The sequence below is a fragment of the Nomascus leucogenys genome, chromosome 11, assembly GCF_006542625.1.
Source record: "Nomascus leucogenys isolate Asia chromosome 11, Asia_NLE_v1, whole genome shotgun sequence".
NCBI lineage: Eukaryota > Metazoa > Chordata > Mammalia > Primates > Hylobatidae > Nomascus > Nomascus leucogenys.
In genome coordinates this window covers 62,917,790-63,026,538 of record NC_044391.1, presented here as the reverse complement: position 1 = coordinate 63,026,538, position 108,749 = coordinate 62,917,790, and the positions used below count along the sequence as shown (strand labels likewise).

Here is a 108,749-nt window from a genome sequence, read left to right as displayed (position 1 = left end):
CCAGCCTTAAAAAGGAAGGACATTCTGACACATGCTACAATATATATGAACCTTGAAGACATTATGCTAAGTGAAATAAGCCAGTCACAGACGGACAAATACGGTATGACTCCACTGATATGAGGTACTTGGAGTAGTCTAATTCATAGAGATAGAAAGCGGAATGATGGTTACCAGGGACTGAGGGAAATTGGGAGTTATTGTTTAAATGGTACAGAGTTTCAGTCTGGGGAGATGAAAAAAGTTCTGGAGATAGATGGTGGTGATGGTTGCACAACAATGTGAATATACTTAATGCCACTGAATTTTACACTTAACAGTTAAAATGGTAAGTTGTAATGTGTATTTTACCACAACAAATAAATAGAAAACAACTTAAGCTCATGTAAAGATCTAAATAGTTCCAAAATAAAAAAGAACATCATCATTTTAATAATACTAACATAACTAAATCAATAAATTAAAAATGACTATAGCTTTGTATCACTGAAACTTAGTAGCTAAAAATAATTCACTACAACACAAATCACCTGCAAACAACTCAACTGATACAGAAAGAAATTGATTTCAAATACCTGTATTATGTTCATTAAGATAAAACAACATCATATTTTACCTAGTAGAAGTGAAGGATTTATTGCAGAAATTTTCAATCAGATAGTTGCATCCAAAAATAATCACAAATGCTAAAATGTCAGTTCTCACCAAGTTGATCTATGGATTCACCCCAATCTCAATCCCAGCCTCAGCAGGATTTCCTGTAGATATCAACAAGGTAATTCTAGAATTTATTTGTAAAGGCAAAGGAAATAGAATAGTCAAAACAATTTTGAAAAAGAAGGAAGTCGAAGGACTCACATTATCTGATGTCAAGATTTACTGTAAATCTACAGTAATCAAGACAGTGCGGTTTTGGCAAAAGGATAGACACATAGATCAACAGAATATAATAGACTAGCAATAAATCCTCAAAAATACAGCCAATTGATTTTTCGCTAGGAAATTCAATGGAGAAAAGTTAATGTGTCCACCAAATTGTTCTGGAACAATTTGATCCACATATAAAACATAAGCCCAATCCACACCTTAAATTTTATATAAAAATTGGCTCAAAATGGATCAGAGACCTAAATGTAGAACTTTAAGACTTTAGAAGAAAACACAGAAAATCTTTTTGATACTGGATTAGGCAAGGAGTTCTTAAATATGACATCAAAGTCATAGTCCTTAAAAGGAAAAAATTGATACATTAGACTTTATCAAAATTAATTTTTTTGCCTCTTTGAAAAACTCCAAAGAAAACAATAAGACAAGCAACACTTTGGGAGAAAATATTTACAAACTAAATATCTGGTTCAGGCATGGTGGCTCATGCATGTAATCCCAGCACTTTGGGAGGCTGACTTGGGAAGATAATTTGAGGCCAGGAGTTTCAAGATCAACCTGGGCAACATAGTGAGACCTTGTTTCTACAAAAAATCAAAATTTTGCCAGGCGTTGTGGTGCACACCTACAATCTTAGCTTTGGGAGGTGAAGGTGGGAGAACTGCTTGAGCCAAGGAGGTCAAGGCTGTAGTGAGCTATTATGGCACCACTGCAGTCCAGCCTAGGTGATAGAGTGAGACCCTATCTCAAAAAAATATATACATATATATGTGTATAGATATATGTGTATATATATGTGTATATATATGTGTGTGTATATATATATGTGTGTGTGCATATATATATATATATATATATATATATATATATATATCTGAAAAAGGACTTGAAAACAGTGCATAAAAGGAGCACTTAAGACTTGGTAATTAGATTCAGTAAATGTTAATAAGCCATAAAGTGGAATGCAATTTTGATATATGCCACAACATGGGTGGACTTTGAAAACACGCTTAGTGAAATGAGCCAGACACAGAAGGACAAATATTGTATGATTCCACTTATATGAGGTACTTAGAATTGGAAAATTAATAGACACAGAAAGTAGAATAGACGTTAACAGAGACTTGGAGGTGGGGTTGGGGGATACCAGGGCAAAGAGGGAGGTCATTATTTAATGAGTACAGGTTTTTGTTGGGGATGATTGATTATAATGTTGGTGATGGTTACACAACATTGTGAGTATATTTAATGCCACTGAATTGTATGCTTATGAATGGTTAAAAAGTTAAATATTATGTTATATATATATTACCTCAATTTTTTAAAATGTCAATGGTAAGAAAACAAGCAACCTGCTGTTTTAAAATCAGCAAAAGTTTTGAATAGATGCTACACTAAAGAAGATATATGAATGGCTAATAAGCTGATGGAAAAATGTTCAACATTATTTGTCAAAAAGGAAATACAAATTGAAATCACAATGAGATGCTAGTACATACTAGAATGGCTATAGTAAAATAAAGATTGACAGTATCAAATGTTGATGAGTATTTGGGACAACTGGAACTCTCACACATAGCTAGGGGGAGTGAAAAATGGTACAGCTAGCTTGAGAAAAAGTTTGGAAGTTTCTTATAGATTTATATATAAAATACCATGTGATCCAGCAATCCCACTCCAAAATATTTACCCAAGAGAAATGAAAACTTATAGTCACACAGAATACTGCATGCAAATGTTTACTGCAGCTTTATTCATAATCACCAAAAACTGGAAACAACCCAGATGTCCTTATACTGGGGAATGAGTCAACAAACTGTGGTACATACATATAAAGGAATACTATTCTGCAATAAAAAGGAACAAGCTATTGATACAAGCAACCCCATTAAGGAATCTCAAATGCATTATTTTAGGTGAAAGAAGCCAGACAGGAAAGGCTACATGCTGTATGATTTCATTTGTATGACATTCTGGAAAAGGCAACTCTAGGAGTGGAAACCAGATCAGTAGTTGCCACTGGTTAGAGTTGGGTAAAAGGGTTGACTACAAAGGAGTAGCATGAGCGAATATTTTTGGATGATGGAATCATTTTAAATCTTGACAAGGCTGGTGGTTACATGACTGAATGCATTAGTTGAAATTCACAGATGAGTGAATTTTACTATATGAATTAAAATATAAATTTTAGAAAATGATTGCATATATATAATGAAAACCTTGATTAATAATAATCTGGAGACCTCCTGTAGTGATTAGTGAAAGAGTAAATATATGATCAAGAAACATATCAAAGCAGATGCTGCAGAATATGTGAAGAGGTGTGCTAATGTTGTAAATATTGTTTCAGGCATGATAATATGGTTTTGTACAAAAAATTGTCTTACAAATAAATATACATTGGTAAACAGATCACTGTATTACTACAAAGATGAACCCAAGCCATATTTTAAAGAATACTGTAGAATTAACCACTACATGATAAACTAGGACTCATAATAATAGATCAACAAATTTTGCCAACCGATTAATCATTCTGCAATCTGATAAAAGTAAAAAGCCAGTGGAAAAAATGCCTTGCTATTAAAAACATCATAGAAATTTGTTGGGGTGGAGGAGAAGTATGTGCCTCTGGCAAAGAAGCTAAAAGCAAATGTGGAAACTTAAAACCCTCAAAGTAAAGCTGCTTCTCTTTCTGGCAACTGGCGTGACTTCATATATATGAAATCTTACTGAGACATCTTATCAACTAGAAATGCTTTGATGTCAGTTTAGAAGCAAGAATTTCTCTATGCTTGCTAAATAACTAGAGATTTCCATCTCCACAAATTATTATTATAAAGCTCTTCTATTAAAATAAGACCAGATTTATTTTATACATGATCACATCTTACATTTGTAAAATGTATCAACTCTATAAAGCACTTTTACTTGTGTGTGTGTGTGTGTGTGTGTGTGTGTGTGTAATATATGCCTCATTTAAACTTAAAATTTAAGTTTTGCTTGGATTTGAGAAGATTTTAGAAACTTTCAGACCTGTAACATTGTGTTATTTTCAAGTAGTTCAGGAGTTTTATAGCAATTTAGCCATAGAAATACTTATCACTATAAAGGTTACAATTTATTTTGGTCCTTTCGCTTCATAATAAAAAGAGAGTATAAGGTTTGTTGAGATTTACAGTTTAGGCAGCTGTCACCAACAGTGGCATTTGAGTTTTGGCCTTGATTCAAATAGAAACTAAGATTTCATCTCTCCTAGGCCACACCGTGCCCAAACACTATGTATTATGTGGATAGAATGATAGAATTTTAGAATTTCATACCAACAACAATCGTGAGAGATTTTTGAGTACAATCGTTTCATTTTGAAAACAAGAAAATTGAGGTCCAGAGGACCTAAGTGATAAATACTTTGAGAAATATTTAGACACAAAAAATACTTAGATAAAAAATAGTTTCAGAATAGAACTGGAGCCAACTCAAATATGTTACAACCTTCAGTTGATTCTATACCTCTCTCCTTGTTTTAATTTGTATAAATAGGCTGGGTGCAGTGGCTCATGCCTGTAACCCCAGCATTTTGGGAGGTCGAGGCGGGTGGATCGCTTGAGCACCAGAGTTCAAGACCAGCCTGGGCAACATGGCGAAACCCCATCTCTACAAAAAATACAAAAATTAGCCGGGTGTGGTGGCATGAACCTGTAGTCCCAGCTACTCAAGAGGCTGAGGCAGGAGGATTGCCTAAGCCTGGAGGTCAGAGTGCAGTGAGCCATGTTTGTGCCACTGGACTTCAGCCTGAGTGACAAAGTGAGACTCTGTCTCTAAAATAAAATATAAATAATCATAATTGTTCTTTTGCCTGAATTTTTTTTTTTTTTTAATTTTTGAGATAGAGTCTCGCCCTGTTACTTGGGCTGGAGTGCAGTGGCATGATCTCGGCTCACTGCAACCTCCAACTCCAGGGTTCATGTGATTCTTGTGCCTTAGCTTCTCAAGTAGGTGGGATTACAGGTGCCCACCACCATGCCAGGCTAATTTTTGTACTTTTAGTAGAGATGGGGTTTTGCCATGTTGGCCAGGCTTATTTTAAACTCCTGAACTCGGGTGATCCGCCTGCCTCGGCCTCCAAAGTGCTGGGATTACAGGCATGAGACACCGTGCCCGGCCTGAATTGTTCTTTTGCCTAGGGACAGGGCACCCTAGGCAGAACGAATCCTGGCAGGTGGCCTAGCTGTCCCATGAGAGTATTCAGTGAGTCCAGGGAGGATGGGCTACCTGACAATTCCACTAAGCTGTTTGGGCTTCCATGACTCAGAGGAAAGAAAAAGAGCAATGCTCCTTTTCAAGCCCCAGTGGCACTCAGGTAAGCCACGTAGAAGCAAACACTTGCATAGAACTTACCGTACCTAGCAGCCTCGTTAGCGCAGTAGGCAGTACGTCAGTCTCATAATCTGAAGGTCGTGAGAACTTACCGTACCAGCCACAGTACTTTGTGTTATCAACCCACAATAATTTCTTTTTTTTTTTTTTTTTTGAGACGGAGTCTCGCTCTGTCACCCAGACTGGAGGACAATGGCGCAATCTTGGCTCACTGCAACCTCCGCCTCCCGGCAAGTACTATTATCACCCCCATTTGATAGGTGAGGAAACTGAGGCACAGGAGAGTTAAGTAACTTCTCCAATATTCAGATAGAAAGTGGTAGCACTGGGATTGGAAACTGTCAGTTTGGCTCTAAAGTCTAGCCATTGTGTTGAGCTGCCTCAGAAAAACAGCTGGCACTTAGATACTACATATAAGTGCTAGGTGCTCGCCCTTCCTTCCCTCCCTCCCTCCCTCCTTCCTTCCTTCCTTCCTTCCTTCCTTCCTTCCTTCCTTCCTCTCTCTCCTTCCTTCCTTCCTTCTTCTTTCTTTCTTTTTCCAGACAAAGTCTGTCACCTAGGCTGACTGCAGTGGTGCAATCTCAGCTAACTGCAACCTCCACTTCCCAAGTTCAAGAGATTTTTCCTGTCTCGGCCTCCCTAGTAGCTTGTACTACAGGTGCACGTCACCACACCCAACTAATAAGGCACTTTTCCTAAGGGCTGCACATATATTAAGTGGTTTAACCCTCATAATAATCCTGTAAGTACGTATTATTAGTCCCATTTTACAGTTATGAAAGCTGAGCCATGGGGTAAGTAATTTGCCCACAGTTACAAAGCTAATATGTTTCAGAAGCAGAATCTGAATCCTGGCAATCTGGTGACAAAAGATCCCTTGCTTGGCCAAACTTTAGTCAGGCTTCATTTTTTTTTTTTTTTGAGAGGAGTCTTGCTCTCTCCCCACGGCTGGAGTGCAGTGGCGCGATCTCGGCCCACTGCAAGCTCCGCCTCCTGGGTTCACGCCATTCTCCTGCCTCAGCCTCCCGAGTAGCTGGGACTACAGGCGCCCGCCACCATGCCCAGCTAATTTTTTATATTTTTAGTGGAGACGGGGTTTCACCGTGTTAGCCAGGATGGTCTCCATCTCCTGACCTCGTAATCCGCCCACCTCGGCTTCTTAAAGTGCGGGTATCATTTCAGGCCGAGACCAGCATGACCAACATGATGAAACTCTGTCTCTACTAAAAAAAAAAAAAAAAAATAGCCAGGCGGGTGGTGCACACCTGTCATCTCAGCTACTCTGGGAGGCTTAGGCAGGAGAATCACTTGAACCTGGCATGCAGATGTTGTAGGGAAACGAAATCGAGCCACTGCACTCCAGCCTGGGTGACAAAGAGAGACTCCGTCTCAAAAAAAAATTCTTTGTGTATATATATATATATATATATATATATTTTTTTTTTTAATCCAATTAATGTTAAGTAAGGCCAGGTGTGGTCACTCATGCCTGTAACCTCAACACTTTGGGAGGCTGAAGCAGGAGGTTCACTTGAGCCCAGGAATTCAAGACTCCATCTCTACAAAAAATAAAAAAACCCAATTTTTTAAAAGAAATGTTAAGTAACATATAACATGTAAAATATCTTAATTATATTACTTATATGATGTGTTTGCTTCAGAATATAATATACTAATAAAATATATTATTTGAATGGCAATGTGTTTATTACAAGAAATCTTTCAGGAATCACTGGAGTTTTATTTACATCACTGCAAAAGCCAGTGTTAGTTCAATCATTTTCTTGTGAAGATGTATATGACAACAGATTGAAATTTCCCCTTAAATATCACTCTCCAAGATTATGTCTCAGGAAAATATTATTTTCACTACTGAGAAATTTGATATTACAACTGTGATTGTGCTATTGGTAGAGAAATTTTAGGTGCTTAAACATTTTTCAGATACGTTACAGTAGACTTTTCAGGGTCAAACATCTTCATATAAGAATGTTTAAAATACATGTGGCTTTACTAGAGGTTGTTCTAAGCGTAACTACGATATTTATATTTTGAACTGGAAGCTTATAAAACCGCTTAATATATGATCAGAGATGAAATCTTTACAACTGTGGAGTTTATTAAAAAGCTGTTTTTTATAATAAATACAACACATTAACATACTTGGCTGTGGGGTATGCACATAGAGTTGCTTTCCCTTTTTAATATCTAAAGATGCAGATTTGCAAGGGCAATCAGAGTTAGTGATGCAGTATGATCGTAGAGAAATAAGAATTTTGCCTTTGGGGACCCTCTCTGATTTTTAGAGATATCGAACTTTGACCTTCTCAACAACTAATTCACACTATATTAAATGTTCACATGTATTGAATAAGTTTTTCCATTGGCATCTTTTCCATTGGAATCCTATAAGCTCTACAAGGATAAATAAAAAATCTTATCTCAGAGGCATGTGTTAGATTCTTTAAGTGGCACTAATAAGAACTAGTAGAAATAAAATGTAATTGGTTAAAAAATGCAGAGACAAAAGTGGAGGCAAGAAAGAATAGGAAGGCTAAGGAAAAGAAATGAAGTGTGTCAAATAGAAAATTAACAGAAATGAGGAAAACTTGGAAAAGGTCGATGGAAAAGGCAATATCCATAGAAACAAAAGGAGGAAAATATAAGAAAAAACACAATAGGAGAAGGAAAGTGAAGGAAAAGTTGACATAAAATAATAAGGTCAATAGAAACCAGAGTAGAATTTTGAGGAAGATCAGAAGATAAAAATAACATTTTCATTTTATTTTATTTTATTTTTTTGAGATGGAGTCTCACTCTGTCGCCCAGGCTGGAGTGCAGTGGTACATCTCAGCTCACCGCAGCCTCCGCCTCCCAGGTTCAAGCGATTCTCCTGCCTCAGCCTCCTGAGTAGCTGGGACTACAGGCACAGGCCACCACACCCAGCTAACATTTGTATTTTTTAGTGGAGATGGGGTCTCACTATGTTGGCCAGGCTGGTCTTGAACTCCTAATCTCAGGTGATCCACTTGCTTTGGCCTCCCAAAGTGCTGGGATTACAGGTGTGAGCCACCGTGCCCGACTAAAACAAATTTTTTTTTTTTTTGAGACGGAGTTTCGCTCACGTAGCCCAGGCTGGAGTGCAGTGGTGTGATCTCAGCTCACTGCAACCTCCGCCTCCCAGGTTCAAATAATTCTCCTGCCTCAGCCTCCCAAGTAGCTGGGATTACAGGCACCTGCCACCACATCCAGCTAGTTTTTGCATTTTTAGTAGAAATGGGGTTTCGCCATGTTGGCCAGGCTGGTCTTGAACTCCTGACCTCGTGATCCACCAATCTCGGCCTCCCAAAGTGCTGGGATTACAGGTGTGAGCCACCACTCCTGGCCCAAAACAACATATTTTAAACAAAAACTTTCTAACAAGAAAATAAAAATTACCCCCTGAGAATGGCAATATTGAATACTGAAATAGCTCTACATATAAAATACTTATTCTATTATGTAGTAAGCAGATACACTTTGTACCAAAGAGAAATCATCATATAGACCTCTAGGGCTTTGGAGCAAATAATTCTGCAAATAATTATTTGAGCTTTTCAGAAACAGCTGTCGTCTGGCTATTTAGCCCTGGGTAGAGACTGAATGCCTAACTATGGGACATCAAGTGGCAATGTTAACTGAGCTTCCCTTTATGAAATGGGTGCTATCTGAACCACCAAGCCATAAGGTTGGGTACACATGGAAGCAATCTGTCATCAAGTGGAAATGGCATATATCAGACTTATGCAGAAATGGGAAATAGGTAATTCCATGAAGAGTCCTTCAACAGCGACTGTTCCTCTCTCAACTCATATCTGTTACTTTATAAGGAGCTTCTTACAACTGATTGATTGAGGGGGGAAAATCTCAGGCCTGGTAGGCAAATGGTTCTACACGATATGCTGTTACCAACCAGAGGTGGATGGTTACATCATTACAGTCCCAATGAGAGGTGGCCTTGAAGGGCAGTAGTAGAGGGCAATTCTCCTACTGAGCATAAATTAGAGCAACATGTTTGGTTGTCCACCTTATCTGGACCGAAACATGGTCAGAAGTATGGATCAGCACTGATTCATGGGCAGTTGCTAACATTTGGGCTGGATGATCAAGGACTCAGAGAGGACAAGATTGGAAGATTGATACAAGAGGATCTAAGGAAGAGGTATGTGGATGGACCTTTCAGGATGGTTGAAACACTCCATGTGAATATATTTGTGTCCCATGTAGATACTCACCAAAGGGCACCATCTGATGAGGAAACTTTTAATGATCAGGTGAACAAAATGACTCATTCTCTTGATGTCAGTCAGCCACTTTAACCAGCCACCCTAGTGATTTCTCAATGGACCTATGGGCAAACTGGTCATGTTGTCCAGAATAGAGGCTCTGCATGGGCTCAGCAATATGATGTTCTCACAAAGGCTGGCCTTGTAGCCCAGCTACATTGCTACTGTTAACAATACTAACTGGCCAACAGCACAAACCAACACTGGGTTTCTAATTTGGCACCCTTCCTTGGAGAGACAAGTCAGCCAGCCACCTGGTGGTCGGTTGATTATATTGGACTGTTTCCCTCATGGAAGCAGACAGAGATCTTTTCACTGGAATGGACACATATTCTGGATATGGACTTGCCTTCCCTGCCCATAATGCTTGCACCACTATTCATGGACTCATAAAATGCCTTATTCATTTTAATTGTATTCTGCACAACAGTGTTTGTGATTATTTCACAGCAACAGAAATACAACGATGGGATTATGCCCATAAAATTTACAGGTCATACCATGTATTCCTTCACCAAGAAATATCTGGCCTAGTAGAAAAGTGTAATGGCTTACTGAAGACTCAGTTGGTTTAAAGACAATGTCCTGAAAGAAAGCCATGCTATCTTACAAGATGCAGTGTGTGTTTTGAATCAGAGACCAATATGTGGTGCTGTCTTTCCCACAGCCAGAATAAATACAGGAATCAAGAGATGGAAATGGGGCCGGGCATGGTGGCTCATGCCTGTAATCCCAGCACTTTGGGAGGCCGAGGTGGGTGAATCACTTGAGGTCAGGAGTTTGAGACTAGCCTGGGCAACATGGTGAAACCCCGTCTCTACTAAAAATACAAAAGCTAGCCACGTGTGGTGGTCCATGCTTGTAATCCCAGCTACTCAGGAGGCTGAGGCAGGAGAATCGCTTGAACCCAGGAGCCAGAGGTTTCAGTGAGCTGTGATTGTGCCACTGTGCTCCAGTCTGGGTGACAGAGAAAGACGCCATCTCAAAAAAAAAAAAAAAGAAGATAAGTTCCAAGATGGCCGAATGGGAACAGCTCTGGTCTGCAGCTCCCAGCAAGATCCACGCAGAGATGGGTGATTTCTGCATTTCCAACTGAGTGTAAACAAAGAGGCCTGGAAGCTCAAAGTGGGTGGAGCCCACCACAGCTCAGCAAGGCCTACTGCCTTGCTGTAGATTCCACCTCTGTGGGCAGGGCATATCAGAACAAAAGGCAGCAGACCTAAACGTCCCTGTCTGACAGCTCTGAAGAGAGCAGTGGTTCTCCCAGCATGGCGTTCGAGCTCTGAGAATGGACAGACTGCCTCCTCAAGTGGGTCCCTGACCCCCATGTAGCCTGACTGGGAGACACCTCCCAGTAGGGGCCAACAGACACCTCATACAGATGAGTGCCCCTCTGGGACAAATCTTCCAGAGGAAGGGTCAGGCAGCAATATTTGCTATTCTGCAGCCTCCACTGGTGATACCCAGGCAAACAGGGTCTGGAGTGGACCTCCGGCAAACTCCAACAGACCTGCAGCTGAGGGGCCCGACTGTTAGAAGGAAAACTAACAGAAAGGCATAGCATCAACATCAAAAAAAAGCACATCCACACCAAAACCCCATCTGTAGGTCACCAACATCAAAGACCAAAGGTAGATAAAACCACAAAGATGGGGATAAACCAGAGCAGAAAAGCTGAAAATTCCCAAAACCAGCGCACCTCTTCTCCTCCATAGGATCGCAGCTCCTCACCAGTAAGGAACAAAACTGGATGGAGAATGAGTTTGATGAATTGACAGAAGTAGGCATCAGAAGGTCGGTAATAACAAATGTCTCTGAGCTAAAGGAGTATGTTCTAACCCATTACAAGGAAGCTAAAAACCTTGAAAAAAGGTTAGACGAATGGCTAACTAGAATAAACTGTGTAGAGAAGATCTTAAATGACCTGATGGAGCTGAAAACCACAGCATAAGAACTTTGTGACACATTGCACAAGTTTTAATAGCCGATTTGATGAAGTGGAAGAAACAGTATCAGTGATTGAAGATCAAATTAATGAAAAAAGCAAGATGACAAGATTAGAGAAAAAAGAGTGAAAAGAAATGAACAAAGCCTCCAAGAAATATGGGACTATGTGAAAAGACGAAATCTACGTTTGATTGGCGTTCCTGAAGGTGACGCGGAAAATGGAACCAAGTTGGAAAACACACTTCAGGATATTATCCAGAACTTCCCCAACCTAGCAAGGCAGGCCAACACTGAAATTCAGGAAACAGAGAGAACACCACAAAGATACTCATCGAGAAGAGGAACCCCAAGACACATAATTGTCAGATTCACCAAGGTTGAAATGAAGGAAAAAATTTTAAGGGCAGCCAGAGAGAAAGGTCAGGCTACCCACAAAGGGAAGCCCATCAGACTAACAGCGGATCTCTCAGCAGAAACCCTACAAGCCAGAAGAGAGTGGGGGCCAACATTCAACATTCTTAAAGAAAAGAATTTTCAACCCAGAATTTCATATCCAGCCAAACTAAGCTGAAGGAGAAATAAAATCCTTTACAGACAAGCAAATGCTGAGAGATTTTGTCACCACCTGGCCTGCCTTACAAGAACTCCTGAAGGAAGCACAAAACATGGAAAGGAACAACCAGTACCAGCCACTGCAAAAACATGTCAAATTGTAAAGACCATCGATGCTATGAAGAAACTGCATCAATCAATGGGCAAAATAACCAGCTAACATCATAATGACAGGATCAAATTCACACATAACAATATAACCTTAAATGTAAATGAGCTAAATGCCCAAATTAAAAGACACAGACTGGCAAATTGGATAAAGAGTCAAGACCCATTGGTGTGCTGTATTCAGGAGACCCATCTCACGTGCAAAGACACATGTAGGCTCAAAATAAAGGGATGGAGGAAGATCTACCAAGCAAATGGTAAGCAAAAAAAAGCAGGGGGTGCAATCCTAGTTTCTGATAAACTAACAAAGATCAAAAGAGACAAAGAAGGCCATTACATAATGGTAAAGGGATCAATTCAACAAGAAGAGCTAACTATCCTAAATATATATGCACACAATACAGGAGCACCCAGATTCATAAAGCAAGTCTTTAGAGACCTACAAAGAGACTTAGACCCCCACACAATAATAATGGGAGACTTTAACATCCCACTGTCAATATTAGACAGATCAATGAGACAGAAGGTTAACAAGGATGTCCAGGACTTGAACTCAGTTCTGGACCAAGCAGAACTAATAGACATCTACAGAACTCTCCACCCCAAATCAAAAGAATATACATTCTTCTCAGCACCACGTTGCACTTATTTTAAAATTGACCACATAACTGGAAGTAAAACACTCCTCAGCAAATGCAATAGAACAGAAATCACAACAAACTGTCTCTCAGACCACAGTGCAATCAAATTAGAACTCAGGATTAAGAAACTCACTCAAAACCACACAACTACATGGAAACTGAACAATCTGCTCCTGAATGACTACTGGGTGAATAACTAAATGAAGGAAGAAATAAAGAAGTTCTTTGAAACCAATGAGAACAAAGACACAATGTACTAGAATCTCTGGGACACATTTAAAGCAATGTGTAGAGGGAAATTTATAGCACTAAATGCCCACAAGAGGAAGCAGGAAAGATATAAAATCAACACCCTAACATCACAATTAAAAGAACTAGAGAAGCAAGAGCAAACACATTCAAAAGCTAGCAGAAGGCAAGAAATAACTAACATCAGAGCAGAACTGAAAGAGATAGAGACACAAAAAAACCTTCAAAAAATCAATGAATCCAGGAGCTGTTTTTTTTTAAATCAACAAAATAGACCACTAGTAAGACTAATAAAGAAGAAACGAGAGAAGAATCAAATAGATGCAATAAAAATGATAACGGGGATATCACCACCGATCCCCCAGAAATACACTACCATCAGAGAATACTATTAAAAACTCTGCAAATAAACTAGAAAATCTAGAAGGAATGGATAAATTCCTGGACACATACACCCTCCCAAGACTAAACCAGGAAGAAGTTGGATCTCTGAGTAGACCAATAACAGGTTCTGAAATTGAGGCAATATTTAATAGCCTACCAACCAGAAAAAGTCCAGGACAAGACAGATTCACAGCTGAATTCTACCAGAGGTACAAAGAGGAGCTGATACTATTCCTTCTGAAACTATTACAATCAACAGAAAAAGAGGGAATCCTCCCTAACTCATTTTATGAGGCCAGCATCATCCTGATACCAAAGCCTGGCAGAGACACAACAAAAAAAGAGAATTTTAGGCCAATATCCCTGATGAACATCGATGTGAAAATCCTCAATAAAATATTGGCAAACCAAATCCAGCAGCACATCAAAAAGCTTATCCACCACGATCAAGTCGGCTTCATCCCTGGGATGCAAGGCTGGTTCAACATACGCAAGTCAATAAACAAAATCCATCACTTAAACAGAACCAACGACAAAAACCAAATGATTATCTCAATAGATGCAGAAAAGTCCTTTGACAAAATTCAACAGTCCTTCATGCTAAAAACTCTCAATAAACCAGGTATTGATGGAACGTATCTCAAAATAATAAGAACTATTTATGACAGACCCACAGCCAATATCATACTGAATGGGCAAAAACTGAAAGCATTCCCTTTGAAAACCAGCACAAGACAAGTATGCCCTCTCTTACCACTCCTTTTCAACATACTGTTGGAAGATGTGGCCAGGGAAATAAATAAAGGGTATTCAATTAGGAAAAGAGGAAGTCAAATTGTCTCTGTTTGCAGATGACATGATTGTATATTTAGAAAACCCCATCATCTCAGCCCAAAATCTCCTTAAGCTGATAAGCAACTTCAGCAAAGTCTCAGGATACAAACTCAATGTGCAAAAATCACAAGCATTCTTATACACCAATAACAGACAAACAGAGAGCCAAATCATGAGTGAACTCCCATTCACAATTACTGCAAAGAGAATAAAATACCTAGGAATTACAAGGCATGTGAAGGGCCTCTTTAAGGAGAACTACAAACCACTGCTCAATGAAATAAAAGAGGACACAAACAAATGGAAGAACATTCCATGCTCATGGTTAGGAAGAATCAATATCATGAAAATGGCCATACTGCCCAAGGTAATTTATAGATTCAATGCCATCCCCATCAAGCTACCAATGACTTTCTTCACAGAATTGGAAAAAACTACTTTAAAGTTCATATGGAACCAAAAAAAGAGCCCACATAGCCAAGACAATCGTAAGCAAAAAGAAAAAAGCTAGAGGCATCATGCTACCTGACTTCAAACTATACTACAAGGCTACAGTAACCAAAACAGCATGGTACTGGTACCAAAACAGATATATAGACCCATAGAACAGAACAGAGTCCTCAGAAATAACACCACACATCTATAATCAGCTGATCTTTGACAAACCTGACAAAAACAAACACTGGGGAATCGATTCCCTATTTAATAAACGGTGCTGGGAAAACTGGCTAGCCATATGTAGAAAGCTGAAACTGGATCCCTTCCTTACACCTTATACAAAAATTAACTCAAGATGGATTAAAGACTTAAATGTAAGACCTAAAACCACAAAAACCCTAGAAGAAAACCTAGGCAATACCATTCAGGGCATAGGCATGGGCAAGGACTTCATGACTAAAACACCAAAAGCAATGGCAAAAAAAAAGCCAAAATAGACAAATGGGATCTAATTAAACTAAAGAGCTTCTGCACAGCAAAAGAAACTATCATCAGAGTGAACACGCAACCTACAGGATGGGAGAAAGTTTTTGCAATCTACTCATCTGACAAAGGGCTAATATCCAGAATCTACAAAGAACTTAAACAAATTTACAAGAAAAAAACAAGCAACCCCATCAAAAAGTGGGCAAAGGATATGAAAAGACACTTCTCAAAAGAAAACATTTATGCAGCCAACAGACATATGAAAAAATGCTCATCATCACTGATCATCAGAGATATCATGGAAGATAGTGTGGTGATTCCTCAAGGATCTAGAACTAGAAATACCATTTGACCTAGCCATCCCATTACTGGGTATATACCCAAAGGATTATAAATGCTACTATAAAGACACATGCACACATATGTTTATTGCGGCACTATTCAGAATAGGAAAGACTTGGAACCAACCCAAATGTCCATCAATGATAGACTGGATTAAGAAAATGTGGCACATATACACCATGGAATACTATGCAGCCATAAAAAAGGATGAGTTCATGTTCTTTGCAGGGACATGGATGAAACTGGAAACCATCATTCTCAGCAAACTATCACAAAGACAGAAAAACCAAACACCGCATGTTCTCACTCATAAGTGGAAGTTGAACAATGAGAACACATGGACACAGGGAGGGGAACATCACACACCAGGGCCTGTAGGGGGGTGGGGGGCTGGGGGAGGGATAGCATTAGGAGAAATACCTAATGTAAATGACGAGTTGATGGGTGCAGCAAACCAATATGGCCCATGTATACCTATGTAACAAACCTGCATGTTATGCACATGTATCCCAGAACTTAAAAGTACATATATAAAAAAGAGAGAGATGGAAATGGGAGTGGCTTTTCTCACTATTATGCCTACTTGCAGAAATTTTGCTTTCCATCCCCATAGCGTTGCACTTTACTAACCTTAAGGTCTTGATTCCCAGAGTAGAAATGCTTTCACGAAAGGCCACAACAATTGAAATGGACGATGAAACTGCCACTTGGATATTTAGTACTCCTCATGCCATCAAACTAAAGATACATAAGGACATTGCTTTATTGGATGGGGAGACTGAACCAGATTCAAGGCAAAATTGGGTTACTGATATGCTGCAAGGATAAAAATGACTGTCAGAGAAATGCAAATCAAACCACAATGAGATATCATCTCATGCCATTCAGAATGGCAATTATTAAAAAGTCCAGAAATAACAGATGCTGGTGAGGTTGTGGAGAAGAAGGAATGCTTTTACACTGTTGTTGGGAGTGTAAATTAGTTTAACCATTGCAGAAGACAGTGTGGCAATTCCTCAAAGATCTAGAGGCAGAAATATCATTTGACCCAGCCATCCCATTACTGGGTATATACCCAAAGGCATATAAATCATTATATTATAAAGATACATGCACGCTTATGTTCATGGCAGCACTATTCACAATAGCAAAGACACGGAATTAAACCAAATGTCCATCAATGATAGACTAGAGAAAGAATATGTGGTACATATACACCATGGAATACTATGTGCCATAAAAAGGAACGAGATCATATCCTTTGCAGGGACATGGTTGGCTCTAGAAGTCGTTATCGTCAGCAAACTAATGCTGGAACAGAAAACCAAACACATATGTTCTCACTTATAAGTGGGAGCTGAACGATAATAACACATGGACACAGGGAGGGGAACAACACACACTGGGGCCTGTTGGAGTGGGGATTACTGGGCAGGAGGGCATCAGGAACAATAACAAATAGATGCTGGACTTAATACCAAGGTGATCTGAGCAGGAACCCACCATGGCACACATCTACTTATGTAGCAAACCTGCACATCCTGCACATGTACCCTGGAACTGAAAATAAAAGCTGAAGGGAAAAAAATCATTATGTCTTCAGCCTAGGGTATTCTTCAGAGTACCTCTTAGTACTTCAATGTCCAATAGTAAAAGTTAATGGAGACTTCAGTAACCAAACCAAGTCAGGACTACTGAGCATTTAGACACTTCAGGAATGAAGGATTGGGTCACCTCATCAGGTAAAGAACTCAGCGTTGCTAAGGGCTTGACTGAAGTAAGGAGTAATAGGGAATGGTTAGTGGGTCACAGTTATAACTAACAACTGTGGTCCCATGACTAGTTACAGAAAGGAGGACGTAGCAGCTACATACATTTTCTTCATTGCTTATATGTGTGCATGTATGTGTGTGCATTTGTGTGAACTATTTTATTCTTCCTCTTTTTCCTTTTATTACTTAATACAAGTTTTGTTGGAGGCTAAACTATAACATTTAGTATTTCAGTAAGAGAAAACCAGCTAAGACTGTGAGTGAATTTAAGGAGTTATTAAAATAGTGTGGAGACGGATGGTGTGATTGCCTGCCACAGTGGATATAATGATATAATGACTGCTGGGGCAGTGTCTCCTCATTTTAGGGGAGGATGAGAATGTCTTTGTATATGGGATAGTTGCATCTAGGGGAATGGTAGAAATGTCTCATTGTATAGAAGTTTAAATACATATAGAAAAGTTTGTGTAATGCTGAGTGGTCAAAGAGGTCATCATCTCTCAGCCCCACCCTACCCTCCATGCTACACTCAGCTTTGTGATGGGAGCTAGTACTCCGCTATACTCTGGGGCCCCATTTCCACTTTGTTCTCTTGCTCAGCCAAGAGGTACCAGCAGGAGGCTGAACAGCTGGAGAAAGAAGGGACTTGCTTTTTTTTTTTTTTGAGACGGAGTCTCGCTCAGCTTTCCAGGCTGGAGTGCAGTGCAGTGGTGTGATCTCGGCTCACTGCAACTACTGTCTCCCGGGTTCAAGAGATTCTCCTATCTCAGCCTCCCGAGTAGCTGGGATTACAGGCACCTGCCATCATGCCTGGCTAATTTTTGTATTTTAGTAGAGACAGGGTTTCACCATGTTGGCCAGACTGGTCTTGAACTCCTGACCTCAGGTGATCCACCCTCCTTGGCCTTCCAAAGTGCTGGGATTACAAGTGTGAGCCACTGCACCTGGCCGGGACTTGCTTTTCTTCTGTTTGCTTCTTGTTGGCGTCCAGTCCTCTCCCTGCTCCTCCAAGCATCACTCCAGCAGCAGCAGTTCCTTTCTTTGGCAGAAGCAGAATCCACTTTACAGTTTTCCCTGTATTTGCAGAACCAGCTGAGTAAGACCCTGTCAGAGACACCAGCACCAGTGGGCCACAGTGCTCCCTTTTCAGAGGTGTGGGGTAAAGTCTTGAAACAATGTCTCCCAGTTCCCTGTTCAAGGTTGTCCTTCATTAATCAATCTTACGTTCCCATCACGCTACTTTCTGGATTTGGGAAAGGGGGATGAGAGTCAATGTGTAGACAGGAGAGGCTACTTTGAATCTAGTGCTGGGCTGGTTTGGAGTAAAGAGGAAATGCAGGAGGAATGGAGCACTGGTTGGTGGCACCATGTGTTAAGGTGAGACCATGGGATAACATAGAGAGCTATTAGAAAGGGGCAGTAAAAATGGGGGGAAGGGTACAATATAGGGGGAGAGAGGTGAAAAGCAAGGAAGGAACAAAAGGCTAGAGTTAAACGGTAAAAAACAGACAATACTGTGCTGAAATGAAATGGAGAGACTGGGCCAGGCATAGTGGCTCATGCATCTAAATCCTAGCACTTTGGGAGGCTGAGGTGAGTGGATCACTTGGGCTTAGGAGTTTGAGACCAGCCTGGGAAACATGGTGAAACCCTGTCTTTACCAAAAATACAAAAATTAGCCGGGAGTGGTGGCGTGCACCTGTGGTCCCGGCTACGTGGGAGGCTGAGGTGGGAGGATTGGTGGAGCCTGGGAAGTTAAGGCTGCAGTGAAGCATGATTGTGCCACTGCACTCCAGCCTGGGTGACAGAGCAAGACCCTGTCTCAATTAAAAAAAAAAAAAAAAAAGCTAGGCGCAGTGGCTCATGCCTGTAATCCCAGCACTTTGGGACGCCAAGGTGGGTGGATCACCTGAGGTCAGGAGTTCAAGACCAGCCTGACCAACATGGTGAAACCCTGTCTCTACTAAAAATACAAAAAATTAACCGGGCCTGGTGGCAGGCGCCTGTAATCCCAGCTCCTTGGGAGGCTGAGGCAGGAGAATTGCTCGAACCCAGAGGCAGAGGTTGCAGTGAACTGAGATCACACCATTGCACTCCAGCCCGGGCGACAAGAGCAAAACTCTGTCTTATAAAAAAAAAAAGAAAAAGAAAAAGAAAAAAGAAATTGAAAGACTGACAAGCCACCATTAATATTTAGGTATGTCTCCTAATAATCTGTTTTCTATACTTTTTATATACTTATTCAATTTTAGATTCTGCCTTTTTCACTTGACGTTACAACATAAGCATTGCCTCTTGTTACAAATTATTCATCAACATTGTTTTTAATGACTTCTTAAAATCCAGTTCTTTGGTTAGATCATACTTTATTTCTCTTCAGATGACCATGCAGGTTGTTTTCAATGTATATTAAAATAATTTCATGGCTATTTCTGTGGAAAAACTTTTCATGCATTTCAGGTTGTATCCTTAGGATATATTCCTCAAAGTAGAATTACTGGGTCAAATAATGTGGATAGTTTCAATCTTAACCTTTGTAATCTTAATTCTTACTCAAACTCTTACAGATCCATAATCCTTTGTCCACAAGCCCATAATCCAAGAAGCACTGAAAATTGGAAGCTTTTTTTTTTTTGAGATGGAGTCTCACTCTGTCGCCCAGGCTGGAGTGCAGTGGTGCAATCTCGGCTCACTGCAAGCCCCACCTCCTGGGTTGATGCCATTCTCCTGCCTCAGCCTGCCGAGTAGCTGGGACTACAGGCGCCCACCACCACACCCGGCTAATTTTTTTTTGTATTTTTAGTAGAAAGGGGGTTTCACTGTGTTAGCCAGGATGGTCTCCATCTCCTGACCTCGTGATCCGCCCGCCTCGGCCTCCCAAAGTGCTGGGAATTACAGGCGTGAGCCACCGCATCTGGCCTGAAAGCTTTATATTTTACCTGACGTTTTATCATTTAGCAGCAAAACCTGAGTAGAGCTGATGTGAGATGATTTATAGACATTAATTTTCCCACTTAGTATGAATATTTATGTTTTTCAGAAATATTAGTGTGTTTGATTAAGAGGCACTATCTCGGAACCCACTCAGAGTGTTAGGTCATTATGTAGTATTTGTGTCAACTGCCTTTTAAAAATTCCCAAATGCCTTACTTACAAAACATATCCAGCTTTAAGGGTTTCGGATAAGGATTGTGAACCTGTACCAGGAGTGTTATAACAAGGCACTGGATATGGTAATTTACATATATATATATTTGCTGAACTTGACACCAGTATTATGGGCTGAACTGTGTCTTTCCCTCCCCTCAAATTCGTATGTTACTGTCCTAACCCCCAGTATCTTAGAATGTGACTGTATTTGGAGTCTTTAAAGAGTCTTTAAAAATGTGATTAAATTAAAATGTGGTCATTAGGATAGCCCTAATCCAATAACTAGTATCCTTATAAGAAGGGAAGGTTAGGACACAGACACACACAGAGAGAAGACCACTCGAGACAGAGCAGGTCATCTGCAAGCCAAGGAGTGAGGCCTCAGAAGAAATCACCCTGCTGACATGTTTTTTTTTTTTTTTTTTTTGATGGAGTCTTGCTCTGTCACCCAGGCTGGAGTGCAGTGGTGTGATCTCAGCTCACTGCAAGTTCTGCCTCCTATGTTCACGCCATTCTCCTGCCTCAGCCTCCCGAATAGCTGGGACTACAGGCGCCCGCCACCACACCCACCTACTTTTTTTGTATTTTTAGTAGAGACAAGGTTTCATCGTGTTAGCCAGGATGGTCTCGATCTCCTGACCTCATGATCCGCCTGCCTTAGCCTCCCAAAGTGCTGGGATTACAGGTGTGAACCACTGCGCCTGGCCCCTGCTGACATCCTAACCGCAGACTTCTAACTTTCAGAACTGTGAGCAAATAAATTTCTGTTGTTTATACCACCCAGTCTGCAGTACTTTGTTATGGCACCCTAAAAAACGAATGATGTATAAGTGGTGACATATAACTTTTATAACTAACAAAATTAGATACCAGTCAACCAAACAAAAACCACAAAATCCATCTTTCAAAATGTGATGGTTTTACCACTGTAGCTTACTATTATACTTTGAGTTCCTGCTCTCAGGGAAGGTTTATAGCTCATTTCTCCCTTAGGTACCCCATTTTCTCTCAAATTCCAGTTAATAAACAAGATGGTACTTCTCATTTCAGGTATTAGCTCCTGTTGCCTAATAACTATATACAACATCAATACATAGTTTTTATTGTTGTTATTATATTTGGCTAATAAACTCAAGACTAACCAGATGATCTAGGGTCTCTGAGATCCTGCTGTCAGTCTCCTTTTTTTAATTTTTTGAGACAGGGTCTCACTCTGTTGCCCAGGCTGCAGTGCGGTGGCACTATCATAGCTCACTGCAGCCTCGACCTTCCGGGCTCAAATGATCCTCCCACCTTAGCCTCCCAAGTAGCTGGGACTACAGACGTGCACCACCACACCAGGCTATTTTTGTTATTTTTAGTAGAAATGAAGTTTGCTATGTTGCCCAGGCTGGTCTTGAACTCCTGAGCTCAAGAGACCCGCCTGCCTTGGCCTCTGAATGTGCTGGGATTATAGGTGTGAACCACTGCACCTGGCCCACACTGTCAGTCTCTTGATCTATGACAGACTCTCAATCTTTTTATTCATCTCCAGAAAGAACAGGTTACCGTTCACCTGTAAACAGGATCACATGTACAATTTCAGTACCTACTCCAGTCTCTCCTAAGAAGCATATTGGAATGGAAACGGATATTATTATATCAATGGCCTGGGGATTACTTTATTTGTTTTATAGAGACATAGTCCCCACCATGTCGCCTAGGCTGAGTGCAGTGTCTATTCACAGGCATGATCCCACAGCTGATCAGCATGGGAGTTTTTTGTTTTTGTTTTTGTTTTTGAGATGGAGTCACACTCTGTCATTCAGGCTAGAGTGCAGTGGCGCAATCTCAGCTCACTGCAACCTCTGCCTCCCAGGTTCAAGCAATTCTCCCTGCCTCAGCCTCCTGAGTAGCTGGGATTACAGGCGCGTGCCACCACGCCTGGCTAATTTTTGTATTTTTTAGTAGAGATAGGGTTTCGCCATGTTGGCCAGGCTAGTCTTGAACTCCTGACCTCAGGTGATCAGCCTGCCTCAGCCTCCCAAAGTGCTGGAAGATCAGGTGTAAGCCACTGTGCCCAGCACTGCACGGGAGTTTTGACCTGCTCAGTTTCTGATTTGGGCCACTTCACCCCTCCTTAGGCAACCTGGTGGCCCCTCACTCTTCGGAAGTTACCATATTGATGGCGAACTTAGTGCAGACACCCAAATAGTACAGCACACTACAGCCCACAGCTCCTGGGTTCAACTGATCCTTCCTGCCTCAGCTCTCAGCTTCCTCAGTAACTGGGGAAAGTAAAGATTGCTTTACTTTTTTTTTTTTTTTTTTTTTTTTTTTTTTTTTTTTTTTTTTTGAGACAGAGCCTCATTCTGTCACCCAGGATAGAGTGCAGTGGTGTGATCTTGGCTCACTGCAACCTCTGCTTCCTGGATTCAAGTGATCCTCCCACCTCAGCCTCCCAAGTAGCTGGGACTACAGGTGCATGCCACCACACCCGACTAATTTTTGTATTTTTTTTTGTAGAGACAGGGTTTCCCCATATGGCCCAGGCTGGTGTTGAACTCCTGAGCTCAAGATATCTGCCCACCTCGGCCTCCCAAAGTATTGGGATTACAGGCATGAGCCACTGGTCTGCCCTCATTTACCTTTTAAACATTAAGGTAAGGCCAGGCACAGTGGCTCACGCCTGGAATCCCAGCACTTTGGGAGGCTGAGGCAGGAGAATCGCTGGAGCCCAGGAGTTCAAGGCTGTAGTGACCTATGATCACACCACTGTACTACAGCCCGGGCAATAAAGTGAGACTGTCTCTCTCACACACACAAAAACAAAAAAACAAGCAAACAAAAATAAAAACAAACAACAAAAAAAGTAAATCATCAGAAAACTTCAACACTTGTTAAATTGTTAAAACGATCGTTAGTGTTCGTCACTTTACAAGTGACCCTAATGAATTAACATTTCTAAAGTACTGAACTCTGTTAATGTATTGAAAAGACACCTGATTGGGTAAGAACCTGGGCCACTTTAGTAATAAAAAGATCTGTTTTCTCCACAACAGCCACTCTTACAGCTAGTAAACACTTTAGGAAAGGTGTGACTTTTTGTGGTGAAATGGGAGGAGTACCTCCTGTACTACTGTCTCCACGTAAGCCTAGTAGGGGCAGAGATTTTGTTTAAGAGAAACACCCACAAATGGGAGGCAGTTGGTACAGTGCAAGGGCATATGATTCTGTGCTCCACAAAAACTAGGTTCCTGGTTCATCGACAAGGATGTGCGGAGTTGTAAAGTTCATTTTGAAGGATAAATGTTAATTCTGGCATTTATTGACCATCCACTGCATGCAATATGCCTAACAGTTTGTAAATCCCAATATGAAAGAAAAAAATCTCATTCAACAATTGTAACACAAGTGAATGTATTGATTATTTACTTTAGAAACAGGGTCTTGCTATGTTGCTCAGGCTGGTCTCAAACTCCAGGGCCCAAGTTATCTTGCTGCCTCAGCCTCCCAAGTAGCTGGGAATACAGGCGCGCGCTAACCTGACTATAAGTGGATGTATTTATTCTCAGAATATTTATTGAGTGCCCACTATGTGTCACACTGTTCTAGGGGCTGGAGATGCAGCAATAAAGACAACAGTTCTTGTGCTTTTTGTTCATGATTTAGAGGTGCGGCTTGCTTTTTAGTGAGGGAGGTTACAATCTAGTGAAATGGCGATTTGCAGCATGGGGGATTTTTAGAGTGCTTGATTTAGTTTTCTTTTCATTTAAAAATACATTGTTGCCATCACTTTTGCAAGTACAGCAGTTCTTGTCAGTCTCTTTGAGGATCCATCCAGTTGAGGCATTTAAAAACACCACAATGCCTTAGACTTGTAAGGGACCTTAGTTGTGATAATAGTTTTAACTCCTTTATTTTACATATGAAAAAAAGAAAGTGACTTAGCTGAGTTTACCCACTGCATTACTGAGAGGTTAAAGACTAGGCCTTAAATCTGGTTCTCTTGTATACGTGCCTCAATCATACTCCTCATGGTTCCTGGTTTCCGAATTTGGGTCTGAATCAGGAGAAGCTACATTTGCAAAAAGTACAGATGGTACAACGAGTTGAGAGACTGCTATGTAAATGGAGTGATTTGATTAATCAGAAAAAAGACGCGGTGAAAAACCAATAGGATACCTGAGCTGTAACCCTGGCCTATTCATTAAAGAAAAACCATTTAACCTGGGCCCTAATTGCCTTGTCTTTAAAATGAAGGGCTAGACTATGGATTTACAATGGCTTGACTTACGATTTTTCTACTTTACGATGGGTTTATCGGTGTACGAAATGCATTTTCAATTTACGATATTTTCTATTTAAGATGGATTTATCGGGAAGTATCCCCTTTCTAAATCGAAGAGCATGTGCAGTCGATGAGGCCATGTGCATAGTACTTTGAGTCCTTTAAAATATGTATCTATGCACAGGGATTTACAAAGTGCCTGGCACACAGTGCTCAAAAAAAGTTATTTATTTATTTACTTAGAGGCGGAGTCTCGCTCTGTCGCCCAGGCTCGAGTGCAGTGGCACGATCTCGGCTCACAGCAACCTCTGACTCTCGGGTTCAAGCGATTCTCTTACCTCAGCCTCCCGAGTAGCTAAGATTACAGGCGCCCGCCACCACGCCTGGCTAATTTTTGTATTTTTTAGTAGAAGCGGGGTTTCGCCACGTTGGCCAGGCTGGTCTTGTGAACTCCTGACCTCAGGTGATCCGCCGCCTTGGCCTCCCAAAGTGCTGGGATTACACGCGTGAGCCACCGCGCCCGGCCAAAAAATATTATTGTATTATTAATCGCACAACAATCTCATATAGATGCCATTCAGAATATGAAAACGTTGAGAATTACAGAAATTAAGCAATACTTCCAAGGTCTATCAGCTAAGAAACAGGAGAAGCAGGCTGAGAATCCTGGGCTTCTGACTGTATTATTTCCTATGTAGTTTAGCTATAAAATTATCATTTTACATGAATTCGGACTTGATGTAAACCTAGAAAGATGGAGAGAAACAGCACAGTTAAAGAGGGATATACTTTATGCAGAAGTAACCCATGTGCATGAAGGAAGGGGTTCTGGTAAGGGAATGAATTTCATCTACATTCTTTGTCAGGAGGCAGCTTTCCTTATGGGAAAGGGAGGCAGAGGTAGGGAAAATGTGTGAAGCCTTTGAATGCCAGGCTAAAGAGTGTGGGCAAGTCGTTAGTGGTTCTTGATCAGAGTGGTGGCATAGTATTAATAGCATCTTATTATTAATCTGGTTGTGGATTACTGAATAGATTGGGGAGGTGGAAGTGGAGCTTCGGAGGCCAGTTAGATGGCTGTTGCTAGACTCTGGAGTAAGAGGACCTTTAGTATGTTGAGGTAGAGACCTGGGAAGGTGTTCTTTTGTTAGCAGACAGCGTTGAGGGGACATGCAAACTCCTTGTATTTAAAAAGGACTTATGAGTATATAGGGGTTTCTTTCAAAAGCAGCTACTGCAGAGGCCTGAGAGGCCAAAAGGGCGCGTTTGGAATTAAAACAGAGTTACACTCTTGGCTTTGTCACTTTCTAATTATGTAGCCTAGAGGAAGTCGCCTAACCTCTCTTGAGTCTTGATTTCAATTCCTCTAAGTTAGGGGTGACAATCCCTACTTGTTAGAGCATCTGTGTGCATAAACCAGACAGTGCTTTAAGGCATGTAGCAATGGCGCTGCGTGTTGGTTCCCGCCTTCCCCCCGGTATCCTGCAGGCGGGGGCTGAGTGGCTAAGGACGGCGGAGGCCAGGAAAGTCGTTCTACCCGGAGACCCCGGGCTGGCACTTCTGTCCAGACCCGGACAGGCCTCCGAACGCCGGCCGGCCCTACCTTGAACCAGGCTTCGCACGGGATGACGGAGCATCCCCTGCCAGTCGGTGGGACAGACGTTTTCCTCCTCAAAGGGGCTCTGGAGCGCGAGGCAGTCCCCGGCAGCCGGGGGTACCGAGGGGGGGCAACGGGGGAACAGCGCGGAGAGGCGGTGCCGGCGCCCGCGCCCGAGGCAGCCACGGCCACCGCGGCCACCCCCGCACCGCCCGCCAGCGAACTCGCCGCGGGTGCTGGGCCGCGCTGGCCGCGTTTGAAGTCTCCGGCGCGGCTGCTGGTTGGCTGGCGCGGGTCACGTGCGCCCAGGCAGGAGTTTCCCCGACAGCTGGAGGCTGCGTGGGATCCGGCGGCGGCTCCCGAGCGCGGCGGTGCGGCCTTCCCCGCCCCCTCCCTCCCTCCTCCCCCGCCCGCTTCCGCCCGGCTTATTATCCTCCTTATTGACAAACAGAGCGGTCGCGGCGGCGACTCTCGGCGTGCGTTGATAGCCAAGCCATGGGAGACAAGAAAAGCCCCACCAGGTAACAGCGCCCGGGCCCCGGGGCCCGGACTGTGCGGGCGGCAGGGCCCTCGTGCACGGCTTCGGGTGGCCGCCTCGCTAGCCGCCCGGGCACCGGGGCGAGCACGGGGGCAGCGCCGCTGGTGTGCGACTGCTGCCGCTTGAGGGGGCCGGCGCTGGCCGCCCCACAATGGAGCCGCGATGGCGATGGCGGCGGCGACCGGAGCGGCCGCCGGGGTGTCAGAGCGGCTGTGGCGGCGGCGATTGCGGCCGCGCTCCTGCCCTGCCTCTTCCTGACTCCCTTCCCCCTCAGAGCCGGAGCGCGGCGCGCCGGGGGCCCGTGGGGCGGGGGTCGCGGAATTGGGGCGGGGGGCGGGGCAGGGGCGGCCGCGGGGCCCGGGCGCCGGGCGCGGCCTGCTGGTGACCCCGCGCCGCGTCGTGTCCGGGTTGTGTCCTGCAGGCCGAAGCGGCAGCCGAAGCCGTCCTCGGATGAGGGTTACTGGGACTGTAGCGTCTGCACCTTCCGGAACAGCGCCGAGGCCTTCAAGTGCATGATGTGCGATGTGCGGAAGGGCACCTCCACCCGGTGAGTCCCGGGCCTGCCCCTCGCGCAGCCGGCCGGCGGGGTGGCGACCAGAGGACGCCCCTGCGGCTGCCGCCCCCTCCCATGACACTCGCGGACCCGGCGGGAGGAGGCGAGACGGAGGTGGCTGTGGCGATAGGAACTGGGTCACATTGATCGCAACCCAGGCGATGGTTTGCGGTGAGGGGTAATTGAAGAGGCTGTAACGTTTTTTGTTGCCAAGAGAGAATAAATTATTTAAGGGAGGCATTAGCTACTGCGATTTAATTCGTATCGCTGGGTGTAATGGCCCTCTCCCCACTCTGGGTATAAAAATGTTGGCTGCATTGTTGTGTTAGTGTGTAGGGGTCAAGGAAAACCCATAAAATTCTCTTTAGGAGCAAAGGATGTAATTTAATTTCGTTCCTAAAGAAAGAAAAGTATCTGATTGCAGAATACACAATATATTAAACTTCTTTTTCTGTATGTACTTCTGGAAGGGTCAGATCAAGGTTTTATTTAGTGTTTTTATTCCAGCACTCTAATATTTTATAAATAAGTAGTTGGAGATGAGCCCAGGCACAGGAACAGATTTTTACTGAAAGTACCTGTATATCTTTAGTTTGATTAAATGGCAGTCTCTTAGACAAATGAGATGAAAAGATCTCTGCCTATTTTCAGACTTTATTTATTGTAAGCTTGCGGTATAATAACTCTGTCTTTTAAAAAATGACTTTGAATTAAGTGGATAAAGAAAATCATCCAGGAAATTCTGTCAGTAGCATTCTTAATCTGTCAGCACTTAGTTATTGAGCTCCTTGATTTGTATACGAAGGTACCCTTTGAATTAAATATAATCTTGTGATTTATTACTTAATATTTAGAGAAGATATATATATTTTGATATTACAAAGTCCATTAGAAACTAAACTATAACAATAAGCATACTAATCTGTCTTACTGTTGCTTTAAAAAAGAAGGCATATATAATATTGACATATACAAATATTCAGTAGACGTTAGATTTCTAAAAAATGAGATCTTGATTTTTTAAAAAACACTGTTTACAAAATTTTATTAAGTTTAAAATTTAGAGACAGGAATGGTTGACAATAACTTATTTGAAAAATTTCTCAGTGAAGCTCGCTGGTTTTGACATGCTTGTTTTTTGTAAATCATCATATGCTTTTTGTATATTCCCACAATGGATAAAATATTTTGTACGTTTTTCATATTCAAAAAGCAAACTTTCAAACGTATGCTAAATTTAAGGGATTATAACAGAACATTCCAAAAAGAAAAAAAGTATTTGCTAAACTGATTGTGGTTACTATTTTTGGACCCGTGATTTGTGATTTAAGTATTTTGAAAAGCAGAGTATCTTCTTGGCTGTGTAATGTTGGAGTTGGTTTAGAGTATATTTGTATATCTGTGTTAGTACTTTGTGCTTTTTAAAATGCTCAATAAGCAATTTTTAGAAAATTTGTTTTTCGGAGGCAGGAACATTAAAGTGGAGACAATCATAATCTTGATCTCTGGTACTATATATTATTGCTTTTTGTTGTTCCCTCTCTATTTTCTTGTAGCCATTAGAAAAATACTGAAACTAGAAGAGCCTATATGTTTATTTGCAGGGACAGCAAGGAAGGGGGGAAGCTGGTGTCCTACTCCACAGCCAGTCTTGGGGTTAGAGGAACCCTGAGAAATAGAGTAGGTGGTGGCAGCTCAGAAGAGAAGAAACAGGCTGAATACCTGGCACCTGGAAGAAGAAGGAATATAGTACACAGGGGAGTTGGCCCAGGACAGAGAAGTGGGCCTAGTTTAAAAGAGGCTTGAGGCCCACATGGGGGCCCCTGACATTTTTTTTTTTTTTACCGGTACATCTGAGCTCTTGTAGATCCAATTTTTAGTGGTGGAAACATTACTTGAGGAGGACTCAGAGAAGCATTGTCATTTGGATTGAAACTGAAGAGGCTCTGGGCAACTCACCAGAAATCTAAGGGACACTGTGTTCCTGAAAGTAAGTGTTCTACACCACGACCCTCTCAGCTTCTTCCTTCCTCTCTCTGAATTGTCTCTTCTCTTTTGATTTTGGCTCTAAGTTAAACCTAAGAGCTCTGATTTCTCTGTTACCTGTTATTTTCCTAGTGGTTTCTGAAATTCAGGGTAGAATCTATGTTTGTATAGAACAGTGTGGAACAGGGTATTGTTAATAGAGAAGATATTGATTGCATCACAGAATGTTAATATTTTTCCTCTCTGGTAATGTTAGAAAAACAAGATTAAAGGACTGCAGAACGCTGTTGAGAAGCAAAAGTTTCAGTAGTTGGAAGGAATAATTCTCCATAATTGACTTATTAATTAACAGGATAATTTCCAGAGTAAGGTTGGCAAGTCCTAAAGCCGAGACTGGATAGCTGCAGAGCAGAAGGATGCAGTTTGCTACTGATTTGTTTGTGTGACCAACAGATGGGATTTGAATCCTTTGGGTCAGACTGACCTTTGAACTGATTCTGCCTCATTGCCGAATGTTAGGCCAAGTCTAAGCCATTCTAGACATTTGAAAAACTTTTTTCTTTTTAAACCTGCAGAGAAGATTGAGTCCTTGTTCTACCTTTAAAGTCTTTTTTTTTTCTTTTTTCTTTTTTGAGATAAGATCTCATTCTGTTGCCCAGGCTGGGTTGCAGTGGCATCATCCAGGCTCACTGCAGCCTCGAGCTCCCAGGTTCAAAGGATCCTCCCACCTCAGCCTCCCAAGTAGCTGGAACTACAGATGCACACCACCATGTGTGGCTAATTTTCTTATTTTTTGTAGAGATGGGGGATCTCTGTGTTGCCTAGGCTAGTCTCAAACTCCTGAGCTCAAGTGATCCTCCCACCTTGGCCTCCCAAAGAACTGGAATTAAAGGAATGAGCCACCATTCTGGCCCCTTTACAGTCTTTATTGACAATATAATTTTTTTCTTTAAATAATATTAAGTTTAAATTCTTTATGCAACAGAAGCCCATTTCCTTTGGCTATATCCATGGTAGGTCATGTCTTTCTAGAGAATGAAGTTACATTCATGGCATGTATTTCAAAATAAAATGATTTGTTGTAGCTTCAGTTCCTCAAGTTTTAATTTTATTTTAGATTTTGGGGTACATGTGCATGTTTGTTACTTGAGTATGTTGCAGAGTGGTGGGATTGGGCTTCCAGTGTACCCATTACCCAAATAGTGAACGTTATACCCAACAGGTAATTTTTCAGCCCCTCACTCCAAAATTTTTTACATTGTGCTTCTGTGAGAGAAACAGTAGTAAATGTCAAACTGACGGGAAATTTTTGAAAAGGAAACAAAATGTCACGGTGACAAATTATTTTCAAGGTGCTGCACAGTCTTTATATCTGAAGTTTCTTTTCTTTCTTTTCTTTTTTTCTTTTTTTTTTTTTTTTCGAGGCAGAATTTGAGACAGGGTCTTGCGCTGTCGCCCAGGCTGGAGTACAGTGGCGTGACGTCGGCTCACTGCAACCTCCGCTTCCCAGGTTCAGGCAATTCTCATGCCTCAGCTTCTGTGATAGCTGGGATTACAGGTGCCCACCAGCACGCCAGGCTAATTTTTGTATTTTTAGTAGAGATGGGGTTTCACTATGCTGGCCAGGCTGGTGTCAAACTCCTGACCTCAGGTGATCTGTCTGCCTCGGCTTCCCAAAGTGCTGGGATTACAGGAGTGAGACACCGTGTCCAGCCTATCTGAAGTTTCTTATAAGGCAAGAAATGTCCCAAATATAAATGCAAGAAACTTTAGGAAATTAAGGATCATTCTTGGCTGGCCCAGTGGCCCACACCTGTAAGCCCAGCACTTTGGGAGGCTGAGACAGGAGGATTTCTTGAGGCCAGGAGTTTGAGACCAACCTGGGCAACACAGTGAGATCTCATCTCTACTAAAAATAAAAAAAATTAGCCTGGTGTGGTGGTGCATGCCTGTGGTCCCAGCTATTCAGGAGGCTGAAGTGGGAGGATCCCTTGAGCCCCGGAGTTCGAGGTTGCAGTGAGCTGTGATCATACCACTGCACTCCAGCCTGGGCAACAGAGTGAGACCTTGTCTCAAAAAAAAAATTCTGAATCATCAGAGAAAATGAAATATTAAATATTAAGGATAGTCTGTATGAGGGTGATAAGCAATGTATGATGATTAAATTAAGACTGGTGTCTTATTGGTACTTCATCTAGGAGTGGACAGTTACTTAATATTGCCTAATTCAGATAGCAAATATTTAGAAATGAAAATGATAGAATTATTGGTTTGGGTTTCAAACTGTGGTCTAAATGGTTCATACCAGGCTTTCAAATGTAACAGGTAATGTTACATTTTCTTAGAGGATATTATAACAGTCCTTTAGGTTTCTCATAGGTGTTATTTTAGAGAGCTATGAAAAAGATTTCACATAGTAGAAAGAGTGCTAGATGTTATACTAGTATGATTTTGGTAACCTGGGTTCATATCTCATTTCATATCAACCATTTCAATATTCAGCATTCAGCAAATGTTTATTGAGCATCTTATTTAAGGGCTGAGTTGGATACTAGACATACAGTGGTGAGCAAAATGGATTTTTGTGTTTCTTTAAAATTTTACGGTTTTGCAAATCAGAACCACTTTAACTGTACCAAGCTCTATATGTGAGGTTTAGTGTTAGTAGATCTTTCCTTTATGTGTAGGCTGAAGAGGTGGAACTTCTTCATTAAAAATATATGTTGTTTATAACTGAACACAGTATTATGGTTAGGTAAAAAGAATGAGTTATTTCAGCTTCTGTTAAAAGTAAGCTATAAAATCCACATTCTGAAAGAAGCTTAAACCAACTATCATCTGGTAGAAATCTTTTCAGCATCATTGTTTTCTTGTCATACTTGCTTTATGTCTTCAAATTTGAGGTTTGGCACTGATTCTCCTAGACTTTTGTTGTAGGAATGGGAGAAAAACATTGAGGACCATCTATATAAGTCCTTTTTAAAGAAATGCATGGTTCCTGAGCCGCCTCCTGTCTATCTGAGGAGCCTTTCTAGCAACCATTTAGTTGTTCAGAGACTCCTTATTCTAGGAGATTTCTTACTTGTTTTTTGTCCTGTAAGAGGACTCACACTGGTTAATTGTATATAGGTAAATTTTACAAGTGATTATTAGTGTTTGTATAGTCTGGATATCAGTGGTTTTCAAAGTGTAGTCTGAGGGACACTGAGAGTCCCTGAGGTCTTTTTAGTTGAAGCTTTCTATGAGGTTCACACTGTTTTTATAATAATTTGAAGATGTTATTTGCCTTTTTCACTGTGATGGTGCAGAGGCAGTGACGGGTAAAACTGCCAGCACCTTAGCATGAATCAAAGAAGTGGCACCAAATTGCTATCTTCATTGTAATATTCACCACCATGTACATGCATGCAGTAACAATAATGTCAGTTTGAATTAAGAATATACTTGAAGCAGCAAAATTTACTAATTTTATTACATCTCATATTTTTTAAAATATTCTGTCTGACAAAATGGGAGCTACACATAAAGCACTTCTACTGTATACCAAAGTATAGTGGTTAAGGGAAAGCACGTGTGTAGTTTGTCTTGCAAGCAGAGCTAGTCTTTTTGTCATAGAGCATCATTTTTACTTGAAAGACTACCTGAAATACCATAGTTATTCAGACTTGGATATTTAGCATATATTTTCTTGAAAATGAATATATTCAAAAAATATATCACTTCAAGGAAAACACTTGATACTATATGTTGCCAGTGATAATCATTCAAGTGAAAATTAGAATTTTTGAAAATCTGTAGCAACAATGAGCTTTAGAGTTTCTGTGTATAAAGACTTTTCTGAGAAGATTAGTGGTGGTATCAATGAATATAATTTCTGATATTTCACCATGAAATGTGTCAGCATTTGGAAGATATGCATAACTCAGCAAACAAATGGTTCCTAGTTACCGATGTATGATTTTACAAAACTGTAATGGGTGATCCATTCGAAGTACAAAATATCAACAGATTTTAAGGGAACACTGAAAACTTCATTGATGTGGTTTCAGATTTCACATTGCAACTAACCTTTGAGAAACAACTGTGTTTTTATGTAGTATCAAAGAATAATACCTATAGTTATCTGAAAATGCTATTAAACTACTTACCTCTTTTCAACTGTATATCTGTGAGAGTCCAGATTTTCTTAATATTTTTGGACCAAAACAATGTATTGCAACAAATTGAATGCTGAGATAGATGTGACAATCCAGGTGTCTTCTACTAACCAGATGTTAGAGGTTTGCAAAATATACAATGCCACTCTTCATACAAAATATCTTTGTTTTGGAAAATAATAAGTTTTTAAAATAAAAATATGTCATTTAATATGTGATGTATTTATTTTTTAAATGAACTAATATATTTAGATTTTTATCAGTTTTTATTTCTAATATAGTAAACATCGATATATGACCCACATTAAGAAAAACAAAAAACAAAAACTCTTAAATTTTAAGAGTGTAAATGATCCTAAGACCAAAAAGTTTGTGAACTGCTGGTCTAGAGTTTATTGGCTTGGGTTTCTACATGCAATGACTTGACTTCAGCAGGTATTCTTTTTATTTCCTTTACAGTGTGAGGTCTGATAACTAGTATACTAGTTGTTTAACTCAGTGGCCCGATCTCACTCATCTTTTGATGTCACCTCCGAAGTATTTGATGTTGTTGGCCCTTTTTAAATTGAAACTCTCCTTCCTTGACGTCTCTAAGACTCCTTTTTCGTAGATTTCTAGGTATATCTCTGAAACCCATTTCTGCCTCCCCAAACCTGGCATCTGTATATTCTTTACTTTGTATGTGGCATAGACTCCTTTCTGGAACCTCAGCTAGAAACCATCATTGTCTCAGCTTTGATTCTAATTTGTAGTCATCCTTCATGTCCTTTCTCTGGATTGTCTCTTAAATCTATCCTTTTTCCTTTTATGTAGTTACAGTTCAGAAGCCCATATCACTTCTGTCATGAACTATTGGACAAATTGGTCTCTCATTTGGAATGCTACTAACATTATCTTCATTATCTTTTTTGAAACCTATCTGATTATGTTGGTCCCTGTATATTTAAAAAAAATTGAGTCCTATTAGTGGCTACTGAATAAAGGCTGAGATCCTTAGGATAGTGTTCAAGGCCATAATAATAATCTATCCCTAAACTACCTTCCTAGCTCCATTTCCTGCTGCTTATCCCAATCCTGTGTTGTGTCAGCACTGAATTATTTTTATCATATGGTACTTTTCTTTCTTTCTTTCTCTCTCTTTCTTTCTCTTACGGAGTCTTGCTCTGTCACCAGGCTGGAGTGCAGTAGCGCGATCTTGGCTCGCTGCAATCTCCACCTCCCAGATTCAAGCGATTCTCCTGCCTCAGCCTCCTGAGTAGCTGGGATTACAGGCGTGCACCACCATACCTAGTTAATTTTTGTATTTTTAGTAGAGACAGGGTTTCACCATGTTGGCCAGGATGGTCTCCATCTGACCTCATGATCCGCCTGCCTCAGCCTCCCAAAATGCTGTGATTACAGGCGTGAGCCACTATATGGTACTTTTCAAAGAAGCCCTCTAGGATTACCATCCCTCCACCCCTTGGTATCATATTGATTCTATGTATGTAGAGTCAGTCATGCACTCTATAATGACATTTTGGTCAGTGGGGGACCACATATACAGTCCCATAAAATGATACTATATTTTTACTCTACTTTTTTATGTTTAGTTATGTTTAGATACAAATACTTACCGTGGTGTTACAATTACCTGCAACATTCAGTATAGTAACATCCTGTCCACCCGTAGCTTCATAGCAATAGGCTGTACCATATAGCCTAGGTATGTAGTAGGCTGTACCATCTAGGTTTGTATAAATACATTCTGTGATGTTCCCACAATGAAATCACCTAACGATGCATTTTTCAGAACATATCCCTGTCATTAAATGCTGCATGGCTGTATGTATATGTAATTATTCCTGGAGAATAACTATATTGTAGTATAATTGTCTAGACACTTATCTGCCCTACAGGGCAGAGACTGTCTTATCACTTCGGTATTCCCAGAAGCTAATAAAATACCTGAAGTATTATAGATATTTAAATGTTTTCAATTAATGTTTCTTCAAATTTGACTTGCTATTTGACACCTGACATTGCTTTTCCAATAATTTTGAACACTATGTTTGTAAAAATATTATCAGACTATTTTGTCTCTAAGTTGTAGGTATAAATCGTTTTAGCATTATTTATTTATTTATTTTCTGAGACAGGGTTTCACTGTGTTGCCCAGGGTGGAGTGCAGTGGTGTGGATATAGCTTACTGCAGCCTCAACCTCCCAGGTTGAAGTGGTCCCCCCACCTTAGCCTCCCAAGTAGCTGGGACTACAGGGGTGTGCCACTATGTCTGGCTAATTTTTAAATTTTTGATAGAGAGGGTGTGTCTCCCTATGTTGCCCAGTCTGGTCTCGAACTCCTGGGCCAAAGCAATCCTCTCACCTTGGCCTCCAAAATGTTGGGATTACAGGCATGAGCCACTGCACCCAACTGTTTTAGCATTATTTCAAGGATGATATTGTACATGAACACCTTAGCATTTTTAAGGAACAGCTTTGGCAAGTTGTATAATACTGTTATGATCTCATTTGTGGCCACTTATTAGGTCTCATTTTTCAGATTGTTGAAATTTATATGCTATAATATAGCTAAAACGAAGTATTTCTTGACTAAAGTAAACCAATGAAGTCGTGAACGTGTACAGCGTATTAAGAAAGATATAGTATATTCCATTGCTACAAGGAGAATAAAATACCTAGGAATACAACTTACAAGGGATGTGAAGGACCTCTTCAAGGAGAACTACAAACCACTGCTCAAGGAAATAAGAGAGGACACAAACAAATGGAAAAACATTCCATGCTCATGGATAGGGAGAATCAATACTGTGAAAATGGCCATACTTCCCAGAGTAGTTTATAGATTCAATGCTATCCCCGTCAAGCTGCCATTGACTTTCTTCACAGAATTAGAAAAACTAATTTAAATTTCATATGGAACCAAAAAAGAGCCCGTATACCCAAAACAATCCTAAGGAAAAAGAACAAAGCTGGAGGCATCACGCTATCTGACTTCAAACTATACTATAAGGCTACAGTAACGAAAACAGCATGGTACTGGTACCAAAACAGATATATAGACCAATAGAACAGAACAGAGTCCTCAGAAATAACACCACTCATCTGTAACCATCTAATCTTCGACAAACCTGACAAAAACAAACACTGGGGAAAGGATTCCCTATTTAATAAATGGTGTTGGGAAAACTGGCTAGCCATATGCAGAAAACCGAAACTGGATCCCTTCCTTACACTTTACACAAAATTAACTCAAGATGGATTAAAGACGTTAACATAAGACCTAAAACCATAAAAACCCTGGAAGAAAACCTAGGCAATACTATTCAGGACATAGGCATAGGCAAAGACTTTATGACTAAAACACCATAAGCAGTGGCAACAAAAGCCAAAATTGACAAATGAGATCTAATTGAACTAAAGAGCTTCTGCACAGCAAAAGAAACTATCATCAGAGTGAACAGGCAACCTACAGAATTGGAGAACATTTTTGCCATCTGTCCATCTGACAAAGGGCTAATATCCAGAATCTACAAAGAACTTAAACAAATTTACAAGAAAAAAAAAACAACCCCATCAAAAAGTGGGCTAAGGATATGAACAGACGCTTCTCAAAAGAAGACATTTATGCAGCCAACAAACATGAAAAACTCATCACTGGTCATTAGAGAAATGCACATCAAACCACAATGAGATACTATCTCATGCCAGTTAGAGTGGCGATCATTAAAAAGTCTGGAAACAACAGATGCTGGAGAGGATGTGGAGAAATAGGAATGCTTTTACACTGTTGGTGGGAGTGTAAATTAGTTCAACCATTGTGGAAGACAGTGTGGTGATTCCTCAGGGATCTAGAACCAGAAATACCATTTGACCCAGCAGTCTCGTTACTGGGTATATACCCAAAGGATTATAAATCGTTCTACTATAAAGACACATACGCACGTATGTTTATTGCAGCACTATTCACAAAAGCAAAGACTTGGAACCAACCCAAATACCCATCAATGATAGACTGGATAAAGAAAATGTGGCACATATACACCATGGAATACTATGCAGCCATAAAAAGGATGAGTTCATGTCCTTTGCAGGGACATGGATGAAGCTGGAAACCATCATTCTCAGCAAACTAACACAGGATCAGAAAACCAACCACCACATATTCTAACTCATAACTGGAAGTTGAACAATGAGAACACATGGACACAGGGAGGGGAACATCACACACGGGGGCCTGTCGTGGGGTTGGGGGGCTAGAGGAGGGATAGCATTAGGAGAATTGCCTAATGTAGATGATGGGTTGGTGGATGCAGCAAACCACTACGGCACGTGTATACCTATGTAACAAACCTGGAGGTTCTGCACGTGTGCCCCAGAATTTAAAGTATAATAAAAAGAGAAATATATTGTATTCTTCACCTAAATTGTTAGTTTTCTGTTGAATGATTTTTAAAGTTAAGGTAGTTGACATCAAGGGCCTATCAGAAACTAAAATATATTATAAATACATACTTACTGGGAAACATATGCAATGAATTATGCTAGGACTACATAATTGTGGATGAAACCCAATTCTAGCCTTTAAGGGTTTGAATTCTAGCACAGAAGATAGGTAATATTTGCTAGTGAGTAAATACAAGGAGTGAGAATGGATTTTCCAACATAGTTCTAGTTTTTGAAGAAGTCTATGCTTATATGAAATCATTGTTGTGGCCATTATTTATTTATTTATTTATTTTACTTTAACTTCTGGGATACATGTGCAGAACGTGAAGATTTGTTACATAGATATACATGTGCCATGGTGGTTTGCTGCACCCATCAACCCATCATTTAGGTTTTAAGCCCTGCATGAATTAGGTATTTGTCCTAATGCTCTCCCTCCCCTTGCCCCCTACCCCGTGACAGGCCCCAGTGTGTGATGTTCCCCTCCTTGTGTCCATGTGTTCTCATTCTTCAACTCCCACTTATGAGTGAGAACATGCAGTATTTGGTTTTCTGTTCCTGTGTTAGTTTGCTGAGAGTGATGGTTTCCAGCTTCATCCATGTCCCTGCTAAGGACATGAACTCATCCTTTTTTATGGCCGCATGTGGCCATTATTAATAAAGCACTTTTGGTGGGCAAGGTGGCTCACACCTGTAATCCCAGCACTTTCACAGGCTGAGGCAGGAGTATTGCTTGAGCCTAGGAGTTCAAGACTAGCCTGGGCAACATGTGAGACCCTGTCTGTACAAATAAATAAATAAATATAAATAAAGCACTTTTGGTAAAATGTGCTTTAACATCATGGCTAATTTCCAGTTTGATTACTGTCTCCCCTAAGAAATTTCACCCAAATTATGTTCTTTGAAACAGCTGGCACTTCATTGCTGGGTAAAGCCTTTTCTTTATCTGTGTGTGTGTGTGTGTGTGTGTGTGTGTGTGTGTGTGTGTGTGTGTGTGTGTGTTTTAAAGAAACTGCTGTTTTTAAGGTGATAGTTATATAATTGACGTAAAATTTCAGTAGACTGGAACTTCCTACATAGTATGCTGGCCCTATATATAACTTTGAAGGAAAGAGGAATAAGCAAAGAAACCTTTCACCCAACTATGATAGTTTTATAAACCTCTTTCAAACAACTCGGGTGTCAATCTGGGCTCTAATATTAATTCTGTGACTGGATTTCTACCTTCTTCACCAGTCGCATAGGGTTGTTTGATGAGCAAATGGAAGTGTATATAGGAAAACATTCTGAACACAGTAAAGCACTGCACGAGTGACAGATAATGAAAGACACAGCTTTTTACTGAGTTTCCAACACGAGAAACTACCAATGGTAACAAAAAAAAATAAAAAGAATTTGGCAGCAATAAATTATAAGCCACCATTTATTCCTTAACAGTAATGGCCACTACTGACAGAGCACTTACTGTGTGTCAGCCACTGTGATAATGGCTTTACCATTTAATCTTCTCAACAATGAGAATTAAAACCATTTAATCTTCTAACAATGCTTTTGAAAGAAAAGGAAAAAAAACCCTGAATATCATGCTGGCGATCATTGCCAATATAACCAATAAAATAGGTAACTTGTGAAACAGACAGTAAATAATGTAACCCTAGTATAAAATTATTTTATTTACAAAATATGTGATTCCTGGGATGATTTTTCAAGTACTGAATATATATATAAATTTAACAATCCTTCCCTTTTATGTAAGCGCACTTGTATAGTGCTTTACTATGTTCAGAGTGCTTTCCTATATATCGTTCTATTTGCTCATCAAACTGCCCCTGTATGGCTGATGAGGAAGATGGTCCTCTAGTCAAATAATTAATGTTAGAGCCTAGATTGAAACCTGGGTTGTTGGATTACTGGTTGATCTTTTCACTTCTTCGTCTTTAATAGAGAGGTTTATAAAACCATCCTAGTTGAATGAAAGGTTTTTTTGCTTATTTCTCTTTCCTTCAAGGTTAGATATAGGGCCAACATTAGTAGAAAGATTAACATTCTGTGGAATATCAAGTTTTCATTCAAGGATTTGGTGAAACGTTAGTGTTTTTTTCTTTAAGGTATGTTTTCCTTAAATCTTTATAGCTTGGAATAATTATTTAACAAATGTTTGTTGATCATCTGTTGAACACCTACAGTGTTTTGTTTATTGGCTTTCACGGTTGTTAAAACGGTACCTTTTGTTATATGAGCTGTGATTTATAATCATGTTTTAAAAGATTCTGTATGTACTTCATTCTGTAATATTGTTTATTGTGTGAAATCATAGAATTACTGAGAATTTTAGAGCTAAAAGGAACCTTTGAAGTGTTTCTAGAGTGTTTAGTCACTTCTGAGCCAGACAAGTTTTTATTACTTGAAACCTTAATTCTAGACAGATAAGAGCATTTTCAGAGGGAAGATCTTGAGAGATTTTGAGTAGAGAGGCTTGTATTAAACTTTTGAAATGGGCGGAAACTACTATTGTTTTCAAAACCTTCTTGTTGGGATTTTCAGCCAAGTTTGGAGGATTCTTAATTGTGGAACTTGGGGAACTAACATAATATTTAGCAATCTGCTGGGTGAGATCTTTTCTATTTGTTGGAACTCATGGCTCTAGCCTCCTATCCTCTTGACAGGTAGGAAAACAGGCCGGAAGTATTGTGACTTGGGTCAGTAGTTGATCAGTGTGAGATTCAGAAATCTGAATTTCCAGTTGCTTAAAGTTTTTTTTTAAGAGATAGAGTCTTGCTCTGTCACTCAGGCTGGAGTGCAGTGGTATAATCATAGCTTACTATAACTTCAAACTCCTGGGCTCAAGCCTCAACCTCCCAAGTAGCTAGGACTACAGGCGTGCTCCATCACACCCAGGTAATTTTAAAACTTTTTGTAGAGATGAGGTCTCGCTATGTTGTCCAGCCTGGTCTCAAACTTTGCCTCAAGCACCCTCCTGCCTCAGCCTCCCAAAGTATTGAGATTACAGGTGTGAGCCACCATGCCTGGCCTCCAGTCCTTTGTATAACCTTGCTGTGGTAGCATTTGATTGAATTTGCTAGCAAGTAACTTCTTAAAGATTTCTTCTTATAATTTTCCCTATACCTAGATCTAGTGGTATAACTCTTGACAGTTTCTAACATTAGACCTACTACTTATAAATAATATAAGAACTTAAAAACAAGAACTAAATGTTAAAAATCTAGGCTAATAGTATGGTGAATAAAGAATAAAATGACTGTCTTTTTTCTTGTATTTACTAATATTTTTGAAGTACAAATGTTAACAAACTTCATTTTTATGTCTTTTATTACAACTTTTATTTTGCTGTATATCCTCACTTCTTTGATATCATAGTGTTTCTCAGGAGAAATACCAGTAAGTATTATTTCTCTCTTTTATTTGTGATACAAATATTAAGAATCACTGATAGTAATATAATCACTTTGATTATATGTGACTGTGTGAATGACTGGGTGTGTGTGTATGATGTAAAGTTTGTATAGCCCCCTGACAATTTTTAGACATACGAATTAAACCATTTCATCTTTACATGTTTTATAGTCTGATCAGGGTTCTTTTGAACAACATACTTTACTTTTATAAAATATACTAGGGACAGTCAACCCAGAATGGCAGCAAGTAGATGATTTTTATGCCAGGGAGGTAGTTGCTCAACAGGTAAAGCTCTTGGTGCATTCGTGGAGTAGGCAAAGTGATTTTGGTCTTCTTTCCTCTTTGTTCCATCCATTTTTGCTATTTATCTTTTGTCCCCCCACAGCCCAAAGTCTCTTCACTAATATTTATTTCTAACCTACCTTCTAAAATGTTATGATTGCTTCAGTCTTTATTTACTTCACCAACAGTTCTTCCTTTACTAGAAAATCTTTTATGTTTTACGTAAGTCTGAATAAAGTAATTGTTCTAAATGCTAATGTAAAGAATCTGGGTGTGGGGGATGGAGTTTTATTTTTTCCTTAAGATAATTCTTTTTCTCATGATTATAAAAGTATTATGTATACATTAAAGATTTAAGGAAGTATAAGGAGGAAGATAGTAATGATTATTTTCATATTATCATTCCAGTCAGAAGTTAGCTACTTCTAAAATGTTGTGTTTCCACTCTGTATTTTTGCATAGATATTAGCATTTAAAATTGAAACGTGAAGTATCTCTCATTGGAAGAATGGGAAAAAAGTAGACTTTTTCCCATTTTAGGGCCTTCTCATGACCATTCTCACCTCATCTTGGTCCTCTAAGTTAGTCTCCGAGAAGTCCTCCAGTCTCTGAGAAGGCTCCAGTTTGTTTTGTCTTACTTAATTGAGCAGTTCTCAGCCTTATTTTACCAGGGAACTTTGTTTTTCAATTATAATATAGATCATGTGGAGATGTGTTGTTATGTAGGATGTTGCTATCAAAGTGTGGTCCACAGACCAGTGGCATTAGCATCACCTGGGAGCTTGTTAGAAATGTACAATCTCAGGCCTCACTGAGGACTTACTGAATCAGAACCTGCACTTTAACAGGATCTTTAGGTTATTTATATGCACATTAAAGTTTGAGAAACACGGCCGGGCGCGGTGGCTCACGCTTGTAATCCCCAACACTTTGGGAGGCCGAGGCAGGCGGATCACAAGGTCAGGACATTGAGACCACGGTGAAACCCCGTCTCTACTAAAAAAAATACAAAAAAAGTTAGCCGGGCGTTGTGGCGGGCACCTGTAGTCCCAGCTACTCGGAGAGGCTGAGGCAGGAGAATGGCGTGAACCTGGGAGGCGGAGCTTGCAGTGAGCCGAGATTGCGCCACTGCACTCCAGCCTAGGCAACAGAGCGAGACTCCGTCTCAAAAAAAAAAAGTTTGAGAAACACTGCTCTATTTTTTCCGGATAAGATAATGAGGGGGGCGGGGTCTGAGGTATCATCCCACTTCGAGCTGCTTTTTCCAAAGAGCTTTTCCCTCACGTTTTTGTGTGTGCATGTGTGTGTGCAGGCAGGGTTGTATGTATGGGTGTGTGCCTGGGCATGCATATGTGTACAGGAATGTGGGTATGTGGGCATCTCTCTGTGTCTATATCTCTGGTCCCCCTTTCTGTTTAGCAGACACTTCTCTGAATGAGCTTAATGAACTCTCATGTCCAAAAATGCTTTCTGTTATACCTCCTATCTCTTATCCCTGCTCCCAATATCTGTACACAGCTGTACATTCCTTCAACCATACAGCTTATCCAAGGCCATCTTTGGGAAGCCTCCTGGGAAAGAGCAGGCTTCAGGAAATAAGAGGTTAAAGAGGAGAGAGGTTTTTCTGTTAGAATCAAGTAACAAGCTTTTTGGGGCAGAAGAGACCTGGCGTTCCCTCAGGAGGGCCCAGTGGTTTCAAATTGTTTTGAGTGGATTCCTAAGGTTTCATGGAATTGGCTCAGTGGGAGCAAGCAAGTGGGGCTCTGTGGTTGCCCACTTCACTTCATCCAGGTCATTCATGCCGTTACATATTTTATTAGGACTTCTCTTAATTTTTGTTTTATAAGGGTGTTTTGCAAAACATTTTTGGAAAATCACTGCCCTGTTTTACCACTCAAATTCTGTTCAGCATAGGCGAGGTTAATTGTGACTGGATTACCTACCCTCACATTTCAAAAAGAAGAGCTATTAGTGAGTTTTGTAGGGTGGCAGGAGAGATTTGAAGCTTTCTTTCTTGAAAGTCCTTTCTCTCTCCCTCCTTCCCTATGTCTTTACCTTTTTCCCCCCACTCATCTTCTTAGACACATTTGTTCTTTTTTTTTTTTTTTTTTTTTTTTTTTGAGACGGAGTCTTGCTCTGTCCCCCAGGGTGGAGTGCAGTGGCGCGATCTCAGCTCACTGCAAGCTCCGCCTCCCAGGTTCAAGCCATTCTCCTGCCTCAGCCTCCCGAGTAGCTGGGACTACAGGCGCCCGTCAACACGCCCGGCTAATTTTTTGTATTTTTAGTAGAGACGGGGTTTCACCATGTTAACCTGGATGGTCTCGATCTCCTGACCTCGTGATCCGCCCGCCTCGGCCTCCCAAAGTGCTGGGATTACAGGCTTGAGCCACCGCGCCCAGCCACATTTGTTCTTTTTTAAGGACCAAGATTAGTAAGGCTCAGAGCTACATAATTGACTGATTAAGTTAGTAACGAGCATTATAATTTACAGATGAAACATATGTTAAATTCATAATGCTATCAAATTATACATTTTGATAACATTAATAAGATTATTTTGGGAGCCAGTCATAATCCCAAAAGATAGGGTCCCGAATGCCATAATCTCAAATGTTGAAATCCTGAAAAATCAACATCCTTAAAGTCTAAAATCCCCCAAATCACAATCCTAAAAGGTCAAAATCCCAAAAATGTATTCTGGAAAAAATAATACATTTTTTTAAAGACACATACATTTTAAAAAGGGGATTTATTTGAAAAACAGATGAAAACAGAACAATTCATAGGCCACTTTACACAATAAAATAGGCAATAACATTTTTGCAAGCATAGACACTAAGGTATACTAACAGTCATGCAGATATAATAGTTATGAGCAGACAAACCATATTCATAAGTCAAAAAGGGAAATGTATACATGCATATCATTGTGGTTGCTAATTGTGTGCACCTAGCTTTATAACTGCAGTAATCTGAAATACCATGAAACACCTAAGCCTTGATGAGATCAATAATCATCTGTGTGTGTGTGTGTGTGTGTGTGTGTGTGTGTGTGTGTGTGTGTGTGTGTGTGTTTCCTAGTAGCCTGATGTAGACTGTCACATAAAAATTTGGACCTTACCAGTAAGTTCTAACGTCTAGAAAGTACCCTGGTAGTGTAATAGGAGTAGGCAGTATATACAGACTTAAGAAGCCGGTAAAAGCAGAATTTTTTACTGTTTGCCATAGTTAAAGAGTACACCTGTTTTCAAGGTTGGAATTGTCTGAGCATAGTCATGGTCTTTTTTAGGCCACTGTGCCATTCTATATATTATGCTGTTTCTTCTGCCCTCTACTCCCCCATCTTCCACAATTTCATGGTCTTTATGATTGCTCAGGCTTCATCTCTGAAGGCTAAGCATTCCTTGTCTCTAGGTCAGAGTGAATGCCCTCTCAATTACGCTTAAAGTATTCTATGCTAAAAGTGATGATGTATTTACACAGTGTATTGAAAATATTTTATATTTGTTTGTTTCCTTCCTGAGGGCTGTACCATTGGTACCATTATCACATTTCAGTTTAAATCCCCTCCTTGACATTTATATTCATGTAGTTTTTTGGTGGTAATTAAATATAAGTGATAAAATGAATTTAGCACATTTCTTAGTTAATAATAATGATAATTGTAATAATATTTTAAAAATTCTCAATGCCCATCACAGTGTCTTGTGTAGGTACTGATAATACTTAAATGAACTGCAAAAGCCCCTTTACTATATATCTGATTCTGTTGCTGCTTTAAACTGCTTTCCACTTCTTGTTTTTTAAGGAATATTTATATAATTTCATAATTTTGTGAGTTAGATGGAATGTGTTAGTGGATGTTGTCTCTCCACCTATATTTATGGGTGTTAGCGCAACTGCTTTGCTAGTTGCAAAGCTGTATTATCAGAGTAAAAGTGTATTTGTAAACTGTATGGGAACTAAAAATTAGGAATAAAACCATTTTCTTATAAAAAAAATTATACCCATTTTACTGGATACAAGAACTTACGTCAATCTAAGCTACCTGCATGTTCAATTATCAGCAGTTTTTAAAATGTTTTCTTTTACCATCAGTATAATGCATGATTGAAACCACAGCCAATAGGTTTTATTCTCTCTGTGTCATGCTTACTTTCTTGCTGAATCTTAACTAGAGGCAGAGAAACCATTTTGATAGTCTAGGCAAGAGGCAGTAATGTCCTGAACAAGGGAAATGCCAGATGGGAGACAGAAATGAATGTATTATAGATGTGTTTAGGAGAGATCTGTAGAACTTGATGGTTGATTGGATATGGTTGTGGGAGGCAGGTAGTTGGGTTGTAGTGAAGGGGAAGTATCAAGGATGAATCTCAGGATTCTGGCTTAAGCAGTTGAGTGAGTGGTGTTAGTTCTCACTGAGATAGCAAATAGGAAGACAGGTTTGGGGGCAGGTAATAGTTTGCCTATAGATTTGTTGAATTTGCGGTGCCTGGGGAAAGTTTGAGAGGGAAGATCTGTGAAGCAGTTTGGATATGTTGAGTAAGGCTTAGGAAGGAGAAAAAGGAGAAAAGGGCTATAAATACATATTTGATAGTCATTAGTACACATGATTTGAGTTGAAGCTGTAGGAGCGGGTAAGACAGATCGGGGGGGAATAGATTGCATACCATGAGAAAAGAGACCTAGGAGAGACTTTTGAGGAACATCTTTATTTTTTTACCATGGTAGAAGAAGAGCATCCCACAAAGAAGAAGAAAGAAATGGAGAAGGAAAAAAAAATTAATAGGGAGTAAGAAACCCAGGAGAGTGTAACAATACAGAAACAGAAGGAAGAGGATATTTTCAAAAAGAGGGGGGTGTGTTTAGCCATGTCCAATGGCTTTTACTTTCATCAGACAGAATCTTAATTTTTCTCTCAAGTTCCATGTAGTATTTGTTTTAATAAGTGTGGCATTTAGATTTGTATTTTTAAGTTGTAACAAGATGATAATTCTGCATAGTGCTTGTCCTCAGCTTTTCATGCTACAATGATTCTGGTTTATATTTATAGACTAAATAAAGGAGGTTAATATTGGTAGGTAGGAAGATAAGTAAAATTATGTTAGTAACTAACTTTGTTTCCCAAGGATATAATTATCTAGTAATATCTATCTTTAAGTCTATGCCTCCAACAATGACTTTAGATTATAGCTACAAAATGTGATAGAATTAACAACAAAAAAAATCCCAAAACATTGGGTACTTCTTGGCGTCAAGAATTTAAGTGCTAAGTAAATGTACAGTAGCTTTGTTTATTTATTTATTTATTTTTTTGAGATGGAATCTCGCTCTGTCGCCTAGGCTGCTGGAGTGCAGTGGCACAATCTGGGCTCACTGCAACCTCTGCCTCCTGGTTTCAAGTGATTCTCCTGCCTCAGCCTCCCGAGTAGCTAGGACTACAGGCGCCACCATGCCTGGCTAATTTTTTTTGGTGTTTTTAGTAGAGACGGGGTTTTGCCATGTTGGCCAGGCTGTCTTGAACTCCTGACCTCAAGTGATCTGCCCGCCTCAGCCTCCCAAAGTGCTGGGATTACAGGTGTGAACCACCGTGCCCCACCACTGTATGGTAGCTTTGAAAACTCCTGGGAGATTGCATGGTTAATTGTGAGGGAATATGTATGGTTTGAAGAAACCTTTATTTTCTGTTTTTAGGAGGAATGAATCATAGCACTCTTTAATGACTGGTTAACCAAGCAAATCACAGCACTTCTTTTAAAACTTCATTTGTTCTATAAAGTAACAGCTATCTCTGAAGTACAGTGGATTTTATTTTCTTTTTTTTTATTTCAATTTTCTATAGATATGAGGTCTCACTATGTTGCCTAGGCTGGTCTCGAACTCCTGGGCTCTTGCGATCCTCCCACCTCAGCCTCCCAAAGTGCTGGAATTACAGGTGTTAGCCATTGCACCCAGCCTACACTGGATTTCATATGATTTACAATGCCTAAAGATTCAGGTTTTAGGAGTGCTGAATAACAAAGTTATTTAGAACATAGGCAGAATAAGAAAGGAATAGCCAAGACTCTAGAACTAAAAATCAGTGAGTGGCTTACGAATTTCAAAAATATTTTAATTACCCATTAAGCATTAAAGTGCTATTTTGAGGCAGGTGCTGGGCTAGGTAATGGAGTTACAGAGGAGAACAAGACACATTTTTACCCTCATGGAATTAATTAATTAATTAATGTATTTATTTTATTTAAGATGGAGGAGTCTCGCTCTGTTGTCCAGGCTGGAGTGCAGAGGTGCCACCTCTGCCTCCCAGGTTCAAACGATTCTCCTGCCTCAGCCTCCCGAGTAGCTGGGACTGCAGGCGCCTGCCACCACGCCTGGTTAATTTCCATATTTTTAGTAGAGAAGGGGTTTCACCATGTTGGCCAAGCTGGTCTCGAACTCTTGACCTCAAGTGATCCACCCACCTCAGCCTCCCAAAGTGCTGGAATTACAGGCGTGAGCCACTGTGCCTGGCCAGCCCTCATGGAATTTAAGTTGCAAACAAAAAAATACAAAAAAAAAATCATTGCAGAGTGTGGCAACGACAGGAATTATTTGAAATGGGTGAAGAGGAGAGGCTTCTCTGAGTGGGTGGCATTTAATCAGAAAGCAGAAGGATAAGAGGAGGCCGGGCATGGCGGCTCACACCTGTAATCCCAGCACTTTGGGAGGCTGAGGCCATTGGATCACTTTAGCTCAGGAGTTCGAGACCAGCCTGGGCAACGTGACAAAACCCCATCTCTACAAAAAGTACAAAAATTAGCCGGGCATGGTAGCATGAGCCTGGTTTCCCAGCTACTTGGAAGGCTGAGGTAAGAGAATGGCTTGAGCCCAAGAAGGGGAGGTTGCAGTGAGCTGAGATTGTGCCACTGCACTCCAGCCTGGGCAAAAGCCAGACCCTGTCTCAAAAAAAGGGATAAGAGGAGGTATTTGTGAAAGAGTTATAGTTAACAGCAAGTTGAAAGCCCTTTGGTTAGGAGTTTGTTTTACATTGAGCAAAGACTAGTGCATAGTGAGGCGCAGAGGGTGAGTGACATCAAATGAAGGTGAGCAAGTGGGTAAAATGCCAGATCACAATTTAGTCGTAAATGATATGACACTGAGATTTTATTGGAAGTGTAACAAGAAGCCATTTAATGAGTTTAAGTGTGGAAGTGCTCTGTGGCTTCTGTGAGGAGAATGGACTGGCAGGCTGCAGGAATGTGTAAATAGAAAGACTCGTTGGGCTATTCTAGTTAGGTGAAAGATAATGGGGCATTAATATTTTGAGATTAGATAAAAGAGAATGAGTTTGTACCTTACTGTTACTAATACCTTGATGTGTGTTTCCGTAAAAAGGTCATTAATATACACGCACTGAAGACTTTTTAAGGTATGGCATTTCAGTACTTATGGTTTTATATGTACTTTTAAAATAATGAAATTAACTATGTTAAAGCAGAATGATTTGCATGAACATGTTGAAATGTAATACAGGAATTTCTATTTTAAAAAGTTATTTATTCAATGGAAATAGAAAAGGCTGACTTTCCCTAAGGAAGGAAAATAAGACATTTAGAGCCACTCAGGTTGGCTTGAGACAATTGAAATTTGTGATGTTAGAAAAATTTGTCATTGTTTTATAAAATAGTTTTAAACAGAAATTATTCACTTTAGAGATGGCTATTGAGAATTGACTTGAAAAGTAAGGTAAGGCTTCAAAATCTGGTCAGATTAATTTAAATAATATAATAGAATTTTGTTCTTTTTCCCACCTTTTCTCTCACAAGCCTGCAGTCATCTTAGGGCTCAGCTGAGGAAGGATCCATTTGCAAGCTCACTCATGTGGTTGTCAGCAGACCTTAGAACACCTCCTTCCAAGTTAACTCACATGTCTGTTGTCAGGCCTCAGGCATCTGGCTGTTGGCCAGAGACATCAGTTTATTGCTATGTGGGCTTCTCTTTTCTGTAGGCTCAGAACATGACAGCTTGTTTGCCCCAGAGCAAGATATCTGGACAGTGAGAGAAAGGCCCGCCTCGGACTCCCAAAGTGCTGGGATTACAGGCTTGAGCCACCGTGCCCGACCTCTTAATGACATCTTTTATATTAGCTTATACCATTAGGATAAAATATTTGCATTATTGCTCCTTGATCTGTTTTATCACTATAAACATATAAGACCTTTGTGCTGTGTACTTACTCCAGTGACTAGGAGTCTAGTAAACTAGAAAAGTTCCCTAGATGACCCTTTTCTGATATTTACTCCAATTAGAAATGGAGGTCTGTGTAGTACCCCTGTTTGAATGGGTCATTTAAAAGTGAATGGATTTATTACCGTTATACTTAACTCAAATTTATAGAAAAATGCATGCATTCACCCAAGGCAATTTGTATCTTAAATCTAAGTAAGAATCTGTCACAGATCTTGACAGTCTTGACAGGTGTGTTGTCAACCTAACAAATATAAATATGACCTCATAACAGGATTGAAATATAAGATTTTCATTAGAATTACATTTTGAATTTGATTGTGTAGAATGATTTTACAGACCATTTTATCCCATTTATTTTTTGTTTGTTTTGTTTTCTTTCATTTATTCAGTGGTGAGTTAGTTACCAGACTATTCTTAAAGGAAAAACTATACACTTTCTTTGTTTCCATAGAATGAAGAATTATGAAATCATAAGTTTCTTGAAGGAAGGAGGTGATTATTTAGAAGCATGATGGTAAAGGGTATTAAAATATATCTGTGTCTAGTACCTGCTAGTGTAGTTACTAGTGTTAGAAGTCATCACTGGTGTGGCACGTTAAAATGAATATGATGAATAACATATTGATTAATATGTATTCAGTTAAAGGTAATATAATATCTTCATATGAGCTTGAAGATAAATTTCTTCTGGAGAGATTTTTTTCTTTTGATTAGAAATAGTTTTTATTTCAGTAACGGCCATTTTTAGGCAATTATTTTAAAAGTTTAAAATTTGCTATATTTCTTTTGTACAAGTATTTAAATTATAATTAGCATTATTAATATTTTCAATGACTGGCATACTTTTATTTGTTTGTGGTTGGTGTGTCAATAGGTGACAAATGGTTAAAGACTTTTTTTTTTTTTTTTGAGATGAAATCTTGCTGTGTCTCCCAGGCACGATGTTGGCTTACTACAACCTCCGTCTTCTGGGTTCAAGCTATTCTCCTGCGTCAGCCTCCTGAGTAGCTGGGATTATAGGCACCTGCCACTATGCCCGGCTAATTTTTGTATTTTTAGTAGCGACGGGGTTTCACCATGTTAGTGAGGCTGGTCTCGAACTCCTAACCTCAGGTGATCCACCTGCCTCGGCCTCCCAAAGTGCTGGAATCACAGGTGCGAGCCACCGTGCCTGGCTGACTTTTTTTTTTTTTTTTGATGGAGTCTCCCTCTGTTGCCCAGGCTGAAGTGCAGTGGCACAACTTGGCTCATTGCAACCTCCACCTCCCAAGTTCAAGCAATTCTTCTGCCTCAGCCTCCCTAGTAGCTGGGATTACAGGCACATGCCACCACACCTGGCTACTTTTTGTATTTTTAGTAGAGATGGGGTTTTACCATGTTGGTCAGGCTGGTCTTGAACTCCCAACCTCAGGTGATCCACCTGCCTTGGCCTCCAGAAGTGTTGGGATTACAGGCATGAGCCACCTTGCCTGGATGACTTTTTTTTTTTTTTTTTTTTTTTTTTGGAGACAGAGTCTCACTCTGTCATCCAGGCTGGAGTGCAGTGGCACGATCTCCGCTCACTGCAACCTCTGCTTCCCGGGTTCAAGCAGTTCTCGTGTCTCAGCCACCCGAGTAGCTGGGATTACAGTCGTGCACCACCATGTCCATCTAATTTTTGTATTTTCAGTAGAGATGAGGTTTTGCCATATTGGCCAGGTTGGTCTCGAACTCCTGATCTCAGGTGATCTGCTTGCCTCAGCCTCCCAAAGTGCTGAGATTACAGGCGTGAGCCACCACGCCTGGCCTGGTTAAAGACATGAGTGATAAAATGAGAATGGTATTGATGCATTTTATCTGAATTCTAACATATTATTAGTCCACCATAGTGGCTTCTATACCAAAATCTAGTGAATGTTAATGACAATGGCTAGTTAAAAATGATAGATTTTGATCAACTAATTATTGTTGTACTAATATAAAATATAATGATATTGTTTCAGCAAAATGAAATAGCCTGGTGGCTGATATTTTTGTGTATTAAAATATAGCAGCCATTATAGTAGACATTTTTAAATGAAACCATTCTAATGATTTTCTTTTCCTTATGTTTCTGATAATGTCTGAAGTTTCCACTGACATTATATTTAGCAAATTGTTTCCGTATTTACTTTGATACGTGCATTTATAGTTATCTAGTGAATTTATGCTTTCTTCCGTAGTTCTACATGTAATAATAATCTCAAATAAAATGAAATAATCTTCTTATTCTGATAGAGAAGAAAAAGCTGGATCACTTACCAGTAACTGGAGTTCTCCTATTGGGTAATCTCCACAGATCCACATTGTTTGAAGTTATTGTGAGTGCCTCGAGGACCAAGGAACCGTTGAAATTTCCAATTTCAGGAAGGTAAGCAAGTGCACTGAAGCATGTCTCTAGCATCTCCTAAATCCCCTCCCCCAAACTTTCTTACATATACGTCTGTACTGCATGCCCCCTCAGTTCCAGTGGATGCCCATCAGGAAGATTCTCATGCTGGACAGAAGGGCAAGAGAGGTGGATCTGTGAGGGAAAAGACCCAATAGGATAACTCAAGTTACTGGTAAGTAGTCTAGTTTTCACAAACTTGAGATTTTTTTTTCCCCCAAATTTTGTCCCATGAGAAGGAGTTTGTTTAATTGAAAAGAAAGGAAGTTACTTGGGATAGCTTCTTTTTGTATGTTTGATATGGATTATGGAAATTATTGTATGGACAATAAATACTAAACTATTAATGGGTGTATGAGTAAAAAGTATGACTTTGAAGTATCTTATTTACATAATAGCTGCTTCTAAAAAATTATACATTTACTTGGCCGGACTTGGTGACTCACACTTGTAATCCCAGTACTTTTAGAGGCCAAGGCGGGTGGATCACCTGAGGTCGGGAGTTCGAGGACAGCCTGACCAACATGGAGAAACCCTGTCTCTATGAAAAATAGAAAATTAGCCGGGCATGGTGGTGCATGCCTGTAATCCCAGCTACTCGGGAGGCTGAGGCAGGAGAATCGCTTGAACCCGGGAGGCAGAGGTTGCAGTGAGCTGAGATTGTGCCATTGCACTCCAACCTGGGCAACAAGAGTGAAACTCTGTCTCAAAAAAAAAAAAAATTACACATTTACTGGCCTTTGGTAAATGGTGTAGTTGTTCTAAAGCAATATAGGGAAGCCAAATGTTGAATTCTTGTATACATTTCTTTATGATGTTGCTTTTTTGAAGTAAATACTTAATATTGTAAAATTTATGCAGATGTCATATTTGGTGAATTTCTTTTGGCACAGTAGTACTGACCAGCAAGGATAGTTTTATATTAATTGACTAGCACTTTTTTTTTTTTTTTTTTTTTTTTTGAGACAAAGTCTGGCTCTATTGCCCAGGCTAGAGTGCAGTGGTGTGATCTTGGCCTACTGCAACTTCTGCCTCCTGGGCACAAGCCATCCTCCCACTTCAGCCTCCTGAGTAGCTGGGACTACAGTTGCGCACAACCATGCCCGACTAGTTTTTTATTTTTTATAAAGATTGGGTTTTGCCATGTTGCCCAGGCTGGTCTCGAACTCAGTGAGCTCAAATGATCTGCCCACCTTGGCCTCCCTAAGTGTTGGGATTACAGGTGTGAGCCACCACTCCTGGCCTGACTAGCACTTTTTTTTTTTTTGACTAGCACTTCTTAATGACAGTTTTCAATGTATCTTGAATTTCATTGAAAGTATATTTGAAAAATAATATAGGATATGTTGCAATTATATTTACCATTTCCTTATTTGTAATGAAAAGACTTGATGTGAAGTGTGACAGAATTGGTTCAATTTGAGCTGCCTGATTTCCTCAGGTACCAAATAACTTATTGAATTGATATTTGTAAATATAATATTTGTAAATATAATATTTGTAGTATAATAGTTTCTTCTCATTTCTCTCTCATTTTGCATTATTACTAGGTTACTATTTCTAAAAGGCATTTTAAATATAAAGAGCTTGTAGTGGTGTCCTGCTTATAGCTGTTTTACAAAACTTTGTCCGTTTGCTGGATACTTGAGGCCTCCTGCTATCCAATTCCATTCTTTTTATCTAGCCTTAATTTCTTCAGTTTGAAACTTTTGTTTGCTCTTACCTGGATAGTTTTATTTACACTTGGTTTGTGGTTTCTCACTTTCTTCAGATGGCCTTTTCTCCATTCTGATTTCTGTACTTTAAAGTTGAGGCAAGTCTTACCCCTTTTATCAGTCCTTTTATGCTAGTATCTTTGTTATCTCCAATTCTTCAGTAGAGAAGTGGGATGTCTGTAAGACTGTATTAATTCATGGAATTTACTTAATACAGTACCTTAGCAGCACCCAGTTAATATACCCTTATTGGCTAGTATTTGGCTATAGATTGATCTTAAACATTTTTGTGGTTATGGTTAGCTGAATGATGCAGTTTAGCCCTTAAATATTAGCTTTAGGTTGTATTGCTATTTTTTAATTTTAATTTAATTTAATTTTTATTTTTTAAAATAAAGTGAGACAGAGTCTCACTCGGTCACCCAGGCTGGAGTGCAGTGGCATGATCTCCGTTCACTGCAACCTCCGCCTCCCAGGTTCAAGCAATTCCCTTGCCTCAGCCTCCCAAGTAGCTGGGATTACAAGCATCTGCCACCAGGCCTGGCTAACTTTTTGTATATTTAGTAGGGACAGGATTTCACCATGTTGGCCAGGTTTTGAACTTCTGACCTCAAGTGATCTGCCCGTCTCGGCCTCCCAAAGTGTTAGGATTACAGGCATGAACCACGGCGCCTGGCCATATTGCTATTTTAAAAAAATATACAGCTCTTTTTAAAAAATTTATTATTTTATTTTTTACACAGGTATGTTGTGTAATAAAAATAGACAACTCTTAAACTGGGTTTTTAGGTTCTTTGAGAGCAAGCATAGGATTTTATGGTTTATCTTACCTAGTTCCTAACATCAGTGACTGAGATTAAATCATCCCCACTGAAATATTAGCTTTTCATATAGATTTATGAATACACTTACCAGTTTTTTGTTTGTTTGTTTTGTTTTTTGTTTGTTTGTTTTTTTGAGACAGAGTCTCGCTCTGTCGCCCAGGCTGGAGTGCAGTGGCGTAATCTCGGCTCACTGTAAGCTCTGCCTCCTGGGTTCACGCCATTCTCCTGCCTTAGCCTCCCGAGTAGCTGGGACTACAGGTGCCCGCCACTACGCCCGGCTAATTTTTGTATTTTTAGTAGAGATGGGGTTTCACCGTGTTAGCAGGATGGTCTTGATCTCCTGACCTTGTGATCCGCCCGCCTTGGCCTCCCAAAGTGCTGGGATTACAGGCATGAGCCACCGTGCCCGGCCTACACTTACCAGTTTTTTAATGTATAAAGCAGGTTCATTTGGCTCATCAATCTTATTTGTACCGTATTTTTTTCTTAAAAACAATTTTTCCCTTTAAAATCTGGTATGGTGAAATTCTAATTATTTAGTATAATATTATTAATAATTTATCTTGTGGCATATAAAAAGAATGTATAGTTTTGAGAGTATAGAGTAGCTTCACTTAAAGATTTAGTGTTAGAAAACAAAGTGGAAATATACTATCCTTGATTTTTGCAGTTTGAATATCTTAGAAGATTATTGCTTTCTTTTCAGAAATGAAGGAAGGAAATGCTCTTTGACAGATTGTCTCTTCTAAATAATCATCAGAAAGCAGTTTGTCCAATCATTAGACAAGCCAAGATAAAGAACATTTAGTCAGATGACTTAAATACTAGTTTTGAATCTACTGCTGCATGTCTTTGTATGATTCTGTTCAATCTCATAGTCTCTTTGGTGTGAATGATATGGTCGTTTTATTGAGAGTGCTTTTATTCTTTGGAGAAATATATTGAAATATTCCAAGTGAAATATCATATTGGGCTCAGGAGTGGGTTTAGAAAAAAAAGTGTGTGGATATTTGGGTGTGGTGTATGCATGTATATGGAGAGAGAGAGAAAAAAGGTAAAGCAAAAGTTGTAAATGTTAACAATTTTGAATGTGGGTAGAAGGTATATGGGTCATTGTACTTTCAACTTTTCTATGGCTTTGAAATTTTAAAAAAAGATGGGGAGAAAGTGTTTTAAAAAGAACTTTATTATGCTTCAGTTTCTCTAATTCTAAAATGAGAATAATAGAACTTTTCATGCCTTGAAGCAGGTAGGCACAGTGGGATAACATTTGGCAGAATAGCAGCCAAGAGAATTCCTAAAAAGTGATTTTTTTTTTGTCATTAAAGAAGTGATTTATAATGGAGAGCTTTTCAAATATTTTGTCTAAGGTGATTTAGCTTAAAATTTCAGTTACTTTTTTTTTTTTTTTTTTTTTATACGGAGTCTTACTCTGTCGCCCAGGCTGGAGTGCAGTGGCGCTATCTCCACTCACTGCCACCTCCACCCCCCGGGTTCAAGAAGCGATTCTCCAGCCTCAGCCTCGCTAGTAGCTAGGTCTACAGGTGTGCACCACCGTGTCCAGTTAATTTTTGTGTTTTTAGTAGAAATGGGGTTTCGCCATGTTGGCCAAGCTGGTCTCGAACTCCTGACCTCAGGCGATCTGCCCATCTCAGCCTCCCAAAGTGCTGGGATTGCAGGTGTGAGCCACTGCGCCTAGCCAGACATCAGTTACTTTTTTTTTTTTTTAACCAAGAGCATATTGCATTATAATTGAACAAAAACAGTTACTTCAGAAACAATAAATATTTATGTAAAATAACCAATTAAAATCTTGAAAAATATAGCTTGTAATAAAATAACTCAATAAGTGGGTAAAATAGAAGATTTGATACAGCTAAAGAGAGAAGTTACTAATGTGAAGAAAGAAAGTACTCCTCCGGACAAGCACAGAGAAATGCAGAAAAATGAAGAGGTGAAAAATATGGAAGAAAAGATGACACTTAGAGGATAGATTGAGCAGTTCCAATATAGGTCTAATTGGAGTTTTAGAAAAGAGCATACACAGAAGAGTAGAGAAACAATATTAAAGGAAAAATGATTAAGAATTTTCAAGAATTAAAAAACAAAATGGAAATTACAAAATAATTAGAACTAAATCACAACAAAAGTGTTGTATCAAAATTTGAGGGATGCACAAAAAATGGTACTTGGGGATAAATTCATAATCTTTAATGAATGTATTAGATTGAAAGATTGAAAATAAATGAGCCAGCTCTTCAATTTAAAAAGCTAAAAAAAGAGTAGAGTCAAAGGAAGAAGAGGAAATAATAAAAATGAAAATAGAATTTGGTGAACTAGAAAATAATCAGCAATGACCGGGTGCAGTGGCTCACGTCTGTAATCCCAGCACTTTGGGAGACTGAGGCGGGTGGATCACGAGGTCAGGAGTTCAATACCAGCCTGGCCAAGATGGTGAAACCCTGTCTCTACTAAAAATACAAAAATTAGCCAGGCATGGTGGCAGGCGCCTGTAATCTCAGCTACTTGGGAGGCTGAGGCAGAGAATTGCTTGAACCCGGGAGGTGGAGGTTGCAGTGAGCTGAGATCGTGCCACTGCACTCCAGCCTGGGTGACAGAGCGAGACTCTGTCTCAAAAAAAAAAAAAAAAAAAGAAAGAAAGAAAATAAGCAGCAGCAAGAAAAACAATGTCGTGATCAAAGCTGGTTATTTGCAGTTGATTCTGGAAATACCCAAGAAAAATAGATGAGACTGATAGTCAAATTTGAAAAAGAGGTATAAGTACGACTATAATGGTGATTTTTAAAATTATAAGAAATCACTAATAATTTATATAAATTTTAAAATAAATTTTATTTTCTAGTAATTTTTTTTTTCAAATTTGTCTATACAAGAAAAAGAAACCAAAAACCATTAAAGAAATTGAAGCTGTAATAAATCTCCCCAAGAGGAATAGGTGGTTTTTTTTTTATAACAACTTTATTGAGATATTCACATACCATATTATTTACCTGGTTAAAATGTACAATTCAGTAGGTTTTAGTATTTTTACAGAGTTGCCAAGAATTACTATAGTCATTTTTAGAACATTTTCATCTCTCCTAACCCTCTATCCTTAGGCATCTACTAATCTTCCTCTTATTTCTATAGATTGGCCTGTTCTGGACAGTTCATAAAATGGAATTATAAATATGTGTTTTGGGAGGGATTGATTTCTTTCACTTAGCATGTTTTTAAGGTTTATCCACATTGTAGCATATGTCAGTACACTTCATTCTTTAATAATACATCATCGTTTGTGGATATACCACATTTTGTTTATTCATTTATCAGTTGATGGATGTTTGTATTGTTTTGCACTTTTTGGTTATTAGGAATAGTCTTCTGTGAACTATTATAGTCCTGTGTTGTTTCTAGGACTTCCCTCAGATGCTTAAGTCTCTGACATAAAAATGCCACAGTATTTGCGTATAACCTATGCACATTCTCCCATATGCATTACTTGATCTCTAGGTTACTTGTAATATCTAATACAACCCAAGTGCTGTGTAAATAGTTGTTATACTTTATTGCTTAGAGAATAATGACAAGGGAAAAAAGTTTGTACATAGTATAGGCACAACTTTTCCCTCCAGATATTTTCAATCTGCAATTGGTTGAAACTATGGATGCAGAACCCATGGATATGGAGCGCTGACTATGTATACCTAGGAGTGAAATTGCTGGGTCATGTGATACTCCGTGTTTAAACTTTTGGGGAACTGCAAGACTGTTTTCCAAAGTGGCTGCATCATTTTATTTTCCCACCAGCAGTGTATAAAGGTTCACACTTTTCGTAATGTCACCAATGCTTTTCATTATCTGTCTTTTTAATTATTGCCTTTCTAGTTTGTGTGAAGTGGTGTCAGAAGGAATAGGTGTTTTTTTGTTTGGTTGTTTTTTTTAGAGATGGGGTCTTGCCGTGCTGTTGAGGCTGTAGTGCAGTGCAGTGGCTATTCACAGGCGTGATCATAGTGTACTGCAGCTTCAAACTGGTCTCAAGCAATTCTCCCGCCTCAGCATCTCAAGTATGAAGGAATAGTTTTCATGGTCATATTTGTAATTATAATTTTAGATATGCTTTTGCGGAACAGCTAATCCCAATCTTATGCAAATTGACTCAGAGAACAGAAAAAGAGGGAAAGTTACCCTACCTGTTTATCAGGCAAGTTTAGCATTTAAATCTAGAATGGAAAGACCATACAAGAGAAAATATATTACATTCAGTCTTACTTATGAACACAGACATAAAAATTTTAATTGGGATAGGAGTTTAGGATAGTTCAATATTTGAAAATTGTATCAATTTATAAGAAAATTTAGGAAAAAATCTAGATAAATTTAGTAAAACTGTATGTTAAAACTCAATACCCATTAAAGTTTTAAAAAACCACTCTTACACTATGAACAGAAATGAACTTTTTTTTCTTGCAGTAAAGGCTACCTTTCAAATAGAAAGCATCATGCTTAATAGTGAAACTTCGGAAACATTCTCATTAAAGCCAAGTGTAAGACAGATATATCTCTATCAATACGCAAAAGAAAGAAAATCCAAAAGGGTTGGAAAGGAAGAGAAATGAGATGAGATGCTCCTTAGAAATGTTAAAAGAAATGAAAGTACTGTTCGTATTAATAAAATAATTCAACCTTGCTGGATACAAAGTCAGCATTCAAACTAGCAGTAGCCAATTAGAAAATAAAAAGTATCTCCTTTATATGAAATTCTGTAAAGTACCCAACATTTTATTGAAGGACATAAAATTAGGCATGAATAAAAGGCAGGATTTACTATATTTTTGGGTGGGAAGTTAAAATTTATTTAGTAATAAATATTACTGAAAAGTTACTTTGTGAATTGTATGTAGTTTCAGACACAAATCCCAGTAGGATTTTTTTGTGTGTGGAAAATGACCTTCCTGTGCAAAATTAAAGGTTCAAGAATAACCAAGATAGTTTTGGAAGAAGAAAAAGAATGAGGAGGAACTTGCTCTGTTGGATGTCAAGATGAATTTAAAAATTTTGGTATTTAGCCCCAGGCGTGGTGGCTCATGCCTGTAATCTCAGCACTTTGAGAGGCGGAGGCGGGTGAATCACCTGAGGTCAGGAGTTCAAGACCAGCTTGGCCAACATGGTGAAACCCCATCTCTACTAAAAACAAAAATTAGCTGGGCATGGTGGCATGTGCCTGTAATCCCAGCTACTTGGGAGGCTGAGTTGGGAGAATCGCTTGAACCTGGGAAGCGGAGGTTGCAGTGAGCTGAGATCATGCCATTGCACTCCAACGTGGGAGACAAGAAAGACACTCTGTCTCAAAAAATAGAAAAGTTACGCTATTTAGATTGAAATACTACATACAATGACAAAGAACAAACTGCTGTGCATAACATGGGATGAATCTCTCCCAGACTTAATGTTGAATGAAATTAGTGAGTCACAAGGATTACATATTGTATGATTTCATTTATAGGAAGCTCAAAAACAAGTAGAAATAATCTATAGTGATAGAGATGAGAATTGTGGTCATCTTGGAAGCATGGTACTGATTGGTAAGGCTCATGAGGGAGCCCCTGGAGCATGAGGAATGTTAATAGTTTGGCTTGAACTGGATCACACACAGGAGTATATGTATTTAAAGCTCAAGCTGTACATTCAGTATTTGTATGCTTTATGTAAGTACCTCTGTTAAAAAATCATGGCACTTGAAGTATAGTATTAGTACAGGAAAAGACAAGCTAATAGAGAGTTCAGAAATGGATTCGTACACATTTGGAACATTGGTGAAGGCTAGAAATGGCATTCCTTGGCAGTAGGGAGAGAAAAAGTAGACTGTCGAATTGGTTTTCTAGATGGGGGGGGAAACTAGATCTCTGCTTCAAGCAATACGTGAAAATAAATTCCAGTTGAATTAAATAATGCATGTGAAAAACTATTTTTTAAAAAGAGGATAATATAGATGAGTATGCAACTTTAGGATATGGAAGATCTTTAACAAGTCAGGAAAGTAAGAATGAACCATCAAGGTTAAAGACATCAAGGGTAAATGATTTTGTTGCCTCAAACAGAAAAACTTGAGTTTAATAAAAGACATCAGGCTGGGTGTGGTAACTCATACCTGTAATCCCAGCAATCTGGGGAGACCAAGGCAGGTGGTTCACTTGAGGTCAGGAGTGCAAGACCAGCCTGATCAACATGGTGAAACCCTGTCTCTACGAAAAGTACAAAAATTCGTGCCTGTAGTCCCAGCTACTCAGAAACCTGAGGCACTAGAATTGCTTGAATCTAGGAGGCAGAGGTTGCAGTGAGCCAGATTGTGCCACTGCCCTCCAGCCTGGGCTCAACAACAACAACAACAAAAAGACATTATAAACCAAACTAAAAAATATGCAGCATACCTAGGAGGAGACACACAAAATGTCTTTAATATTCGGTGGATTTGTGTCCAGACTATATAAAGATCAAAAGAATAAGGTGATACACATAAAATGAACAATGGATATAAAGGCAATTAGCAGCAGAGGAAATGGAATTGGAATGGCTAATGAACTGAAAAGATGCTTAGTCTCATTCGTAGGGAAGTGCAGTTGAAAACGTATGAGCTATCAGTTTTCACCTATTAGATTGCAAAGCTTAGGATGGGATGTTACTCATACAGTTGAAAATGTGCATACTCGATTATCTAGCAGTTGATTACTATTCAAGGTATTAGTCTAGAGAAACTTGAACAGTTGCCCAAGGAGGAATGTACATGGATATTCATTTGGAAAAAATAACCTAAATGCCTGTCAGTAGGAAAGCATGGATAAATAAGATATAGAATAGTTATACAATGGAGAATTACCTAGATCTATATTTAGGCTGTTATCATTAATTAGTATTTATTTCAACTTAAGAAACACCTTGTACTTTCTATGTCCAGGTTCTGTATTGTTTTAAGCCCTTTATGAATCTTAACTGTTGTAATCCTCATGAAAAGTCAGAGGTACTATCATTATCTTCATTTTGCATATGAGAATACTGAGATACAGAGGGGTGAATAACATACTCACTCTCATAGCTGGTAAATAGCAGAGCCAAGATTTGAAGTTAGGATTTGAACCTAAGTTGTCTGGCTTCAGAGTCCACTATACCATGCTGCCTTTTGATGTGTATGAATATGGAGATACCTCATAAATGCGAGGAAAAGTTCATTTCAGAATGATGTGTACAATGTGATCTCATTTACCCACGCTTATGATAGTGGTTGCCTCTGGATGTCATTGCAAGGTGAGGGAGATACACTGATGGTGGTGAAAGGAAACTAGCTTTATGGAACTGCACGCTTTTCCTTAAAGGAGATGTATATTACTTTATAGCTTTTAAAATACTTATATGAATATAGGTATGTGCTTATTTTTGCAAAAAGAAACACTGGAAAGATTGACCTTTGTTGTTTTAATCTTCATTTATTCTTGATACTGGTTTATAGTAGAAAAAGAGATTGGCTTGGTTCTGATGTAGTGGAGCAGCAGATAAGCACTAGGTGCTAGGGATAGGAAGGTGAATAGTTTTCAGCTTCTCTCATTAAGGAGTTCAGCTTTACAGAGAAAGAGATAAGGAAAATAATTTTGATTCAGTTGATACATGCAAATCTGTTTTCTTCCTTGTTTCTCTATCCTTGTCACTTTCCCTCCAAATACAAATAGAAGAAGGAGGAAATGTCTTGATTTGGAGCACGGGTAACAGGCAGTGAAATACTGATGAAGATCCCACTTCTATTCTTTTACGAAACTACCGGAGTGTAAACTCTGTAATGGTCAGATATTGTAGCTTCTTCACCATTTTATCTCCAAAATTTAGTGTAATGCCTTTTGCTTAGTAAACTCCCAGAGATGTTTGAATGGATAACTGATGCACTTTCAGATGTCACTCTCAAGTTAAAGCATCTTAACCCAAAAGTTCTCCTTAAACTATTTGAGATGTCTTCCATTGATTCCATTGGTTGTCAGGCACTAAGGTAATTTGACTGAGAACACTATATAACCTTGAATTGTTATGTGCCAAAGAACTCTGACTTGAGTAATAATGTTTTAATCTGTGGGAAATGTTGGGTCCCAAAAATCTATTTTATTTTTAACTGTGCTGAGTCTAATACTTTTTTTTAAGCTAATAGTCTTTTAATATTAGAATAGTACAGTTGGTTTTCTCAGTCAGTATTACTGTATTCTGTGTCTTTGAGTTAGTGCTAGCTTGTGAAACTGTTATGTTCCGTATTTTGAAATTCTTAATTCCCTAAAACCACATTTTCTTCAAGTTTCCTGATAGGACCATAGACTGTTTCTGGATGGTATTAGTGTTTATAATATGAGAATTCTAGTGCCTTTTGAAATCTGTTATGGTATTGCATAAAAAATAATGGTACTATTTCATTTCATCCTAGTGAGAAAGGTGTGTGAATTTTTTGGTGGTAAATTGGAGTCTGTGTATGTGTGATCCTCCCAACAGAGTGAATTTAAATATCTAAAGATTACTGAGAAAGGATAAAGTTGAATAAATCATAGTGAATAATGTTCATGTCACTTTTTAAAGTTTTAACACTTGTAATTGAGTAAATCCTGAAACAAAGTATATTATTATGTTTGATGGATTTAAACTATTGGTCAAATCCTGTTCCATGTGTACATAGTGTTTCTTTCTTACTCTGTAACCCTTTTGCCAGAGATAACAGGAAGAGAGCCTGGTTACCATTTGGTGGAACAATCCTGCTGGCTCAAGCCTCTGCCTAGAAATTTGGGTCATTCTCTTTTTTGGACAGTCTGGTAAGCTGTCACTGTTTTTCACCTTAAAATCATCTTGTTGAAGATGTACCCAAGAGGAAATTAATACCAAAGGAACAAACAATATTAAATTCAATGAAAATGTTAAAATAGTCATATGAAATTAAACACGGCTGATTTAGAATTGCACTGTAAAGTCTTTTTTTCATATGAAGTATTCAAAATCAGGGTATATTTTACATTTACAGCACATCTTAACTTGAACTAGCCACATTTTAAGTGCTCAGTACCCACATGTAGTTCATGTATTGAACAGCACAGACTTAGAGCATTTGAGAAAACTTTGGTGTTACGTGCTGTTACTCCTCAGTAAAGGTGCCTCAGCTGTCTTTTCTTCTTTTATTGCTTCACCTGTTCCTGAGCGCTTATCTTAACTATTAATCAACTGTAGTCTGAAACCCCACTATCCATTTCTGAATTTTACAGAGCATTTAGGGCTTTCCATAAGTGTTCCCTGATACCTAGATCTACTTAATTTCTTTGGATAAAATGTGATGTTTCATTCTGATAAATTTTTCTTTTGTTTTGAAACAGGGTCTCGCTCTATTGCCCAGGCTGGAGTACAGTGGTGCGATCTCAGCTCACTGCAACCTGCGCTTCTTGGGCTCCAGCAATTCTTGCACCTCAGCCTCCCAAGTAGCTGGGATTACAGGCGTGAGCCATCAACACTTGGCTAATTTAGACAGAGTTTCACCATGTTGCTCAGGCTGGTCTCAAACTCCTGAGCTCAAAGTGATCCACCTGCCTCAGCCTTCCAAAGTGCTGGGATTATAGGCATGAGCCACTGTGCCTGGCTTCATTCTAAGTTTGTAATCAGAATATCGGCTCTGATAAAAAGCAGACCCTCTATGAGGGCTAGAATAGGTAGGATCATAATTATCATCATCTCCGTAAGGAAAGGTCACTAACTTCTCCTTTTGTGCTTTAAAGTCATTACTCTGAACCAGAAGGATTCCTTACATGATGACTTATTTTTTTATAAGGTGAGGCCCAACATTTCACTCTGTGGGGATTGGATATGCTTTCCCTAGATACTAATTGCTTAGAGGTTTTCAAATTAACTGATTTTTTTTTAACTTTTTTTCCTAGTAGATACTATTTGAGAGTGAACATATTGCAAAGTAGAACCATATCTAGTTTGGTATACCAAGGTATAACATATGTGACTTAATATTTTGATAGTCTGTTGCTTTCATCTGTCCTAGATGAGGGACAGTTTAGAAGATTATTTTCAGTAAATGAGTTTATAACTTCTAATACTAGTTATTCATGTATCCCAATAGCAGCTGAATTTTCTATAATTTATTTCAAATCCTCTCAGACTTTACTCTTGTAAGGTAAGATTAATTGGAGTCTGATTATATAAACGTTAAGATTGTGAGGTTTTTGGGGTTACATGTTTTCTTATGTTGATTATTGTTTAATTTCTATACCCATTCTGAGTGTCTAGTTTTTCTCAGCCTACCTCTTTGTTACACCACCTCTGTTCCAGCAAAACCTCACATGCAATTTTAGTTCTTCCCAACCCTGTTATCCAGGCATACATATTATTATTGGGCATTTCCCTTCATAGTTAGTGCAGCGTTTAGCTGTTACTTACCCCTGAGAAGATAGTGTGGAATTAGCAGTGGCAGGATATGGAATTAGCAATAAAGTTCCTGGCTTGGAGTTGAAGTGAAGCAAAGAATATTCTTCTTATTCTCCCATCCACTGTGATCACACATTCTATTTAACTTCATTGCCCCTAGCTAGATGAAAGCTGATAGCTGCTAATTGTGGTCACGGGGTGTTGGACAAATTTTTGAGTTAGAGGAGGGTTCATAGCCAAAGGAAGAACACCAGTCAGTCTAGAAAGAATACTGGGCAGCATGTGGCAGCAGTGACTGCTAACAAGCTAACAACTTGGTAAACAGCAGGCTGGGGTTAGAGCAAAGGAGCACTGTAATAATTTTCTTACTTGTGTTTTCTGCACTCTAATTTGTTCTATCTGTTGTCATGACACTAATTTTTGAAAAAATTCCCCTTTTAAGCTCATCACTAAATATTTACTGAGGACAATGAAATGTGAGGTACTTTCTGAGAAGTGAACAAAACAGACACTGCCTTCTCAAGTGGTGGTTACTTGATACCGTCTTCAAATCTTTAGTAACTCTCCATTCCTGTTTAAATCTTCACTGCCTTGAGGTCCAAGTCAGACTCATCAGCTTTGTCTTTGAGCTTCAGCAGGGTCAAATGACTGGTGGTATCGGTTTGCTCATAGTCTTGTTTTGTTTAGACCCTTCAGTGTTGGCCTGCACCATGTTTCAAAGAAATTTAATGGCTATCATTAAAAAATCAAGAGCTTTCACTTGGAATTTTGTATTTCCAACTTCTTTTTTAAAAAGAAAGATGTAGCAACACTTTGTTCATTGCAACAGTTTGCACCATTTAGTTGGGGCTTTTGCTTTCCACAGTCCTTGTTGCCTCTTGGGTTTTTCTTACCCCTGGTCCTCTTTATTCCTTTTTATTACTTATTTAGTCTCTGTAGATAATTCAACTTGCAACCCTTGTTTTAGATAATCTGGTCCCTCACTTCTATAAACTTTATTTATTTTCTTTATTATGAAACTTCTGGTATAGCCAAAGAGACATCCTCTTTAACATGGTCCACACTCCTTAACGTGGCTTGCAAATCGTTTCACGTACTGGTTCCTGTTTATTTCTTCAGCCTTACCTCTTTCCATTCACCTGTATAAAGTCATGTCCCAGCCATATTTGCCACCCGCTTATAGGTGGTGTGCTCTGCTCTTTCTGGCCTTTACACACACTCTAATCTCTGGATGCTGTTTTGCCTGTCTTCCTGTTCTTTTTTTTTTTCTTTTTTTTCAGACGGAGTCTTGCTCTGTCACCCAGGCTGGAGTGCAGTGGCGCGATCTCGGCTCACCTTACTGCAACTGCCACCTCCTGGGCTCAAGCAGTTCTTCTGCTTCAGCCTCTCGAGTAGCTGGGATTATAGGCATGTGCCACCACACCCTGCTAATTTTTGTGTTGTTAGTAGAGATGAGGTTTCACCATGTTGGCCAGGCTGGTCTCCAACTCCTGACCTCAGGTGATCCACGCACCTCAGCCTCCCAAAGTGCTGGGATTACTGGTATGAGCCACCGTGCCTGGCCTGTCCTCCCATTCTCTGTCTCTGCCCCCGCAACCCCTGCCTTCCACTCTTCCCCACCACCAGTTTAGTTAATTTCTATTCATTTCAATTCTTAATTTAGGTGTTATATCCTTCAGAAAGCCTTCTGTGCTCTCGTAGGATCTGCTTAGGTACCCATCTTCTGTATTTCCATAACTGCCTGAACTTAACCCAGTCTCAACACACCATGACTGGTTTGATGGTCTATTCTCTACAGTGTTCTGTAGCCTTTTTGAGGGCAGGACTGTGTCTTCACCTTTGATTTCTAATGCCCATCATAAAATAGGTACATTGTAAATATTTATTGAATGGATGACTCATTTCTCTAAGCTCTTTTAATAATCGTTAATTCTGAGCCTACGTGGTTTCTATTGCACGGAATATTGTTTTCATCCTTTCAACTCTTGTTCATCCTCTAAGCTTGTACTAGGGGACTAACCCTAACAAGATACTTTTTTCCCTGGCCTGTTTCAGTATTTACTTACCTTTTCCTTCTTTAAATTCTGGTAATACTTTCTAGAAATCTTGTTTTAGTGTTTGGCATTTGTTTCCTGTATGTTACTTTAAATTGAAGTTATATTTAATGCCACAATTTCATTCTTAAGATACTAAAATTTGTCAGTAACCTGTGCTTTATGTGATAGTATATTGCCAGCTAAAATAATATATCCATTGATTAGATCGATTCATGAGTCAAACCTTTATTACTTTCTTGGATATTGTTCCTCATTTACAGAGAACTTGGACATCTAGCCAGGAGTTTTTCTCTCTCTCTAGATTTCTTTATCCATTTTGGACTTTTCCCATAATAGCACTTAGTGGATGTACTTTAATTGCTTGTGTATTTTTCTGTTTCTCACGCTGAACTGTAGGGGCTGAAACCGTATCTATCATATTAAAATTACCTTTGGTATAATATTTTAACTAATATTGGAGTTTAGAAGATCTTGATGTTCAATGTATACATGTTTGATGTATGTCTATAAAGTGTTTTCAATAAGCTAGGCATGATCATCTCATTTATTTACACGTGAACGATTAGGGAGATACACAGCTTCATTTGTGTGTCTTCTAGACATCTCAAACTTAGCAAAATTGAACTTATATATGTTTGCATGTTTTTACTGGAATGTATATTTCATGAGGGGATATTTCCGTATACCTGTAACGTAGGGCCTGGACCATAGGTAGTATTTAGTAAATGTTTATTAAGTGAGTGAGTAACTGTACAACACCAAAAAATTCTTATGTTACTGATTTAGAATATTATAGGACATAGTTAGATATGTAAGAATGGCTTAGATTTATTTATTGTGCAGTGGCACAATCTCAGCTCACTGAAACCTCTGCTTCCTGGTTTCAGGTGATTCTCCTGCCTCCACCTCCTGAGTAGCTGGGATTACAGGCGCTTGCCACCACACCTGGCTGATTTTTGTATTTTTAGTAGAGACGGGTTTTCACCGTGTTGGCCAGACTGGTCTTGAACTCCCGACCTCAGGTGATCTGCCTGTCTCAGCCTCCCGAACTGTTAGGATTACAGGCGTGAGCCACCCTGCCTGGCCGGCTTAGATTTATTTTACTTCACAACTTGTATCATAGAGCTTGCAGGGCTGGAAGTTGCTCTGGGTGAGTGAGTGAGTAGTGAATGAATGTGAAGGAAGGCCTAGGAAATTACCATATGCCACTGTAGATTTTATAAACACTCTACACTTAGGCTACACTAAATTTATTTTAAAAATTTTATTTCTTCAGCAATAAATTAACCTTAGCTTAATGTAATGTTTTTACTTTATAAGCTTATTATTAATTTTTTTAATGTTTTCACTCTTTTACAGTGACACTTAGCTTAAAATGCAAACTCATTATACAACAGTACAAAAATACAGGTATTTTCTTTCTTTATATCCTTATTCTGTGTGCTTTCTCCATTCAAAAAATTTTTTACTTTATTACTTTTTAAACTGTTTGTTAAAAATGAAGACACAGACACATACATTAGCCTAGGCCTACAGTCAGGATCATAAATATCACTGTCTTCTTCCTCTGCCTTGTCCCACTGGAAGGTCTTCAGGAGTAATAACATGCATGGAACCGTCATCTGCTGTGATAACAATGGCTGGTCAGATGTGGTGGCTCATGCCTGTAATCCCAGCATTTTGGGAGGCCGATGCAGGCAGATCACTTGAGCCCAGGAGCTGGAAACCAGCCTGGGCAACAGGGCAAAACCCTGTCTCTACAAAAATACAAAAGAATTAACTGAGTGTTCATGCATCTGTAGTCCTAGCTACTCAGGAGGCTGAGGTGGGAGGATCACTTGAGCCCAGGAGGTCAAGGCAGCTGCAATGAACAATGATCACACCATTGGATTCTAGCCTGAGTGACAGAGTGAGATCCTGTCTCAACAAAAACCAAAAACAACAATTCCTTCAGGAATACCTCCTGAGGGCCTGCCTGAGGTTGTTTAAAGTTATAAATACAAGGAATACACTCTGAAATAGCAATAAAAATATAGTAAATACATAAACTAGTAACAGTCATTTATTATCATTGTCAAGTTTTATGGACTATACATAATTGCATGTGCTATTTTCTTTTTTGAGAGGGAGTCTCATTCACTCTGTCGCCTAGGTTGGGGTGCAGCAGCACAATCTCGGTTCACTGCAGTCTCCGCCTCCCCAGTTCAAGTGATTCTCCTGCCTCAGCCTCCCAAGTAGGTGGGATTACAGGCATGCACCACCACACCCGGCTAATTTTTGTATTTTTAGGAGAGGCAGGGTTTCGCCATGTTGGCCAGGCTGGTCTCAAACTCCTGGCCTCAAGTGATCTGCCCCCCTCGGCCACCCAAAGTGCTGGGATTACAGGTGTGAGCCACTGTGCCCGGCTGGTATGTGCTATACTTTTATATGACAGGCAGCACAGTAGGTTTGTTTATATCAGCATCACTGCAAACACGAGTACTATGTGATGTTATGACAGCTACTTCACTAGGTGATAAGTATTTGTCAGCTTCATTATCTTAGGGAACCAGTGTCACATACGTGGTTTGTTGTTGACCAAAATGTTGTTATGCGACGTGTGACTATATGTTTAAAAGTAACTTTGCAAAGAACTAGAAGTAAACTATGTAACTCCAAAATTGGGTAGGGGAAGAGGAAAACTGATTGTACTACCTTGACCAAAATCTTTAAATCCATTCACTTCTATCTCTACCATTTGTCAGCTACCCTAAGCCACCATCTGGGCTACTCTAATAGTGTACTACTTAGTCTCTCCAATTCCATATGTGTTTTAAAAATTAAAATATAATGGAAGTCACTTACATCCTTAAAAGTATTTCAAGGTACTTATTGTACCTAGAATAAAATCCAGGTTGTGTTGTTTTGTTTTATTTTGTTTGAGACAGGGTCTCACTGTGTTGCCCAGGCTAGAGCACAGTGGCACGATCACAGCTCACTGCAGCCTTGACCTCCCAGGGTCAAGTGATCCTATCACCTCAGCCTCCTGAGTAGGTGGGTCCACAGGTGTGTGCCACCATGCCCAACTAATTTTTTTGTGTGTGTGTGGAGATGAGGTCTTGCTGTGTTGCCCAGGCTGGTCTTGATCTCCTGGGCTCAGGAGATCCTCCTGCCTCAGCTTCCCAAACTGTTGGGATTACAGGCATGTGCCATGACGCTCAGCCAAAATCTAGGTTCTTTAACATGGCTCATAAAGCCGTTCTTGACCTGGTCTGCCTGTCTCTCAAGTTTTATCTCATGTAATTTTTCCCCTTATTCAATATTCTCCAGCCTTACTTTCTTTCAGTTTCTATAACACTCTTTGTATTATTTAAATCTAATTGTATCTTTTTTTTTTTTTTTTGAGATGGAGTCTTGCTCTGTTGCCCAGGCTGGAGTGCAGAGGCACGATCTTGGCTCATTGCAGCCTCCTCCTCCTCCTGGGTTCAAGTGAGCACGTCTGGCTAATTTTTGTATTTTTAGTAGAGACAGGGTTTCACCATGTTGGCCAGGCTGGTCTTGAACACTCCTGACCTCAAGTGATCCTCCCACCTCGGCCTCCCAAACTGCTGGGATTACAGGCATGAGCCACCGTGCATGGCCAAATCTTTCTTGATTCTTATTCACCCCCACTCCTGTTAAAACCTCTCATGGTATTGGGTAGGGTGGGGAAAAATGAACACCACAGTTTGTAATTATATATATGTAGCTGATTTTTTTGTTACCATTGTATTCCTAACACTAAGCATGATGCTTGGCACATAGTAGGTGCTCAGTGTAAAATAAGTGTATAGCAAAAGAAGGAAAACAAGCAAAAATTCAGAGAAAACATGAAAACAAGACCAAACATGCTTTTTAAAAAAATTTTATTGTTATTATACTTTAAGTTTTAGGGTACATGTGCAGAACGTACGGGGTTGTTACATATGTATACATGTGCCATGTTGGTGTGCTGCACCCATTAACTCATCATTTAGCATTAGGTATATCTCCTAATGCTTTCCCTCCCCCCACCCCAAACAGTCCCTGGTGTGTGATGTTCCCCTTCCTGTGTCCATGTGTTCTCATTCAAACATGCTTGTTAAAAGTATAAAGTCCCCATGATATAGCGTAGCTATTAAGCAAGATTTACATTAGATTAAATACAAGGCCAACCTATACACTTAGTGTTTAGAAACACACTAGAACAAAATTACTAGGGGGATTGGAAATAAATGGATGGTCAAAACAAGATACTAGGCAAATATAAGCAAAAAAAAAATCAGTGGATTCGTATTATTAGAAAAAGTTGAATTAAAAGCAGTAGACATCAGGTGAGAAAAAGAGACACTGATAATTTAGGGTGTAATTTCTAATATAAAGAGAGCCACAGATCTTTACTTTTTAAAGATGAAACACAAAAGTATTTAGAGTGAAAACTATTAATTCAGGGAAGAAGAGAGAGATACTAATGGGAGTACTTTAAACATTAACAGCAATGGTAGACTTTAAAAACATTTTTCAGTCTTTGCTGCATCAAAGAGATAAAGAAATATGATATAAAGAATCTGAGTCAGCTGGGCGCAGTGGCTCACGCCTGTAATCCCAGCACTTTGGGAGGCCGAGGCGGGCGGATCACGAGGTCAGGAGATCGAGACTATCCTGGCTAACACAGTGAAACCCTGTCTCTACTAAAAATACAAAAAATTAGCCGGGCGAGGTGGTGGGCGCCTGTAGTCCCAGCTGCTCAGGAGGCTGAGGCAGGAGAATGGCGTGAACCCTGGGGGACGGAGCCTGCAGTGAGCCGAGATCGCGCCACTGCACTCCAGCCTGGGCGACAGCGAGACTCCGTCTCAAAAAAAAAAAAAAAAAAGAATCTGAGTCATATAATTTGCCTGTCTGATTTATAAGGCTGATGTAATAAATATATCATTCTGTTATTGTAAAGAGAAAAAAATACTTTTAAAATTCCCCTCAGAACATTTTAAAAAATAGGTTATATTTTTAAACATTTTTAAGTAGGTTACATTATATTATAAGGAAAGCTGAAAAATAAAAAGTAGAAATATTATTAACCACATACTCTACAATGAAATTTTAGGTTAATAACAAAAGGGAGAGCCAGAAACCAAACCTTTCCAAATCCCAAAACAAAAACCTCAATTACTTGAATTTAAAAATGTAAAATTATTGTCCCTGAAAAAAGAAAAAACTTAAGTCAAAGGTCTAAAGATACTGCAAACTGGCAACTGTAGTAGAAAATAATTACAATAAAAATGAAAGACATGAATAACATACAGGATACAAATAACATTATTTCTAAGAATTTCATTACTAGAAAATGAAAACAAACACTCAACGAAAGAATTTAATACAAGAATAACAAAATAAACCTAAGGAAAGCTGGAAAAAGTAATTGGTGAAGATAAGGAATAGTAAATAATGGATTAGAAAACAGAAAAAATAGTTAAGTAAAACAGAACTTGTCCTTTAAAAGTAAGACTAGCTAGCAATCTTTTTTTTAACAAAGGGAGAAAGTGCAAAAAGCAAAACTAGGATTATGAAAAAGAAGTAACTATAGATATAAACAGTATTAACAATTATTTTTTATTTTATTATTTATTTTTTTGAGACAGTTGCACTCACTCTGTTGCCCAGGGTGGAGTGCCATGGTGCTGTCACAGCTCACTGCAGCTTCTGCTTCCCAGGCTCAAGAGATCATCCTTCCTCAACTTCCAAACTAGCTAGGACTACAGGCTCATGCCACCATGCCCAGCTCATTTCTAAAATTTTTGTAGAGATGTGGTCTTGCTGTGTTGCCCAGGCTGGAATCAAACTCCTGGCTTCAAGTAATCCTTTGGCCTCAGCCTCTCAAAGTGCTAAGATTACAGGCGTAAGCCACCACATCCAGCAAAAACAATCTTAAATGACAAAAGTAAATTGTTATGGCATTGTATAATGTATTAAAATAGCATATTTTGATTACAATTTGTGTTCAACCCTTTCAGAATTAAATGTAGCTGCTTTTATTATTTAGAAAGTATATGCTGTAGTGAATACATACACTATTGACCTGTTTTCTTGTGCTGATCATTTTTATGTGTATTATTAACAAAATGTGCTTATCTTAGAGTAATTTTCTTCTGATACATGTTATCTGTAGCATACACCATCAACTGGTACTTATGAAACCCCATCTAATATTCGTATTAACCTAAGAAACAATCAGAAAGGTAAAATTTCCTAAGATTTTGTATTTGCTGCAAAAAAGGCATATACTATATGTTTAATCTATAATGTATGATCATAAACATCAGATACTATAGACAATATATGTGTGTGTACCTATGCACAGTCACATATGCATATACACAAGTCTAACTGGCAAACTTTCACATTTCTGCTACTGTGCATCATCATGCTCTCAGACCCCTAATGGTTCTCCTTGCTTCCAGTCTGTCGCTGATGCCCTTGCATTGTCATCGTTGTGGATTTGAAAATGGATTCAGTGTTTTAAACCTTTAATTATAGTACATTTCAAATATCTGCAAAAACAGAATAGCATTAAGAAATCCTAATAAAGATTGAACTTGTAATAGGTAACGGCCTGTTCTTTCTGATTCAAATCCCAGGCTCTAGACCAGTTATTCTATCAATCAGAATTCTCCATATCCTGCCTCTAACTTGCCTTTCCAGCTTATCTCTTGTTATAACCTCAGTATGCAGTTGTAGTTGATTATTTCCTAGTAGGTTTTCTGAAAAAGATTTGGAAATTTTATACATCTTCTTGAGATTGTGACTTTGCTCATAGTGCTCTCTCTACCTTAATTGCCCTGCTTTTCAGCTCCATCTGTTGAAATTCTACACACACTCTAGGCTTAGTTGAAAAATCATCTCTAACAGGAAGGCTTTCCTGACACATTTCCACTCTGACTCTCCCAGTTGTAGGTATAGTCTCAGCGTTACCTACCTCTTGTATTTATTCAACAAATACTTGAAAGTATACTACGTTCTGAGTCATTACTAGATTCATCATGTCTGTTTCCCCTACTAAATTAAGACTCCATGATGAGATAAGAGCCATCTATCTTCATCTTTTAGTCTCCTCTTACATTTAGCACAGTGCTTTGCATGTAATAGAAGCTTTGAAGTGAATAGTGTCTCAACAGTGAACTTTTGGTTTTTTTTTTTTGTAAATAGGTTATTACATAATAAAATTGTACATGTGAATACTTAGAACGTATTTTAAATTAAAGAAAACATTTCTGACTGGGCACTGTGGCTCACACCTATAATCCCAGCACTTTGGGAGAAATAGGTAGGTGGATCTACATGTGGCCAGGAGTTCAAGACTAGCCTGGCAAACATGGCGAAACCCTGTCTCTACTAAAAATACAAAAATTAGTGGGCATGGTGGTGCATGCCTGTAATCCCAGCTACTCAGGAGGCTGAGGTGTGAGAATTGCTTGAGCCGGAGAGGCGGAGGTTGCAGTGAGCCAAGATTGTACCACTGCGCTCCAGCCTGGGTGACAGAGTGAGACTCTGTCTCAAAAAAAAAAAAAAAAAGCAAAATATATATATTTCAAAGTTTAGAGCATATAGCTAAGGACAAAGAAGATAATTAAATGATCTTAGAAACCAAGAAATAATGACAGACTAAAATATTTTTGAATACATTGATTTATTCTATTCATTTGATTAGCTCTATTCCCATTCCTTTCCCTTTTTCTCTCTTCTCTATTCCTCTTTCTCACACCAGAAACCACTGTCTTTTCACATGTTTTTGGTAAACAGATTTATTACCTATTTTTGTGTGACAAACTACTCCAAAACATTTATTTTCTCACAGTTCCTGTGAGTCAGGAATTTGGGAGCAGCTTAGCTGGGTGGTTCTGGCTCTGGGTTTCTCCTGAGGGTGCAACTAAGATAACAGCTGAGGCTGCAGTTACCTGAAGGCTTGACTCAGCTGGAACATTTTCTTCCAAGACGGCTCATAGGGCTGCTTGAGTGTCCCCATGACATAAGAGCTGGCTTCCCCCAGAGTGAAGATCCAGGAGTAAACAGGATGGAAGTCACAGTGTCTTTTATGACTTAGCCCCAGAAATCCCACTTTGTAATTTCTGCAGTGTCCTGGTTATACAAGTCAGCCATATTCAGTGTGGGAAGGCCAAAGGCATGAATGCAAGAGATGTGAGCCTCAAAGAATAAGAACAAATAGTTATTATTTATTAATACTTATTTGTAAGACAATGTGTTAAGGTATTTTCATGCTATATATATTTTACTCCTCAGAATTACTGTTTTATAAAAGAGAAATGAGGATTTTTACGTAAGTATCAGAGTAGGATTTGAATTCAGGCAATCTGACTTCAGAGCCAAGCTCTTAAATGTTATGCCATTGTATCTCAATCTTTAGTATTCTTGGAACACAAAGAATATAGAAGCATACCACTAATTTTTGTAAGTTAAAAAGAAAAAAAAGATTACATCTTAAGTAATAAAAACAAGCTGGGCTGTAATCCCAGCACTTTGGGAGGCCAAGATGGGAGGATGGCTTGAGGCCAGGAGTTTGAAACAAGCCTGGGCAACATAACAGAACCCCATCTCTACAAAAATTTTATTAAAAATTGGCTGGGCATGGTGGTGAGCACCTGTAATACCAGTTACTTGGAAGGCTGAGGTGGGAGGATTGCTTGAGCCCAGGAGTTTGAGGTCATAGTGAGCTATGATTGTGCTGCTGTGCTCCAGCCTGGGTGACACAGCAAAACGCTATTGGTCAATCAGTAAATAAATAGAATAAATAAATAAAAATATAAAATAGCAATAATAATTAGTACTTAAAAATAATCATTATTCATAGTAAACCAAATCTGTGAAACCGATATTGTATTACTAGGTTCTATGTAGGGCTCATGAGCTTGAACTATATATATCAGGTTCCCCATTTAGTATGTTTCATTTCCTCTCAATTTCTACTACCTCCTGTGCTAATTTAAAATTATAGTTTGCTGAATTGGTGGCAAGCAATGGCTTGCTCAGATAATTCTGAATATTCAGATTGAACTCGATCCAGAAATTAAGGATAATTTCCTACTGATGGGTGTTTGTTTTACCCTCAGACCCTTGATGAACTTTGTCCCTCTAAAATGCTAACAGTTTGAATATTCCAAATAGAGGCATTGGCAAATTTAATACTAATCTGCTTCCTGGTTACTCCTAGTGGGAAAGTTAATTTCTTTTCTTTTTTTCTTTTTGAGATGGAGTCTTGCTTTTGTCACCCATGCTAGAGTGCAGTGGCGTGATCTCAGCTTACTACAACCTCCACCTCCTGGGTTCAAGCGATTCTCCTTTCACAGCCTTCCAAGTAGCTTGGGATTACAGGTGCCCGCCACTATGCCCAGCTAATTTTTGTGTTTTTAGTAGAGACGGGTTTTACCACGTTGGTCACGCTGATCTCAAACTCCTGACCTCAGGTGATCCACCCCTCCGCCCCCCTCAGGAAAGTTATTTTCTTAATCAACCCTTATATACCATATTTGATTTTTATTTATTTTTGTTTATTTATTTATTTTGTGTGGAGTTTTGCTCGGTCACCCAGGCTAGAGTGCCGTGACATCATCTCGGCTCACTGCAACCTCTGCCTCCCAGGTTCCAGCTCCTGTCTCGGCCTCCCAAAGTTCCGGGATTACAGGCCTGAGCCACCATGCCCAGCCTTTTTTTTTTTTTTTTTTTTTTTTTTTGGAGACAGAGTTTGGCTCTGTTGCCCAGGCTGGAGTACAGTGGCGCAATCTCAGCTCACTGCAACCTCCGCCTCCTGGGTTCAAGCAATTCTCTTGCCTCAGTCTCCTGAGTAGGTGGGATTATAGGCATGTACCACTATGCCTAGCTAATTTTGTATTTTAGGGGTTTCACCACGTTGGCCAGGCTGGTCTCGAACTCCTGACCTCAGATTACCCACCTGCCTGGACTCCCCAGAGTGTTGAGATTACAGGCATGAGCCACCGTGCCCGGCCCAGCCTGACTTTTTAAAATTAAAAAATAAATTTATTGTATTGTGCCCTGTATCTAGAACACTGCAGTAAAGCAAATATCACAACAAAGCAAGTCATACGGAGTTTTTGGTTTCCTAGTTCATATAAAAGTTATGTTTACACCATACTGTAGTTTGTTAAATGTGTAATAATAGCATTATGTCCAAAAACAACAATGTATATACCTTAATTTAAAAATATAGCTAAAAAATTCGAATGACCGTCTGAGCTTTCAGCTAGTTTTAACCTTTTTGCTGGTGGAGGGTCTTTTCTTGATGTTGATGGCTGCTGAGTGATCATGTTGGTGATTGTTGAAGGCTGGGGTGGCTGTAGCAATTTTTAAAATTAAGACAATAAAGTTTTCCGCATTGATTAACTCTTCCTTTCATGAAAGATTTATCTGTAGCATGCAGTGCTGTTGCATAGCATTTTACTCACAGCAAAACTTCTTTCAAAATTTGAGCCAGTCCTCTCAAGCCCTGTTGCTTCTTTATCAATTAAGTTTATGTAATATTTTAAATCCTTTGTTGTCATTTAAATTGTGTTCACAGCATCCTCACCAGGAGTAGATTCCATATCAAGAAACCACTTTGTGTGTTTATCTGTAATAAGCAACTCCTCATCTGTGAAAGCTTGATCATGAGATTGCAGCAATTCAGTCACATCTTCTTGTTCCACTAATTCTAGTTCTGTTTGTTTGTTTGTTTTTCACGATAAAGTCTGGCTCTATTGCCCAGGCTGGAGTGCAGTGGCGCGATCTTGGCTCACTGCAGCCTTCGCCTCCTGGGCTCAAGCCATCTTCCTACCTCAGCTTCCCAAGTAGCTGCGTCTACAGCCGTGCGCCACCAAGCCCAGCTAATTTTTTGCATTTTTGGTAGAGACGGGGTTTCGCCATATTGGCCAGGTCTCGTCTTGAACTTGTGAGCTCAAGTGATCTGCCCTGCTTGGCCTCCCAAAGTGCTGGGATTATAGGCGTAAGCCACCACACCGGCCTAATTCTAGTTCTCTTGCTATTTCTACCACATCTGCTGTTACTTCCTCCACTGAAATCTTGAACCATTCAAAGTCATCCATGATAATTGGCATCAACTTCTATCAAACTCCTGTTCATGTTGATATTTAGACCTCCTTCCCTGAGTCACAAATGTTCTTAATGACATCTAGAATGGCAGAGGCTTTCCAGAAGATTTCAATCTACTTTGCCCAGATCCATCCAAGGAATCACACTATCTGGCAGCTATAGCCTTATGAAATGTATTTCTTTTTTTTTTTTTTTTTTTTTTTTATTATTATACTTTAGGGTTTTAGGGTACATGTGCACAATGTGCAGGTTTGTTACATATGTATCCATGTGCCATGTTGATTTCCTGCACCCATTAACTCGTCATTTAGCATTAGGTGTATCTCCTAATGCTGTCCCTCCCCCCTCCCCCCACCCCACAACAGTCCCCGGAGTGTGATGTTCCCCTTCCTGTGTCCATGAGTTCTCATTGTTCAATTCCCACCTATGAGAGAGAACATGCGGTGTTTGGTTTTTTGTCCTTGCGATAGTTTACTGAGAATGATGTTTTCCAGTTTCATCCATGTCCCTACAAAGGACACGAACTCATCATTTTTTATGGCTGCATGTATTTCTAATATAATGAGACTTGAGGGCCGGGCGCGGTGGCTCATGCCTGTAATCCCAGCACTTTGAGAGGCTGCGGTGAGTCGATCACTTGAGGTCAGGAGTTCGAAACCAGTGCGGTCAACATGGTGAAACCCTGTCTCTACTAAAAATATAAAAATTAGCCAGGCGTGGTGGCACATGCCTGTAGTCCCAGCTACTCAGGAGACTGAGGCAGGAGAATTGCTTGAACCTGGGAGGTGGAGGTTGCGGTGAGCCAAGATGGTGCTACTGCACTCTAGCCTGGGTGGCAGAGCAAGACTCTGTCTCAAAAATAGTAATAATAATAATAAGACTTTAAAGTTGAAATTACTTCTGGATCCATGGGGCTGCAGAATGGATGCTGTGTTAGCACGCATGAAAACAACATTAATCTCCTTGTACATGTCCCTTAGAGCTCTTGGGTGACCAGGTGCATTATTAAAGAGCAGTAATATTTTGAAAGGAATCTTTTTATCTGAGCATAGGTCTCAATAGTGAGCTTAAACAGTGAGCTAAATATTTTAAATTCAGGTCTTAACAGTGAGCTGAATATTTTAAATTCAGTACACTATGCTGTAAACAGATGGGCTATCATCCAGGCTTTGTTGTTTCATTTATAGAGCACAGGCAGAGTAGATTTAGCATAATTTTAAAGGGTCTAGGAATTTTGGAATGGTCAGTGAGCACTGGCTTCACCTTAAAAGTTACCAACTGCATTAGCCCCTAACAAGAGAGTCAGCCTGTCCTTTGAAGCTTTGAATCGAGACATTGACTTTTCCTCTCTAGCTCTGAAAGTCCTAGATGGCATCTTCTTTCAATAGAATGCTTTTTTGTCTACACTGAAAATCTGTTGTTTAGTGTAGCCACCTCTATCAACTCCCTTAGCTAGATCTTCTGTATAACTTGATGCAGTTTTTATATAAGCACTTGCTGCTTCACTTTGTAATTTTTTCATATGAAGGTGGCTTGACTTTCTGCAGCTTCTTCATCTCTTTCAGCCTTCATAGAATGGAATGGAGTTAGGGTCTTGCTGTGGATTAGGCTTTGGTTTAATGAAATGTTGTGACTGGTTTGATCTTCTATCCAGGGTAAAACTTTTCTCCATATCCCAGTAGTAAGGCTGTTTTGCTTCCTTATCATTTGTGTGTTCCCTGAAGTAGGATTCTAAATTTCCTTCAACAACTTTTCCTTTATAGTCACATCTTGGCTAACTGGCACAAAAGGCCTAGCTTTTGGTCTGTCTCGGCTTTTGACATGCCTTCCTCACTAAGCTTAATCATTTCTAGCTTTTGATTTAAAGTGAGAGATGTATGCCTCTTCCTCGCACCTGAACAATTATTAGACGCCATTGTCGAGTTATTAATTGGCCAAATTTTAATATTATTGTGTGTCAGGGAAGAGGGAGGCTCAAGGAGAGGGAGAGACAGGGAACAGCTGGTCAGTGGAGCAGCCAGAACACAAAACACTTACCAATTTAGTTCACCGTCATATACAGTTGTGGGCCTTGGCTCCTCAAAACAATGACAGCAGTAACATCAAAGATCACCAATCATAGATCACCATAACAGATATAATAATAACGAAAGCATTTATGAATTACCAAAATGTGACACAGAGACAACTTTTACATGCTGTTGGAAAAATGGTGCCAATAGCCTTGCTGAGCACAGGATAGCCACAAACCTTCAATTACAAAGTAATAAAGTAATGCACAATAAAATGAGATGTGCTCTTGTGTTCATGCTATTCAAGATTTTCATTGTATGTCCTGATATGGATATCACTTGAGCAGCGGTCTAGAAATTATATATGATCATTTAGGATGCTTTCAGTTTCTTGAAATGTAAATTCTTTTTCCTGCAATAGCCAGTTTATATTAAGATGGAAAATTCAATATATTCAATAATATTTTCTTTCTGTGGAAAAAACATTACGACCGTTCTGACCACATTTTGAGTGTGGGAAGTGTATTTTTGATTGCCAATTACATACTGAGGTTTAAAGCAACATGAAGATTAGGCAATCATTTGCAACCTCTTCTATAACTTTGTATCTACACAGGTAAAGTTCTGATTCCAGCTCATCTTTTCCAATGATATTGTAGTTCAGTTTATGTTATAGTTTCACTCTACTAGAAATAACTTTTCTTTCAGCTTTTATGTAGGTGATAAACCGGAAGTCATTCTTCACGTCTTTCTCAAATAGATTGTCTATAATTACATAACAAGCTGATTGATTTGTTTTTTTACATTTGTGTTTCGTTCCAACTGTAAAGCAAAAATACGTGTTACCATGTTATAGTGTTACCTCTTCTACATTGCATGCTATCAGCATTGTAAAATACACGGCCACATCATATGTTAACAGAATTTTGTGCCTTCTGCTTCCTTGTCAAACATATCATGAACTCTGTGAATTTTTTAAAAAGCTTCTTTATAATGTTTTTATATTGTAAATGCAACTATAAATGATGCTTTTGTAGTTTTAACCTTCTTTTTTTGTGAAATAAGTCATCAGTTTACACAGAAGAGCATATTTTGCCCTTGTTTTATAAAACCTTACTTTGTTTGGCAGAGAGGTACTTTATGTTGAAAATTATTCAAAAACTTTGATGTTTCATGCCACTATTTGAAAAAAGATTACACTAGATAACACTGGCCACTAGAAGCAAAAAGATGTTAAAGAACATCCTTTTGTTTGTAAAACAAGCAAAATGTAAAATGTAAAAAACTGTTAAAAAACAGTTTTCCGATACTTATTACTACACTTCTCATTCATACTTTTCTAGGTACTTGGCGTAGACATTACAGTTATAAACTCATTTACCCAGTTCATACTGATTGACTTTCCACATTCCATTGAAGCCTTGTTTATTGTTTGCTTTCACATCATTATTTTGAATTCTGGCATCTGTGAATTATTTTCGTCTCTGCTTTTATGAGTTAAAACAGTTTTTATGAGTTTGGATTATTTATTACATAAGAACAGCAGGGTTTCTGTGAAAAATCATAATTACCTTTTAAATTTATGATTATACCAGGCTACCTGTAGAGCATACAATAGACTGACAGAGCCCACTATTGGTATAGAGACTGTGCTTTGGGAATACTGCAGTAAGCTGTTCCCGGAGCAGTTATTCAAAGAGCCACAGATCTGATCATTACGCAAGAAGTAACAGCTTTGGCTGGTAAAAGGCAGTGGAGACATAGGATGAAAGGGGCAATAATACTACTGCCTGACTATGACTCTTAAAACCAGTGTCTTATCAGCCCCAGGGCAGGAAGTAGAGGGAAAGCAGTAGGGGAAGTAGTAAGGAAAGAGCACAGAGTAAACTGTGTAACAGGAATAAGCACACATTAAAATGAACATCACAAAGAAGTGAAACACCAACTAGCACAGTTGTATTAGAATGGTAAGTGAAGGACAAATCAAGTATTATTTACTTCAGTAACCTCAAACAAAGGACAGCTTGTCCCACTCTGAATGTGCTGTAACCTAATGGATGATTTGTTGCAGTCCAGTGTGAATTAACTGAGTGCCATAACTTCTATGTAATATATAAAGATTCAGTTGCCTAGAGCTAGGTGTATGAAAGAAGCCATACTCCCATTACGGGCACCAGATTTTCTGTAGTGAAGAATGGCATCTCAATACTTTTTTATTTTTATTTTTTTGAGACAGAGTCTCGCCGTGTTGCGCAGGCTGGAGTGCAGTGGCACAGTCTCAGCTTAATGCAACCTCCGTCTCTTGGATTCAAGCGATTCTCATGCCTCAGCCTCCTGAGTAGCTGGGATTATAGGCACGCACCACCACATCCAGCTAATTTTTCTATTTTAGTAGAGATGGGGTTTTGCCATGTTGACCAGGCTGGTCTCAAACTCTTGGCCTCAAGTGATCCACCTGCCTCAGCCTCCCAAAGTGCTGAGATTACAGGCGTGAGCCACCTGTGCCTGGCCTCAATACTTGAAATATTATAGTATAAATACATATATTAGTTATCTACTGCTACATAACAAATTACCCTGAACTTAGCTACTTACTGACATTTATATCTCACAAACTTCTATGGATAAGGAATCTAGGTACAGCTCAGCTAGGTCCTCTGATTCAAGATCTCCCGATACAAGGCTGCAATCAGCATTGTGGCTGGGGCTGCAGCTCTCTCAAGGGTCCAGACAGGAGGAATCACTCATTTCCAGGCTTATTCAGGTGGCTGTTGACCTCAGTTCCTTGCTGGCAGTTGGACCTAGGACATTAGTTCCTGATGACCTGCTGACCAGAGGCTTCCCTCAGTTCTTTGCCACATGGGCCACTCTGTTAGGGGAGATCACAACAAGGGAAGAGAGTGAGGATGGAAGCTAGAGGGTTTTAGTAAACTAATTTTGGAAATGACATCCAGTCAGTTTTTGCTGCATTCTATTTATTAGAAGCACCTCACTAGGTCCAGCCCACACGTAGGGAAGGGGTTTGGATAAGGGCAATGAATACCAGGAGGCAGGGATTACTAGTGGCCATTTTAGAAGGCTGCCTGCCACAATAAACATTTTCATGAGTGAGTAAATTAAACAAATGAAAGAAACTTAGGAAAAATACTTTGGACTAGTAAGTCCTCTAGAATTATAGGTTGCAGAAATGGAAGCTGAATTGTAAAAGAAAAAATTAGTACCTAGAAAAGACTTATTTTAGCTAAAACTAGGCATGGTTTATTGGTGAGTATATTGTCAGTCCATCCATATCGTAAAGAACTATTTGGAAAATTGTTTTCTGTGAACTCTAAATCAAATAACATCTTTTAATACTACTGATTTCTTTTTTCTTTTTTTTTTTTTTTTTTTTTTTGCCTTTTAGACAGGGTCTCACTTCATTGCCAAGGCTGGAGTGCAGTGGTGCAGTCATGGCTCACTGCAGCCTCAACCTCCTGGGCTCAAGCAGTTCTCCCACCTCAGCCTCCCAAGTAGCTGGGTGGCACGTGCCACCACGCCTGGCTCATTTTTATATTTTTTGCAGAGATGGGGTTTCACCATGTTACCTAGGCTGGTCTCAAACTCCTGAGCTCAAATGATCTGCCCACCTCAATTTCTATATTTAGAAAACTTAGACCTTCAGATTTGATGTGTTTCAGTCACTGATTCCCAACTCTCATTGCACATTGTTATTATTATTTTGAGGTGGAATCTCGCTTTTTTGCTGAGGCTGCACTGCAGTGGTGCAATCTTGGCTCACTAAAACCTCTGTCTCCTGGGTTCAAGTGATTCTCTTGTCTCAGCCTCCTGAGTAGCTGAGATTACTGGCTCATGCCACCACACTCTGCTAATTTTTGTATTTTTAGTAGAGATGGAGTTTCACCACGTTGGCCAGGCTGATCTCGAACTCCTGACCTCAGGTGATTCAGCCACTGTGGCCTCCCAGAGTGCTGGGATTACAGGTGTGAGCCAATGCGCCCGGCCTCACTGCACATTAGAATCACCTTGGGAACTTCACAACTAAACAAAAAAGAGGATACTGGGCTCTATCCCAGTCTAAGTAAATCAAGTTCCTAAAGGTGGAGCCCAGACAAGTGTATTTTTTCTTTCTTTTTGAAAGAGAGAGGGTCTCGCTTTCTTTCACAGGCTGGAGTGCAGAGGCACAGTCATAGCTCATTATAACCTCAAACTCCTGGCCTCAAGCTATCAGCCTTCTGAGTACGTAAGACTACAGGCACGCACCACCACACCTGGCTAAAGGGGTATTTTTTTTTTTAAAGCTCCTCAGATGATTCCAATATGTCGCCAGGGTGTTAGACACCACTGATTTAAGTGGTTCTTAATAAAAGATTAGAATTATGCACTGTCTCTGGTTTAGTACAAATTGAAAGGGCACATAATTTTATAAGCAAGTTTTCTTCATTTAGCATGTATTCAGTATCCAGTATGTGCATAACATTTTGAGGGTTAAAAAGAAATGTAAGTAGTTTGAAAGTGGTGCTGACACATTGGACAGAAGATTTTTTTTTAATTTTAAAAAATAAAAATGGAAATGGGAGCAAACTGTACTTGATGATATAGTTATATATGTATTTACAATGATTATTTGTCATCGTCTACATAGGCTGTAGTGTTTTAGAGAGGGGAGAGATGACTATAATACTAGAGTAGATAAGGTTATTTGGAAAAGACGGAATCTTCAGTGGATTAGGAAAGCAAAGGTGAAATGTAATAATTTGCTTCACCTGGCAGATCCTGATTTGATCCTGTTTTATAGGCCATTGACTGCACAATAGGAGCAGCCGAGGAGATTTGAAAAATAACCTGTACCAGGCTTCATTCCTGGAGGTTTTTTATTCAATTCGTCTGGGTGGGGGCCCAAGTATAGTAATTTTAAAGGGACTCCTTGTGATGCTAATGTGCAGCCAGGGTTGAAAACAAGTGCGATAGGATCACAGATCCCTGGAAATTTTTTAGTAGGATGGTTTAACATTCATTCATTAAAAACATTAAATATTTATTTTTCTTTATTGATACATAATAGATGTACATATTTTTACACATTAAGTATTTTTATGCTGTAGGCACAGGAGAAACAGCAGTGAACAAAATAGAAGAGGAAAAAGTCCCTGTTTACAATTAGGGGGGTGGTAGGGAGCCTATATTCTATTCTGGTAGAAGAAAACAGATAATAAACTATTAATAATAATATGTAATGTAGGTAGAGAAGTGCTTTGAAGAAAATAAAGCATAGTAAGGAGGATAGAGTAGGGAGTGAAGTTGGAAAGTAGAATGCTGTTTTGTGTCAGGTTAAGAAAGACTTCTCCTACAATTATGGTCTGGCATTCGTATGCAGTAAAAAAAGAAAAAAGTAAAAAGGAAGGCTTCTGTGACATTTGGCATTTGAACAGAGACCTGGAAGAAGTGAGGGAGTGAGTTGGCAGAGGAACAGCAGGGGAAACGCTCGGGCAGAAGTAGAAAGCCATTGATGCAGGATGCTGTGGACTCAGTTGCATCTCTCCAAAATTCACATACTAAATGAAGCCCTCACCCCCAATGTGACTGTATTTGGAGATAAGGCTGGTAGGAGGCAATTAAGATTAAATGAAGTCGTAAAAGTGGAGTCCTAATCCAGTAGGATTGGTGGTCTTGTAAGAGGAGGGAGAGGTTTGTCTGTCTCTCCGTGTGCATGCACTGAGGAAAGGCCATGTGAGGACACAGTGAGAAGGTGGCCGTCTGTAAGCCAGAAGGAAATGTAAGTAGAAGAGAGCCCTGAGTAGAAGCTGAACCCTACTGGACCTTGGTCTTGGACTTTCTACCCTCCAGAACTGTGAGAAAACAAATACCTGCTGTTTAAGCTACCCAGTCTACAGTATTTTGTTATGACAGCCCAAGCAGACTAAGACACTGGAATAACGGGTGCCATATAGAAGAGTATAGAAGATGAGATAGGAAGAGTCTATATCACATAGAGACTTGTGGACTAGAGCAAGAATTTTAGATTTTGTTGATTGCCATATACTCTGGTTGCCAGTGTATAACAAGGAAGGGGATTGGTTGGGTGCAGAAGAGGAGCCCATTGGATGGTTTTAAGCAGAGGAATAATATAATTTGATTTACATTTGGAAGAATCACAGTGGCTGCTTTGTGGAAGAATGGCCTGTAGCAGAACAATTGAGGGATGTTATTTATTTATTTTTTGAGACAGAGTTTTGCTTTTGTTGCCCAGGCTGGAGTGCGATGGCGTGATCTCGGTTCACTGCAACCTCCGCCTCCCGGGTTCAAGCAATTCTCCTGCCTTAGCCTCCCGAGTAGCTGGGATTACAGGAGCCCAGCACCACGCCCAGCTAAATTTTTTTTGTATTTTTAGTGGAGACGGGGTTTCGCCATATTGGCCAGGCTGGTCTCAAACTTCTGACCTCAGGTGATCCGCCCACCTCAGCCTCCCAAAGTGCTGAGATTACGGGTGTGAGCCGCCATACCTGGCCGGGATGTTAGTTATGAGGATATTACAAGGGTGGTATCAATGGAGGTGGTAAGAAAGCATTCAATTTTAGACTTATTTTGAAGGTGGGGATGGAAAGAATTTGATGGTGAATTAGATGTGGGTATGAGAGGAAAAACAGAATAAATACTGCTTCTAAGTGTTTGGTCTAAGCAACTGGACAAATGAAGTGCTAGTTACTGAGAGATAAAAAGATTGTTGAAGATTGGAAGAATGGGAGAAGGGAGAAATCAAGAGTATATTGTTGGCTGGGCATGGTGGCTCACCCCTGTAATCCCAGCATTTTGGGTGGCCGAGGCAGGAGGATCACTTGAGGCCAGAAGTTTGAGACCAGTCTGGCCAACATGGTGAAACCCCATCTCTCTTTAAAATACAAAAATTAGCCGGCGTGATGGTGCACTCCTGTAGTCCCAGCTACTCATAGACATCCAGGTGGATTTTTTTTTTTTTTTTTGAGACAGAGTCACACTCTGTCACTTGCAACCTCCACCTTCTGGATTCAAGTGATTCTCCTACCTCAGCCTCCCGAGTAAGTGGGATTACAGACGCACACCACCACGTTTGGCAAATTTTGTATTTTTAGTAGAGACGGAGTTTCGCCATGTTGGCCAGGCTGGTCTTGAACTGCTGACCTCAAGTGATCCACCTGCCTTGGCCTCCCAGAGTGCTGGGAATATGGGTGTGAGCCACCAAGCCTAGCCCCAAGTGGATATGTTAAGTAGGTAGTTGGTTATAGAAGTCTGGAGTTTATGGGAGACATTGGGGCTGATAAAATTTTAATATCAGTGTATAGATCGTTTTCAACCTTGAATACACATCAGCTTGAGAACTTTCAAAAAATTTGAGCCTACAGATAGATCCTCATTTAAGTGAGACCTAGGTATTCCTGTTTTAATTTTTTTTTTTGAGACAGAGTCTTGCTCTGTCACCAGGCTGGAGTGTAGTAGTGCGATCTCGGCTCACTGCAACCTCTGCTTCCTGGGTTCAAGCGATTCTTCTGCCTCAGCCCCCTGAGTAGCTGGGGTTACAGACATGCGCCACCACACCTGGCTAATTTTGTATTTTTAGTAGAGACGGGGTTTTACCAGGTTGGCCAGGATGGTCTCAATCTTTTGACCTCATGATCCACCCACCTCGGCCTCCCATAGTGCTGGGATTACAGGCATGAGCCACCACACCTGGCCTCCCATTTTAATTTGATTAGTAGTTGGGTTAAAAAAATTTTAGACAGCTTTTTTTTTTTTAGGTATAATTGACATACAATAAACCACACATAAAACATGCAATATGTTAAGTTTTGACATATGAATATACCTGTGAAACTATCACCACAATCAAGAGAGCAGACACACATCCATTATTTTCTGGAGTTTCTTTGTGCCCATTTTTAATTCCTCCCTCCTGTACCTACCCCCATCCCATCTCTGGTTGCTAGGCAACCACTGATCTGCTTTCTGTCACTATAAATTAGTTTGCATTTTCTAGAAATTTACGTAAATGGAATCATACAGTGTTTATTTTTTTGGTCCAATCTCTTTCACTCAGCATAATTCCTCTTGAGTGTCAGTAGTTCATTTCTTTGTGTTGCTGAGTAATATTCCATTGTATGGATGTACCACAGTTTCTTTATCCATTCACCTGTTGATGAACATTTGGGTTATTTTCAGTTTCGGGCCATTACAAATGAAGTTGCTATGAACATTTGTGTACAAGTTTTTGTATGGACATATATTTCCTTCTCTGAATACATATATTGAAATGGAAATGCCTGGATGTTATGGATCACATTGTTTTCATATGTTTCAATATGAGGGGTTTATGTATGCCTTTGAGGAAAACTTTGATGCATAGAAAAGATTATTCAGGGACTACTTTCATTATTAAAATTAATGTTCATTACTTTCAATGTCAATCTAGTTTTTCCTTAAATGTTATTTTTACAAATATTCTATTTATAAAATTTAGCAAAATTTAACTTTTGCTTTCTAGTCATATTTTTAAAACACCATTGCAAGTGAAATCCAATGTGGAGCCAGGGTTGAAAACCATTGTACAGATGATACTTAAAACCGAGGACTGAATGAGGTCACTAAGAGGAGTGCCTTTAGCATGCATAAAAAAATCACCCTAGTTCTAGGGCAAGGCCTGAGAATTTGCATTTTTAAGAGGTACCTGGTGTTGCTACTCTTCATTCGTTGACTACACTTTGAGTAGCACTGGTCTAGAGGGTTAGTGTAGATAAGAGGTATCTAAAGACTCAGTCCTGAGGTACTCTGAAGTTTAGAAATTTGGGAGACTGGAAGGGAATCAGTAAATGAAACTGAAAGAGTAGCCAGTGAGGCAGGAGAGAAATGTGAAGAGTGTGGTGTACTAGAGGCTGAGTGAAAAAAGTTTTTCAGGAAGGGAAGGAGTGATAAACTCAGTGAAGTGTTGCTGGAAAAGGCTAGGATGACTACAGTTGACTGTTGGTAAAGTGGTTATCAGTGACCTTGAAATAAATAATTTTGTTGGAGTGGAAGGACAAGAGCCTGACTAATGTGAGCTTGAGAGAGAGTGGGAAAAGTATAGAGTGAGTATAGAAAAATTTTTTGAGGTGTCATGGAAAAGAAAACAAATGGGACAGTGGCTAGACAGGGATGTAGACTCAGGAAAGTTTGTTTTTTTTTCTTTTTGAGGTATGAATTGTTGTAATATGTTTGTATGCTGACAGGAATAACCCAGTAGAAAAGGAAATATTGTTCAAGCAGGAAACAAAGGAGGTCAGTGGCAGGAGTGTGTCCTGGAGAAAGGGATCCAGTGGGCAGAGAGATGGATGGTTTAATTAAGAGTAAGGGTAGGGGAGTCAGACTGTGTCGGTACAGATGGAAGGTTGTGGACATTCTAATCGAATAGCTTCTCTTTTCTCTGTGAGATAAGAACTAAGGTCACCCCCTTGATAAAATAGCACATGATAAAAGCAAGTTTTGTTCAGTGCTGTGTTCCCAGTACTTAGAACAGTAATTGGAACATTTAATGGAACATAGTATATGCTTAATAAATATTTGTTAAATAAATTAATGGAAGCAAGAGTAATCTTGGATTGGAAAGGAGAAGGTGCTGTAGAAGTCTGCTGTTGGGTTAAGCTAGAGTAGTATTAGTGGGTATGATAAAGAGGAACAGTTGGAATAATATGAAAGAAAAATGGAAAGGACTTAAATGTTTAGTTGGCTAAGAGGAAGGGAAAGTTGAGAGTGACCTATTTGTAGTCTTGAAGATAGTCCTTAGTCTTTCAAATTAAGTGAAAAGCAAATGCCAAACTGTGATGTCATTTAATGATTTGAGAGGCTTTGCTGAAAACTTTAACCTAGTTTTTCTAGAAATGATGTAAGTAATCTGTTTTGTCTGTGCTTACCAAGGACTATCTTAGTATTTGCCAAGGAATCAAGTCTTCCTGGCACCACCTGCCAGGAGTTGGGGGAAAATTGTGTTCTGGTCTGCTGCAGAAGTGTTTGCTATTGAAAATTAAATACATATAGACCTTGAAGCCCCGTTTGTGACTATAGTCTTAGCTGCTCAAGAGGCTGAGAAAGAAAGATCTCTTGAGCCCAGGAGTTTGAGGCTGCAGTGACTATGACTGTGCCATTGCACTGCAGTCTGGGCAATAGAGCGAGACCCCATCTCTAGTATTTAGAAGAATTTTTACTCCAGAGTCTCTCCCTCTCTCTCTCTCTCACTCCCTCCCTCTCTCTCTCTCTCCCTCTCTCTCTCTCTCATATCCATTTATAGTTACTCTCCATTTTGTTTCTTAGTGTCCTAACCCTGAGCAACCACAGGTCTACTTCCTGTTTCTATGAATTTGCCTATTTTGGACATTTTACATAAACAGAACCATGCAAGAATATGCAGTCTTTTATGACTGGTGTCTTTCACTTAGCATAATGCCGTAGGCTCATCCATGTTGTAGTATCTGTCAGTATTTCATTCCTTCTTTATGGTGAAATATTTCATTTTATGAATATACCTCATATTTGATTTATGAATATACACCATATTTGATTTATCCATTCATCCATAGTAAGCATTTGGGTTGCTTCCACTTTGGGGCTGTTAGGGATAATGCTTCTGTGAACATTCATGTACACATTTTTGTGCGAACATATGTTTTCATTTCTCTTGGGTATGTACTTGATTTATTCACTCCTGTGCAGACTTCAGAATAGCACTTCTGCTATCTCTGGGCTTCTATATTTTTCAGACCTTTTAAATATGTTACCAATTAGGAATGTTGTAGCCCCTGCCCTAGTCACTTAAAAAAATATTCAGGTCTCATGTTGGCTTATATAAAATTATATGACATCTAAATTCATCCACCACTGTATCACACGTGCCTCAGTTGAAGCATATTTAAGAAGGCTCTAGCCTATCTGCTGATGGTGCATGCTGTCATTGTGGCTTAGTAGCCAGGTAGATGGATGGATATAAGAGATTTAAAATTATAATAATTTATAATTGTGTACGCTTTCTGCCCTTTATTATGATAAAAATGTAAGTGGTTACTAACTACTGTTAATGATGCAACTTTGACTCAAAATTCCTTGTATCTTTCTTTCAAGCTTCTAAATTACTTTAATTGAAGAGCTTCCCAAGATCCAAGGTGAATTTAAAGTTAAAAGATTGTCATTTGTAAGTAGTTAACTGCGTGAATAAGGATTTTCCCAGCATTGTACAACTAAATCAAATATAGAAAGAGCATAGAGCATTGGAAGAATAAAAAACAGATAGCATTAACATTTGAAATGTAGTTAGAGGCTGGTTTGTTGAGGAGCCTAAATACTTGTTTTTAAACTCTTTTTTTGTTTGAGACAGGGTCTCCCTCTGTCTCCCAGTCTGGAGTGCAGTGGAATGGTCATGGCTTACTGCAGCCTTGACCTCCCAGGTTCAGGTGATCCTCTCATCTCAGCCTCCTGGGTAGCTGGGACTACAGGCACGCACCAGTACACCTGGCCAATTTTTTTTTTTTTTTTTAATTTTCTGTAGAGATGGGGTTTCACCATGTTGCCCAGCCTGGTCTTGAACTCCTGAGCTCAAATAATCCACCCACCTCAGTTTTCCGATTACAGGCATGAGCTACCACGCCCAGCCAGATGTGAGATTTTTGTAATGAGAAAATGATCAGGAGTTATATACCCAGTTCTGGCCCTCTTGCTTGTAGTGTGTAAGAATCATAGGCAGGTGCTTAGTTGATTTTATTTTTAAAAGTAATTCTACAGGTAACATATTTCCTTCTTCTTCTTTTTTTTTTTTAATTTAAAGAGATGGGGTCAAACCACGTTGCCCAGTCTGAAATGCCAGTGGCTATTCACAGGTACGATCATAGTGCACTGCAGCTCCTCTAACTCCTGGCCTCAAGTGATCTTCCTGCCTCAGCCTCTTGAGTGACTGGGACTACAGGCATGCACCACTATGCCTGGATAGTACATTACCTACTTTACAATATTAGAATATTACAGATTAAACAGTTCTGGCTGGGTGTGGTAGCTCACACCTGTAATCCCAGCATTCTGGGAGGCCAAGGTGGGCGGATCACTTGAGGTCAGGAGTTGAGACCAGCCTGGGCAATATGGTGAAATCCCATCTCTACTAAAAATACAAAATTAGCCAGGTATGGTGGCACATGCCTGTAATCCCAGCTACTTCGGAGGCTGAGGCAGGAGGATTGCTTGAACCCAGGAGACGGAGGTTGCAGTTAGCCGAGATCGTGCCACTGCACTCCAGTCTGGGAGACAGAGTTTCACTCTGTCTAAAAACAAAAACAAAAAAAACTAAACAATTCCTGACCACTTACGTTGCTCTAGTGCTGTCTCCCACTTCCCACCATTCAACATTTAGAGTGGGTATTAGGGGAAAGAAAAATGTTTGTATTTTTGTTTAATACAAACATTATTCTTGAAGAATATGGGTAATAATATACTATTGGACAGGCTAGAGTGCAGTGGCACAATCATGGCTCACTGCAGTCTCAACCTCCCAAGGCTCAGGTGATCCTCCTGTTCCTTACCCCCAGTAGCTGGGACTACCGGTGCTTGCCACCATGCCCAACTAATTTGTGTGTGTGTGCGTGTGTGTGTGTGTATGTGTGTGTGTGTGTATGTGTATATATATATAGTTTTTTGTTTGTTTGTTTTTTAGTAGAGACAGGGTTTCACCATATTGCCCAGGCAGGTCTCGAACTCCTAGGATCAAGTGATCTGCCCGCCTGAGCCTCCCAAAGTGCTGAGATTACAGGCGTGAGCCACCGCATCTGGCCACAAGTTTTCTATATAGAGGAAACAAATGGAACTCTTAGAGTGGATGAGCTCCCTGAAGCAGAATATAAACCAGGAACCAACACAGATATCAAGTTTTCTTTGTTATCATTAAGATATGCAAGATAAATGAGCATGTTTTGAGATAAATTATTATTTTAAAAAGGGAAAGATGGAAGATTCAGGAGAAAACAAGAGCTATTTAATTCATTCAGCAATCATTTGTTGAATGCCTATCAGGCTCTGAGCTTGTTACCAGTGTTTCAAAAATGAAAAGACAGAATCCTTCAGGAGCTTGCAAGCATACCTACAATTATAGTATAATGTGACTGACTTATTTATCAAAAGCACATAACATAGCCGGATCTGGTGGCTCATGCCTATGACCCCAGCACTTTGGGAGGCTGAGGCAGGAGGATTGCTTGACCTCAGGAGTTTGAGACTGGCCTGGGCCATGTTGTGAGACCCTCATCTCTACAAAAAATAAAAAAATTACCCAGGTGTGGCGATGCGTGCCTGTGGTACCAGTTACTTGGGAGGCTGAGGTAGGAGGATAGCTTGAACCCAGAAGGTTGAGACTGTAGTGAGTTGTGATTGTGCCACTGCACTCCAGCCTGGGTGACAGAGCAAGACTCCATCTTAAAAAAAAAAAGAAAGGAGAGAGAGAGAAAAGGAAGGAAAGAAACTCTTCTACTATATATCTCTAGCCCTGCTACTTCCTAAAATTTACTCTTGTAGCTCCACCACTCCAATAGTGTCGTTATTACCCATATCCTTCAAGAATAATGTTTGTATTCAACATGAAAAGAGAAGAAGTTGGCTGGGCACGGTGGTTCACACCTCTAATCCCAGCACTTTGGGAGGCTGAGGCAGGTGGATCTCTTGAATCCAGGAGTTTGAGACCAGCCTGGGCAACATGGGGAAACCTGTCTCTACAAAAAATACAAAAATTAGCCCGGTGTGGTGGGGCATGCCTGTAGTCCTAGCTACTTGGGAGGCTGAGGAGGGAGGATTGCTTGAGCCCAGGAGGCAGAGGCTGCAGTGAGCTGAGATTGTGCCACTGCACTCCAGCCTGGGGGACAGTGAGACTATGTCTCCGAAAAAAAAGAAAAGAAAAAGAGAAGAGATTAAGAACAGCATGAAGTAACCTCAACATTGAAGGGGCTGGAAGAGGAAGTTCTAAGAGGATCCAGTTTAGATATAAGATGACTGAGAAGGACCTACTTACTGGAGAAGGTAGGAAGAGGAATAAGAAAGTAGAACCTTTGTAGCTATGGTGCAGGAGAATGTTAAATAGTGTCATGATACACAGAGGTCAAATAAGATGAGGACTGAAAGGTGTCTTTTGGTTTTGGCATACTTGGTGACCTTAGTATGGTTTCTTTAGTGGATGGGAAAGAGGTTTGGAAAGGTAGAAGTGAAGACAAGGACACAACTGAGAGAATAGCAGACATTTTCAAAATACTGGAAGAAGAGAAAGGAAGAGCAAGTAAACAAGGGATTAAGGGAGGAGTTTTTTCCTTCTAGATGGGAGAGACTTCAGTATATTTCTATGTCTGTGAAAGGAGTATAGTGTTCTTATGATGGGAGGGGTGGTATGAGCCCCACAATATTTACAACATTTTAAAAGGTAATTGTGAGTTTTTAAACTTACTAAGTTAAAATAATACTAATTATAAATTTAATTAGAAAATTTTAAGTTTTTAAAAAATATTTAGGCAGGCCATCTCAACCAAATGACATGTAAATGTGCAAATATGCCCTTAGATCTAGAGTTTGTATAGTAGATTCTGCTTACTGTAACTACTTTGAGAACAGTGGCTTGTTTCTGTGAATGGAGTGTTCTTGTTTTTTTAAAGAAGAAATTGTGTATAAAAAGGATTTTGATAGTTTTGGGGACAGTAGCTAAATACCAGGTTAGCATCTTTATTTTCTGCAATGTAAGATAATCATTTTTTTGAATTTAAGGAAGAAGCCAAGCCTCTTCAAACTGACCCACCCTGCTTAAATTTTATGGCATAAAATTTCTGTCTTTCGGCCAGGCATGGTAGCTCACGCCTATAATCCCAGCACTTTGGTAGGCCGAGGCAGGTGGATCACTTGAGGTCAGGAGTTCAAGACCAGCCTGACGAACATGGTGAAACCCCGTTTCTACTAAAAGTACAAAAAAAATTAGCTGGGCATGGTGGTGCACACTTGTAATCCCAGCTACTAGAGAGGCTGAGGCAGGAGAATCGCTTGAACCCACGAGGCGGAGGTTGCAGTGAGCTGAGATCGCGCCATTGCATTCCAGCCTGGGCAACAAAAGCGAAGCTCCATCTCAAAAAAAAAAAAAAAAAAAAAAAAGGTGCCGTCTTTCTTTTCTTGAGATAGACGTGATGGGAAAGTTTGTCAGGAATGTTGTGGGAGTTACGTGAGACAAAAGTGTAACAGAATCCTAGATTTAAAAATATTATGCCATCAAGATATATTTGTATATTATTCATAAATATTACTTAAAGTATTTTATAACTGACAGTATATACATTTTTAACATTCATTATTTTATTTGGCTTACCCAGTAATCTTGGGATGCAGTCAGAGCTCGAGGTGTGGAAACAAAGCCAGACGATGACTTGACTGTCCTGGACTATAGCTGGGACTATAGGCATGCACCTGCGCCACCACTCCTGGTTAACTTTTTGTAGAGACAGGGTTTTACCATGTTGCCCAGGCTGGTCTCAAACTCCTGGGCCCAAGCAGTCTGCCCACGTTGGCCTCCCAAAGTGCTGGGATTATAGACGTGAGCCACTGAGCCTGGCCAGAAATTTTCAACAGCTTTTTGTTTATTGAATTTCTGTTGTGTGCTACTTATAAATATTTTTCAACATTGAGCTAAGAACCAAAGATGATAATTCTAATACAGTAGTATTTAAATAATTAGTTACAGGATATGTGTATTGTTTTAATATGTAGATACACAAATGATTTTTCTTACGTTGGACCCAATTTTAGTTTTTAGGTCCTTTTTCAAGTGGTTCTACTTATAGATTTGATACTTTATGTTTTATTCTTTCCTTGAGGTCTTCAAAGAAGGAGAACATTTATTTTTTGAAATTACCATATGGACCTTTTTGGTCCCTTTTATATTTCTGTCGTATATAACGGGATCTTAGTTATTTGATTTTTCCTATATCTTGAGATAGTTTGCTATTACATCGTAGGAAGTATTTTATTTATTTTTATTTTACTGCAAGTTCTGGGATACATGTGCAGAACATGCAGGTTTGTTACAAGAATAGACATGTGTCATGGTGGTTTGCTGTAACTGTCAACCCATCATCTAGGTTTTAAACCCCACATGCATTAGGTATTTGTCCTAATACTCTCCTTCCCCTTTCCCCCCACCCCCCAACAGGCCCCAGTGTGTGATGATCCCCTCCCTGTGTCCATGTGTTCTCATTGTTTAGCTCTCACTTATGAATGAGAACATGTAGTGTTTGGTTTTCTGTTCCTAGGAACTATTTTATCTTTACTACTTAGTTATTTCAAACTGTATTAAAAAGAGACCAAAATAATAAGAAAACAGAAAAATGGTGGAGGCATCTAGAAGGATAGTGCAGTTTTGAAAAAAAAATCCACTATCATCTTTCCAGAAAGTATAAAAGTGTAGAGACAGTATTTTTGTAGTCTTTGCCCTCCTTTTTTTTTTTTTTTTAACTTCCATTGAACACATTTGAGAATTCAGAATTTTTCATTTTCTGCTCCTAATGACAGGAAGATTTACAAGATGTTTCACAGTTATTAGATGAATCACGGGATGGTATAAAGCCAGTGATAGTGGCATCCAAAATTGTAGTGATGTTGAAATTGACCATATAAGGGAAATCTCAGACCATGAGTCTTCAGATGACAATATCCTTGTTCATTTTTCTGAAACTCAGTAATCAATAAGTGAACAAATATTTCTGAGCACAAAAAGTATATGTGATTTCTCATATAAGTAGTCATTCAACAGAAAGGATTTTATCATGCAATATTTTGCAAAAAGAACTTGCAGCATCTTGTTTTGCTTTAAAGACATGTGAAAACATTCTTCATCTTCTATATTTGACACAAAAATTTACTTGAGATAGTTCATTAGTGGACAGATGCTGAAGGTAGGTATGTGTACCTCATCTACAAATGAAAATGGTAATTCTGAAGCAGAGAGAATGTCTGTCTCTTCAAGAAATTATGAGTTGTCAAGGGTTTCAAAAGTAAAGCATCGTATGATACAAGTCCAAGAAGTGGTAGAAGAAAAGCTAAAACCTATTAGAAATGTATTTGAGCAGGCGCAATGGCTCATGCCTGTAATCCCAGCACTTTGGGAGGCCAAGACAGGCAGATCACCTGAGGTTGGGAGTTCAAGACCAGCTTGGCCAACATGGTGAAACCCCCTAAAAACATAAAAAAGTAGCCAGGCATGGTGGTACACGCTTGTAATCTCAGCTACTCAGGAGGCTGAGGTGGGAGAATCGCTTGAAGCTAGGAGGCCGGAGGTTGCATTGAGCCAAGATCACGCCACCGCACTCCAGCCTGAGTGACAGTGTGAGACTCCGTCTCATAGATAGATAGATAGATAGATAGATAGATAGATAGATAGATGATAGATTAGATAGATAGATAGATAGATAGATAGATAGATAGATAGATAGATAGAAAGAAAGAATTTAAAACCAAGAATCAGTACTTACAAGGTGAATGTTCCTAGGATTAGGCCTGACAGTTGATGAGGAGTTAGTTACATTAAAAAAAAAAAAACCTGGCCGGGCGCGGCGGCTCACACCTGTAATCCTAGCACTTTGGGAGGCTGAGGCGGGCAGATCACGAGGTCAGGAGATCGAGACCATCCTGGCTAACACAGTGAAACCCTGTCTCTACTAAAAATACAAAAAAAAAAAAAAAAAAATTAGCCAGGCATGGTGGTGGGCGCCTGTAGTCCCAGCTGCTCGGGAGGCTGAGGCAGGAGAATGGTGTGAACCCAGGAGGCAGAGCTTGCAGTGAGCCGAGATCACGCAACTGCACTCCAGCCTGGGCGACAGAGCGAGACTCCATCCAAAAACAAAACAAAACAAAACAAAAAAACAAAAAAAACCTTTTGGCCATTCGAGGTCTAGATAACTTTAAAACCAAGTTATTATAGAATAAGAAATTGGGTTTACTCTCTTTTAAAGTCGTAATAAAATGCTTAATGAAGTTGTTTCATTGTTCTCTTATTAAAAGGGTCCATCGTGATATCTGTTTCTCCTGGTATACTGACCATTTAAACATGAACAGAAGTTATTTCCTCTCTGTCTATAATAACTCCTCCTTCTGTTTTCTCTATCGCAACACACAGTTTTTTGTTTTTAATTTTTAGCACATGAGGGCAGGGCCTATGTTTGTCTTGTTCATGGTTAATCTCCTTACCTAGTGCCTGACACATGTAAATGTGCAATAAAATTTGTCAAACAAGTAGTTTCTTTTCTATTCTTTTTTTTTTTTGTTCCAGAAGACAAGGTCTCACTCTGTCACCCAGGCTGGAATGCAGTGGTGTGATCGTGGCTCACTGCAACCTCCACCTCCTGGGCTCAAGCGATTTTTCCACCTCAGCCTCCTACAGGCGCGTACCGCTATGCCTGGCCAATTTCTGTATTTTTTTTTGTAGAGATGGGGTTTCACTATGTTGCCCAGGCTGGCCTCGAATTCCTGGACTCAAATGATCTGCCCGCCTTGGCCTCCCAAAGTGCTGGGATTACAGGCGTGAGCCACCATGCTTGGCCATAAACAGGTGGTTTTTTATAAAATCTTTCCTTGGTTAGATTTTTGGGCTTTTGTTAGTCAGAGTATCAACAGATTCACAGTATGTATGGATTTAGTCCAGCCTTTTTTTTTTAATGAGATTTACCATATCGCTTCAATTTACCATATATTTTGGTGTTACTAAGCAGATTACTTCTTTTTGAAATTTGAGTTATGCTGCCTCTTTTTAGTAAAGAATGTCATTGTTTTTAATACTCTTTTTCTTTCTTTCCTTTCTTTCATCTTACCTGTCCAACATGACAAAGCTAAATTATGATGAAGTTGATCAAGCCTAAAATATTATTCCTATAATATTTAGCACATGGGATTTTTGTCATTGGGGGTGGAAGGCAGACCATAGTTGAAATTGCATATATGAAGCCAACATGTATTGACCTCCTGCTCACACAGAAGGTCAGCCAGCTCCAAAAACATTTTGTCCTAATGAGTAATGAAATGCTCTCCCTTTTCTTACATTATAGTAAATCAACAGACTGCCAAACTTATACCTTCTATTTGGGCTATCTATGAAAGATACGTAGGGATCCCCAAATTGGTGAATATCATATCTGACAAATATAATACAATCTAATCATGGCATATGTGAATAAGTAGATGATGGACTGTAGTTGGCCAGTGGTTAGACAGTAGTGATTTATTAACCAGGCAACCATTTTGTGCACATCAACTCCTTATCACAGAACCTTTGGCATTACTAAAAGTGTACTGTCAAAACCATGAATGATAAATCTGTGAACATAAAAAGGTAATACTTTATAAATGATACTCTGCCCTTTATTTCCTGAGTTAACTATTTCCTACCTCTAAAATTTCCTCCTATCCTGATTTTTCTCATCAAATAGAAAAGGGATCACAAACCTTAAGATACCTGGAGATAGAAGGGCTTTCTTTTTAATAGGGCATGGAGTTGAGTGACTTACAACGTTGTAAAAAGATCATCATAAACTGTGTTCCTCCTACCTTCAGTGAAAGCTCTTTAGCTCCTAGAGAGCAGCAGAGAACTTTATTTGAATAATTAAACTATATACATTTATGTTTTGTGCTTCTTTGATAAAATCAGACTGCTTAGCTTTTAATCATGGGATCCCTTCTTATCTGTCCAGCTTGGTTTATTTTCATTCTGCCACTCTGCTCTCCATCTCAAACTTTATCCTATAGTAGTAACAGTATTCACCAGATATATTGCATTTCCTCAAGCTTCTTTTTAAAGTGTGGCCCCCAGAGACATCAGCATAACTTGGAAACTAGTTAGAAATACGGTTTCTTGGGCTCTACTTCAAGGCCTATGGAATCAGAAATCCTGTGGGTAAGGCTAAGCAAGCTAAACAAGCCTTCTTGGTGATTCTGATGTACCTTGCATTTGAAAACCACCACCTTAACCCTTTTCTTTTTTAACCTCAGCCATTAACTACCATACTTTCAATATCACTTTTATTTGTGCAACTCTTAATCTACATCTCAAACTCTATGTCGGTCCTACTTTTTAAGTTGTATATTGGACATCTGTCCTGGATATCCTTTCAGTACCTCAGACTATCTAGGCCCTGAGCAAAATTCATTATCCATCTCCTGATATCTGCTTTACATACTGTTTCCTATTTTCTCTCAGCCTTGCAGCTTTGATTCTTAGATTGTACAGTATTTTCTCATTTTTTATGTTGTCTTGCCGTAGAGGAACAGGGGAAAAAAAGATTTTTAAAAAACTATACTAACCAAAAAAGGGTCAGGATTTTTCAGGCAATAAAGTTACCATTGTTTGTAGAGCATCTGTTAAAATGTATTTTTATCTTACTTCTTCCCTCCTTCCCTCTGCCTCTTTCCTCGCTGTATCCTTCCTTCTCTCTTAAGAACTTAGAGACTGTATTTTGAATCTTAACCTCAGTTGTGCAAGTTCTGTGGCAAAGCTGGACAGGTGAAAGCTTGTACCAGCATCAGATGTTGAAGCCAGGCAACATTTCAGATATCCCTGAACAGTTCTTACAGTAGGTTCTCAGTAAATATTTTCTAAATGAGTAAGTTAGCAAGTAGATGAGTCTCAAAGGACTGGGTAGATCTCCAGGGTCAAAAGAGCATAGTGAGATTGTGGCTGGAGATGCAAGAAACTTAAAGGATTTAAGCAATAAGGATTGAGAAATTTTGATAATAAATGTTTATTAAATGAATAAATAAAAAGCTTTAAAGAACAGATAGCCATTGTCACAAATGGTTAGGTATTTCCTTCTCTGAAGGAGGAGAGATAAATTATTATTTCAGTGAAAACTTTGAAGTTTGATTTTTAGAACTCATGTTTATGTGGGTACATCCCATTTTGTTTGATATACATTTAAAATAATTTCTTATGTTGATTTACGTTACAGTATTCTAATGTTTGAGCATATATCTTAGACTATAAATTTTAACTGTTATAGTTTGTTCCATTTTTGTTGAACAGGAAAAACAATGATACATATCTTTAAAATTGTATATTTAAATTACCTTATATATGAGGAATTTTTATACTTGAAAGTTATTGTTATTAATTTGTTTTCATAATGTGAGATATTCTCTCATAAAGCACTTATGTTTTAAGTTATAATTTAAAATACCTTTCTTTTTAACATGCACACAGGAAACCTCGGCCTGTCTCCCAGTTGGTTGCACAGCAGGTTACTCAGCAGTTTGTGCCTCCTACACAGTCAAAGAAAGAGAAAAAAGATAAAGTAGAAAAAGAAAAAAGTGAAAAGGAAACAACTAGCAAAAAGAATAGCCATAAGAAAACCAGGTAAATGTGAAGAGTGTTTTATGACATTTTTGAGATAATAAAACCATTTAATTTTTTTAACCTTGATATACTAATATACACAAAGTGGAAGTAAAATATTTGGTCTCATTTATTATAAGGTATCAGGAAAGGTTTTACTGAGTTTGAAAGATACATAGGAAATTAAACACAGAAGCCACAAATAACAAGCTTAAATGTGATGATGCTTTTTTCTTTTTACGAGATTGGAAGACATTTGTGTCCGGGTTTTTTGTTTTGTTTTGTTTTGTTTTTCCCTTAAGAAGAGCTATTTGAACCAGGAGTGGTTTTCAACATACCGAACAGATAATTGCATGGGTTTTAACCTATCAAAATGGTCATGCGTTCAGTCATAATAATCATGATACCCTTATTAGTGTGTGTCAGTGGAGTAACAGTCTTCCTTGCATGTAGCTCAACCTTAGCTTTCATCACCTTCCTCCATGGTGCAACTATTTCATTGTTGTCTAAAACATCTATTTTAATAAAATTAATAAGCCATCTGCAAAATTATGATACAGCTATAGAAGCACAAGTCCTACTTCTAGGCTGTCACAGTTTTTTGGTCGCATTGAAGAATGTTCATGAATGACTGGTTTGATTAATGTTAATGAGTTGAAACATGATGTTTTTGTGGCTAGTTACACATAAATTGCTTTAAATATATGTATTCATTTTGTTACTTTTACCTACTTTTATTATTTATTATATGCTGAGAAAATTGGTAGAGGGAAAAGCTAGTTTAAAATTTCATTTTTTTATGTTTAGGCCAAGATTGAAAAATGTGGATCGGAGTAGTGCTCAGCATTTGGAAGTTACCGTTGGAGATCTGACAGTCATTATTACAGACTTTAAGGAGAAAACAAAGTCACCGCCTGCATCTAGTGCTGCTTCTGCAGATCAACACAGTCAAAGTGGCTCTAGCTCTGATAACACAGAGAGAGGAATGTCCAGGTCATCTTCACCCAGAGGAGAAGCCTCATCATTGAATGGAGAATCTCATTAAAGTTTATTTTCTCCAATTTCTTAGTCACTTCTGTCCTACCATGCAAATACACAGATTATGCCAAGAGGTACCACATTTTCATGACAAATACATTCATGCACAATCCATAATTTGAGTTTTACATAAAATAGAAATTTGTTAGAATTTGTTAGATTTTATTGCAACTATGCCTACCAAACATTTCCAGACTTAACATTTTGGTCTCTGCAGTTAAGTGCCATGAAAATGTGGTTGAATTATTCATTATGCAGTGTTATTGGTAAGTGTATTTTCACTTTTAGTTTAGTGAATTCTAACACATAATTCTTGAATTCTCTACTATTGGCATGTAACGAATTTAAATTTTTTATAACATAGTGCAAGCTGCCTAAATATGTATTATTTGAGAATTGTGAAACAGATAGTTATATGTATACAAGTTAAAGAACAACTTAACTATTGCTGCAACAGGTTTTTCTTAATGGTTATCCTCTTAAATACACCTGCTGGTACTTGGTGTGGTTAAATAGGAAAATTGTTATTAAATAAAGAATTTGTATGAACCTTTGCCAATGTTTTTGACACGTTTTACTAATTATTGTTCCTGAATTATGTTTCTGGTTTTATCCATTTTTTGAGGTTTTTTTGTTTGCTTATTTTTCAAAACATTCATTTATTGTAATGTTTACTAGCAGACTAGTAAACAATAAAACATTGATTATTTAGCTTTATAATTCAGGTTTAGTGCTATTGTCATTGAACACTGGTATTTTCTGTATCATATAAAACATTAAAATTCAAATAATTATAAGCATTTGGCAAAAACAAGAAAAAAGAAACTTGCCATATTTTACAAGCTGCAATTTTAGAAAAGCTTTAACTTAATGATAGTTTTATCACTGTTTTCTTGTCCCAAACTTACCCAGGGCCATAGAAGTATGAATCTAATTAAAACAGAAATGAGAATTGTTGCACAGAAATGGGAAATAACTAATTTCAAATCAGTCTAATTGGCCTCATTAAATATAACAATTCTTATGAAAATCATAGTACCCTATTTTCAGACACAGCTGCCAGTTTACACATTTCTCAGTATCCTGAAAGGAAAAAAGTATAGCCCTACTTATACTATGTAAAATTACCAATAAAATATTTTTATGACTACAGATTTTGCATTTTTGTTTACGACTATTAAAGTGTTTTATGTTGTATTTAGAATTCAACCTAGAAACCACACAGTACTTAAATTCTCCTGGGGTCTCCTGCTTTCTCTTAACCATTTGCTCAATATATATCTACCTAAAGGAGACTTCTGAATTGTAAATGAACTTAAAAATAGAATGTGGATGCAAAATATCACATAAGACATCATAATAACATTTGAAGATAAAATAAAACTGTAGACCCTAACAGTTGTGATATTTGGTGGTTTCATGTGGTAATGTAATTTTCTGTTTAATTACAGTACTTTTTACAGGCACAGTGGTACTGTCTTTTTTGTAAGATGCCAGTTGTGAAATACAATTAATTGCATACAGTAAAAATCTGTGATTAAAACATTTATATACCTCATTCTTTAGTGTTGTTAAATGAAAAATTAAAATTTGTGTTTATTATAAGATACTTTCAATGGAATACCAACTAACCAGATATGTTCCTTTAAAACATGAATTTTTTTGTCTTACTCTGTTTTTAACATGTTTCAAATGTTTTATACATTTTTGGAGATAGTAAAAATTTAAAAATGTAATAGAGAAAATATTTAATTTTTAAGTCAAAAACTATGCTTTAAAGGAATTACATCTTATGATCAGATACTTTCAGGATGTATTTTAAATGAGCTGCAAGAGAGAAAAATCTGACAGGAGATGGGATTTTACCTGAAGTGGGCATACTCATCTTTCTACATAGGTGGGAAGATACTCATCTTTCTACATAGGCAGGAACACGGTGTAGCATGGAGATTAAGTGTGCTAACTGACACCTCATGTTTGAAGCCTGTTGTAGAATGGAAATGAGCTTAAATTACCCAAGCTTACTTTCCATCTATAAAACAGGGCTAATAATGGTAATCACATCTAATTCTTAGGGTTGTTGGGAGGATTAAGTCAATCCATGTAAAATTCTTAATTATCTGACACATACTGGTCATTCAGTAAATGTGAGCTTTTACTATTGTTATAGGTAAAATCCCATTACAAAAATACAAAAATATTTTTTGTAACAATTATTTGCATGCCCTCTTGGATGACCTAAAGTAATAGTGTTTTATAGATTTCACTAAATTTTCGGTGTAATATCAGATGTTTTCTCTGGATGCAGAAAGACCATCTTTCCATAATTAAAGAACCTGGTGGGTGTGCACTATGAGATTGGAGAAATGAATTGAGTTGACTTGAAATTATTTTACTTTTATTAATCACAGGTATCTCAACCTGCCTTTGTTTCACCCTACCTCAAGTACACTTCCACACCAGGAAAACAGACCCAAATTCCATAAATAGAACTGCTGTTAAAATATGCAGAAAGATTCAGAACCTAGGTTTAGGGTACATGCTTTTCTCTGTTTCATGAACTTACAATGTGGTTTGAGCACTGGGTTCTTTTAGCCAAATTCCATACAAAAAGAACTTGGATGTTTTCCAGCATTTATTACCTTACTTTGCTATAGGTAAGAGTGAAGATAGGCCGGGTGCAATGGCTCCTGCCAGTAATCCCAGCACTTTGGGCTGAAGCGGGCAGATATTTTGAGCCCAGGGTTAGCCTGGGCAACATGGTGAAAGCTCATCTCTATAAAAAAAAATTTGAATATACATATATATATATATGTATATTTAAAAAGTGAATATACTTTGAGGCACAGAAGAATATTCTTAAAACCTTTTGTATTATACAATAGAAATAAAGGTTTTATTTTTATTAAATGCTTTCCTAAAATGATAGTGGATAACAGACAAAGTGAAAACATTTAAAAAGAGAAACTTCAGCCTTTCTAAGTTGATAGCATGTTTATTAACTTTTAGATAAAGATCCTTATAGCCTAAAAGAATGTAGCCTCTGCATATTATATGCATTAATGGTAAATGGTCTAGAAGTTTTCGTTTCCACTGAGGCTTCCCCCACCCGCTTTTTTAAACTTCCTGCTATGGTTTGGATATGGTTTGTCCTCACCAAAACTCATGTTGAGGCCTGAGTCCCCGGTTTGATTGTGTTGGTAGGTGGTGCCGTTAAGAGGTGATTAGGTCATTGAGATGGATTAAAGGCTTTCTCAGGAGGCTCACTTAGTTCTGGAATGGATTCACTCTTGCAGGAATGGATGAATTCTCACAAGAGTGGGTTGTTAACCAAGTGAGGATGCTTCTTGTGTTCTGTTCTCTTTGCCCTCCTCAGTTCACCATCTGCTTTCCACCATGAGTTGAAGCAGCATGAGGCCCTCATCAGATGGGCTGCCTGATCTTGGACTTCTCAGCCTTTGGATTCATAAGCCAAAATAAATCTCTTTTCTTTATAAATTGCCCAGTCTCAGCTATTCTGTTATAGCAAAAAAAAGTGGATTGAGATACTTTTTTACTCTGCAACTTACCTCTTTTCAGAATCTTTTAAGGACTTGATGTAGGAACTGAGCTATTTAGTAAGTCATTGGTAGGAGTTTCTGCACTGTACTTTGAAAATTAAGTGAAAACAGAAAAGTGAGTGCGTATGTAAGGAAAATAATAGTAAAAGAACGCTTTGACTTCTTAGCACTCGCCCTCTCCTGTATATCCCCAGGCACCTTCAGTTGTCTGGAACAAAGAATGTAGGAAAAACTGAAGAAATTCAGAACAGTTACCAATGACAAAAATCACTGATCAGAATAAAAAGACAAGGTTACAGAATATACGTTGTTATTGATCATTTTTCAAAAGCAGAAGGAAAAGAATGCCCTCCCTGGCTATTGAGGGTGATGAAAAGTAAGCCCCACTCCTATCACAGGCAATGAAGGACAGGGATGGAAAAAAAAAGTGAAGAAGAAAGGGAAAAAGCAAAAGTTATGAAAAAAATTAGAAAAGGGGACACTGGGATTCAGTCTGGATAATGGTAGAATCACTAGGAAGGGAGAGAACAAATAGAACTTACAGCACATAAGTCTCTGGTGACGTTTTAAAAACATGATAAAGCATCTTCATGATGACTGTCATTAGCTAAAGTTTAACTTGTGTTTAGTAGACTGTTTACTAAGACGGCAGTATGTGTAATACAGAATGATGTTCATCAAAACCAGTTTGCTTTAGGAAGCTGTCACAGAGAAGTTTTACCTTGAATTACAAAGTAATTCAAGACCCACTAAACCTGTGTGTATTATTTCCACTCCTTAGGAATTCCAGTTGGGGAGGTATCTATTTCACTGGGTCCTTGCCCCAAAAAGTTCCCCCAGGGATTTATTCTTACAACTTGAAATGAAGGGGTTTTTTAAAATATTATTTGGCATGATTTACACTAGATATATGTGGCCATTTATAAGAACAAAAGAAAATTATTAACTACTTTCCTGAATGCACATTCCTACCAGCCCAGATAATTTAAATTTTAAGTATGTAATGTGGAGTTGACCCTTGAACAACATGGGTTTTAACTGCGTGGGTGCACTCACACGTGGATTCTCTCCCAACTCTGCCACGTTGAAGACGGCAAAATCAACCATTCCTCTTTTTCCTCAGCCTACTCAATATGAAGACTATGAGGATGAAGACCTTTATGATGATCAACTTCCACTTAATGAATTTTTTCCTTAATTATAAAAAATGAATATATTTTTCCTTCCTAATGATTTAATTCTCTAGCTTACTTTATTGAAGAATACAGTATATAATACATACACAAATTATGTGTTAATCAACTTTATCAGTAAGGCCAACAGTAAGCTTACTGATAAATCAACTTTATCAATAAGGTCAACAGTAGGCTATTAGTAGTTACGTTTTGGGAGAGTCAAAAGTTGTATGCGAGTTTTTGACTGCTTGAGGATTGGTGTCTCTAACGGCCACATTGTTTAAGGGTCAACTGAATTAGGCTTTGTGCTTAGCCAGTGCAGATATTCCTGTCTTTATGGAATGGTCTAATTCTGGAGCATATGAAATGCCATAAGACTAAATACTTCAATGGAAAAAATCAAGTACCTACCTGGAAGGCTTCGGTGCTCTGGGACATGTTTCACATTCTTAGTCTCCCCTGTTGGTGGGAGTTATGGACTGTAATAGCTATTTCACTGTTGTAATACAGTAAGTATTTTGTTCACTTTGGTTTTATTTACATCAGTATTATTTAATTCAGTGAACACTTATTGAGTATTATTTAATTCAGTGAACACTTACTGAGTATGTATGAGTATATATACACAATAAGATGTGGAATGCACATCTTAGAGACTGTAAATAATTACAGTGCCATAACTACAATAATAACATGTATGAGATACAGACAAGAGAGAGTGCTTGCCACCCATTTGTTCCTAGAAAATTCACCTAGGCTTAAGTATCTACTGCAACTCCACATTGAAAATGTTAGGGCCTCATCTTGATGTTTGAAGCTGATAATGTTGGGTGTCACTAGTAGTTTTAGCCCAACTCCAGTTTTACTTACTCCAGCTTGAATTTTCGAAAGTTTAAGACTTCAAGCCATGTAAAGTGAGATAATTTATCATTTTCCTGCACTAATTTTTAAAAAATCACACAACAGCTAAATAAGGTCTGCTATGTCCTTTTTGTAGATGAAGAAGCGTATTACA

At 39.1% G+C, this 108,749-nt stretch overlaps 1 protein-coding gene across 8 annotated transcripts; it reads left to right on the top strand.

Moving 5' to 3' along the window:
• The first annotated feature begins 26,724 nt into the window (after positions 1-26,724).
• On the top strand, positions 26,725-104,557 carry YAF2 (YY1 associated factor 2). 8 transcript variants are annotated; one of them, XR_004032316.1, is made up of 7 exons: positions 26,739-26,938; positions 27,377-27,502; positions 52,345-52,416; positions 52,510-52,609; positions 63,708-63,807; positions 101,830-101,982; positions 102,769-103,003. XR_004032316.1 is itself a non-coding variant. In XM_003252293.4 (5 exons), exons 2-5 carry the CDS (start codon positions 27,478-27,480, stop codon positions 103,004-103,006), a joined length of 516 nt encoding a protein of 171 aa, XP_003252341.1. In that variant the 5' UTR covers positions 26,725-26,938; positions 27,377-27,477; the 3' UTR covers positions 103,007-104,557. The 8 variants fall into 8 exon arrangements, 6 of the variants coding, with proteins under 6 accessions (XP_003252341.1, XP_003252340.1, XP_003252339.1 ...); XR_004032315.1 differs by having other exon boundaries at positions 52,284-52,416; XM_003252293.4 differs by lacking the exons at positions 52,345-52,416; positions 52,510-52,609 and having other exon boundaries at positions 26,725-26,938; positions 102,769-104,557.
• The last annotated feature ends 4,192 nt before the right edge of the window (positions 104,558-108,749 follow it).

Bases quoted from the DNA above. Each gene is read 5' to 3' on its own strand.
- YAF2 (XM_003252292.4), top strand. From the start codon at position 26,913: ATGGGAGACAAGAAAAGCCCCACCAG. The intron at 27,503-52,344 runs GTGAGTCCCGGG...TAATCTCCACAG, and splicing joins CGGAAGGGCACCTCCACCCG to ATCCACATTGTTTGAAGTTA. The intron at 101,983-102,768 runs GTAAATGTGAAG...TTTTATGTTTAG, and splicing joins AATAGCCATAAGAAAACCAG to GCCAAGATTGAAAAATGTGG.